The sequence below is a fragment of the Artemia sp. Qi Xiang Cuo genome, chromosome 6 (genome assembly GCF_049724085.1).
Source record: "Artemia sp. Qi Xiang Cuo chromosome 6, ASM4972408v1, whole genome shotgun sequence".
Taxonomy (NCBI): Eukaryota; Metazoa; Arthropoda; class Branchiopoda; order Anostraca; family Artemiidae; genus Artemia; species Artemia sp. Qi Xiang Cuo.
In genome coordinates this window covers 13916328-14060506 of record NC_142799.1, presented here as the reverse complement: position 1 = coordinate 14060506, position 144179 = coordinate 13916328, and the positions used below count along the sequence as shown (strand labels likewise).

The window sequence follows — 144179 nt, the reverse complement described above, 5'->3', positions numbered from 1 at the left end:
GACTGCATTGTCTAGGTGCGATGGGTCGGTAGTTCATTTATCTGACGCTTTAAAGGCGAGGGTGTTTCACATGGTATAACATGCGCTTGAAAAGGGGGTGTGTCACATGACGTCAGAGGGCTGCCGTAGAAATTTACCTGACCTAACCTAACCATTGAATTCTTGCCAAAAATTGGGAATCATTCCAGCTAGAAACAGGTCCAAGGGTGCGACGTCAGATGGCTGTCACAGAAACCAATGAGGGTGTGTTGTGACGTCAGAGGGCATTCGCTAGAAGCAGGGGTGATAGGCTCTCCATATTATTAAAACTTGTGTATCATACGGATCAGATTCCGAGTAATCACATACTATAAAAGTGAAATCCTGTAAATTCCTACTTTCTACAACGCCCATAGGGAGTAGTCCCTATGGGCGTTGTAGAAAGTAGGAATTACAACTTTCAATTTCAGATCAAATGAGCCCTCTAGGAAGTTTATACGAGCATCCCTTCCATAACAACCATACATGCCCCCAGGGCAGAACTTACAACACCTACCCTCGGGCCCTGGGGGGCTATGTGGAAACGGGAGTTTTTTTGTTATCAGAACTTTGAACTATTTTTAACAAAATATCTACCACAAAATTTTTATCTGGCACATTTAGGGCTTGGAGGAGGGGGAGGGGGTAGTAGCCCTCCGATCTCTTTTGACTCTTAAAAAGTGAAAAAGAACTTTCAATTTCCAATCAAATGAGCCCTCTCCGAAGTTTATACGAGCATCCCTTCCATAAAAACTATGTATGTCCCTAGGACATTACTCATAACTCCTGCCTCCGGGCCCTGGCGGGTTCCGTCAAAACAGGAATTTTTCTTTGCTGACCTTTGAACTATTTTTAAGGAAATGGCTATTATAAAAATTTATCGGATGGGCTTGGGGAAAAAGAGTGTATGTGGGGGGGGGCCTATTTGCCCTTGGGTATCTTTTGACTCGAACTTTCAATTTCCAGTCAAATAAGCCCCCTCTGAAGTTTATACGAGCATCTCTTTCATAAGAACCATATACGCCCCCAGGACAACACTTACAACGCCTATTTCCCGGGCTCTGGGGTGCGTTTTTGTTATCTAATTTTTGAACAATTTACAAAACACTGACTATCTCAAAAGATTTAGCGGACGGGTTTGGGGAAAAAGAGCTTGGGGGGCTAGTTTAACTCTCTTGACTCTTAAAACGTGAACTAGAACTTTCAACTTACAACGCCTGCCCCCGGGCCCTGGGCGACTGTGTCGACACCGGAATTTTGTTATATGATCTTTGAACTATTTTTAACAAAATAGCTATCTTAAAATTTTTATTGGATGCATTTGGGAAAAAAGGGTTTGGGGGGGGGGGGGAGATAGTTACCCCCCAATATCTTTTGACGCTTAAAAAGTGAACTAGAACTTTCAATTTCCAATCAAATGAGCCATTTCTGAATTTTTTACGAGCATCCCTTCAATAAGAACTATATATTCCCCCAGGGCATGACTTACAACACCTGCCCTCGGGCCCTGGGGGGCTGTGTTGACCCCTGAGCTTTCGTTATATGGTCTTTGAACTATTTTAAAACAAGCTATCTCATAGTTCTTATCGGATGGGTTTGAGGAAAATCGGGCGTGGCGGGGGTGGGGGGGGGGGGGGGGGGCTAGGTGCCCTCCAATCTCTTTTGACTCTTAAAAAAAGTGAACTAGAACTTTCAATTTCGAATCAAATGAGCCCTCTTTGAAGTTAATATGAGCATCCCTTCCATAAGACCGATATATGCCCCCAGGGCTTAACTTACAACGCCTGTCCCCGAGCCCTGGAAGGTTGTGTCGACACCGGAATTTTGTTATATGATCTTTGAACTATTGTTAACAAAATGGCGATCTGAAAATTATTATTGGCTGCATTTGGGAAAAAAGTGTTCGTGAGGGGGGGAAGCTGGTTACCCTCCGATGTCGTTTGAAGCTTAAAAAGGGAACTAGAGCTTTCAATTTCCAATCAAATGAGCCCTCTTTGAAGTTTATACGAGCATTCCTTCCATAAGAACCATATGTGCCCCTAGGGAATAACATATAACCTTTGCCCCTGATGACTGTGGGGGGGAGTGTCCTGCTCAAACATATAATTTCCAGAACTTTCGACTACGTTGAACAAAATGGCTATATCTAAACTTGAATTGGCTGTGTTTGGGGAAATGGTCGGCGTGGAAGGCGTGTCAGTTGCCTTAGAATCACTTTCAACGATTAAAAAAGGAGCTAGCCATTTAAATTTCCAATCCAATGAGCCCTTTCTGAAGTTTCTACGACAACGTTGTCTATACAAAACCTTATATTCCCCTCAGGGCATAAACTACAACCCTTGCCCTCAGGGCTGTGGGGGAGTTGTCATCCTCAAAGACCTAATTTCCAGAACTTAAAACTACGTTTAATACAATGGCTATCTCAAAATTTTGATTGGATGTGTTTGGGGAAAAAATGGGCGTGAGAGGGGGATTCGTTGCCCTCCAATCCCTTTCGACTATTAAAAAGGGCACTAGACCTTTGAGTTTCCAATAGAATGAGCCTTTTTAGAAGTTTCTGCGACAACACCTTCTATAAAAACCTTATACGCCCCCAGGGCATAACTTAAAACCCTTGCCCTGAGGGTTGTGGGGGAGTGTCCTCCTCAAAAACATATTTTCTATCCTGAAATTAACTACGCTGAACAAAATGGCTATATCAAAATTTTGATTGGATGTGTTTGGGAGAATAGAGGGCGTGGGGGGGGGGGGCTAGCTGCCCACGAATTCTTTTCAACTATTAAAAATGGCACTAGAACTCTCGATTTCCAATCGAATGAGCCCCCTTTGAAATTTCTACGACGACACGTTACATATGAAGTGCCGCTGCGGAAAAAAAGAATAATAAAACATTGAAACCGTATGGTCTTTACTATAGGCAACGCTATAGCGGTGCCTCTGATTTAGAAGTTGATATTACTGTCCAAAACAGTTGGTGTTGCATTCTAATAGGGATACGTGAGAACCACTTTACTATTCACCGGAAAAACCAGGACTTATCGTATATCCACCAATCTGGTTCTACGTCCAACCTAGACCACACTATTAGCTCTAGTTCTTTGCCGATACGTGAGGTTCTTGTCCTTCCTAATAGTTTCACTTTGGATCATTTCCCAGTTCAGTGTATTATCAATAGACGTACCTCGTTTTCCGCTGCGAATAATTTGTCGGCACTCACTCAGAGGTGGCATGAAGTTCCGGTTTGGCGTAAAATGGATAAAGAAAAGTTTCAAGATTCTTGTTATCTTGTTCTGTCAAAAATTCGCGTACCGTTTGACCTAATAATGAATTTCTTTCATCATGATGAAAGAGATGCACGGCTACGTCTTAATATTTATTACGCTAAACTAACCCATGCTCTTCTGCTTGCCAAATCTCAGGGACTGCCCAAGTCTCATGTCAAACAAGGAACTCAGGAAAAGGGATGGTCTTCTAACCCTTTGAGGGTTAGAAGTGTGGTAGACCATACTAATTCAATTCAAAATTAAAAGTTTCGCTGCTCTTTTTAAAAGTAACAAGAGATTGGAGAGCAACCCTTCTCTCAAGCCCCTTTATTTTCCACACACATCCAGTCAAAATGTTGAAACAGCCATAATGAATTTCTCTCATCATGATGAAAGAGATGCGTGGCTACGTCTTAATATTTATTACGCTAAACTAACCCATGCTCTTCTGCTTGCCGAATCTCAGGGACTGCCCAAGTCTCATGTCAAACAAGGAACTCAGGAAAAGGGATGGTCTTCTAACCCTTTGTAACAATTAGCATGCGACCGAGATACCTTCTGGTACGGGATATGGAAAGAATGTGGTAGACCACGCTCAGGAGCAGTTAAAGAGATCAGAGTCACATCTAAGCGCATGTTCGAGAAGGAACTTGCTCGTCACCGTGCGCAGTTGAAATCTGAGCTTTCTGAAAAAGTAATTACAAATCCTAATATGTTATGGAAAATGTTTGATAAGAATGAGTCAGCTGCTCCCGAGTCAGACATCCCATCTTTAACATAGATAAACTATTACCTTGATGAGTTTTCAGCCCCGAAACAGGATCTTAACATTTCTGTTCAAGACAAGCTTTCATCCCTCCTCTCATCAATTCTAGTTACAGATTTCCTAGTTACCCAATCACAGGTGGCGTCCGCGATCCGAGGATTGAAAAAGAAAAAGTTGGCTGGCAATGACCGTGTATCCACCCTTCACCTTAGCCATTGCAGCCCGACTTTCATGGGACACCTGACTCTTCTCTTTCAGATGATCTTCACCCCTGGACTCGTACCATCGGCATTCAGTACTGGGTCGCTTAGGCCAGTCCCGAAGAAAGGAAAAATTACTTCAGAATGTGCTTCGTTCAGACCGATCACAGTGGCACCAACGCTTTACAAAGTCTTCGAACTTTTGGTCATTGATGAAATCAAGGAGAAATGCTGGATTCCCCCTTCCCAGTTTAGGCTCCAGAAGGGTCTTGGTTGCGGCCATGCAATTTTAGCTTTGGCTTCAGTCTTGATTGACGCTGATGAATCGAAGGAGTCCATTGTTATAGGTCTACATGACGTCCGCCGTGCCTACGACTCACTTCTCCATGACCAACTCATTCTGGATATGGTAAATAGAGGTGTACAAAAGGACATCTTCCTACCCATTAAAGACATGTACGACCACCTACAGACCGAACTCCTACTTCCTGGCCATTCCTGCCTTTCCTGCCTCAAATCTGAGAAATGGGAGTTTATAATCTTATCGTCGGTTGCTCATTTAATTAAGGTAGCTGTAATTGCGTTAACATTGTAATTGTTGCAATTTTAAATTGAATGATGATTTAGTCTCTTTTCGTAAGAGTCCAATTTATGTGACGTTGGTTATTCTCAATCTTGCTGTCAATTTGGGGGTTAAGTTGAAACTTTCAGAGAATACTTAAAGGGGAAGATCATGTCACCAAAAAGCAATAAGTGCACACTACTGCTGACACTACTGTTACTGCTACATTTACTGCTACTACTACTACTTCTATTGCAAATACTTCTAGGACTAACAGCATTGAGATGGAAATTTCCAAAAGTATATAAACATACAAGCTATCAAAAGGACATATCAGCAATGTCATAGCAATGGCTAATTATGCTAAGTTGAAACTTCCAGCACTTGATGAGAAGAATGTTTTACTGACCCAAAAGCCATTTGTTAATACTACTGCTGCTAGTAGTACTACCGCTATTGAACAGTATTACTGATAATATGATTGGTACTGCTGTGACCACTATTACAACTATGCATGCCTAAAGGCATGAAGGTAAAATTTTCAATATATTTTTAGGGAGAAGATGAACAGAGTCAGAACACGTCCTCTGTATGCAGGTTGTCAAAAGGTTGTAACAGCAATATCTTAGGAACCGTTTTGGTGTGTGAATTTGAAACTAACAGGGCTTGTTGTGAGATATGTTGAACTAACCAAAAGAAAATATTTGCAACCTAATGCTACTGCTTCTACTAATACTACTGCTACTATTACTATTATTACTACCTCTGTTACTTCTAATGCCACTAAACCTCAGGCTACTGCAATAAATTGTAAATTTACTTATATTACTACTACTGCTATTTAAACTAAGGATATTAAGGCGATAAATTTTGGAAACATAGAAACTGTATGGAACTATATCGAAACACATTATGCCCACACAGGTGGCTAATACTACAGGTGGCTAAAATCTACTAATACTACTGCTACTATTACTATTATTACTACCTCTGTTACTTCTAATGCCACTAAACCTCAGGCTACTGCAATAAATTGTAAATTTACTTATATTACTACTACTGCTATTTAAACTAAGGATATTAAGGCGATAAATTTTGGAAACATAGAAACTGTATGGAACTATATCGAAACACATTATGCCCACACAGGTTGTCGAGCGAATGCATCAGAAATGCTTTAGGAATATTTGATGGCCTTTGTTAAGCTAAAACTTTCAGCGTGTGTTTAAGGGGATGTTGAAAAAAAGAAAGGTGCTATGTGTATGCTGCTACTGATGCTGCTACAACTATTGCTATTGCGACAGCTGAGGGTATTAAGGTGAATCTCTTAAGGAATATTTAGGCGGATGTTGAACTAAATAATAATAAAAAAAAGCTATTAACATGTGGACTTTCAAAAAGGTGACAAAGCAATATCTGAAGAACAACTTACATTATTAATTTAGACCTTTAAGGGTAATTTGTGGGAGATTTTGAACTAGCCAGAAGGCACTATGTGTATACTTTCAATTTTACCACTACAGTTTATGTAACTAATGACTTTTAGGGAACGCTTAGGAGTTTCAATTAAAGGAAAACTATATGCATGCAGGTTTTCAAAAGGGCATTTAAACAATATCATAGGCAGCACCACTCTATAATAGCTAGAAATTTCATTGAAACTTTCAAAGGAGCTAATTCAGTTCAAAATAAAAGTTTCGCTGCTCTTTTTAAGAGTAACAAGAGATTGGAGAGCAACCCTTCCCTTAAGCCCCTTTATTTTCCACACGCATCCAGTCAAAATGTTGAAACAGCCATTTTGTTCAGCATAGTAGAACGGTCCAGCAACTATATCTTCCGGGCTATTAGGCATGCCAACCCCTCCACAATTATCCAATTAGCCCATTATGCTTTAAAACTAAATGCTACTTTAAAATAAATATAAAAGTATTGTGTTTATGGTTGCCAACAAGACACCACAGCCATACATCGAGAATGACTGGGGGTAATGAGTTGAAACTTTTGGATACTGCTATTACTATTTAGGCTCTTACAATTTAAATAAATAAAATGATTGTAAGTTTATCCAGGTTGTCAGAGCATAGATAGAATCTTTTGGGAGTTATATTAAGTTTCATTTTTCAGGTCAACTTCAGAAGCTATAAAATTAAATTAAAAAAATACTGTTTGTTTCAGGATTAAAAAATTGTTGAAAAAGTTTCTCCAACATACAAATAGAAACCCATACTATGGATTCTTATAGAAAAAAACTGAAAAGATATAAAATATCATTTCTTCAATGAAAAAGAGAATGTCAATAAAAAATGATCATAAAATAATTTAAAAACTTCTTCCACAAAACAAGTTTTTCAAAGAAAAGTAAAGAGATCCTTTAAGCCAAGAATTAGCAAAATTAAAGTCAAATAATCTTCCAAGCGTAAAATTACCATAAATTAATTTCAATAATTAAATGAAACTCAAAACGAACAGAAATTACAATAAATAGCCAAGTCAAACTCAAAACGAGCAAAAAGTAATATGAGTAAGACCGATGTCGGCACAGTGTATTATTTGATTATTTATTTATAATCATTTTTTTAGACCAGGGCACTTTGTATCGACGGAGTTGTCGTAGAAACTTTGAAAAGTAAATTGTTTATAAAGTGAAAGGGCTAGTGCCCTTTTTTATAGTCGAAAGTGAAGGGAGGGCAACTAACCCCCCTCCCAGGCCCACCGTTTCCCTAAACAAATTCAATCGAAATTTTGAGATAGCCATTTTGTTGACTATACCACCTCTACTCCTTTTAAACTCATCAGTTCTCAACATTCAACATATTCAACCTTGTCCTTCTCAATCCATCAACCAAACACAAAAAAAAAAAAAAAAAAAAATACAAATTAAAGACAAGACAGACCGGAGAACTGACTCACTCACCTCCATATACCCTATAACAATGTTCTTTTAACAGACTTCTAAATTCAGAGACATCCGTCACTTTCTTGATTTCATCGGGCAAACTATTCCAAGCACGAGGGCTAACATGGCGGATACAAAACATTGACCTAGTTGTCACAGGCTTAGGTGTTTAAATTCATTCGAACGTCTTAAACTATAAGAATGTACACTAGAAACAGGCATAAAAAAATCTTAAAAGAAAATTAGTAGCATTTTATTCTGATGTTTAAACATAAAAAGAGCATTATAAAACTTAATCAATCCGAAAAATGGAACAATATGTAGTTCAGCATACCTTGTTCTAACCGAGGAGTGCTCTAACTCCAGTAAGTACTCCTACATATTTATTCTGTAATACTCTAATCGGCGATAGATGACCCACAAACGTGGAAGACCAGACCAATATACAATAAATCAAATACGGATGACCCACAAACGTGGAAGACCAGACCAATATACAATAAATCAAATACGGATATATACGGAGAAATAAAGCATTATGAGAACCGGTCTTGGGAAAGTACGCTTTAGCATCCTTATAATTCCCAAATTTCGGGCAACCTTAGTTGCAATTTGATCAATATGGTCCTTGAAACTCAAGCACTCATCAACTATCACTCCAAGAAACTTCACTGATCTAACACGTTCTATAGCATTCCCTTCAAGTTCTCGTTTCTTAATCCAGGCGTAGTAATTTACGCTTCTCCCGTAAATCACTAATTGACTTTTCTTATGGTTTAATTTAAGTTTATTTACTCTCATTCATTTTTCTATTCGTTCCATTCCCTTTTTCAGAACTAGTAGAAGTTCACTTTCCGTCCTCGCAGCAACTGTAAAATGTGTATCGTCAGTAAAACTAGGAATTATAGTTCTGGGACCGCGATCTTCTTTATCCAAAATCGTTATATTGTAATGCAGTCCTGGTCGAACTTCCTTGAAGTATTGATGCTAGGGCTGTTGTGAAAATTTTAAAAAACTTTTTCAGTTTTAAAGATTGAATTTTAATGTGAGTTTCTTCTTTATATTGGTGTTTTCTTCGTTTGTTTTGCTGAGGATATAGAGGGTCGAAATATTCAGATAAAGTTGCGTTATACTGTCTTATATAAAAATCTCCGTATTGTTCTACTTATTGTATATGAATATGTGAATAGATATGTTACTTTCAGTTTGCAAAATATGCATACGTTCACTCAGGAATGATCTAATAAGTTCCAAAAATTTTCCACGGATGTCACAATTATCTAGCTTCTTTAGTAAAATTTCATAGTCCACACAATCAAATGCTTTCATTATGTCAAGGAACACGGATGGAACTTTAAGTGACTTTGAGACATTGGTTTGAATCATACTTTTTGGAAATGACAAGAAATTAATTTTCTGAGCTTTCGTTCTGTGAGTCAAATTGCAGATTGATTTCAGTCACTGAAATTAGATTTTTTATTTCAAAAATGAAATAAATACTCAAACGTATAAATCCACACCATAAAATAGGATAGAAAAATTTATAAGAAAACGATTAAAAAATTAATCGTTTCTCTCTCTGAATAACCTAAATGATCATTCACAAATATCGTCAAGAAGATCACTGCTTGCTCAGTTGACAATCCTTTCCTAAATCCGAACTGGCTAGACCGAAAAAAAAGACTTGGATTCTGGGAATTTAACCATTCTTATATTTTATCAGTCCCTCTAATAATCTAGAAATAACAGGAAGAAGCAAAATAGGCCTATAATTATATAAATTACACCTATCATCCCTTTTAAAAAGCGGTTTCATTTTTGCAATCTTCAGACAATCGGGGAAAATACCTGACTTAAAACACTCATTTATTAGCATTACCAACTGACTAGAAACAATAGGATAAATAGCACGGAAAATTTTCACGGTCATGAGATTCGATTCTGCTGCACTATTTTTCATATTTTTAACCATTTCATAACTCTTATCAGGCAGGAATTGTTCAAAATCGGCATCTTCAGCCTGGACTGTTATACTGGATCCTACGTTACGGCCCACATTAGAGAAATGCTCACAAACTGAATTGCAATTCACACTATCCGGAAGCTCCGGTGGAGGCCGACTAGGGTTCGTTGCAGACTTGTTAAGTTTCCAAGTCTTACCAGGATTTCCCTCTGCTTCTTGAAACTTGAAAGCAAAATAATCCACTTTAGCTTTCCGAAGGAGACAGTTCAACATGTTATTCTTTATAATCATCCTTAGTAGTTGTCCCTTTATTTTGGGTCAAATCCTTACATAAATTGTTTTGCCTTCTCATACTTAAAATTAGACTCTTAATAATCCATGGATTCTTTGCTGATTGATATCTGTGAATTTTTTTAGGTTTAGCAAACTTCTGCTGTAAACCTATTAATGTCCCGTACCATTTATCAAATTTCCGATTGATATCATATTCCTCTTGTAGAAAATTGAATTCAGTCTTATCAACTTCCAATTTAAAACAGGCAAGAACCTCAGAATCAATAATAGGCCTAATGACGTTACAGCGATGTCCCTTATTCGACTGTAGGACTTGCGGCACTGTTATCATTATTCCAAAATGATCTGAAACACTATTTACCACAACAGCAGCTGACTTACATTCAGGATTCACAAATATGTTATCCAATATTGACGTAGAATTCTCAGTCACTCTTGTACATATGTTTATAGTAGGCTTCAGCCTAGCTAAGCATCATATCCAGAAACTCCTTAACTCTCTGACTAGAATGTATACTTTTCAAATCAATGTTGAAGTCACCACACACAAAACACTTGCTCTTCTAACAGACTTCAAAATTTTACGAGTCTACTAGACGGAGGTCGATAAACAATAGTGTAAGGTTGCCCCTACTAACAGGGCTAATAAATTTGGTAGCGTGATACAAACTGAGGCGTTGGGTAAGAAATCAGTACTTAGAATTCAGTGACAACTGATTTTATTTACAAAAGAAAATAAAAAGAAAAATATTCTAATTCTATTTATGTTGAATACTTCCAAACCTCTTCTAGGTCTAAGGTCTAATGATCTACTTGTTCAATCCACCAATGTTTACCGAAAAGAAAAGATTAAGTTAATCCTATGCTAACGAATGTTTCTACTTAAAAAGGTTACACTTCAACAGCTATTGAAGGCTTGAGCTTCGAGTTATTAATATCCTTTAGTTCAAGCTATTGCTGAGGTAAGATAAGAATAACCGTACTAGCTTTCAATTCAAATTTTATTAACCCAAACCAAGGTATTCTCTTATTATTTCCTAAAAGGGCTGTGTATTGTTTGGACCTTTATTAAGCTTTAACTTTAGCAAGGAAAGCTTAATTGAAAATATCTGGAGATAAAGGTTTGGAAATTCTTACGCTGATAATATTGTTCCCTTTTGTCCTTAACCTACCTGTATAAACATTAAAGTCACCTTTGTATAAACATGCAGTACAGGGTTAACAAAATGAAAGAATGATTAAAAAAGGAACTGTGTTCCTCTTCGTATAAACTTCTGGAGATTGCTCAAAGGGGGGGGGGGGGGTAATGAAGTTTAGGGGAAAAAAATTCCTGTGGGGTTACCTATTGTCCCGAAAAATTCAACCAAAGTTGAAGTATAATATCGGATGAAACGGGGACCCCCAAAAGACTATCCACGCTTTATCTTCTGGGTTAAGGTTTCCTTTCCTCTTTAAACCCTCAGTTATTCAAAGCTTAAATTTCTGGGAAGAAATTTAATTTGGCTTATTTGAAAATATCTGGACATAAAGGTTTGGAAATTCTTACGCTGATAATATTGTTCCCCTTTCCCCTTAACCTACCTGTATAAACATTAAGGTCACCTTTGTATAAACATACAGTACAGGGTTAACGAAATGAAAGAATGATAAAAAAGGGAACAGTGTTCCTCTTCGTATAAACGTCTGGGGATTGCACAAAGGGGGGGGTTAATTAATGTTATTGTCCGATAATTCCAATTTTTGGATCAAAGGTCTTTATAAAGTCAAGCTAAGCCTCAAGAGACTCTAGGCTGACAAGGGGAAGCACAAATGGCTCTCCTAGCCTTCTCTTCTTGGTTAAGGTTTCCTTTCCTCTTTAAACCCTCAGTTATTCAAAGCTTAAATTCCTGGGAAGATATTTAATTTGGCTAATTCTACCCTTAAAATTCTGTTTTATCCAACTGGTTCAAACCTTGTCTCGTTGGATATACTCCCGAAGCTATAATCACAAAATCATTAACTCAGATTTAATCGCTAGTTGTCATTAATTTCTTTTCTTTACGGTATTAAAGATATTTCTAAATGACAGAAATCTTTGGAGGTTTTATTTTTATTTTAACCTTATCTTCAAACTTTCAGTAACAATGGGAAATTCAGACAGACGGTGTTATCTTATCTTAATTACAAAGTAAAACACTTACTGTTTTTTTGATCAAAAAAAGGGCTACCGTGTTTCCGAGGCGAAAATAACAAGATGTGTCTCTCCTCCATATGAGATACTCTTTTTGCTACTTACTACATTTTGCGAACTTCCCTCCCTCCTAGCCAATCAACCACCTTTTGTTAAAAGTAGTTTCTTTTCCAGTCTTTCAAGGACTTACAAAACTGGTGTAAATTAGGTCTTAACATATCAAAGAGTGTCACTACAAGATTTATGACTAGTTATGCAAAGAGAAGTTATTTTCAAATTCAAGCTAATTTGAAATTGTCGCTATATTTCTGACCTATGAAGCGAAAGGGAATTCCAAGCTTTAATAAAATTAAGTTACGAAATTTACACAAAATAAGGCCTCCTTACAATAGCAAGAACACGTTTAAAATTAAACTTAGATACTTGCACAACCATCGACTCAAAAACCATTTCCTTATGTTTAGTAAGGGAAGGCACCGGCAAGACATTAGGATCACTCTTGATATATGCCGCTAAACCTCCATGTTGGTGCAATTCCCTTTTTTTTTAACCAGTTGGTAATTAGGAATATCTAATAGAAATGACATATGAGACTTCGACCATGTCTCGGTCAGGGCCAAAATCTGTAAACCTTGAGTCTGAAGAACTTATTCCAGGTACTGAAATGAAGTACTAATACCTTGGCAATTTAAATAAAAACCAAAACATCACTCGGGTCGTAATCATTATTCAAATACTGTACTCTTCAAATTAGTCTTCGAATAAACATTAAAGCATCTTACTTATTTAGATTTTGCTTTTTGCAACCTGGTTAGGGACCGAAAAATCGTTACAAGATTGAAAATATACCACACATAATGAAAACTGACAATAACGGGCACTTACTTAACCAATGAATATCTCCTTGGCTTCATTTTTGCAAAGTTGTTCATAAGCTTTACCAAATCAAGCTCTTTCACTGCAGCCTTTTCAGAGAACATAAGGAGCAAATGCGAAAGTGGCTCGTTGTCCATTGTTGTCCGAAAGTAATCCTTCACAAATGTCAACACAGAGAAAAATCGATTATTTGAGTATGTTGTGCGCAGGAGTGTGAGGACTACCCTCACGACCTCAAGAACCTCAGATTAAGCTTTTTTCAATCCTACTAGGCTTTTGAAAAAAATTTAAAGCGTTAGCCAGTTTTTGTGGAAGCTGCGACACATATGCACGAGCTATCAGAGCTTGACTCTTTAGCTCTATAACATATCAAAAGTATGTTGTGATCTCGAGAACTCAATTCCATGGATTCTTTTGATTTGGGGTTAATGCATCGTGTGGCTTCCAGTACTGGCATCTGAACAGAAAAAACCTCTTCAAACTCATTTACCACTCTGTCCAAAACCTCGTAGAACTGGTGAGACTAAGGGTTGATCACTGCAAGAACTTCGTGAATGACATGCAAACTGAATATGAAGGGAAACGACTCTAGTTTATTCTTAAGACCTGTAGCTTCTGTCACTTCCTCCCTGCCAAAAGATTCTTGAACAACTGACAGAACTGCGAGTATGCAGTCCTATTTTACCAGAGTTTTAGACACTGATCTATACTAGTAAGACCAAAGTGTCACAACTGTCCTTACAAGCGTTAGCAAGGCCACGTTGGCAGTTTTCTGGGCCTCGACAATCAACTGGTAGTGTTGCTGTTAGAAACAAAATCATAGCTGTTTGCAAAACTGAAAATACTGACGAAATCCTTCGTTTTTTCTGCATACAATCGTCAATGACAAGGTTAAGTCTATGTGACTGAAAGTGAGTGTAGACCACTTGCAGTGATTTTTCCCGGAGAAAGGCCGCTACTCCTGAAAAACATCCGCTAATTACACTCACCCCGTCATAACACTGCCCAACACATTTTGACCAGTCAAGGCCGATACCCTTTATTTCGTTGTAAATAAAGTCGGCCAAACTCTCAGCATCAACCTTGCGCATGTGGTAGCAACCTATGGCTCTTTCTTTGATTTTCATATCCTGAACATAGCGCACTAAGATCACAAGTTATTCCTTTTTTGAGGCCTTTTGTTTCGTCAGCAAGAATGACAAAATATTTTGCCTCCCCGACCTCTTTTGCGATAGAACTTTTAATTTTATTTCCTATGACCTCAACTAATTCGTGTTGGTGCACGTGTGATAAGTAATAGTCATAGGCCTTGCACGACTTGTCCATCAGGTCCGGGTTTATTTCCAATAAAAGACCTACCGTCTCAATGAAATCCCCACGATTGGCACGGGACTCTCCTTCATGATAACCACGAAACGCAAGACCTTGCCGTCTGTTCTCTAGTATTTCCTTTTCCCATTCTTTGGAGAGGCATGAGACAACAGATTCGGCCATCTCCGTCTGAATAGCTTTAAATTTGGTCCAGGAAATGGTACATGCTTTGTGTCGGTCACTGCTTTTGTGCTGCCTTACCAGCTCTGTCTTTCCACTTTCTCAATCCTTCGTCGACGAATGCTCTTGCGCCATATCTTTTGCCGACCACTGTCATCGCCATAACTTCTAATCCTGCTTTTCAGACTTGTGTTCCTATTCGTTCAAACATTTTCAACTCTAAGAAAACCTCTTGGGCCCTACTACTACTATCTTAGCGATGATCCACTGAAGTGTCGGCAACAGAAGCAGAATACTGAGTCCTGTTCTTTTGAATATTCGAGCCATGGATATGCCAAGAAATAGGAGCTGTTAAATTTTCGTGTGCGATTCCTGATGGTAGTGACAGGATAGTCAGTCAGACCTGGTTGACAGGGTTATCATATGGGTTCAAGGATATATTTGTGCTGTTTATGCTGTAAGCCGTTCCCTCCGTTTCTGGTTGACCCAGATATTGTCTCCCCTATGTCTCTCAAAAGAAGACTTTTCAGTATACAGTGTACTATATACAAAATGTGAAACGACACTCCAAGACCCTAGTCTGGATACCCCCTTTTCCGGGATGTTGCAAATGACTCTACAGGCTGACCGGGTACATAAATAATTGGAGACAGTATAATGTGACAGGCTGAATCTGACAAAACCATGCCAAAGGAGATATTCTTCAAATGGGTGACTTTGCAGCAAATCTTTTCTTCAATTTACCGTTTTCTAACAAACTGGTTTTTGGTTTTTCAGGAATAAATCGAAAGCAACAAAAAATTTGGAAAAGGAAGAATAAACTAAGAGCTTCAGAGTTGAAAATTGGGCCCCTAAAAAAATCAGGGGGGGGGGGCACAACCCTACTGTCCCCCTCCCCACTTCCAAATAGCGCCACTGCCTGAGTCAATCATTCTCCAGCCCCTTCAACCTATTCTATTCTAATTAACCATTATCAAAAATCATTTTGTGACGGATATGAGAAGGAAAAGGTTCTGTTAACTTATATCATCGGTTCAACACTTCAAACCTAAACAAAAAAAGAAACATAAACATAAATATCTTCATAAAATCCAAAAACACTACACTGTTCCCAGGCCTAGTATCATTGAAAGGCAAGACCACTTCATAAAAACTCAAAAAAATTGGATTGCTAATCAGAAGTTTTAGTACTTTTTTTTAGATTCGGAGTGAATACCCTCTCCCCATCTTGTATTTTCCCGAAATGCATCTGATAGAAATTTCCAGATCGACATTTGTTGTCATAAAAACTTCGAATAGCGCTCATTCGATTGGAAATTGAAAGGGCTTATGCCTTTTTAATAGTCGAAAGCGATTGAATGGCAACTAACACCCCTTCCATGCCCACCATTTCCCCAAACACATCCAATAAATATTTTGAGATGAACATTATTTTCAACGTAGTTGAAAGTAGAAAGGACCCTAGTACTCCCGTACGAACCACGTGGTACGAATAGCACCATATATGGGCATAGAGTCCCTAGGGAGAACACCTGTGCTGTCAGTCCCGATCCCACACCATATATGGGCATGGAATCCCCAGGGAGAACAGGTTTCCGAGAAATGTCTCCGGGCGAAGTTTATTAACGTCTGAGAGATGATGTCAAGGTTGATTGTTTCCGGGTGAAGTTCATTAATGTCTGACAGATGATGTCAAGGTTGATTGTTTCCGGGCGAAGTTCATTAATGTCTGACAGATGATGTCAAGGTTGATTGATTTGTTGGTGTTCATTCAGGAGAATTGACTCCGGGCGACTGTTTTGATCTTAGAGATGAAGAGATTAACGCGGGAAAGGATTTCCTAGAAATTTCAAATGTGACAGCGCAGGGATGTCAAAACAAAGGGAACACGCTGAAATTACGTTTAGAGATTATTTGGGCGAAACTGTTTTAGGTATTTTAGGGATTATTTGGGCCAAACCGTTTTAGGCATTTTAGGGAATTATTTGGACGAAACAGTTTGAGGCCTTTTAGAAGATGATTTGAGACACAAAAGGCATAGAGTCCCTAGGGAGAACACCTGTGCTGTCAGTCCGACGGGGCCCCATATATGGGCATGGAATCCCTAGGGAGAACACGTTTCCGAGAAATTGATTGCGTAACCTAGCCTAACCTCATGAGCTCGTGACGGGGGGGCACCATATATGGGCATAGCCTCCCTTTGAAATGAATTTCTGAGAAATTGATTGCGTAATCGAAGGGGAAGTGGATTTCCGAGAACTTGATTGCGTAATCGATTGAGAATTTTATTGATCTAGGACTCATGACGGGGCTTCATATATGGACATAGAATGACGTAATCGACTAGGACAAATGGAATTCTGAGAAATTGATTACATAATCGGTAGAACCCTATCAGGAGGTCGTGACGGGAATCCATATATGGACATAGAATGACGTAACCGATTAGGACAATTGGATTTCTGAGAAATTGATTACATAATCGGTAGAACCCTATCAGGAGGTCATGACGGGAGTCCATATATGGGCATAGAATGACGTAATCGACTAGGACAGTTGGAATATTTCAGTAGTGGTTTGTCGTGGTTTACCATTTCACAGTTACATTCTCTTGATCAGGTTAGGTTAGGTCAGTAGTGGTTTGTTGTGGTTTACCTTGTCACAGTTACATTCTCTCGATTGTTCAAAGTTAATTTTGAATTTCTTTCATTGAAATGCAAGAGTTGGATTATTTCAGTAGTGTTTTGTCGTGGTTTACCATTTTATAGTTACATTCTCTTGATTTTTAAAAGTTCATTTTTGCTTTCTGTCATTGAAATGCAAGAGTTGGAATATTTCAGTAGTGTTTTGTAGTGGTTTACCTTGTCACAGTTACATTCTCTCGATTTTTAAAGGTTTATTTTGAATTTCTTTCATTGAAATACAAGAGTTGGATTATTTCAGTAGTGTTTTGTTGTGGTTTACCTTGTCACAGTTACATTCTCGTGATTTATCAAAGTTCACTTTTAATTTCTTTCTTTAAAATGAAAGAGTTGAAATATTTCAGTAGTGTTTTGTCATGGTTTACCTTGTCACAGTTACATTCTCTTAATTTTTCAAAGTTCATTTTGAATTTCTTTCGTTGAAATGCAAGAGTTGGAATACTTTAGTAGTGTTTTGTTGTGCTTTACATTGTCACAGTTGCATTTTCTTAATTTTTCAAAGTTCATTTTGAATTTCTTTCGTTGAAATGCAAGAGTTGGAATATTTCAGTAGTGTTTTGTTGTGCTTCACATTGTCACACTTACATTCTCTTGATTTTTCAAAGTTCATTTTGAATTTCTTTCGTTGAAATGCAAGAGTTGGAATATTTCAGTAGTGTCTTGTCGTGGTTTACCTTGTCACAGTTACATTCTCTTAATTTTTGAAAGTTTATTTTGAATTTCTTTCGTTGAAATGCAAGAGTTGAAATATTTCAGTAGTGTTTAGTTATAGTTTACCTTCTCAGAGTTACATTCTCTTAATTTTTCAGTAGTGTTTTGTTGTGTTTTACATTGTCACAAATACATTCTCTTGATTTTTCAAAGTTCATTTTGAATTTCTTTCGTTGAAATGCAAGAGTTGGAATATTTCAGTAGTGTTTTGTTGTAGTTTACCTTGTCAAAGTTACATTCTCTTAATTTTTCAAAGTTCATTTTGAATTTCTTCCATTGAAATGCGAGAGTTGGAATATTTCAGTAGTGTTTAGTTGTGGTTTACAGTGTCACTGTTAGATTCTCTTGATTTTTCAAAGCTCATTTTGAATTTCTTTCATTGAAATGCAAGAGTTGGATTATTTCAGTAGTGTTTTGTCGTGGTTTACGATGTCACAGTTACATTCTCTTGATTTTTCAAAGTTCATTTTGGATTTCTATCATTTAAATGTAAGAGTTATCCTATTTCAGTCGTTTTTTGTTTTGGTATACCTTTTCACTGTTAAATTCTCTTGATTTTTCAAATTTCATTTTTTTTTTTTTTATTTGAAATGCAAGAGTTGGTATATTTCAGTAGTGTTTTTTCTTGGTTTACCTTGTCACAGTTACATTCTCGTAATTTTTCAAAGTTTAATTTGGATTTCTTTCGTAGAAATGCAAATGTTGGAATATTTCAGTAGTGTTTTGTCATGGTTTACCTTGTCACAGTTACATTCTCTTGATTTTTCAAAGTTCATTTTGAATTTCTTTCGTTGAAATGCAAGAGTTGGAATATTTCAGTAGTGTATTGTCGTGGTTTACCTTGTCACAGTTACATTCTCTTAATTTTTCAAAGTTCATTTTGAATTTCTTTCGTTGAAATGCAAGAGTTGGAATATTTCTGTAGTGTCTTGTTATAGTTTACCTTGTCAGAGTTACATTCTCTTAATTTTTCAAAGTTCATTTTGAATTTCATTCATTCAAATGCAAGAGTTGGAATATTTCAGTAGTGTTTTGTCGTGGTTTACCTTGTCACAGTTGAATTTTCTTGATTTTTCAAAGTCCATTTTGGATTTCTTTCATTGAAATGCAAGAGTTGGAATATTTCAGTAGTGTTTTGTTGTGATCTACCTTGTCACAGGTACATTCTCTTGATTTTTCAAAGTTCATTTCGAATTTATTTCATTGAAATGCAAGAGTTGGAATATTTCAGTAGTGTTTTGTCATGGTTTACCTTGTCACAGTTACATTTTCTTCATTTGTCAAAATTTATTTTGAATTTCTTTCACTGAAATGCAAGAGTTGGATTATTTCAGTAGTGTTTTGTTATGGTTTACCATGTCATAGTTACATTCTCTTGATTTTTCAAAGTTCATTTGAATTTCTTTGATTGAAATGCAAGAGTTGGAATATTTCAGTAGTTTTTTGTTTTGTTTTACATTGTCATAAATACATTCTCTTTATTTTTCAAAGTTCATTTTGAATTTCTTTCGTTGAAATGCAAGAGTTGGAATATTTCAGTAGTGTTTTGTTGTAGTTTACCTTGTCAAAGTTACATTCTCTTAATTTTTCAAAGTTTATTTTGAATTTCTTTCATTGAAATGCGAGAGTTGGAATATTTCAGTAGTGTTTTGTCGTGGTTTACAGTGTCACAGTTAGATTGTCTTAATTTTTCAAAGTTCATTTTGAATTTCTTTCATTGAAATGCTAAAGTTGGAATATTTCAGTAGTGTTTTGTCGTGGTTTACCATGTCACAGTTACATTCTCTTGATTTTTTAAAGTTCATTTCGAATTTACTTTGTTGAAATGCAAGAGTTAGAATATTTCAGAAGTGTTTTTATGTGGTTTACATTGTCACAGTTGCATTCTCTTGATTTTTCAAAGCTCATTTTGAATTTCTTTCATTGAAATGCAAGAGTTGGAATATTTCAGTAGTGTTTTGTCATGGTTTACCTTGTCACAGTTACATTTTCTTGATTTGTCAAAATTTATTTTGAGTTTCTTTCACTGAAATGCAAGAGTTGGATTATTTCAGTAGTGTTTTGTTATGGTTTACCTTGTCATAGTTACATTCTCTTGATTTTTCAAAGTTCATTTGAATTTCTTTGATTGAAATGCAAGAGTTGGAATATTTCAGTAGTGTTTTGTTGTGTTTTACATTGTCAAAAATACATTCTCTTAATTTTTCAAAGTTCATTTTGAATTTCTTTCGTTGAAATGAAAGAGTTGGAATATTTCAGTAGTGTTTTGTTATAGTTTACCTTGTGAAAGTTACATTCTCTTAATTTTTTAAAGTTTATTTTGAATTTCTTTCATTCAAATGCGAGAGTTGGAATATTTCAGTAATGTTTTGTCGTGGTTTACAGTGTCACTGTTAGATTCTCTTGATTTTTCAAAGCTCATTTTGAATTTCTTTCATTGAAATGCAAGAGTTGGAATATTTCAGTAGTGTTTTGTCGCGGTTTACAATTTCACAGTTACATTGTATTAATTTTTCAAAGTTCATTTTCTATTTTCTTTGTTGAAATGCAAGAATTGGAATATTTCACTAGTGTTTGGATGTTGTTTACCTAGTCAAAGTTACATTATCTTGATTTTTCAATGTTCATTTTGGTTTTTTTTTTCGTTTAAATGCAAGAGTTGGAATATTTCAGTAGTGTTTTGTCATGGTTTACCTTGTCACACTTACAATCTCTTAAGTTTTCAAAGTTCAATTTGGATTTCTTCCGTAGAAATGCAAGAGTTGGAATGTTTCAGTAGTGTTTTGTCATGATTTACCTTGTCACAGTTACATTCTATTAATGTTTCAAAGTTCATTTTGAATTTTTTTCTTGGAAATACAAGAGTTGGAATATTTTATTAGTGTTTTGTTGTGGTTTACCTCGTCACAGTGTTTCGTCGTGGTTTACCTTGTTACACTTACATTTTCTTGATTTTTCAAAGTTCATTTTGAATTTCTTTCGTTAAAATGCAAGAGTTGGAATATTTCAGTAGTGTTTTGTTGTGTTTTACCTTGTCACAGTTACATTCTCTTGATTTTTTAAAGTTCTTTTCGAATTTCTTTCATTGAAATGCAAGAGTTGGAATATTTCAGTAGTGTTTTGTCGTGGTTTACCTTGTCACAGTTACATTCTCTTGATTTTTCAAAGTTCATTTGAATTTCTTTCATTGAAATGCAAGAGTTGGAATATTTCAGTAGTTTTTTGTTATGGTTTACCTTGTCATAGTTACATTCTTTTGATTTTTTAAAGTTCATTTGAATTTCTTTGATTGAAATGCAAGAGTTGGAATATTTCAGTAGTGTTTTGTTATGTTTTACCTTGTCACAAATACATTCTCATAATTTTTCAAAGTTCATTTTGAATTTCTTTCGTGGAAATGCAAGAGTTGGAATATTTCAGTAGTGTTTTGTTGTTGTTTACCTTGTCAAAGTTACATTCTCTTAATTTTTCAAAGTTCATTTTGAATTTCTTTCATTGAAATGCGAGAGTTGGAATATTTCAGTAGTGTTTAGTTGTGGTTTACAGTGTCACTGTTAGATTCTCTTGATTTTTCAAAGCTCATTTTGAATTTCTTTCATTGAAATGCAAGAGTTGGATTATTTCAGTAGTGTTTTGTCGTGGTTTACCATGTCAGAGTTACATTCTCTTGATTTTTCAAAGTTCATTTGAATTTCTTTGATTGAAATGCAAGAGTTGGAAAATTTCAGTAGTGTTTTGTTGTGTTTTACATTGTCACAAATACATTCTCTTGATTTTTCAAAGTTCATTTTGAATTTTTTTCGTTGAAATGCAAGAGTTGAAATATTTCAGTAGTGTTTTGTTGTAGTTTACCTTGTGAAAGTTACATTCTCTTGATTTTTCAAAGTTTATTTTGAATTTCTTTCATTGAAATGCGAGAGTTGGAATATTTCAGTAGTGTTTTGTCGTGGTTTACAGTGTCACTGTTAGATTGTCTTGATTTTTCAAAGCTCATTTTGAATTTCTTTCATTGAAATGCAAGAGTTGGATTATTTCAGTAGTGTTTTGTCGTGGTTTACCATGTCACAGTTAAATTCTATTGATTTTTCAAAGTTCATTTCGTATTTCTTTCGTTGAAATGCAAGAGTTGGAATATTTCAGTAGTGTTTTTATGTGGTTTACATTGTCACAGTTGCATTCTCTTGATTTTTCAAAGCTCATTTTGAATTTCTTTCATTGAAATGCAAGAGTTGGAATATTTCAGTAGTGTTTTGTAATGGTTTACCTTGTCACAGTTACATTGTCTTGATTTGTCAAAATTTATTTTGAATTTCGTTCACTGAAATGAAAGAGTTGGATTATTTCAGTAGTGTTTTGTTATGGTTTACCTTGTCATAGTTACATTCTCTTGATTTTTCAAAGTTCATTTGAATTTCTTTGATTGAAATGCAAGAGTTGGAAAATTTCAGTAGTGTTTTGTTGTGCTTTACATTGTCACAATTACATTCTCTTAATTTTTCAAAGTTCATTTTGAATTTCTTTCGTTGAAATGAAAGAGTTGGATTATTTCAGTAGTGTTTTGTTATAGTTTACCTTGTGAAAGTTACATTCTCTTGATTTTTTAAAATTTATTTTGAATTTCTTTCATTCAAATGAGAGAGTTGGATTATTTCAGTAGTGTTTTGTCGTGGTTTACAGTGTCACTGTTAGATTGTCTTGATTTTTCAAAGCTCATTTTGTATTTCTTTCATTGAAATGCAAGAGTTGGATTATTTCAGTAGTGTTTTGTCGTGGTTTACAATTTCACAGTTACATTCTCTTGATTTTTCAAAGTTCATTTTGTATTTCTTTCATTGAAATGCAAGAGTTGGAATATTTCAGTCGTTTTTTGTTGTGGCTTACCTAGTCAAAGTTACTTTCTCTTGATTTTTAAAATTTAATTTTTTTTTTTTTTCGTTGAAATGCAAGAGTTGGAATATTTCAGTAGTGTTTTGTTATGGTTTACCTTGTCACACTTAAATTCTCTTGAGTTTTCAAAGTTCAATTTGTATTTATTCCGTTGAAATGCAAGAGTTGGAATGTTTAAGTAGTGTTTTGTCATGGTTTACCTTGTCACAGTTACATTCTATTAATTATTCAAAGTTCATTTTGAATTTTTTTCTTGGAAATGCAAGAGTTAGAATATTTTATTAGTGTTTTGTTGTGGTTTACCTCGTCACAGTTACATTTTCATTATTTTTCAAAGTTCATTTTGAATTACTTTCGTTAAAATGCAAGAGTTGGAATATTTAAGTAGTGTTTTGTTGTGTTTTACCTTGTCACAGTTACATTCTCTTGATTTTTCAAAGTTCTTTTCGAATTTCTTTCATTGAAATGCAAGAGTTGGAATATGTCAGTAGTGTTTTGTCGTGGTTTACCTTGTCACAGTTACATTTTCTTGATTTTTCAAAGTTCTTTTGAATTTCTTTCACTGAAATGCAAGAGTTGGATTATTTCAGTAGTGTTTTGTTATGGTTTACCTTGTCATAGTTACATTCTCTTGATTTTTCAAAGTTCATTTGAATTTATTTGATTGAAATTCAAGAGTTGGAATATTTCAGTAGTGTTTTGTTGTGTTTTACATTGTCACAATTACATTCTCTTGATTTTTCAAAATTCATTTTGAATTTCTTTCATTGAAATGCAAGAGTTGGAATATTTCAGTAGTGTTTTGTTGTAGTTTACCTTGTCAAAGTTACATTCTCTTAATTTTTCAAAGTTCATTTTGAATTTCTTTCATTGAAATGCGAGAGTTGGAATATTTCAGTAGTGTTTTGTTGTTGTTTACAGTGTCACTGTTAGATTCTCTTGATTTTTCAAAGTTCATTTTGAATTTCTTTCATTGAAATGCAAGAGTTGGATTATTTCAGTAGTGTTTTGTCGTGGTTTACAATGTCACAGTTACATTCTCTTGATTTTTCAAAGTTCATTTTGGTTTTCTTTCGTTGAAATGCAAGATTTGGTATATTTCAGTAGTGTTTTGATGTGGTTTACCTTGTCACAGTTACATTCTCTTGATTTTTCAATGTTCATTTTAGTTTTTTTTTCGTTGAAATGCAAGAGTTGGAATATTTCAGTAGTGTTTTGTCATGGTTTACCTTGTCACAGTTACATTCTCTTAATTTTTCAAAGTTCATTTTGGATTTCTTTCGTAGAAATGCAAGAGTTGGAATATTTCAGTAGTGTTTTGTCATGGTTTACCTTGTCACAGTTACATTCTATTAATTATTCAAAGTTCATTTTGAATTTTTTTCTTGGAAATGCAAGAGTTATAATATTTTAGTAGTGTTTTGTTGTGGTTTACATTGTCACAGTTACATTTTCATGATTTTTCAAAGTTCATTTTGAATTACTTTCGTTAAAATGCAAGAGGTGGAATATTTCAGTAGTGTTTTGTTGTGTTTTACCTTGTCAAAGTTACATTCTCTTGATTTTTTAAAGTTCTTTTCGAATTTCTTTCATTGAAATGCAAGAGTTGGAATATGTCAGTAGTGTTTTGTCGTGATTTACCTTGTCACAGTTACATTTTCTTGATTTTTCAAAGTTCATTTTGAATTTCTTTAATTGAAATACAAGAGTTGGATTATTTCAGTAGCGTTTTGTTGTGGTTTACCTTATCACAGTTACATTCTGTTAATTTTTCAAAGTTCATTTTGAATTTATTTCATTGAAATGTGAGAGTTGGAATATTTCAGTAGTGTTTTGTCTTGGTTTATCTTCTCACAGTTGCATTCTCTTGATTTTTCAAAGTTCATTTTGAATTTCTTTCGTTGAAATGTAAGAGTTGGAATATTTCAGTAGTGTTTTCTTGTGGTTTACCTTAACACAGTTACATTCTCCTAATTTTTCAAAGTTCATTTTGAATTTCTATCATTGAAATGCAAGAGTTGAAATATTTCAGTAGTGTTTTGTTGTGGGTTTACCTTTTCACAGTTACATTTCCTTGATTTTTCAAAGTTCATTTTGAATTTCTTTCGTTGAAATGCAAGAGTTGGAATATTTCAGTAGTGTTTTGTTGTGGTTTACCTTGTCACAGTTACATTCTATTAATTTTTCATAGTTCATTTTGGATTTGTTTCATTGAAAGGCAAGAGTTAGAATATTTCACTAGTGTTTTGTCATGATTTATCATGTCACAGTTACATTCTCTTGATTTTAAAAGTTTAATTTTAATTTCTCTCGTTGAATTGCAAGAGTTGGAATATTTCAGTAGTTCTTTGTGGAGGTTTACCTTGTCACAGTTACATTCTATTAAATTTTTCAAAGATCATTTTGAATTTCTATCATTGAAATGCAAGAGTTGGAATATTTCAGCAGTATTTTGTCGTGGTTTAACTTGTCAGAGTTACATTCTCTTAATTTTTCAAAGTTCATTTTGAATTTCTTTCGATGAAATACAAGAGTTGGAATATTTCAGTTGTGTTTTATAGTGGTTTACCTTGTCACAGTTACAATTTCTTGATTTTTCAAAGTTTATTTCGAATTTCTTTCACTGAAATGCAAGAGTTGGAATATTTCAGTAGTGTTCTGTCGTGGTTTACCTTGTCACAGTTACATTCTCTTGATTTTTCAAATTTCACTTCGGTTTTCTTTCGGTGAAATGCAAGAGTTGGAATATTTCAGTAGTGTTTTGTTGTGGTTTACCTTGTCACACTTGCGTAAATTGTGTTCTGATCATGAGAAGGCATGGGGGTTATCAGCCCTGCTCATTTTAATTTTTCTGGTTTCGAGTTTAACTTGGCTATTTACTTTATTTTCTGTTCGTTCTGAGTTTCATTTATTTATTGATGGTGATTTGTGGTAGTTTTACGCTTGGAAGATTTTTGACTTTATTTTTGCTCATTCTTGGCTTAATGAAGCTCTTTACTTTTCTTTGAAAAACTTGTTTTGTTGAAACAGTGTTTTAATTAATGAAAATAAACGGTCATAGTAAACAAAAAGATAACAGATACAAATATAGATGAATAAATAAATCTTAAAATGAGTGAAAATGAAACTGAATATTCAAGTGAACCTTAAAACGAACAAAAATTACTTCGAACAGGAGTTTGGCTAATTTCCCCTTCCCTAACCGTTAAAGTCCGAAGCCCATTGCGTCGTTTGCGGTTTATTGAACACTCCCTCAACAATCTCTGATTGTTTCAACTTGCTATGCTTCCCTAACTGCTCTTTAAATATTGAAGATATGCCGTTTCGTAAACCTGGATGCATATAGTGTCAATTTGATTTTTATTTAACAATCCCCTTAGTATTCCATAAAAGCTTGAGCTTAATACCCGTAGGCGTTCCTGAAATCAATATAGATACACTCAGATGCGTTTTTTGACAACTTGGATGCACCTGGAGTCTTTTGATGTAGTACAATAACCCTCAACAGACAACACGGAACGGGCAACAGAAAGTAAACTCCTCTTTAATGTATGGTTAAACAGATGTCATAATAGTTTGCACTATCAATTTCCCAAAATGAACATTTTCACCTCGCGGACTATTTAATACACCCTTGATGGAAACATGACCTTTATTGATCTTTAATGGACCTTAAAAAGGTATAATTATGTCCAATTACTGGTTTTACTATTTTTCTAAAATTGTTTGTCTAAATATAATTTGTTTAAACAGTGTTAGTGTAAACTAAAGGTTTAAGAAGTTATTATCTACAAAGCCATTACTAATGGTTTGAAACCAAAAGAACATATTTCGTAAAAGCAAAAATCTGAAAAAGAAAAAGAAATTAAACAAATTATGAGAAAACATCTTCGATTGTTTAAAGAATTTCAAGGTCAGGCAAAAATACCCCCTTTTATAAATTCTTTGGTCATGGATTTTTTCAGATGTCTGGCTCTCCTTCCTACGTTCTCAGGATTTGAAATACCCTACTTATGTAATGTTAGAAGATGTGACTGTATAACGATACATCCCCACCCCCTAAAAAGTTAAATCTTAGCTACTTTCCTGGTTCTCCTGAATTCAAACAACATGAGTACTTTCAGAGCCCCTTCCTAAAAATATATTTATTGCCTAACCTGTAATAAAGGCTGAGACTAAAACTTTCAAATAAAATTATTCCAAAGAAGTCTTAGTGAAAATTTTATCGAAGGATATATTCTAAGGGATTGATCAATAAACTCTTAGTTTTCTCAGTCAGTATCAGTTCTCAATCTTATGGTATGTAAAATACTTAGTTCATGTTTGTTAAATTGAAAGTTCATGCTCATTAAAACTTCTGCAAAATCATGGTTTCAGCGCTAGCCGTTATCTGGTATGGAAAGAACCTCAGCCCATAGTTGCCAAAAATTAAAAACGCCTAAATCAACAGGCAAGCGAGACAAAATTGTCATTTCTAGCTTATTTGGGAATGATAACTATTATTTAGATTCGACTTAATAGTAAAATGTGATTTTGAAACGAAATTTAAGGGAATTTAGAAAAGAATTCCCTGAAACTTCTAAAATGCAGTCGGATCGAAACAAAAAGTACAACGTTGGAACTGTCATGGCCAAAAGCTCAATACAGGAAATACACAGTCCCTTCACTGGAACAACAAAGAAAGTCACTTTTTTTGAATGAGTAGCACTGATGTGTCCTCTTTTTATTTTTTTCCTCCACTGGTAGCGGAGCACTGGAGCAACATAGAAAGCTATTTAAGTGCCCATTTTAAAGGTGCTATACCTACGTGCTTTTGTAAGTACCGAAACATAACATTAAAACTAAAATCCATTTTTGACAAAACTACATCTTCGCATACAAGATGATGAATGATATCATAATCGTAGGTTTCAACCACAAAGGATTTTACAAAAAAGCTATATAATGATGCTATTTATATTAGCTGGATATAGCAAGGAACGAACCCCAGCTGCCACTGGTAACTTTTTTAAGGTTTGCTGATTTATTATATTTAGTCTCCTTTTTGTTTGAGCACTCAAGGAGGTTTGGCAGAGGCCCTGGCAGAGGCAGAGGAGGTTTGGCAAAAATATTTTCTTTTATTTTACCGCTTCTTTTCACCCACAGACTGAAAATCATCCCCGTTTTCTTGGTGAATTTTAAATTTATATTTTCTCGGTTTTGTCAAGCGTTTCATTAATGTAAAGCATTTTGGAACAGGAGGAACTGATTTTCATGATTTTGGGAGGGCCAAAGATTTCTTGAGGTCTCCTTTTCATTGTGTAACTTGAGTTTTTTTTAATTCATGAGCACCCAAGCTCTGAATAAAACAAAATGATTTACAAGAACTAGATTGTTCTAGAATACTCCTTAGTTCACCAGGTTGTTCGAAAAACGGTGGAATTGTATTACACTGTTAATAATGGTCAAACAATCGATGTGCTTTTATTTTGTACTAACTCGAAGAGAGTTTGTAAAATTAGTCAAGATTTTCACTAATATGACTGTATTGACCAAGTTGGTTTATCCGTCGGTTTTAGTTGGTTCATTCGTTGGCAAGTTGGTTTATGATTTGCGTAACCTAAATCCTGACCCTGGAATTAAAGACAATATCATTAAAACCTACTGCATTCTCTTTAAAGAACATTTTTGGTGATTGTCAACCTGTTTGATTAAGGGTAAGATTAAAAATTCTGATTCCTGATTCCTCAGCAGCTTGAAGCCTTGTGGGGGACGAATACGCCCAGTAATCAGTTTTTTATATGCCACAATGAATTTAACTTATAATAGAAAAAGTTGAAATTTATAACCCTCCGCTTCATATGATGAGCCCAGATTAAAAAAAAAAAAAATACTAGAGAAGCATTACTCTTAATTACGTCAAGACTATTGTGAGAACTAATTAAGATAAAACAATTAAAAAGATAATGGCATTAGTACCCTTTTAAGAATCTAAACAGGACGGAGTGCAGCATTCCACCCGTCCAAATGCTCTCTGTGCTATGAGGAATCCTTAACCTATCCAACTTGGCATCACCCAAGTTTTCAAGATAGATATTTTACATCAATTGAAATTAAACTGATTATAACAATTCTTATTATTGCAATTGAGATATTTATTTTTAAAATTCCAAGGATTGTTTTTATATTAGTTTTCCTAACAATTTTTGACAATTAAGTTCGTGTAAATTATGAAACATGTGATACATTTAGATTAATTCATTCTTCCTTTTAAGTTCATTCTTTTCAATGTATCAGAATTAACTGCCACGATTATAGTTCAAATTAAAGCTGTCAATTTGATCTCAGGCAAAGCAAAAATGATGCTCAAGGATTATAGTGGCAACAATTATTTGTGGTAGAACTTCTCCCGCATTAGATTTGTAACAGTTCACTTGTTTTTAATGTTTGAAACCCTTGTTTTTGTCATTCTATTCGTCCATTATTTTCCATTATATTTCCATTATTTTCAAATGCATGGGGAATGCAACAGCCTAAAAAATTAAGCAGCACAATTACAATATAAATTTAAGCTGTTTATTTGATCTTAAACGAGGCATAAATGACATGCCATATAAATACGAAAGAAAATTAGCACTGACGTTAATATAGAATAAATGAGAACAAAGCAGAGACTAGAAATATAAATGAGTGAATATGATCTAAAATCAGGTATTTTCTATTGTCTGTATATTAGTGCTGTTCTGTAATATGGGCGTAAAAATCAGGTGAAAACTGTCAAACTGAAAACTGACAATTTCTATTCTGTAAGGTTTTGAGGAGGTATTACACAAAAGTTGTTCCTGCATGTAAAACGTTTCTGTGGCTTTTTGTGTGTATCTGCTATATGCATTTTATTAGGTTTCCTCAAATACCCGCCGACAAGACACTTTTTTTTTACATATACCACACTTATGTGGTTTCTATCCAGAATGAAATCTTTTAGGTAGCATCAAACTAGAGCTCAAAGAAAACTGTTTCTTGCATATAAGACACCCGTATGTTTTCTCTTCTATTTGAACTCTTCCATGTTTTCTCAAATTAGAACCGTCAGAAAACTGTTTCTTACATATAGCACATTCATATGGTTTTTCTCCTGTATGGATTCTATAATGCCTATTCAAACTGTAGTTTTTTGCAAACACTTTTATTGCACACAAAACAGTTGAAAGTTTTACTCTGGTGTGACTCCTCTTCAACTGTGAATGACCCAAAACTTGTTTCTTACAAGTTTGCTGTATTACAGCTTCTGGGAGGTTGTACCCTCTCTTATTAGAATATACAGCATTTTTATGTTTAGAGCTTCTTCTAAAATCAATTCTATTTTTCAGTTTATGCTGGTATATTGAGCCTTTTTATCTAACTTTACAATCATGTTAGATGTTTGTGCTTCAAAAAACTCGTGATTTGCGAAATGGCAAGGAAGCTACAACTCCTAAAATAGAAAGCAGTTTTAATTTTAGAAATGTAAGCACAATATGGTACCGATGCAACAGCTTGTTAACAATTCTTCCCCAAATTTTAAGATGCCATAAAAGAATCTCCTACCCAATGTTCAAAAAAAGAAGAAAAAAGGTAAGAATGCAAAACCAAAACAGATCTGACAAGAAAATCAGAGCCAGTGGTCCCTTGCTGTCAACGTAATATGTCCTGTACCTCTCATGTACTACTTTTCTCGACCACCTTTTAGGGAAGGCTGGTGAACAGTCGTAAAAGCTTAGGAAGGGGTTCAGTAAATTGACAATTAAAAGTTATTCAACAAGGGTTAAAAGGGGTGGGGGGAGGCAGGGGCGCCAAACCCTCTTCTGATTTGTTCTGCCTCTGTATCCCCCCTCCTTATATCAGATATAAATTTTGAGATAGTGGTTTTGTTCAACGTTATCAAACATCCAATAAATAAGGCTCCAGCCTGATTTAAAGCAATTTGTCACAACAATAACAGGAAAAAAACATCGTAAGGGCAATCAAGATTTATGCATAAGATCTAGCAAAACCATAGAGTGGGGCTTCAACTCCTTTCCCCATCAAATCGTCTGAGTATCTTTTGCATATTTACTGAAAAAAGCATCTATTTTGAACGGTTTGGTATATGTACATTAAAACGCCAACAACAACAAAAACGAAATCCCGATAACAATTAGGATTAAAGGGAACAATTATTGAAACTAGATTTATCTTTAAAAGTGAAATAATAGCCTACTCGTTCCTGGAAGCGTTGATAGTTTTGATTTCTTTCATATTGAAACTCATTGAAACTTCAATATTGACTTTAATTTTTTCAAAATGGTGGCCATAAAAAAAGAAAACTGCTTAAACTATATTTCTATTTTCAGTTCAGAGGAATAAGGCTCTGTACTTTAGGACGTATAGTAGGGCGGTAACTCTACTCTTCTAAAGGTAATTTCAGTTCGTTTTATGTTTGACTTCCTTCTTCGTAAATGAATCAGAGGCAACGCTATAGCGCTGTTAATAGTTTTATTTAAAAAAAAAAAATTCAACAAGATAAGTTTTTCAAAGAAAAGTAAAGAGCCAAAAATGAGCAAAAATAAAGTCAAATAATTTTCCGGGCGTAAAAAAAACCACAAATCACTACAAATAAATAAATGAAACCAAAAAAAAAAACAGAAATTACAATAAATAATTGATTGAAGCTCAAAACAAGCAGAAATTGACACGAATAGGGCTGACAACCCCCATGCCTTCGGAAGACCAGAATATAACTTGCATTTTACTGAAAAAAAAAGAATTGAAAGTAGATTAACAGTTTAATATACATATACTGAAATTCATTCCTTAAAGTCTTTATAATTTTGATTTATTTAAATTAAAAAAGTGAAAACAGTTAAAATGTATTTTGTTTTCAGTAAAGTCCGGATTACTAAAACTATATGTTACAGCGAAAAAGAAAAGCGAAACTTAAGGAAAAATGAAAAATTATGAAAAGAACTAAAAGATATTTATCTATAAAATAATTGGGGGTTTCTAGCCCCAATTCTGCTATTAGAATTCCTATTAGAATTAGAAGGTTGTTCTGTGCTAGATAACTAGACTTATCAAAACTAAGCCAATATTACCACAAGAATTTACCATAGGCATGTTCAAACATTTGAAAAGAAGGCCTAGAAATCCTTTTCTGGTGGAAAAAGATTCAAAATCAAATGATACAAACGTATTGCAGCTAGTAACAGTAGAGGTAGCAACTCAAATGGAACGATAATATAAATCGAACATAATTGTTGAAATCTAATTTTTTTTTCTTTTCCTTATGGAAGCCAACCATCGTTCTCAAATATAAATAAGCTACAAATCATTAAAAGCAATAAAAAAAACTTATGAAAAGTTACTCAAGTACCCTGACTATTTTCAATATTTGATCTATAATTCGAAAATAAAAATGGAAGAAAAAGGATATTACAAGGCATGCCCTTAGCATAAGCACTTGGGCAAGTCATTGCAGATTGCTCAGATGAAACGTTAGGCTTTTTAGCTGCAACATTTATTTTAGTTTTGATACCCGAAAGGCGACCTTTTTCTTCCAACTAAAAAAAGCAGTGAGTGTACAAAAATTAAATATTATCGGAGGTTTAGTGCACTTTCATGTACCGTTCCTACATTCAATCTAAATTCAATCCCTGGGTAAAGTTTTTAAGTGCCAAGCTCTACCACTCTCCCTCTTAGAGCATTTAATATTTTTCTTTTTAAATAGACTATAATATTAAAAATATACAAATCATTTTCTAATACATATTTTAAATTCTTTTAGGTAATTGTTTAGCCTTGTGAAACTTGATAAGGAGACATGTTAAGAAAACAATTCTTACTTTAAAATATGTATAATGATCCTAGTTCTTATATTATCCAACGGGAGAACCTTTATCATCAAGTCTTTCCTCTAAAAATCCTTCTTTTTCAAACTTAAAAGAAAATGTTTCCAAAAACCATGGTAAAAGCACCACGTTGCTCAAGTCTTTTGAAATTGCCGCTGTAAACTGCCGCCAAATAAATTGTTTTATAGACAGAATATAGCACGTGTTTAGCGTTTCTGTCAAAAAACGTGTTTAAAGAAAAAGTAGTGGTAAATTGAAATTATAGAAATTGTGAATTCTGTTTGAAATTATGCCATTAACAAAAAAAATCATGTTATTTGTTTAAAAATTCCGTGCATCTTTTGTAACCTAACCTAACCTGATAACTTCAATTCAAAATCAACGGATTTTTATATTATTTCATTTTTTTTCAATGCAGTGCCTATTTTGTATTTTCGGTTTTTCATCGAAAATGCAACATTTTTATTTTTACCACTGCTATTCATATTTTATTTTTCTGCCACTGCTAATCTCCCTTAGCCACTGCTGTTTAAAAAAAAAATATTAAAAAGACCGGCATGAACGCTATCTATAAAGGAACTTATTAGGCGGCAATTTAAAGCGGCAATTTAAAAAGACTTGAGCATTGAATTTTCAATCTGGTGATATTTGGAAACTTTTTCTCTTTTGAGGATTTTTAGAGGAAAGACTTGATGATAAAGGTTCTCCCGTTGGATAATATAAGAACTAGGATCATTATACATATTTTAAAGTAAGAATTGTTTTCTTAACATGTCTCCTTATCAGGTGTCACAAGGCTAAACAATTACCTTCTTTTTCTTTTCTTTCTTTTATCCAGCGGTATTTGGTCCATACTGAAATATCCTGGATGTAGCTTTTTTCCTCGTTTCCTCTTCATTTTCGTTTTCTTGATGATGGGTCGGTGATACTTCATGTAATGGATAGAATCACACCGGGTGTTTTTGTTTTCGTACACTTGAAAATAAAATAAAAATCAATCATATTTCTTTCTTCTTTTTTGCTCTAAGACTCCCTACTTATTTGTAATATAATTCATCATAATTTCACTATCATTTCCTTCACTTTACTACCTATCTATTTTACCTTTTATTTGGCATTCCATAGCTTTCTACCTCTCTAATTCCTCACATACATAATTTTTTCTCTCCTATTACATTTTGTCTACCTTTTTCCTGAAAACATTTTTTTAAAACAATTTCCTCATTCACACGATTCTCCATCCATTAACATACCATACAGCAATTTCAAAATTCATATTCTAGCTACCGACGGCGGCAAGGGCCTGCTCCCATTCATTAGGCCTATAGCACATAACATTAAAATACAAATTTACAAAACAAACACATTTTTGAACTTAAAAATACTTTAACTTTTCTCAAAGCACTTTTCACTACATTTAGATAAATAAAAAAAAATAATTAAAAAACGTAACACCATTTTTTTTATAAATACATCACATTTTATCACATTATACTCTCGCTGAGCCTTGCGTTATTGGGTAGCTACAACATTCCTAAAAAAGAGATTTCCAAAAATCAAGCATTTCACAATCCAGGCAAATCGTATCCCCCTCAATATATAAAATAAATTCCACTAATTTAAACTAAATTTCAAACAATCATTAAAGAAAAAGAAATGACTTCAAATCTAAGCTCTATAATCTAAAAATTCATACAAAATGGTACTTGTATGATAAACCCCCTACCACTCAAGAAGTGAAGTAAGCTTAATCCTAATAAAATATACCTAAGTACGATAAAAATATAATACTTTAGAAACAAATTTGGGCTATATATTTGCACATGTGTTAGCTTCAATTATTCTGATATTATGAAGTATTTATTGTTTTCTGACTTCACACTGTCCAAATGCTTTACCACCCTCCCCCTAATGTGCAAATATATAGCCCAAATTACATATTTCCCATCTATTCTGACAATTTTCTTTGTCTTTTCTAACGCTAAGTTGAAAGAAGCTAGCGAAAGAAACCGGTTTACAGTGCGTCAATGCATGGACAACTTGAGCGGTATGGGGTATATCATACGAGTACCAATCCTATACTCTTTCTATATTCCGTAAAATGATATTCAACCTTAAACCCCATACTTTAAATATTCAATTACATTCAAATCTTACCTAATATAAAAACTTAAAAATCCTAAACAAATCTTGAAACTAACTATTATAATCTAAAAATTCTAATCAAATATCAAATTCTAAACTCAAGTAGGCCTACTTCATTAAAATGTTGAAATATTTAATTTTAATTATAAATATATTTCATAAATATATATTCCGTCCATTTTTTACTTGCCAAAATTAAAAACTCTCTTTTCTAATCTTCTACCTAAATCCTTACCATAAAATGAAAAAAAAAAATCACACAAATCTAAAATCCTAATTATTTAAACCGTTTTTTTGTTTTAATTACTCTCCTTTTGTTTTTTTCCAGTTTAACGACACATCCTTACCCACGAAAACACAAACACTATTCCCTTCTACCTTTTACTTGGCATTCCATAGCTTTCTACCTCTCTAATTCCTCACATACATAATTTTTTCTCTCCTATTACATTTTGTCTACCTTTTTCCTGAAAAATTTTTTTTTAAACAATTTCCTCATTCATACGATTCTCCATCCATTAACATACCATACAGCAATTTCAAAATTCATATTCAAAAGCATCATCACTTTTAGGTACACAGCTTTTTCTACATTAACTTCATCTTTTTTACCAGTAACACTTGCTAATAAATACCTCAGTCCTGCTATACTTGTTTCTTGTTTTTCACATTATAACATCACGCGATATTACGTTTCTAGTTTTTTTCTCGCATAGCTTACAAAGTCCATTACTACCACTCATATTAATCTTTATTTTCGACTCTTCCGTGCGTACCAAATTATGCATAAAAAAAAAACAAGTGTTCTTTAACTTTTGACGGCAACAGCCAAGTTTCAAGTAACATGTAATTTTTGTCCGCCTCTTCTTCATTATTAATTGAAAAAACTTTTTCCACAAAATAAGTTCTTCAAAGAAAAGTAAAGAACTCCTTTAAACCAAAAATGAGCAATAAAAAAAAAAAATCTACCAACCGTGAAACTACCACAACTCAGCATCGATAAATAAATGAAACCCAAAACGAACAGAAATTACAATAAATAACCGAGTCAAATTCAAAACGAGCAGAAATTAACACAAGTAGGGCTCAAAACCTCTATGCCGTCCCAAGGCCAGAACATAATTTGCACTTTACTGACAAAATATAAATGTTTTTACTTTTATAACTTTGATAAATCAAACAATAATAACATTTTGATTATTAAATATCAGTATATGTATTTTAAATGACAATGCAAATTCATTTGTATTTTTTTCAGTAAAGTGCAAATTCAGTAAGAAAAAGCATGTGCCTTTTCTTTAAAGCAGCGTTCACAGGCGTGTCTAGCTAGAATCCCATGTCTAGACACGTGTCTAGCCAGAATTCAATGTCTAGGTAACGACCGTTCACAAGTAAAATTCGGCGCTTAGCTAGATACGCTAGACAAGGCGCTTGGCTAGACATTGAGTTCTAGATTCTAGAACTCAATGTCTATAATTTTCGATTACAGCCAATCAGAATTTGTCAAGTTCCACTATTTTCATCATTTATGTTTACATCTTTAAACTGAAATTTAATTTTTGTTTTCTCATTGTTTTTTCATTTTAGGCAAAAATGCAACACCAGACATAATAGTGAAGCACACTAAGGCAATTGTTTTGCTTATCTCATCCATTATCTTGTGACAGTAAAAACAGGGATTACAATTTGAAAGTTTTGCCCGCATAAGCTCTATTGATTGGCTAGAAATGACAATTTGAAACTAAATTTGTTGTTTTAGCTAAGCACCGAATTTGACTTGTGAAAAGTCATTGCCTAGACATTGAATTCTGGCTAGACACGTGTCTCGACATGGGATTCTAGCTAGACACGCTTGTGAACGCTGCTTAAACAACAAAAGTTCTAGAAGTTATCTATTATGTAGCGTCACAGATTTCTTTAATATTGGCTTGTTGTTTAGGGGCTGGTGAGTGGTTGAAGACTACTACTATTTAATTATATTTTGCACACCAAATAACTATTCTGTTTACCAGCAATTCCGCTTCTTCTGTGTTAAGAACTGTTGCCTAACATTGCTAGCTAGCTATTGAAGGGAGAAAAAACAGGAATTGCTTTCAAATGTTTAATTACATTATTCCTAACTGCCAGAAAACTTACATACAATTTGCATGTTTTGCATGGCCACTTCATCGCTAACGCTACGTTGCTTACGCTCCAGAGATGAAGTTGATTGATTTTGCATTGAAATCTTGTGTATCCCACCTGAACCTTCCATAACTTCCTTACCATAAAATTTTGAATACATTATTTGACTCTGAATACGAAGATGATTAAACAATAAATTAATATGCTTTTATCTAACAAAATTGCGAAGATTTCTACGCAGCGACTCAACTCAGACCCGATTGGCGAGCATTCATTGATGCCCTAGGCGCCCCTGGCGGCGCAGGAGGATCTAAGGTTAGGTAATCTAACAAAAGGAAAACTCTGAAAAGAACGGGATAAATAAATACTTTATTAACTCAAAATAAAACGAAATATTCGGCGAAAAATAATGAACCCCCTTCCCCCCACAGGGTTCTGTGGCCGGGAATTCAGAAAAAAAAATGAAAACAAACAAAAGACAAAACCTAATATGATTTAGCAAATTATATTAAAAAAAAAACAGAGAAAAAGTTTTAGCTTTAAAGATTGTATTTTAATGTGAGTTCTTTTATATTCTTTGTTTTTTCTTTTTCATTCGTTTTTCTGAAGACGGCCCTTGGATATAGGGTCGAAATATGCATTTAAAAATGCATTCCACTGTCTTATATATAAAAGTTCCCTATTTTTCTAATTGTTGTTTATGATAAGTGTTACAACAAACTTGGCAACTATGATGTTAAACAGAGAAAAGTATGTGCTTTCTGAAAATAAATTTACTTTTAGGAAATAATCTTTCATTTTCTCCTTATGTTCGAACGAGCCATGCTTAAAAACAAGCCTCTTAGCTTGATTCTATAGAATAGACATATATAAATCATCAGATCCCTCTGAAAAATAAATATACGCCTAAACAAAAGGAAATCTAGGTATAGGTCCTTATAAGCCATAAATATCAAATACAATTATAGTTTTTAAGAATTAAAATGAAGATATTTGTTGTATAAGGTATCTGTGTTTTCACTGCATGTTTTTCAAGTGTATTTGGAGCAAAAACTGGATCTGTTTACAAGAATAACACTTAAAGAGCTTTTCCCTCAAGAGGTATTTGAGGCTAGATATATAGAAACTTCTCCTGAAACTTTTCTCACACATATCTCACTTTAATTTTTTCTCGTCTTTATGCGTTCTTTGATATTCTAAATAAGTGACACCTTCGAGTGAATTTTTTCTAACACATATCACACTCAAAAGGGTGTTCAAGCGGTTATTTTGATGCTCGTATAGAAGAGACTTCCTTATGAATCGTTTTTCACAAAAATCACACACATGAGGTTTCTCCTCGGTGTGAATTCTTTGGTGTAAAGACAAATTAGCACTAGAAGTGTAACTTTTTTCACATATTTCACACTTGTAAGGTTTTTCCCCAGAATGTATTCGTTGATGCTTAGATAATTCAGCGCTCGAAATGAAGCTTTTGTTACACACTTGACACTTGAAAGGTTTCTCCCCAGTGTGAATCCTTCGATGTGTTTTTAAATAAGAACTTCGGCTGAACTTTTTCATACATATATCACACATGTAAGGTTTTTCCCCTGTATGAATTCTTTGATGCATATCCAAACCCCACTTTTGGGTGAACGTTTTCTTACAAACATCACATTCAAAATATTTTTCTCTGGTATGAATAATCTTTTCTCTTGTATGAACCCTCATATGTATTGCCAAACGACCATATGAGTAAAACTTGCAACACACTGGGCACTTATATAGCTGCTTTTGGCTCGGCAATATTTTTTCTATTACGTTTCCGACGTCTCTTGGCTCCTGCTCAGGCTCCTCTGGCTTTGAGAGATTATACTCATCAAAAATGGTGGTGTTAACTCTTAACTCACATTTGAAGTCTGATTCTATCCTTTGTTTTACACAATCATTTGAAAAGCCGTGCACATAGAGACCAGCATGTGCTTGTTTGAATGGATTAATCAAGGGTGATGATGCGTTAGTGATACCTAGAATAAAAAATATTCAACAGATTTGATTACAAATTTTAGCTATTTTGCTAAATATAATTTCACATACTTTTATCCAACATTTTTCCCTTTTGACTTACAAAGTGTACAACTGGATCAGCCCAAAATTATCTGTTCTCAAGTGATAAATTTGGAGTAGGTAAGGTAAAGTTTCTACGACAAAGATTTCAATAATGACATTATTTACTCCCAGGGCATAACTTATAACCCTTGCCCAGAAGACTGTGGGGGGGGGGGGAGTGTCTTGCCCAAAGGTATAATTTCCTGAAATTTGAACTGCGTGGAACAAAATGGCTATCTCAAAATTTTGATTGGATGTGTTTGGAGAAATGGTGGGTCTGGAAGGGGTGTTAGTTGCCTTCCAATCACTTTCAAGTATTAAAAAGGGCATTACCCATTTTAATTTCCAATCGAATGAGCCCTTTTTGAAGTTTCTACGACAACGCGTTCTATAAAAACCTTACATGCCCCCAGGGCTTAATTTACACCCCTTGCCCTGAGGGCTGTGGGGGAGTGTCCTCCTCAAAAACATAATTTCTATCTGGAAATCAACTACGCTGAAAAAAAACTATCTAAAAATTTTGATTGGATGTGTTTGAGGAAAAGGTGGGCGTGAGAAGGGGGTTAGTTACCCTCAAATCACTTTCGACTACTAAAAAGGGCACTAGACCTTCGAATTTCCAATCGAATGAACCCTTTTTCAAGTTTCTATGACAAATATTTCAATCAAAACTTATATGCCCCCACGGCATAACTTATATCCCTTGCCCTGAAGACTGTGGGGGGTGTGTCCTGCTCAAAGGTATAATTTCCTGAACTTTAAACTGCGTAGAACAAAATTGCTATCTCAAAATTTTTATTGGATGTGTTTGGGGAAATGGTGGGCATGAAAGGGGTGTTAGTTGCTTTCCAATTACTTTCGACTATTAAAAAGGGCGCTTGCCAATCGATGAGCCTTTTTTGAAGTTTCTAAGACAACGTTGTATAAAAACCTTATTTGCCCCCAGGGCATAATTTACAACCCTTAACCTGAGGGCTGTAGGGGGGGGTCGTCATCTCAAAGACCTAAATTCCAGAACTTAAACTACGTTGAATAAAATGGCTATCTCAAAATTTTGATGGGATATGTTCGAGGAAAAGGTGGGCGTGAGAGGGGGGGGGGGTAGTTGCCCTCCAATCACTTTCGACTATTAAAAAGGGCACTAGCCCTTTGAATTCCCAATCGAATGAACCTTTTTTGGAGTTTCTACGACAACGCCTTCTATAAAAACCTTATATGCCCCCAGGGCATAACTTACAACACTTGCCCTGAGGGCTGTGGGGGACTGTCCTCCTCAAAAACATAATTTCTATATGGAAATTAACTACGCTGAACAAAATGGCTATCTCAAAATTCTGATTGGATGTGTTTTGGGAAAGGGTGGGCGTGGAAGGGGTGTTAGTCGCCTTCCAATCACTTTCGACTATTAAAAAGGGCACAAGCCACTCCAAATTCCAATTCAATGAGCCCTTTTCAAAGTTGAATAAGCCTTTTCAAATGAGCCCTTTCTACGACAACTTCTTCGATACGAAGTGACCTGCTCTAAAGGAAAAAAAATAATAAATAATAAATTGTGCCAACATCGTTCTTATTTGCCCCCAGGGCATAACTTAAAACCCTTGCCCTGAGGGTTTTCGGGGAGTGTCCTCCTCAAAAATATCTTTTCTATCTGGAAATAAACTACGCTTAACAAAATGGCTATCCCAAAATTTTGATTGGGTGGGTGGGGGGGAAGCTTGGGCGTGGGGGGGGGGCTAGTTGCCCTCCATTCATTTTCGAGTATTAAAAATGGCACTAGCCACTTCAATTTCCTATCGAATGAGCTTTTTTCTAAGTTTCTACGACAACTCCTTCGATACGAAGTACCCTGGTCTGGAAACCAAAACAATAAATGATACATTGTGCCAACATCGTTCTTTACTTAGGCAGAGCTATTGCGCTGCCTATGATAGCGTTGTATCTGCACAAAAGAATTATGACAAATTTTATTTTCTTTGGTCTGGATTTATCGTTATAAAATTATGCGGACGACTTTCTAAGTTCGAGCAAGTCGTTATCTCAAATAGAAAAAAAATAAAAAATTTTAAGTGGAAAATATCCGTGTATCGTCCTGGAGTACAATGCGAGTAAGAGTGAAGTAATGAGACTTTTTAGTAACCGTAGTGATTATTGGTCACAAAGTTTTGTATTAGGTGACAATGTAATTGAATTTGTGAGTACAGTGCGTTATCTAGATTTGCCGATTTAGTCATTTCTGAAAAGTTCTCGTTCTATGCTTCTTGAACATTTCAGTAGCACTTATGGATCGCTTGTAAGATCTAAAAATCACTATTATCATATTGTGTTGGCCCACCCGTTTCTGATGAGACGCATCAGAATGAAAAAATGAAAATAATTCAAATGAAAAAATGAGCATTGTAAGTTTTATATACATATGCTGATATTTATTCCTTAAAATCTTAATCAATTTTTGATTTCTTAAAGTTATTATTTAAAAAAACCTACGTTTTCTAAAGAGTTAAAGAGGCTGAGTCACAAGTTCGAACCTTAAAACGTACAGGGATTAGAAGGTACAGTACAACCCCCCGCTTTCGCAGCCTTTAAATAATTTTTTTTTTTTAAACTGAAAGTAAGGAGCGACATTAAAACTTAAAACGAACAGAAATTATTCCGTATATGAAAGGGGCTGTGCCCTCCTTAACGCCTCGCTCTTTGCGCTAAAGTTTTTATAGTTTAAAAAAAGAGTTGTGAGAAAGTCAAACTTTAGCGTAAAGAGCGAGGCGTTGAGGAGGGCACAGCCCCTTTCATATACGGAATAATTTGCTTTCTTAAAGATTTAAGATTATCTTAATTTTTGATTTCTTAAAGTTATAAAAGTGAAAACATTTAAAAGATATTTTTTTCAGTAAAGTATAAATGATATTCTAGCTTTTAGAAAGGATAGGGTTTAGAACCCTACACAGATTAATATCTGCTCGTTTTGAGTTTGACTTTTTAAAATTTCTGTTTGTTTTGGGTTTCATTTATTTAATGATACTGATTTGTGGTAGTTGTATGCTTGGTAAATTATTTGATTCTATTTTTGTTCGTTTTTGGTTTAATGGAGTTCTTTACTTTCTTTTGAAAAAGTTTTTTGTGCAAAAAGTTTTTTGATTAATTTATGTTCGTTTTATATTGACATAGTCGTTTTCAGGGAGAAAGACTGAGCCTCTTCTGAAGCTAAACAACCATCTCTTCCATACAAACCTTTAATGCCCCCTGGGCATAACTTACAACCCTTACCCATAATCTCTTGGGTTTGTTTTAACTCCAAAAGCCTTGTCATATGATATTTAGACTATTTTGAATAGAATGGGTATTTCAAAATTTCTATTAGACTCATTTCGGGACAATAAGACGTGTGTGTAGGGGGGAGAGGGTAGCTACCCTCTGATCACTTTGCTCTTAAAAAAAGCACTAGAGCGTCTGATTACCAATCCAATGATTGAATCCCTTTGAAGTGATTGAATCCCTTACCAAACCAATCCCTTTGAAGTTTATATGACCACACTTTCTATCAAACCCTATATGTCTCCAGGGCATAACTTAGAACCCTTGCCCTGAGGTCAGGGGGGATCTGTTATCCTCAAAAACATAATTTCCAGACCTTTCTGATAGGCTTAACAAAATGGCAGTATCAAAATTTTGATTGGAAGTGTTTGAGGGAATGATGAGGAAATGATGGAGAAAGACATTTGCCCTCTGATCACTTTCGACTAACAAAAAAGGCACTAGTCCTCTCAATTTCCAATCGAATGAGCCCTTTTTGAAGCTGAGATCGGAAATGTTTGGGGAAATGATGCGATTCTCCCTCTGATTACTTTCGGGTATTAAAAAGGGCAATAACCCTCTCAATTTCCAATCGAAAGAGCCCTTTTTTAATTTTTTACGACAACACTTTCTATATGACATTATATGCCCACAGGGTATAAATTAAAACTTCAGCCCTGTTGGCTGTGGGGGGTTTTCATACTCAAAAACATAATTTCCGGACCCTTCAACGACGTTCAACAAAATGGCTGTGTCAAAATGTTGATCGGATGGGTTCGTGGAAATGATAGGTATAGGGAGGGGGGGCGTTCACCCTCCGATCACTTTTGACTATTAATAAGGGCACTAGCCTCTCAATTCCCAAATGAATGAGTCCTTTTTGAAGTTTCTCCAACAACGCTGGAAAAGACCCAATTCCCCGAATTTTCAACTACGTTGAACAAAATGTCTCTCTCAAAATTTCGATTGGATATGTTTGTAGAAATGGTGGGCGTGAGGGGGCGTTAGTTGCCCTGCAATCACTTTCTACTATTAAATAGGGCACTAGCGCTTTTAATTTCAAAACAAATGAGCCCTTTTTGAAGTTTCTACGACAACCTTTTCTATAAAACCTAATATGCCTTGAGCTGAGGGCTGTTTGTCATCCTCAAATACATAATTTCCGGACTTTTCCACTACGTTGAACAAAATGGCTATCTCAAAATTTTTATTTGATATTATCGGGAAATGGTGGGCGTGGGAGGGGTGTTAGTTTTCCTCCAATTACTTTTGAATATTGAATCAAAATTTTTTACTATTAAATTTCCAGTCGAATGAGCCCTTTTGAAGTTTCTACGACAACTCTTTCTATAAAACCTTATATGCCCCCAGGCTAAAACTTACAACCTTTGCCCTGAAGGCTGTGGGAGAGGGGGGGGTTGTCATCCTTAAAGACCTAATTTTCAAAACTTTCAACTACGTTGAACAAAATGGCAATCTAAAAATTTGGATTGGATGTGTTTGGGGAAAAGGTGGGCGTGAGAGGGGGGTTAGTTGCCTTCTAATAAACTTTTGACTATTAAAAAGGGCACTAGCCCTTTGAATTTCCAGTCAAATACACCCTTTTTCAAGTTTCTACGACAACGCTTTCAATAAAAAACCTTATATGCCCCCAGGGCATAAGTTGTAACCCTTGCCCTGAGGGCTCTGAGGGGGTTATCATCCTCAAAGATCTAATTTGCAGAACTTTCAACTACGTTGAACAAAATGGCTATCTCAAAATTTTGATTGGATGTAATTGGATAAATGCTGGGCGTGGAAGGGTTGTTAGTTGCCTTCCAAAAACTTTCGAGCATTAAAAAGGGCATAAGCCATTTCAATTTCCAATCGAATGAGCCCTTTTTGAAGTTTCTACGACAACGTTTTCTATGAAAACCTTATTTGCTCCCAGGGCATAACTTATAACCCTTGCCCTGAGGGCTGTAGGGGGGGAGATAGACCTAGTTTCCAGAACTTTCAATTACGTTGAACAAAATGGCTATCTCAAAATTTTGATTGGATGTGTCTGGGGAAAAGGTGGGCGTGAGAGGGGGGGTTAGTTGCCCTCCAATCACTTTCGACTATTCAAAGGGCACTAACCCTTTGAATTTCCAATCAAATTAGACATTTTTTATGTTTCTACGACAATTATTTCTGTGAAAACCTTATATACCCCCAGGGCATAACTTTCAACCCTTGCCCTGAGGGCTGTGGGGGGAGTACCCTCCTCAAACATAATTTCTATCTGGAAATCAACTACGCTGAACCAAATTGCTATCTCAAAATTTTTATTGGATGTGTTTGGGCTATTGTTATAATCACTTTCGAATATTAAAAAGGGCACTAGCCATTCCAATTTCCAATCGAATGAACCGTCTTCGAAGTTTCTATGACAACTCCTTCGATACGAAGTGCCCTGGTATGGAAAAAAATAATACATTGTGCCAACATCGTTCTTTAGCTTGGCAGCACGATTACGCTGCCTATGATTAAGTTTCGGCGGCACAAGGAAAATGCTCTACATGTTGCATTCTCCACAGCATTAACTTATCATTTGGCTCATGTGCTGATGACATCATGCTAGAATTCAATTCACAAAAATCACAAACTGTTCTTTTTAACTGCCATGATGATTACTTATGGTAGGCAAATATCCCTTAGTACAACTATTTTTAAGATCGTTGACAGTATCACATACATAGGCCTCCATGTCGATAACCTTAGTTGCTCCACCTAGCTTTCTATTCTAAAATCCGCTTCTTTAAGAAGAAATTGTATGGAGTCCATGTGTAATTCAAAAATTTGTCTTTCTTCTTAGCGCTTGGTTGAACTATAAACTGTGCAGTAAAGGTCAATAGGTTAGTAGATTATACTTAATTTTTTAAGACGCTTTAGAAGGACGAGTAGAAAGATACCAAGTAAAAAAAGTAGAAAGTAGAAATGCCGAAAACGAAATTAGAAAGAGTTAGAAAATGGAAAATGAACGTGGCACGGAAAGTAGAAAGAGAAGTACAGATGGCTAGTTTTCTGTTCCATTTTATATGTTCTAAATTCTAAAAAAAGAAATTATTTTTGTGAATACAAATAAATTAAAGTCAGTCACTTTTGTCAATCACTTTTGAAATGGATACATTTAAACTGGCATCTATATTCTCTTGATAATTGTCAATTAAATGTTACAATTGATCAAGGTCATTGATATCACTGATCGTTTATAGTGTCTATTTATTTTTTCAGTTGCTTTTTTTCAGGACTCTTATATTTTAAAATTCTTTGGATTCGTCATGGAAAATAATTTGGCCCCTTTGTTATAAGAAACTTCTGCGAATACCTTCCCTGTAGGTGAACAAAAAAAAAAGGTTTTTAATAGTGATGACGGTCTTTCCGTAAGTCCAGTTCTATTTGCTCCAACTTCAATGTAAAATATTTTTGCATCAGCAGTTTATTTTTATCTAAAAAAAATTGGACAAAAACTATGTCTTCATGTACACGATGTAACACACGAACGATATACGCTAGCTACTTTAAAGAGTAGCTTGGGTTAAAACAACGACAACCTAGTTGTAGTTATCTTTTACTAAGATTCTTGATTAAGGTCACCCACCTGGTTTGGGACAATTAATGTGATAGCTATTGATATGATTCATAAGCTCTTCTTTAACGTCGAAGTAAGTAGAACAGTCAAAGCATCTGTAAAGACCTGTTTCAGCAGTCTCAGTAGGCCTGATTCCACAATTGGCCAAGTCCCTTTCATTAATATACATTGTGTTTATGTGAAAGCGCAAATAATGCCTCTTAAGACTAAAACCTCGTTTGCAGATGACGTTGCAGATGTCACACCGGAAACGCTGATTTTTCTTCAATCCATTTTCGGATGGAATAATGCTATCCTTTTTAAGCTTGAAGATGTAGTATTCAAGCGGCTTTTTGTTCATCATTTTTGGCTCCTTTTCCGTACACACAAGGGCACTGTCTGAAAGAGAAACAAACATTTAGAAGCAAGTCATGATAAAAGTATGTGACAAGCTTGCTGACAAAAAGAACGTAAAATTCCATTGTAAAGTGAAGCAATTGAAGCTTTTCCCATCAAAATAGCAAATGAAGCACAGCAAAATCTGTGATTGGAAGGCATGCGACATCGAGCGTCAAAACGTATAACAAACAAAAATGATTCACGACGAAATCGGCGTTCAGAAGGCAAACAGCAAAACGCATCATGACAAAAAAAAAACACAACAAAATTAGCGATAACAAGAACAACGCCATCACTACGCTCGACGGTAACGAGCTACGGTACAGAATTCAGTGTAAGCCCCTTCAGTTATTTAGACCCTTCAAGACAGTACATATTCACTAAGGAGCTCTTCATTTCTTTAAGGAAAGAGTATTAAATAAAGGTAATTAATCAGGAGATTGCAGCTTGCATGGTCGAATTGTATTGGCACCTCCAGAGTTTCAAAGCGAATTGATTTGCCTTTTTTTATGACGTCAACCCCTGTCTAACAAGGGACATAAATCAATCTAAAGTTTAAACTAATCTTTTGCTTCCTACAAAGTATCTGGAAAAATGTACTTTTTAGACCCAAATTATACTGTTGACGACTGCCTTGCAAAACCACTAAATTATGGAGTCAGTGGTATATTAACAGATCCGTTGAAAGAAACTTTTAGGACCAAAATGATCGGACCCTAAGTTATAGCTGGCTTCGAGAAGTGCCGGATGGTTTAAATCAACGTGATGTTGCAATGGGAATATAACTCCCTTCATTGTTTTAAATAGCATTCGTAATACAAAGAAGAGACTTGTGCAAAATTTCAGGAACTTTCAAGTTTAACAATTGAAAACTTTAAGGGATGTTGAGATAGATGTTGAGCTAAATAAATAAAAAAAACGTGCGCATACAAATTTCGAAAAGAGAGTATCTACAAGATTTCGGGAACAACAAAGGATATTAAGTTGAAACTTCCAGCGAATGTCCAACTAAATCGAAAGAAACTTTGGTCGTCCAGGCTAGCAAAATAAAAGTATCTGTAATACCTTGGGACCACCTAATATTATTAAAGTGAAACTTTAACGAGATTGATGGGGACAATTAACTAAATTTCCAAACACTGTGAGTATGCTGTCAGTTATAAACTCATATCCGTAATATCTGACGATTGGCTAGTGTTACTTTTTTCAAGTTAATATTAAATTAAATCAAAATACCCTTTGCGCATCCAGGCTATTAAAAGTGTCTATCTGCAATATCTCAACAGCCGCTAGGGGTACGAAGATGAAAATTTTATTGAATATTGAGGGTCGTACCAAAATAAATTCAAAGACAATATGCATCCTAGTTGTGAAAATGCTGTAACTACAAAATCTCAGAAATGGGCAATGTATTAAGTTAAGACTTTTAGAAAATGTTGAGAGGGAGGCATAACAACGTCAAAAGAGTTGTGTAATGCTTTTTTTGTATTTCTTAAGAGTGATTTCTGTTTAAAAGAAATGCTTTTGATTATGTTTGAACTTTTGTATTCAATAAGAAGTATGTGGAACGATGTTAGAATTTCTGTGTTTTTGTAGCAAGTATTTTGTGTTCTGCCCCAACTATTTTTCATGCTGTTAGAACTATTTTAGAGTTGTGTAATGTATTTTTTTGTATTTCTTAAGAGTTATTTCTGTTTTATAGTAATGATTTTGGATTATATCTGAACTTTTGTATTCTATAAGAAAGTATTTGGAGCGATGTTAGAATTTCTGTGTTTTTGTAACAAGTAGTTTGTGTTCTACACAAACTATTTTTGCTAGAAATACTTTTGAGTTGTGTTATGTGTGCCATGGTGATGTGGGGGTGTTTTGATGAGCATCATGAAAGGCTTGGCTTGCGAAAAACTTGAATCAATGGGTTGAGAGCATAATTTATAACAAGAAATGTCTGAAAAATGTTTTGCAAGTGATGATGTGAAGTCAGAGGGTAACACAGAGTAGTAATAGTGTGGCAATGTGGCGCGATTTGCTTGGAGTATCACGCTTTAGCAATAAAATGCCGAGTCCTGCTGTTCCAAAAAAGGTGGTTTTATGATTCACATGCTTATTTTCGGTGGGAAAAGGTTGAAAATGTCCTAGGGGTGATGAGGTGGGGGTGTCATGTCGATGGGGCAGGCGCGTAATGCCATGGTGATGTGAAAGTGTTTTGAGAAGTATCATGAAAGGCTTGGCTTGCAAAAAACTTGAATCAATGGGTTGAAAGCATAATTTTTAACAAGAAATGTCCGAAAAGTGTATTGGAGGTGATGATGTGATGCCAGAGGGTGCCGCAAAGTAGTAATAGAGGGGCACTGTGGCGTGAATTGCTTGGAGTATCAAGTTTTAGCAATGAAATGCCGAGTCCTGCTGTTCAAAACAAGTGTTTAATTTAGATTCTTCCGTTTATTTTCAGTGGGAAGAGGTTGAATAAATCCTAGGGGTGATGAGGGAGGTGCCACTTGGATGGGAGGGGATAGGCACGTAATGCAGTGGTGGCGTGAGGGTGTTTTGAAGAGCATAATCAAAGGCTTGGCCTGTGAAAAAATTGAATCACCGGATTGAATGTGTAATTTTTAACATGAAATGTCTGAAAATGTCTTGAGGGTGATGAGAAGATATTGTTCAAATGCGCATATTGTCATGGTGGGTGGAAATTCATAGGCTGAGCTCAAAGAAACGTGGTATTTTCGTCAATAGCTCTCAGAAATACCTTAATATGGCCTAAATTTTCATCTAATATCATGCCTGCCTCTCTGGAAATGACTGCTGGGATGCATTTTTCTTTAGTGCATGGTTCTTTTTGCGTATGTTTTATTCTTTATAAGATTTTCCGTGTTTTTAGCTGATTTTTCTGTGTTTTAATAATGTTGTAAGTTTGTTTTAATTAACAGAAATTTTATTTACAAAGGTCTGTTTTTTAGATTTATTGTTTAGGACGAGTATTCAGTACATAATCGTTTACACAATTTAAGCATCTTGTAGTCCCTTTTCGCCTTTCTTACACATTTGCCTTGAAAACAATAATTTCTGGAAATAGATTTTCCCCTCTCCACGTCAAATATCTCAGGTGTATGAAATAAATAATTGTCATTCCAGCATGCGTGAAAAATGGGAACTCTCCTTGCGTTCAAATAGGCTATTTCTAGAATATATTCGTCAGAACAAAATATTGGCAACAGCCTGTTGGACCTGGCGTCTGGGGCGTTGATCTATTGGATAGAAAGAAAAAATCTTGAAAGAAAGAAAAAGAAACGCTTTGAAAGAAAAAAAAGAAACGCTTCGAACATCTGGACGAAAACTAAAACCTCAAAAAAGGCCCTCCCATTACCAATCCCCTTATTTGATGGTAAAAATTATCTCTAAACGTGAAGTAATTAGTATACCTGCTAGTTATTCTGAATAAATTTAATATAGTTTCCAGTTCAATTCCCGAAGATAATTCTTCTATCTCATTTTTACGTTCCTCAAGTTTTTTGGATAAAATACTAAACGATTTTAGTTTTTTGGATAATAAAAAAAAAAAAAAAAAAAAAAAAAAAAAAAAAAAAAAAAAAAAAATCAGAATAACTAGCAGGTATACTAATTACTTCACGTTTAGAGATAATTTTTACCATCAAATTAGGGGATTGGCAATGGGAGGGCCTTTAATTCCGCTGTTAGCAAATATTTATGTAGAGTATGTAGAAACTTTAGCTATAGAGACATATTTTTTAAAACCTAAATTTTGGGGCAGATATATCGATGATATTTTAGTTATTTGGAATTACGGGGAATCACAAATTGAAGGATTTTTGGAACATTTAAATAATTTGGGAGGAGAATTAATTTTTTACAATTGAAAAGGAAACAGAGAATAAGTTACCGTTTCTATATATTTTGATCCATAGAAATAATAACGAACTAGCGTTTTCAATTTACCGTAAACCGACTAGTAACAACCGTTATTCGTCTTTCACATCAAATCATCCGATCCAGGTAAAAATGGGTGTAGTTATTTCTTTAGTTGATAGGGTATTACAATTAGCATCACCAGAATACATAAGCAATGAACTAATTTTTATTAAGGATATTCTAATAGGTAATGGCTCTCCGGAAAATATGATTTCTAAAATAATTGAAAAAAGGAAAATAAAGTTGACAGAAACAAAAATATTAAAAAAAGATGGGTCAAATCAAAAAACAAATTATATAACTTTGCCCTTTATCGCAATATTATCACAAAAAGTAAGAAGATAATTAAAAAACATAATATCTATACAACACTTAAATCAGTGGATAATAAAAAATCGTTGTTAAAAAAAAGGAAAGACAAGGTACCGAGAAATTTGAAAAAGAGAGTATACAAAATTCCATGTTCTTGTGGTAAATTTTATGTGGGAAGAACACAACAGATTTTAGAAAATAGGCTACAGCAACACAAGAATGCAATAGATTGCGCTCTAAAACAAAACAAAACACCAGAAACGTTTGAGTCAGCTGTTGCAAAACATCTTTATAATTTTCCTCATCACAGTATTTTATTTGATCAAACAAAAATAGTACATACGTCTGTAGGACTTTTACAAAGCTTCAGGGAAATTATAGAAATAAAAAAGATTATATATGGTGGTATTAGCATCAATAGAGATGAAAGGGATTTTAGGATCTATTCGATATATAATAGTTACATTAAAAGTCAGGTAAAATTTTTAATCAGTGCTATTTTTGATAATAGTTCGGATACAAATGATGACTTTGAGGACAAAGGTCAGACTGGGTTAAATGCTGGGAAAGATAAACGAATTGCAGCTAAGCTTGCAAGCAAACGAATCTGTTCAATTTATAATTCAAACATTGGGCGATGAACCTGTGAGATCTATTTAGGGGTTATGGGCCGGGGGTTAGCTGACCTTTTTTGTTTTAATTTAAGTATGAATATATTTTCATTTTTTTTTTGATAGATTTCCATTTATATTCTGTGAGAAGGCGTTTTCTATTCAATATAAACATCCGATATTGTTTATACGCCCGTGACTGGAATTGCTTGTGTCATATGTGAATTTTCTTTTCTCATTTACTTAAGCTTGGTCTTTTGTTTGTTTAGTATTTTTTTTCTGTTGATGTAAGAAATTTTTTTGTTTTTTGTGTTTTTTTTTCCGTTGGCAAAGGCTCCCGGATGTGGGGCCGAAATATTCGGAGCATTTTTGTTTAATTAAGTGTTTTGTATTCACTGCTTTATAGAAATTAAAACCCGTTTTTCTTGTTTAATTTTTTGTAAATGGAAAAGCAGTGTGGTCTAAGAAATTATTTAACTAACAACCCTTCTACGCCCACCATTTCCCCAAACACTTCCAATCAAAATTTTGGGATAGCCATTTTGTTCAGCGTAGTTGATTTCCAAATAAAAATTTTGTTTTTTTGGAGGACACTCCCTACAACTCTCAAGGCAAGGGTTATAAGTTATGCCCTGGGTGCATATAAGATTTTTATAGAAAGCGTTGTCGTAAAAACTTCAAAAAAGCTCATTCCATTGGAAATTCAAAAAGCTAGTGCCCTTTTTAATAGTCGAAAGTGATTGGAGGACAACAAACCCCCCTCTCACACCCACCTTTTCCCCAAACACATCAAATCAAGATTTTGAGATAGCCATTTTGTTCAACGCAGTTGGAACTTCTGAAAATTAGGTCTTTGAGGATGACAACCCCCCACAGTCCTCAGGACAAGGGTTATAAGTTATGCCCTGGGGGCAATTAAGATTTTCATAGAAAGCGTTGTCGTAGAAACTTCAAAATGGGCTCATTCGATTGGAAAGTGAAATGGCTAGTACCCTTTCTAATAGTCAAAAGTGATTGGAAGGCAACTAACCCCCGTCTCACGCTCACCATTTCCCCAACACATCCAATCAAAATTTTCAGATTGACATTTTGTTCAACGTAGTTGAAAGGTCTGGAAAATATGTCGTTGAGAATGACACCCCTCCCCCCCCCCCATAGCCCTCAGGACAAGGGTTGTAAGTTATGCCTTTGGGGCATTTAATGTTTTTATAGAAGTTTTTGTCGTAGAAGCTTCAAATGGCTCATTTGGTTGGAAATTGAGAGGACCAGTGACTTTTTTATTAGTCAAAACTAATCAGAGGGCAAATGTCTCCCTCCACGCCTATCATTTTCTCAAACACTTCCGATCAAAATTTCGATATAGCCATTATGTTCAGCCTATCAGAAAGATCTGGATACTATGTCTTTGAGGATAACAAATCCCCCCAGCCCTCAGGGCTAGGGTTGTGAGTTTTGCCCTGGGGACATATAGGGTTATTATAGAAAGTGTGGTCATATAAACTTCAAAGGGGGCTCATTGGATCGGTAATCAGACGCTCTAGTCCTCTTTTTAAGAGTCAAAGTGATCAGAGGGTAGCTACCCTCTCCCCTCTACACAAACGTCTTATTGTCCCGAAATGCGTCTAATAGGAATTTTGAGATAGCCATTCTACTCCAAATAGTCTAAATATCATTTAACAAGGCTTTTGGGGTTGACACAAACCCAAAAAACTAGAGGCAAGGGTTGTAAGTCATGCCCCGGGAGTATTAAAGGTTTTTATGGAAGGGATGGTTCTTCAACTTCAGAAGAGGCTCGCACTTTCTCCCTGAAAAAGACTATGTCAATATAAAACGAACAGAAATTAATCAAAAAACTTTTTCCAACAAAATAAGTTTTTCAAAAAAAAGTAAAGAACTCCAATAAACCGAAAAACAACAAAAATACAATCAAATAATTTACTAAACATAAAATTACCACACATCAGTATAAATAAATAAATGCAACCCCAAACAAACAGAAATTAAAATAAATCAAACTCAAAACGAGCAGAAATTAATCTGAGTAGGCTTCTAAATCCTATGCTTTCTAAAAGCCAGAATATAATTTGTACTTTACTCAAAAAATTCTTTTAAGTGTTTTCACTTTTATAACTTTAAGAAATCAAAAATTAATTAAGATCTTAGGGAATAAATATCAGCATATTAAACTGACAATGCACATTTTTTTTTTCAGTAAATTCATTTGATTTTTTTTCAGTAAAGTACAAATTATATTCTGGCTGTTAGAAATCATAGACATAGACATAGACATAGAAATAGACATAGGTTTATTAAGATCGAACAGCGTAGCCATGGCTAATTTATGTCGTCTTTACAACAATATGAAAAAAAAAAAATACAAATAACACTATAAAAACACTAACACGTGAATTCAAATAACACTAAGTCTTGTTGTATGCTTCTACGAAAAAGGGGACAAACGTGTTTTGGTAGCGGTTGGTCCTGCAGACAGGGGGTTGTAGCTTCGACTGGGATCTGGTTCTTTGGTTAACAGGAGCATCAGGTGGGAGGATCAGTCTGTGATGGGGCGAAGATAGCAGTGACTTGCCGAGGGACATGATCAGTGATAATCGTCTGTCGCTGAGAGATTCAAGGTTCAGTTCTTGCAAGAGTTTGTTGTAGTCGTCACTTCTGTTACCAACGATTATGTTAACAGCTCGTTTCTGCAAAGATTCAAGGTCATCGCAAAGGTAGTGGGTGCTCTGGACAAAAGGTCCCCAGACAGCGACGGCATATTCGAGTAGAGGTCTCACATACGTAATATAGGCATTTTTTAGGCTTTGAGTGTCACAGCCAAACCTGCGCATCAGGACTAAGGTCTGAAGTGATGCATTGCCAGCCTTAATAACCTTCTCCACGTGTTCGGTGAATGTGCAGTCCATCGATAATGTGACTCCGAGGATTTTTGCAGATGGAACAACAGGGAAAGGGACTTGTGGGAATTCCAGATCACGTTTTAAGGGGCAAAACCTGAGGATCATTGATTTATCTGCATTCAGTGTCAACTTGTAACGTTCACAGTCCTCAGAGAAGGATGCCAGAAGGGTCTCGCTGAACTGACGTTCGATTACACCTTCTCTGACGAGGTATTTGAGGACAAATGATAAATCGTCGACGAATTTGAGTCGCTCTTCGAAATTCTGAAGGAGGAAGTTGATGAGGGAGATAAATATGAAACCAGCAAGTCTTGGACCCTGAGGGGCTCCACAGGTAAGTTTAGACCAGTATGAGATCAAGTCACCTTCAAACAATGGAAATACACACTGCGTTCTGTCCTGAAGGAAGCTCATCACTAATGCAAGAGACCGCTTCTGCGCACCCATTGCTCGCATATTTTTTGCTGCCGTAAGATGACAAATCAGTTTAAATGCCTTCCTGATATCGGCGAGAGCTAGGTCGATGGAAGTACTGCCCTAGTAAAGCCACTTAAAGATAATTTCGACTAGGCGCACGAGGTATATCGAGGTATTGCAACCTTTGAGGCCGCCATACTGGTAACGGTCTATGTTTTCCCGCGTTTGCTTGAGCAATTCACGCAGGATGAATGACTCGGTGACTTTTGCAAAGGTAGATGTGATTGATATCGGTCGTAACTCGTTGCAACATTTGGGTGTTTTAGTCTTCGGTATAACACGCACAAATGCGCGTTTCCAGCACGACGGGAAAGTTGACTGGGCGAAACATTCGCTGATGATGTGTCCAAGTGGCTTGGCCAGGAAAAGAGAGAACTCTCGTATTAACCTTATAGGCAGCTCTTCAGGAAAAGAGCTACTGGATGGACACAACTTGTTCAGCTCTTTGAAAACTTGATGCTCAACTATTTCGATTTCACCTTCGTCAGGGCATATTGACAGTAGATTCTCTATTTCAGTGTTAGTTGGGGCAGGAAAGGATGTACAAATATCAGTAAAGTAATTGTTGACGTCATTTGCACTCACGAGTGACCCATCATCGTTCAGAATACGGATACTGGATGATACTGTTTTTCCAGCAATCTGCCTCACTAGACGGTGCCATTTACGGGGATCCTTTTTTATTTCAGGGTCCGAAAGGGATTTTCCGAAGGACTTTCTTGCCTCGTGACAAAGGCTAACTATTTTGTTTCTTAATAATCGTAACGACGTTGTGTCACCACTTGACTGCCTTACAGTGTTTTTTTCGCGAATCAGCTGTTTTATTTTTGGAGTGATCCAGGGCTTTTCAGATTCGCTCACGACAAATTGCTTTTCCGGGAAAACTTCTAAGTATTTGTCATAGAGTAGGGACTGAAATATTTCTGCTTTCCTGTTGACATCGCTTTCGTTGTATACTTCGCTGAAGCAGTGAGTACCGACCCACATTCCGTGCGTATTAATAGCAGACTTCGTGATAGGTCTCCGGAGTACTTTTATTTTCTTAAGCTTCCTGATTTCACTTTTTGCCTTCATCAGCAGAGTGTGATGGTCCGATTTGCCCAAAGGCCCGTTCGAAGACACGTCTTTGTAATATGGAGCAAGGTTTGTAAGAATAAGGTCAAGGGTGCTCCCGGTCACATGGGTGGGTATCTTGACCACTTGTGACATACCCAGCGTATTGGCAAGCCATTGTTTCTTTGTTTGGTTGAAGTCACCAGCTATTATGAAGCCCGGGCGGCTATACCGCTGTCGTAATGTGTCTAACGTAGACTGAAGGTAGGATACCAACAGCCGTCTGTTTTTGGCGCTTTCAGGATAGTAGATACTTGCAATAATGATGCAAGAGACATCTCGTGGTAAATGTTTTGGCTTGCATAATGCCCAGATCGTTTCATGGTTAGGGTCATTGAAGTTATCTAAATATTTGCAGGGGATATCATCGCGTACATACAGGGCAACACCTCCGCCAATCCTGTCGGTTCTAGTGTTCAAGAAAACCTTGTAACCAGCCATCCTTCCACTTGTTTCGTCGAGCTGCCATGTTTCGGTAATTGCGGCGATATGGATGTTATTCTGACGTAGAATGACATCTAACTCATCTACTTTATTCGTTAGTGAGTGGACGTTGCTCAGAAGGAAGTTTGGAAGTTGGTGTTTACAAGAGAGAACCTGCGGCGATAATACTGGAGGACAATCAAACCCGAAATTATTGGTAGGAGCATTGTTGTCAGGGATCAGCCGGGGCGGTAGGCTCACGCGCGGTATTGAGACTAAACACCTCTCATGCTTAGGCTTTTGGCTGGCCAATCGTCTGTAGGTGACTAACACGTCAATCTTAAATTTCTTTCTGCCACCTCTGCGTCCTCTTCTTGTTCGCTTGCGAACGATGGGAACGTCATCTATATTTTTATAAACTCTCAGTGTGACGAGTGTGGCTATGACAGATGGCGCCAAAACAGCAAAAGAAATGAAAGTACCTTTTTTGCATTGATCAATCCAGTTTTCAGCAGCAGCCTCAGTCACAAAGAATAGCACTATTAATACAGTTTTGATTAATATCACTTTCATCGCAAAGGGAGGAGTATTTCAAGGCACTGAACAAGTTAAACTAGGATAGAATGACTTGCAGCCTCAACGGCGCGAGAGCCATCTATCATAGGGTTTAGAACCCTACTTAGATTAATTTCTGGTCGTTTTGAGTTTGACTCATTTTAATTTCTGTTTGTTTTCGATTTCATTTATTCATTAATACTGATTTGTGGTAGCTGTATGCTTGGTAAATTATTTGATTCTATTTTTGTTAATTTTTGGTTGAATGGAGTTCTTTACTTTTTCTTGAAAAACTTATTTTGTGCAAACTTTTTTTTTGATTAATAACACAAAAATGTTGAACCTCTATTTCCTATCCCTGACACTACTGCAAAATAGGACGAAAAAGTAATAGATACTGAAAATACCAGATTCTAGACAAGTGATTTTCTCGTGTGATTTTACACCAGGGTTGCTGAGGTGTTTTTCTAGACTAATATTCATCAATTATAATTAATAGATATCAGCCCGGTATAATATCACATCTGGTATGGTTTTTTATTGTGCAGCTTACACTTCATATTCAATATCTTGTACATAATGCAGATAGAAAGAAATACATTTATTCGCTGCTTATTGGAGTGCAGCTAATTTCTTTGGCACGAGTGGTTATTCTACTTTTTATGTTGATCATTTTTTCCTGTGCTTACATAAATGGACGTTTATCTTCATGTCAGTATTTTTCCTTTCTTATTTTCCATATTTTACTTGTACTCTTTTCTGTTGTGTGCAGTGTCTTCTGTATAACAAGATATTCAATAAACAAATAAATAACCGACAGGTTAAATTTTCAAAGCGATTCAATATATTTTATTCCGCTCTGAGAAATTACATTTTTGTGTATCTAGCACTCGCTGCTTTTCAAGGTAATCCTTCTAATTAGTATTAACGTAAATACATATTTAGTATAATTTAATTTAGCAAAATCTAACTAGCATCATCAATATTAAGTTTATGATTCGAAAATAAAATGGAAGAAACGCGCAATGGTATAAAACAAATTGTGCCCGAAGCAAATAAAATTAAACGAAAGTTAAATAATAAATCTTCCCCACGGAATCACCTTCTCTTTTCAGGGTAAGTAGCAATAATTATTTGTTTATATGTTTTGTCAATAAATCCTTCTCTCTCTCTCTCTCTCTCTCTCTCTCTCTCTCTCTCTCTCTCTCTCTCTCTCTCTCTCTCTCTCTCTCTCTCTCTCTCTCTCTCTCTCTCATCATATTTGTAGTAAAAAGTGGTTTAATGCAACGCTGAATTAAAGGAACGTCCAAAAGATATACAAGAAAAAGAGCAAATACTGAAATAAGAAATTATTCAAATTTGTATAAAATCCGTAAACATTTTTTTTTGTCAGTCTTCGCTGAATCATTGTGAGGATATTACACTGATAAATTATATAATATTTGAATTATTTGGCGGTATAGGTTGAACACTATTCTTGTTAGGGCTGTTGGACCCGATTATCAGATAAATACCCTTTCTGCAGGGCCATATAGGTGTCTTTTGGAGGGGGGAGGGGTTTACACAAGTATTTTTTTCGGGGGGGGGAAGGGGGATACACAAAAAGAAACTAAATAATGCAAAAATATTCTTTCTACCCATAGAAAGATAATGGTCTTTAATTTATGATAAATGGTCTTTAATAAACTAAATTCATTCCCACTTTAGGACCCTCTGTTTCACCCCGTTCTCGCTTTCCCTTATATCTTTTAATCTTCCTTTTTGTTGTTTTAGCAAAATTTCGTGAGCTCACTGATTAGCTTAACTTTGCATTGACCAAAATAGAAACAGAGTTTCACGATTAAAACTGATGGGGTCAGAAAGGAGGGAGTAAGTCATTGACTCGGCGGCATGGGTACAGCGCGGTGTCACCCTTCAAAATTATTAATTGGCTAGATTCTCATGGGCTTCTCTCTCACTTTTTACAACAATAAGAAACCTAGTATTCAGTTTGATTTATGATCCAGTGTGGCCAAGTGTTGCGAATTTGCGCCATTTGAGCGCTTTTTTAAGGTGGTTGCGCATTGAGTTTTTCAAATTGACGCATTGCGCCGATTTAGCACATGCCGAAAAAATTCGAGGCAAGTTGAGCACATTTTGCTTTCACAACAACAATAACAAAACTCAAAATCTGTAAATTTTGGTCTTTATTAACAGCTTCCATTGCCAGACTCAGGAATATGTCAATAAAGACAGATGGAATTTTCAGAATCCAACAGGGATTTTCCTATCGTGTTGTAGGTTCTACGTTAGACAAGAAGACCAAAAACTTTAAATTATCGAAGCTTGTAATATCTTTTGTGTGAAAAACCAGATTCGGGAAAGTGAACAAATTTTGATAAAAAATACAGAAAAGAATAGGAAAAGCTGAATGAACTAAAAGACTGGCTGAATCCTATTGAGAGTGACGCTAATTCAGCATACTGCTCAGTATGTAAATCCCCTTTAAGGGCTCATTTAGCTGATCTTAAGTGCCATGCAGTAGGAATGAAGCACAAAAAAAAGATGAAAAGAATATAACCCCTAGACGGAACACCTACACTAGAGTGTAATGTAATTTTGTAGTCCTATAGGGTTAACAAATATCTATATATCCTTTTTAAGAAATATTGGTTGAATATAATTGGCTCAGAAAAGGCTTAGAACTACTGCCCACATATTTGATTCTTTACAAGGAGTTATTTATGTTTGCTATCATATTATCATAATTTTTATCTATATTTGTTATTTATGTTAGATATCAGTCAGCAAAGCTGAAAATGATCACTGGTCAATGATCAATTGATCAACGATCAAATAATCAATGATCAATTCTGAGAGTCATTGAAGATTTGAGCGCTACTGCCATAGCTTTGATAAATGCACTTTGTGATTGTTTTAGAAATAGAGATCCACGTAAAGAAATGCGTAGGATTAGGCACTGATAAAGCGAGCGACATAGCTGACATTTACAATTCTTTACATCCAGGACTCCGTTAAAAAACGTGAAACTCAGATATTGTGCTATTTAAAAGTATTTGCCATTCTCTTTATCTTTGCACGTCAAAAGTTTGATTAGACCTACCGTCACCAACTGACTATACACTTCTGCAATGTTATTCTTTAAATTTCAATGAGCCCAATGCGTGAGCCCAGGGCTTACCCTTAATTTTACACCCTACTAAATGAGGGAGCTAAGGACATTGGAACATGATACAGCTCTCGTCCAATCGCTGGCTTTCAGAATATAGAGGGGTAGAAAAGGCGCTTGGTTCTTATCTTGAATTATCCTCATATTTTTAAGGAGTAAGTATCACTGAGCGATTTTACGCGGCCAGAGACCTCACAAAGATGGAACAAATAAACTATAATTGCTACTTTTGAAGCTGACTACAAGCAAGTTTCAGAAAACAAACTTGCTCTTCCAAAAAAATTCTGCCGACCATTTCATCATCTACAAGAAGTCGAATTTCTTATCCTAATCTTGTTGAGACGAATCTTGCATAAAAACTTCGTTTCAATCAATGTCAGTCTTGAAGCTAGCCCATAATTAAATTTACCTACCTATTTTTAAAGTTGATTTTGGATTAGAATTCCAAATTGCCCTTAACAACTTATCAAAGTCCAGATTGGGAAAAGACGAAATTCTATGAAGGTGCTATAACTTTCTAAAAGTAGTAGTCTCTGAGACAATGAAAAAGCTACCCCATAACCTCACGCTATTAAAGAAGATCAAAGTCTTCTCTCCTCAAACTTGTCTGAATGCTGCTGTGAGGCCACGCTTCCGACAGCTGCCACTTTCTCTTCTTAAAAGACGTGACCTTGGTGAACTGGAAAATCAGTGTCGAAACTTGCTTCAGGTGGACTGGGTGGAAGTATTCCAAAGCGAGGTCCCAGTGAACGCAATATCATCCTTGTTTGGCGTTGGCATTTACAAGGACATGCTGAATCCCAGGCCTTTGTTCGACATAGCTCAAGCAGCTCTTTCAGTCTTAAGCTCACCGATCAACAATGGCTTCATCAAGAAAGCGTTTTCTGTTGAATGTTGTCAAGCACAAAATTTGGAACAGGATGCAGCTGAAAATGTTGAACTCTATTGTGGCCATCTGACTTCGACTAAATTGTCAGGGAAAGGGCTACAAGGACCTCGATTCTACACTCGCTATGCTGGATAGATTTACCAATGACATGTATAATGACATAAAAAAAACCATCGGATGAGAATGAAAATGGTGACGAAATTCTCGGGTAAATTTTGGGTGATATGAAAGGAGGTTTCGCTGTTTTCAAGAAGTTAAATTTATATTTTATTTCTTTGTTGCCTAACTTTGATAAAGATCTTGAATACTAGCCAAAAATAAATACATATTTGATTAAAAAATGTACAATACTGATTCGAAGTTCATTAAAAGGGAAACACAATTATAATAACAACGGGCACTTTTAAGGGCCTTGACAAGTAGACTTTTGTCTTATATGTACGTCTTTGGCTTCTGTTTTGTGACCCTGAAAAAATCTTAGAACACTGTCTTTCCCCTGCAATTCTAAACATAGGTGCATTAATAACAGCCGGTCTAGTTTCTTATCTTTGACTCGGTTTTTTCTTATCATTCTAATTTATATTCTTGAAAGCTCAAAGTATTTCGTTCTCGTAACTCAGTTCAAGAATTTACACCTTCTTGAAGCTTGAAATGGCAATGTCATAAAAACATTGCATAAGGAAGAAGAATTTGATTGCACTTATCTAAATGACATTTTAGAGAGACATTTTGGATGGGTTGTGGATGGGTTACATTACATTACATTACTGTCATACTTCTGTTTTGTTCTTCACATATTTTTCTTTTGTTCTTAATGTAAATCCCGTCCAATAGTTATCTTTGTCAAATGCACCTTCAACTTCCTCGTTTTTATATAATTTAATCTATATTGTACGACTGGTAGTACCTATTTCTTTTTTAGTTCTTTAATCACAATTTCTATTATTGATAGGGACGAATTCTGTATATTAGTCAGGAAGTAATATAAAATACCACATTAAAATATTGTCAAGTATTACTTTGTTAGATCTTCCTTAGTTCTCGCTTTTATTTAATTCTCTGGGGTACCAGAGAACTGAGAAAAAAATATTTATTCGTCAAACTAAAGACAAACGAAAGAACAGAAATTTTGACCACAAAAGGGCATGTAAGCTGTCAAAAAATGCTTTACTATTTCAGATTTTGGAATCTGGCGTGAGAATCTGTAAGGGAAGACTGAATTTTACCAATTTTCACTTCTAGCTTTCTAAAAGGCAGAATGCACACAGTTTACGCCCATCTGGTAACATTGTCTGTGACACCCTCGTTTTCATCGTTTTTTTTTTGTTTGCACTCAAGCCTGCACTATTTAATTTCCCCTGAATTTCGAATTCGAACTCGACCCAAAAAATATATAGAGAAAATCCGCCGATGGCATATTTTTGCGTCCCTTGCTGCGCTAAATCGTGTCAGGAAACTGGCCACACTGTTGTGATCTCGATTTGGGCAATAGTAATTTTTTTTTACCTTTTCTACGTAAGCTCACTTTTATCCTCTTCGCCTAGGTAAAGCTTAGAGAGAGCGAGAGAAAACCAGGTGTTCTGGTATAAGAAAATAGTCCAATGATATTTGAGGTATATTTCACGAGGTAAGATATTGTCATGGAAAGATGCGATCCAAGGGTCTGGGTCAAAATGGTAGAATAAAAACAACAGTCATCAGAACCAGGTTATTATTTCCCTATTCCACCCTCAAGCCAAATAAATTTGCCAGTGGCATGAGAATTAGAGAGAGCTGAGTGGTTGAAGAATTAACAATAGAGGCGCAATTTATTTAGATTGTTTCACCTAGCAAGCAAGGAAGGATTTTTTTCAATATCCCCCCTCCAGCAATCTATATAATAGTGACCACGGGCCTGTGTGAAGTTATTGGCCGATAACCAGTACCAGCAGTGACCCTATTGGCACGAACACTGGTAGCACACGCTTTCGGTAAGAACAATTCCATCAAAGTGATTTGAGTGTACTAGTTTCTAACACATTTTTTCTTTGTGTAACTATTTAATAGTATTTTGTTGAATATGACTAATAGTGATATAAACAAAATATTCGTTAAAATTACATTTTTTAATAATCTCCTATTATTCATCATATACAAACTTTCTATTTTTAACCTTTCTCAAATAGAAACCGGTCACCTAGTACTAATAGTGACCAAAAATAACTAATAACATTCACCCTGGGACCGTGAATATTATTTAGGTTAATTAGTTTCATAATTATAAAATAAAAATGAAATCAAAAAGATTATATTAAGGTATATCCTTACCATTAATATTTGGTTTAGTCATTACAGGTAGCTCGGAAAACGCGTCAGTCTTTTTGAATGCAACATCAACTTCAGTTTTGATACCAGACATGCGATCTGTGACAGAAGAGTTGGGTCCGTGTGCCAAAATGGAATCTTCAAAATTGTGGTCTGAAGCAACTTCGTTTGACAATGGATCTTTTTCTTCTACGTCTAAAAAAATGGTAAAGTAAATTTATATAAATGAACTATTTTTTTATTTACTTTCATGAATCGTTCCAGTTCTCAATCTAAAGCTAATTCCTGGTAGTTGTTCCCGAGTAAAAACTCTAACATTTACCCGTTTAGAAAATTTACCCTGATCCGTGAGCGGATCTTCAGCATTTCAGTTGTACCGGGGGGAGAGGGCTCTAAATTCGGGAGGTAGACTCTGTGAAACCCTTCACCATGATGGGGACGGGTTTTGGGGCCCTCCTCCGGAAAATGATTAATAATAAATTACAAACACCCAACAGTAAAATACTAATGGTGCCCAAGTCTTTAATAGCACATTTTTCTTCAAGCGGTAAGACGAAAGGCTACTATTTAGCGAGTATGTTGCTCAGTTGACCTAAAAAAAAATACATCCAATAAATAATACACACATCAAATAAACATAAAATTAAATTCAGAGTCATGCTTCAACACTACTCCGGGGGTAGAGGCTCGTTGGTGGATTCTCAGCACCCGGCGTGGATGGGACGTATCTATTTTGGCACATTAAACTTACCATAGGAAACTTCAAACAAAACTAAAGCGATTGCAATGTTTGCCGTATCAACGCTAATTTAATAAAAAGTTTATTTAAAATATACCTCTTGACTAAGTCCAATATTATATCCTTACAAATATTTGAACCTGGAAACATATAAAACCAGTTTCTCACCCCTTATAATCTTCAGAATTAAAAAGTAAGTAAGTGATCAAAATAGCACCAAACCATTAAGGTCCCAACCGGCAATGCCGGTCTCCGTTTTGGGGCTCTTCAGCAAAGACGTATGATGGGGGGCTGGGGGCCAGCCGTTCTGCGCTTTCGCTGACCCTCCTTGCTTATCTTCCCCAGATTTCACCAGGTACCCATTTAGATCTAGGTCGACTCTGGCTGAGCTTACAGAGTCACACCACTGACCCGCGTCCCAAACCAAATCGAATCCGCACCCCTTGGACAAAGGCCACCGAGTAGTTGTAGCAACTATAACTTTGACTCCAAATATCTTTTTCAAGCCTTTCCTTTTAAAAGAATATAAAATCCAATGGGTAACTTAGACTTTTAAGTTAAGGAACTGGCTTTTGAGAAAGCATAACTGATATTCTAAATCAAAGAAGATTTGATTGCTGTTTCTGTTTGCCGTTATCTAAATGCTGTGTTCGTTGTTTTTTCTTCTTCGATGTTCTTTTTTTTCATTAATAATTTTCTCGTTATCTCACATTACGAAATATGAGAGCGTGTATTTAATTGTAACTAGTATTCACCCTATTCGAAACCAAAGACCATTTAGTTCTTTATTAGATAGCGGACAGAGAGCTTCTTCTTCCCCCGGGTGCCATGAGTCCCCGGGGGAAGAACGAGTGTGAAGTTGTGTAGAGTGTGAAGTTTTGGGCCGAATACCAGTACCAGCAATGGCCCTGTGGCATGAATACTGGTAGCACACGCTCAGAGGGTAGCTACCCTCTGATCACTTTGCTCTTAAAAAAAGCGCTAGAGCGTGGGATTACCAGTCTAATGAGCCCCCTTTGAAGTTTATATGACCACACTTTCTATCAAACCCTATATGTCTCCAGGGCATAACTTACAACCCTTGCCCTGAGGTCGGGGGGGGGGATCTGTTATCCTCAAAAACATAATTTCCAGACCTTTCTGATAGGCTTAACAAAATGGCAGTATCAAAATTTTGATTGGAAGTGTTTGGGGAAATGATAGGTGTGGAGAAAGACATTTGCCCTCTGATCACTTTCGACTAACAAAAAAGGCACTAGTCCTCTCAATTTCCAATCGAATGAGCCCTTTTTGAAGCTGAGATCGGAAATGTTTGGGGAAATGATGCGATTCTCCCTCTGATTACTTTCGGGTATTAAAAAGGGCAATAGCCCTCTCAATTTTCAATCGAAAGAGCCCTTCTTTAAGTTTTTACGACAACACTTTCTATATGACATTATATGCCCCCAGGGTATAAATTACAATCTTAGCCCTGTTGGCTGTTGGGGGTTGTCATACTAAAAAACATAATTTCCGGACCCTTCAACTACCTTAAACAAAATTGCTATATCAAAATGTTGATCGGAAGTGTTTGGGGAAATGATGGGTATAGGGGGCGGGGCATTCAGCCTCCGATCACTTTTGACTATTAATAACGGCTCTAGCCCTCGCAATTTCCAATTGAATGAGTCATTTTTGAAGTTTCTACAACAACGCTGGCAACCTAATTCAAGACCCAATTCCCAGAATTTTCAACTACGTTGAACAAAATGTATCTCTCAAAATTTCGATTGGATATGTTTGTAGAAATGGTATGCGTGAGGGGGCGTTATTCTCCCTGCAATCACTTTCTACTATTAAATAGGGCACTAGCGCTTTTAATTTCCAAACAACTGAGCCCTTTTTGAAGTTTCTACGACAACCCTTTCTATAAAACCTAATATGCCTAGAGCTGAGGGCTGTTTGTCATCCTCAAATACATAATTTCCGGACTTTTCCACTACGTTGAACAAAATGGCTATCTCAAAATTTTTATTTGATATTATCGGGAAATGGTGGGCGTGGGAGGGGTGTTAGTTTTCCTCCAATTACTTTTGACTGTTAAATCGAAATTTTTTACTATTAAATTTCCAATCGAATGAGCCCCCTTTTAAGTTCCCACGACAACTCTTTATATAAAACCTCATATTCCCCCAGGGAAAAACTTACAACCTTTGCTCTAAGGGTTGTGGGGGGGGGGGGATGGTTGTCATTCTCAAAGACCCACTTTCCAGAACTTTCAACTACGTTGAACAAAATTAATATCTCAAAATTTTGATTGGATGTGTTTGGGAAAGGGTTGGCGTGAGAGGGGGGTTAGTTGCTCTTCAATCACTTTCGACTACTAAAAAGGTCTCTAGCCCTTTCAATTTCCAATCGAATAAGCCCTTTTTGAAGTTTCAACGACAACGTTTTCTATAAACAAAAAAACTTATATGCCCCCAGGCTATAACTTACAACCCTTGCCCTGAAAGCTGTGGGGAGGAGGGGGGTTGTCATCCTTAAAGACCTAATTTCCAAAACTTTCAACTACATTAAACAAAATGGCTATCTAAAAATTTGGACTGGATGTGTTTGGGGAAAAGGTGGGCGTGAGAGGGGGGTTAGTTGCCTTCTAATCACTTTCGACTATTAAAAAGGGCACTAGCCCTTTGAATTTCCAATCAAATACACCCCTTTTCAAGTTTCTACGACAACGCTTTCAATAAAAAACCTTATATGCCCCCAGGGCATAAGTTGTAACCCTTGCCCTGAGGGCTCTGACGGGGTTATCATCCTCAAAGATCTAATTTGCAGAACTTTCAACTACGTTGAACAAAATAGCTATCTCAAAATTTTGATTGGATGTGTTTGGATAAATGCTGGGCGTGGAAGGATTGTTAGTTGCCTTCCAAAAACTTTCGAGTATTAAAAAGGGCATAAGCCATTTCAATTTCCAATCGAATGAGCCCTTTTTGAAGTTTCTACGACAACATTTTCTATGAAAACCTTATTTGCTCCCAGGGCATAACTTATAACCCTTGCCCTGAGGGCTGTTGGGGGGGGGGGGGAGGGATAGACCTAGTTTCCAGAACTTTCAACTATGTTGAACAAAATGGCTATATCAAAATTTGGATCGGCTGTGTCTGGGGAAAAGATGGGCGTTAGAGGGGGGTTAGTTGCCTTCCAATCACTTTCGACTATTCAAAAGGGCACTAGTCCTTTGAATTTACAACCAAATAAGTCCTTTTTGAAGTATCTGCGACAACGCTTTCTATAAGAAAACCTTATATGCCCCAAGGGCATAGCTTACAACCCTTGCCCTGAGGCTGTAAGGGGGGAGTACCCTCCTCAAACAGAATTTCTATCTGGAAATCAACTACGCTGAACAAAATTGCTATCTCAAAATTTTGATTGGATGTGTTTGGGCTATTGTTATAATCACTTTCGAATATTAAAAAGGGCACTAGCCATTCCAATTTCCAATCGAAGGAACCCTCTTCGAAGTTCCTATGACAACTCCTTCGATACGAAGTGCCCTGGTATGGAAGAAAAATAATACATTGTGCCAACATCGTTCTTGAGCTTGGCAGCGCGATTGCGCTGCCTATGATTAAGTTTCGGCGGCACAAGGAAAATGCTCTACATATTGCATTCTCCACAGCATTAACTTATCATTTGGCTCATGTGCTGATGAGATCATGCTAGAATTCAATTCACAAAAATCACAAACAGTTCTTTTTAACTGCCATGATGTTTACTTATGGTAGGCAAATATCCCTTAGTGCAACTATTTTTAAGATCGTTGACAGTATCATATACATAGGCCTCCATGTCGATAACCTTAGTTGCTCCACCTAGCTTTCTATTCTAAAATCCGTTTCTTTAAGAAGAAATTGTATGGAGTCCATGTGTAATTCAAAAATTTGTCTTTCTTCTTAGCACTTGGTTGAACTATAAACTGTGCAGTAAAGGTTAGTAGATTAAACTTAATTTTTTAAGACGCTTTAGAAGGACGAGTAGAAAGATACCAAGTAAAAAAAAGTAGAAAGTAGAAATGCAGAAAAAGAAATCAGAAAGAATTAGAAAATGGAAAATGAACGTGGCACGGAAAGTAGAAAGAGAAGTACAGATGGCTAGTTTTCTGTTCCATTTATATGTTCTAAATTCTAACAAAGGAAATTATTTTTGTGAATACAAATAAATTAAAGTCAGTCACTTTTGTCAATCACTTTAGAAATGGATACATTTAAACTGGCATCAATGTTACAATTGATCAAGGTCATTGATATCACTGATCGTTTATAGTGTCTATTTATTTTTTTCAGTTGCTTTATTTTAGGACTCTTATATTTTAAAATTCTTTGGATTCGTCATGGAAAATATTTTGGCCTCTTTGTTATAAGAAACTTCTGCGAATACCTTCAGTGTAGGTGAACAAAAAAAAAGTTTTTAATAGTGATGACGGTCTTTCCGTAAGTCCAGTTCTATTTGCTCCAACTTCAATGTAAAATATTTTTTGCATTAGCAGTTTATTTTTATCTAAAAAAAATGGGACAAACACTATGTCTTCATGTACACAATGTAACACACGAACGATATACGCTAGTTACTTTAAAGAGTAGCTTGGGTTAAAACAACGACAACCTAGTTGTAGTTATCTTTTACTAAGATTCTTGATTGAGGTCACCCACCTGGCTTGGGACAATTGATGTGATAGCTATTTATATGATCCATAAGCTCTTCTTTAACGTCGAAGTAAGTAGAACAGTCAAAGCATCTGTAAAGACCTGTTTCAGCAGTCTCAGTAGGAATGATTCCACAATTGGCCAAGTCCCTTTCATTAATATACATTGTGTTTATGTGAAAGCGCAAATAATGCCTCTTAAGACTAAAACCTCGTTTGCAGATGACGTTGCAGATGTCACACCGGAAACGCTGATTTTTCTTCAATCCATTTTCGGATGGAATAATGCTATCCTTTTTAAGCTTGAAGATGTAGTATTCAAGCGGCTTTTTGTTCATCATTTTTTGCTCCTTTTCCGTACACACAAGGGCACTGTCTGAAAGAGAAACAAACATTTAGAAGCAAGTCATGATAAAAGTATGTGACAAGCTTGCTGACAAAAAGGATGTAAAATTCCATTGTAAAGTGAAGCAATTGAAGCTTTTCCCATCAAAATAGCAAATGAAGCACAGCAAAATCTGTGATTGGAAGGAATGCGACATCGAGCGTCAAAACGTATAACAAACAAAAATGATTCACGACGAAATCGGCGTTCAGAAGGCAAACAGCAAAACGCATCATGACAAAAAAAAAACACAACAAAATTAGCGATAACAAGAACAACGCCATCACTACGCTCGACGGTAACGAGCTACGGTACATAATTCAGTGTAAGCCCCTTCAGTTATTTAGACCCTTCAAGACAGTACATATTCACTGAGGAGCCCTTCATTTCTTTAAGGAAAGAGTATTAAATAAAGGTAATTAATCAGGAGATTGCAGCTTGCATGGTCGAATTGTATTGGCACCTCCAGAGTTTCAAAGCAAATTGATTTGCCTTTTTTTATGACGTCAACCCCTGTCTAACAAGGGACATAAATCAATCTAAAGCTTAAACTAATCTTTTGCTTCCTACAAAGTATCTGGAAAAATGTACTTTTTAGACCCAAATTATACTGTTGACGACTGCCTTGCAAAACCACTAAATTATGGAGTCAGTGGTATATTAACAGATCTGTTGAAAGAAACTTTTAGGACCAAAATGATCGGACCCTAAGTTATAGCTGGCTCCGAGAAGTGCCGGATGGTTTAAATCAACGTGATGTTGCAATGGGAATATAACTCCCTTCATTATTTTAAATAGCATTCGTAATACAAAGAAGAGACTTGTGCAAGGTTTCAGGAACTTTTAAGTATAACAATTGGAAACTTTAAGGGATGTTGAGATAGATGTTGAGCTAAATAAATAAAAAAAACGTGCACATACAAATTTCCAAAAGAGAGTATCTACAAGATTTCGGGAACAACAGAGGATATTAAGTTGAAACTTCCAGCGAATGTCCAACTAAATCGAAAGAAACTTTGGTCGTCCAGGCTAGCAAAATAAAAGTATCTGTAATACCTTGGGAACACCTAATATTATTAAAGTGAAACTTTAACGAGATTGATGGGGACAATCAACTAAATTCCCAAACACTGTGAGCATGCTGTCTGTTATAAACTCATATCTGTAATATCTAACGATTGGCTAATTGTACTTTTGTCAAGTTAATATTAAATTAAATCAAAATACCCTTTGCGCATCCAGGCTATTAAAAGTGTCTATTCGCAATATCTCAACAGCCGCTAGGGGTACGAAGATGAAAATTTTATCGAATATTGAGGGCCGTACCAAACTAAATTCAAAGACAATATGCATCCTGGTTGTGAAAATGCTGTAACTACAAAATCTCAGAAATCGGCAATGTATTAAGTTAAGACTTTTAGAAAATGTTGAGAGGGAGGCATAACAACGTCAAAAGAGTTGTGTAGTGCTTTTTTTGTATTTCTTAAGAGTTATTTCTGTTTAAAAGAAATGATTTTGATTATGTTTGAACTTTTGTATTCTATAAGAAGTATCTGGAACGATGTTAGAATTTCTGTGTTTTTGTAGCAAGTATTTTGTGTTCTGCCCCAACTATTTTTCATGCTGTTAGAACTACTTTAGAGTTGTGTAATGTATTTTTTTGTATTTCTTAAGAGTTATTTATGTTTTATAGGAATGATTTTGGATTATATCTGAACTTTTGTATTCTATAAGAAAGTATTTGGAGCGATGTTAGAATTTCTGTGTTTTTGCAACAAGTATTTTGTGTTCTACACCAACTATTTTTGCTAGAAATACTTTTGAGTTGTGTTATGTGTGCCATGATGATGAGGGGGTGTATAATACTTTTGATGAGCATCATGCAATACTTTTGATGAGCATCATGAAAGGCTTGGCTTGCGAAAAACTTGAATCAATGGGTTGAGAGCATAATTTTTAACAAGAAATGTCTGAAAAATGTTTTGCAGGTGATGATGTGAAGTCAGAGGGTAACACAGAGTAGTAATAGTGTGGCAATGTGGCGCGATTTGCTTGGAGTATCACGCTTTAGCAATAAAATGCCGAATCCTGCTGTTCCAAAAAAGGTGTTTTTATGATTCACATGCTTATTTTCCGTGGGAAAAGGTTGAAAATGTCCTAGGGTGATGAGGTGAGGGTGTCATGTGGATGGCGAGGGGGCAGGCGCGTAATGGTGTGAGAGTGTTTTGAGAAGTACCATGAAAGGCTTGGCTTGCAAAAAACTTGAATCAATGGGTTGAAAGCATAATTTTTAACAGGAAATGTCCGAAAAGTGTATTGGAGGTGATGATGTGATGCCAGAGGGTGCCGAAAAGTAGTAATAGAGGGGCACTGTGGCGTGAATTGCTTGGAGTACCAAGTTTTAGCAATGAAATGCCGAGTCATGCTGTTCAAAACAATTGTTTAATTTAGATTCTTCCGTTTATTTTCGGTGGGAAAAGGTTGAATGAATCCTAGGGATTATGAGGGAGGTGCCACTTGGATGGGAGGGGATAGGCACGTAATGCCGTGGTGGTGTGAGGGTGTTTTGAAGAGCATAATGAAAGGCTTGGCCTGTGAAAAACTTGAATCACCGGATTGAATGTGTAATTTTTAACATGAAATGTCTGAAAATGTCTTGAGGGTGATGAGAAAATATTGTTCAAATGCGCATATTGTCATGGTGGATGGAGATTCATAGGCTTAGCTCAAAGAAAACGAGGTATTTTCGTTAATAGATCTCAGAAATACCTCAATATGGCCCTGAATTTGCCTATAATATCAAGCCTGCCCCTCTGGACATGACTGCTAGGATGCATTTTTCTTTAATACATGGTTCTTTTTAAGTATATTTTATTCTTTATAAGATTTTCCGTTTTTTTAGCTGATTTTTCTGTGTTTTAATACTGTTGTAAGTTTGTTTTAATTAACAGAAATTTTATTTACAAAGGTCTGTTTTTTAGATTTATTGTTTAGGACGAGTATTCAGTACATAATCGTTTACACAATTTAAGCATCTTGTAGTCCCTTTTCGCCTTTCTTACACATTTGCCTTGAAAACAGTAATTTCTGGAAATAGATTTTCCCCTCTCCACGTCAAATATCGCAGGTGTATGAAATAAATAATTGTCATTCTAGCATGCGTGAAAAATGGGAACTCTCCTTGCGTTCAAATAGGCTATTTCTAGAATATATTAGTCAGAACAAAATATTGGCAACAGCCTGTTGGACCTGGCGTCTGGGGCGTTGATCTATTGGATAGAAAGAAAAAATATTGAAAGAAAGAAAAAGAAACGCTTTGAAAGAAAAAAAGAAACGCTTCGAACATCTGGACGAAAACTAAAACCTCAAAAAAGTTGGTGTTGTGTTGTCACTACGCAACACCCAGGTGAGCACCGTCATTACATAAGACCAGAGTGTGCGTCGTCACTACATAAGATCAAGGAAAAATAAAACCTCAAAAAAGTATTATGTCGTAAGACCCATGTGTGCGTCATCATTACGTAAGATATGCGCTATCATTACACAGCACCAACGTATGCGCTGTCATTACGTAAGACCCAAGCGTGTACCATGCTCAGTTACAAGTGGGGATTCCCCATGGGTTTTTGAAGCAAAGTTACACAAGATTGCGTCATCCATATTTCACCTGGGTGTCATGGAATCCACGGGGGTGTGTCATGTGACGTAACAGACACCTGTTGACTCCCATGGAATGGCGTTACCACTACATCTCTTACAAGTTTAAAAAAGTGTCCGGATCGGAATTCGAAGGGGATCGGTCCCGGTAAAAAGTAGTTATGCCCCCACTACTACCATGTAAAATCGATCAATTAAAAAATTGTCTCAAAATGAAGTTGAAGCCTTCCAGTGGAACAATTCCAATCGGTTCCTACATATAAGGAATGTGGAATGTTAGTCCTCTTTTAATTCGACACCTCAAACCTCTGATGAAGATGATAATTTCGCGGTCAAGGGTCTATAAAGCTTTATGTTTTAGAGACCTTACTCCAGTTCATTAGAAGAGAAAACTGAAGTTGACTCTTTTTGAACTAGTATCACTGAAAACTTTCAAAATCCACAGACTACCTTGGGACCAAACGAAGATCTAGTCATTTCGAGGCACTTACTGTTGCAGCAAATGCTCTTGTCGACGCTGAGTCAGCATGCAAAAGTTTATTTATTCCTGTCCATGATGTTACACATGCCTTTGATTTACTCTTACCTCCTGCAATATTTCTTAAAATTAGCTTACGAAATGAAATTTTAATGAAATTTAATGAAATCCAAATTTCATTATTATCGAGGTGCACTTTCCTCGCCCTTTTTCTTAAATTTATGTTTTGGAAGTAGACAGGAATGCCTTTTTCTATGCCTATGAATCTGTTATGTGGGTGTGGTACGCAAATAGAATTCTGAAACTCTGTCGGCCACTGCAGTGAATAAGTGAAATTTTAAGTATCTTTCCTGACAAGACCTCAAGGTTGGATAAGAGTTTAACTCAATGTAGTCTGAAAACCTTATTCTGTCGTTTTCATACTGCATACAACTCCCACTCTGAGAACTTAGAGGATCAGTAGTTAAATTTACAAATACCAATATAGATCTAGGCCAGCCCATCGGGTCCTACCTAAAACAGACGGGGTCGATTCTCACCAATGATCTTAATCGTCGATATTTGTCATCTAACACCTCTATCGTCAGATACAAGTTCCGTTTTAGCCGTCAGGCAGTGACTAACTTTGAGAATGCAATCCACCTTTCCTATATCTTATATATTGACCAATTTTGGAAAATATCGTCAATATCCTGGCAATCAAAAATCCGCTCGTCATTTTTCATTTAAATAACTAACCCGCTATGAATACAATCTCTGCAGAAAAACATCAATAGCTGAATCATAGGCAACGTAATAGCGCTGCCTAAGTAAAGAACGATGCTGGCACGATGTATTTTTTTTTCTTTAGACAAGGGCACTTCGTATCGAAGGAGTTGTCGTAGAAACTTCGAAAAAGGCTCATTCGATTGAAAATTGGAGTGGCTTGTGTCCTTTTTAATAGTCGAAAGTGATTGGAAGGCAACTAACAACCCTTCTACGCCCACCATTTCCCAAAACACTTCCAATCAGAATTTTGAGATAGCCATTTCGTTCAGCGTAGTTGATTTCACAATAAAAATTATGTTTTTTTGGAGGACACTCCCTACAACTCTCAGGGCAAGGGTTATAAGTTATGTCCTGGGTGCATATAAGATTTTTATAGAAAGCGTTGTCGTAGAAACTTCAAAAAAGCTCATTCGATTGGAAATTCAAAAAGCTAGTGCCCTTTTTAATAGTCGAAAGTGATTGGAGGACAACAAACCCCATCTCAAGCCCAACATTTCCCCAAACACATCAAATCAAAATTTTGAGATAGCCATTTTGTTCAACGTAGTTGAAAGTCCTGGAAATTAGGTCTTTGAGGATGAAAACCCCCCACAGTCTTCAGGACGAGGGTTATAAGTTATGCCCTGGGGGCAATTAAGATTTTCATAGAAAGCGTTGTCGTAGAAACTTCAAAATGGGCTCATTCGATTGGAAATTGAAATTGCTAGTGCCCTTTTTAATAGTCGAAAGTGATTGGAAGGCAAATAACCCCCGTCTCATGCTCACCATTTCCCCAACTCATCCAATCAAAATTTTCAGATAGCCATTTTGTTCAACGTAGTTTGAAAGTTCTGAAAAATCTGCCGTTGAGGATGACAACCCTCCCTTCCCCCCCATAGCCCTCAAGACAAGGGTCGTAAGTTATGCCTTTGGGGCATTTAAGGTTTTTGTAGAAATTTTTGTCGTAGAAGCTTCAAATGGCTCATTTGGTTGGAAATTGAGAGGACTAGTGCCTTTTTTGTTAGTCGAAAGTGATCAGAGGGCAAATGTCTCCCTTCACGCCTATCATTTTCTCAAACACTTCCGATCAAAATTTCGATATAGCCATTATGTTCAGCCCATCAGAACGATCTGGAAACTATGTCTTTGAGGATAACAAATCCTCCCTGCCCTAAGGGCAAGGATTGTAAGTTATGCCCTGGGGACAAATGGGGTCTTTATAGAAAGTGTGGTTATATTAACTTCAAAGGGGGCTCATTGGATTGATAATCAGAGGCTTTAGTGCTCTTTTTAAGAGTCAAAGTGATCAGAGGACAGCTACCCTCTCCCCTCTACACACACGTCATATTGTCCCGAAATGCGTCTAATAGGAATATTGAGATAGCCATTCTACTCCAAATAGTCTAAATATCATTTAACAAGGCTTTTGGGGTTGAAACAAACCCCAAAACTAGAAGTAAGGGTTGTAAGTCATGCCCAGGGAGTATTAAAGGTTTTTATGAAAGGGGTGGTTCTTCAACTTCAGAAGAGGCCCGCACTTTCTCCCTGAAAAAGACTATGTCAATATAAAACGAACAGAAATTAATCAAAAAAACTTTTTGCACAAAATAAGTTTTTCAAAAAAAATAAAGAACTCCATTAAACCAAAAATGAACAAAAACACAATCAAATAATCTATCAAGCATACAACTACCACAAATCAGTATTAATAAATAAATGAAACCCAAAACAAACAGAAATTAAAATAAGTCAAACTCAAAACGAGCAGAAATTAATCTGAGTAGGGTTCTAAACCCTATGATTTCTAAAACCCAGAATATAATTTGTACTTTACTCGAAACATTCTTTTCAATATATTCACTTTTATAACTTTAAGAAATCAAAATTAATTAAGATTTTAAGGAATAAATATCAGCATATTAAACTGACAATGCACATTTTTTTTTTCAGTAAATTCATTTGATTTTTTTTCAGTAAAGTACAAATTATATTCTGGCTGTTAGAAATCATAGGGTTTAGAACCCTACTTAGATTAATTTCTGGTCGTTTTGAGTTTGACTCATTTTAATTTCTGTTTGTTTTAGATTTCATTTATTCATTAATACTGATTTGTGGTAGCTGTATGCTTGGTAAATTATTTTATTCTATTTTTTTTAATTTTTGGTTGAATGGAGTTCTTTACTTTTTCTTGAAAAACTTATTTTGTGCAAAAATATTTTTTGATTAATAACAAAAAAATGTTAACCCTCTATGTCCTATCCCTGACACTACTGCAAAATATGACGAAAAAGAAATAGATACTGAAAATACCAGATTCTAGACAAGTGATTTTCTCGTGTGATTTTTCACCAGGGTTGCTGAGGCGTTTTTCTAGGCTAATATTCATCAATTATAATTAATAGATATTAGCCCAGTAGAATACCACATCTGGTATGGGCTGTTATTGTGCTGCTTATACTTCATATTCGAGGCCTTGTACATAATGCATATAGAAATAAATACATTTATTCGCTGCTTATTGGAGTGCAGCTAATTTCTTTGGCACGAGTGGTTATTCTATTTTTCATTTTGATCATTTTTTCCTTTCCTTAAATGAATGGATGTTTATCTTCATGTCAGTGTTTTTCCTTTCTTATTTTCCATATTTTACTTGTACTCTTTTATGTTGTGTGCAGTGTCTTCTGTATAACAAGATATTCAATAAACAAATAATTAATAAACAGGTTAAATTTTCAAAGCAATTCAATATCTTTTATTCCGCTCTGAGAAATTACATTTTTGTGTATCCAGCACTCGCTGCTTTTCAAGGTAACCATTCTAATTAGTATTTACGTAAATACCAATTATTTAATTTAGCAAAATCTAACTAGCATCATCAATATTAAGTTTATGATTCGAAAATAAAATGGAAGAAACGCGCAATGGTATAAAACAAATTGTGCCCGAAGCAAATAAAATTAAACGAAAGTTAAATAATAAATATTCCCCACGGAAACACCTTCTCTTTTCAAGGGAAGTAGCAATAATTTTTTGTTTACATGTTTTGTCAATAAATCCTTCTCTCTCTCTCTCTCTCATCATATTTGTAGTAAAAAGTGGCTTAATGCAACGCTGAATTAAAGGAACGTCCAAAAGATATACAAGAAAAAGAGCAAATACTGAAACAAGAAATTATTCAAATTTTTATAAAATCCGTAAACATTTTTTTTTTGTCAGTCTTCGCTGAATCATTGTGAGGATATTACACTGAGAAATTATATAATATTTGTATTATTTGGCGGTATAGGTTGAACACTATTCTTGTTAGGGCTGTTGGACCCGATTATCAGATAAATACCCTTTCTGCAGGGCCATATAGGTGTCTTTTGGAGGGGGGAGGGGTTTACACAAGTATTTTTTTCGGGGGGGGGGGGGAGGGGGTACACAAAAAGAAACTAAAAAATGCAAAAATATTGTTTCTATCCATTTTTGTTACGTTTTTACGAGTCAGACAAACATTTTTTTTGGGGGGGGGGGGGTTCAAACCCCCTAACCCCCTCCCCCTGGATATGCCCTCGCCTTTTTGTGAGCTAAATTTATATTTTTTCACCCCGTTCCCGTTTTCCCGTCAATTTTTGTAATATCCCTTTTTTTGTATATTTTTGCAGATTCGCTAATTAGCTAACCCTTCCAAATAGACAGTCTGACGATGATTCATCAACCCACCAAGAATAAGGGTTTCGTGATTAAGGCCAGTGGGGTCAGAAGGTATAAGCCATTGATTCAGCGGAACGAATGTTGTGCCCTGTCACCCCTTGATGTTACTGATTTGCTGGATTCTCACGGTTTTTTCTCGCGCTTTTCATGGCAAAAATAAGACTAGTTTTCAGTTTGATTTGTGATCTCAGTTTGACAAAAGTGAGATTTTTACCCTTTTTTTTTATCTCAGCTTACTTTTATCATGTTCGTCTGAGTAAATTTTATAAAGAGACTAAGAGAAAAAGGCGTTTAGGTATAGGAGAACAGTCCTGTATTAGGTGTGACCCATAAGTACACAGATAAAAAAGTACATTTTAGCACAAACAAGGGGAATTAAATCGTTACAATTGTAGACTACAGGGCATTTTGTAAGGAATTGCCCCAATAAGTATAAGCAGAAAACGCACAAAAAGACAACCTTGGCTATATAAAGAAAAAATTATGAGTTTGCATAATTATACAACATACACAAAAAACTGAATGGAAAATTAGCTGAGATGGTCAATCGTTCTTGCGATGGCCAAACTTATGTTTGGCCACTGCAATTAAAAAAGCAGATATGAACCGTAGCGATAAGGTTGCAACAATATGCTATTATAGAGATAAGTACCTTTGTCTATCAGCGTGAGTTGGAATAGAGATTGCAAGGAATGATGGAACAGTTTTAAGAAAAACAGTAAAAGCAGGACTACTGTCTTCTCTAGATGATCTATTATCCCTAAAAGTCACTTCTATAACAGTAGGGGAGGGTCCATCATTCCGTAGGAGAGTCGAGATGACGAAAAAACTGAGGCGAAACCGTCCAAGGGTGAATACACAGAAGATATCTATAACAGTGGGAGAAAGCTTGGAATTCCGTAGAAGAGCAGGAGACAAAATTGCCCAGGTCAACTTTTGTAGAAAATGAGACAAGTAATAGTCCAATTTCAGATAAACATGTATCTAAAATAAATGAATTGTTGGGTAAATTTTTGGAAAATGACAAAGTTCAAACCATATATACCAGAGATGAGGCACCAACAAGTAGACACCAAAAATGAGGCACTTCGCATGTCAGGGAAGATTGAAGAGGAATTTAGAATATGCGCCTTAAAGTTCGAGAAATTCTAGTAGAATATGAAAAACCCAATTTGGAAATTCAGTTTCCATACTATGACGACTTATTTAATTCTATAATTCTCCTGTAAGAATAAAGAGACCTAAGGGAGATAAAAAAAAGCAACCTAAAACAAAACTATAATTTAAGAATTCAGGTCCAATTTAGTGACGATTTATTTAATACTCTGACAAAAGTAAAGGAAACTAAAGGATATAAAAGAGGCGTGAAACGAGAGTACAATAGAGAAATTCAGTATGCGATGGTCAACAATAAGATTTTGGGGAAACTACGGATGGACAAAAGAGCTCAGAGGGAAAGAAAAGGTAATTGATCCAGTGGGGAAAAACAGAGATGATCCAAAAGTAGAATTGAGCGGACTACAACGGGTTTTGAGAAAGTTGGGTGGTATTGAATTTCAAAAGGTATTAGAAAAACTTGGGAAGGAATCTGGGATCTGCCCTATAGACTCTATGGGGCATTTGTTCTTGTTTGAAGGGAAGGAGCCCCTTCGGGAAGTCAGAAAGGGTATCGACGTCACTCAACGCACAAACGTGGAACCAGTTGTGATCACTTTACCGGGGCTTAGCCTTTCCCAACTGGAATCCCTTGAATATACTCTTTCCCATTGCCAGTCACTACTAAATCTCTCCAAATCTTTACCCTGTAGCCTCATTCATTATAATTGCTCCGTATTGGTATCAACATTTATAGCCTCAACCCTTTTTTCTTGAGTCTTATATGCCAATTTAACCTCCATTTGACATCGGTATTTGATCTTCATACAATTATCCTAGGGGATAATACTCAGAAAAAGCTTATTCACGAATGGCTCAGATTGTTACCCTTTTCTCCTGTATCCCAATCGTTACTGCAAACCCTTTGTATTTTTGTCACAAACAATTTTGAATTAGGCTATGGGCAAGTTGTGTTATAATTGAGATGTGGATTTGTTTTCATCGTTGGAGGTTAAGAGGCTAGTTGAGCAGGTCCCTTCTGACGCCTGGTATCCTCGCATATGCCAGGACCCTATTCTTCGCTTTCCTTAAGTTTCAATACACGAATGCGAAGAAATTCCTGATTTAATCGTGCTACAAGGCTCAGTTAAGGGATGACCCAGAATTCACATAGTTATTGTCACTTTTTAATTTTTTTTTACCATTCCGCTGTTAGGTTGGTTGATATATGAATTCCTCTCCGGATGGGCTCAAGAACCTCATCACTATGTCAGCACGATTGTTTTCCTGATAATTTTGCGGATCCCCTTCTTCAAAATCTCAACCTCATGGAGATGGCTGCAAAGCCAAGAGCTTCGATCTTTTACATAGCCGTTGAATGGCAATGGATTCTGGGCTAAGCAGATGGGATGACAGTAGAACTTATAACCAAGCTGTTTATTAGGTGCAATAGAAATTAACCAAAGAAGTAAGACCAACAAAGTTGGTGATTTTGAGGTTGGTTTTTAGTGTTTGGCATTTTTGCCTCTTGTACTTTTTTTCCTTTTGACTTTATAGCCATTTTAGTGTTCTGGTGGTCATTTATCTTTGGAGGGAAGTGCTAGAGGCATTTGACCTCATTATCTGATAAATGGTCTTTAATAAACTAAATTCATTCCCACTTTAGGACTCTCTGTTTCACCCCGTTCTCGCTTTCCCTTATATCTTTTAATCTTCCTTTTTGTTGTTTTAGTAAAATTTCGTGAGCTCACTGATTAGCTTAGCTTTGCATTGACCAACCAAGAAACAGGGTTTCACGATTAACTGGTGGGGTCAGAAAGGAGGGGGTAAGTCATTGACTCGGCGGCACGGGTATAGCGCGGTGTCACCCTTCAAAATTACTAATTGGCTAGATTCCCATGGGCTTCTCTCTCACTTTTTACAACAATAAGAAAACTAGTATTCAGTTTGATTTGTGATCCAGTGTAGCCAAGTGTTGCGCATTTGCGCCATTTTAGCGCTTTTTTTAAGGTGGTTGCGCATTGAGTTTTTCAAATTGACGCATTGCGCCGATTTAGCACATACCGAAAAAATTCGAGGCAAATTGACAACATTTTGCTTTCACAACAACAAAACTCAAAATCTGTAAATTTTGGTCTTTATTGACAGCTTCCATTGCCAGACTCAGGAATATGTCAATAAAGACAGATGGAATTTTCAGAATCCAACAGGGATTTTCCTATCGTGTTGTAGGTTCTAGGTTAGACAAGAAGACCAAAACTTTAAATTATCGAAGCTTGTATTAGAGACGGCTTATGTTGAATTAGAGACGGCAAGCTTTAAAAATCAAATATCTGTGTTGGCAGAGGAAAATATAGCGCTTAAATCACATATCGACAATATGTCGCTTACTCTGATGAAATTGGAAAGTAATGAAAATGATAAACATTTAGTGATGTGGAATGTGAAAGTTCAAGATGAAATAAGAGCACAGGAATTACTGTCTAAAGTTGTTATTGAAGGCCTTGATCTCCCAGCCCCAAGCCCAGTTAAGTTGGTGGATTTCAGGGAAAATGCCAAATTCTTGAAATTTGAATTGCCATCAAGGTTAATCAGGAATGAGATTTTCAAATAGTTCGTGGTAACGCACTGTAAGTAAGGAGCGACCCGGCTAAATAGTAACCGAAAATGTAAAAAACGGGATTTTGATACCAATAGATACATCTAAAGAATCAGATTTTAATTCTTATTTCAAATATATAAGTTTCATTCATTTTAATCTTACCCATCAAAAGTTACGTGCCTGAGAAAATTTGGCTGATTTTCGAAAAAAGGGGGAAAGAACCCCTAAAAGTTATATAACCTTAATGAAAATCACACCATCATATTCAGCGTATCAGAGAATCCTGCTGTAGAGGTTTCAAGCTTCTATCTACAAAAATGTGGAATATTGCATTTTTTTGCCAGAAGAAAGATCACGGGTGCGTGTTTATTTGTTTTTGTGTTTTTTTTTGTTTTTTTTTCCCCAGAGGTGTTAGTATCAACCCAGTGGTCCTATAATATAGTGGGAGAGATCTTTCGAACGGAAATTAAAAGTTCTAGTGCCCTTTTAAAGCGACAAAAAAAACTGGAGGGTACCTTGGCCCCCTCCCACGCTCATTTTTTTCCCAACGTCACCTGATCAAAATTTTAAGATAGCCATTTTGTTCAGCATGGTCGAAAATATGATAAAAATGTCTTTTAGGATGACTTGATCCCCCAAAGTCCCCAGGGGGAGGGCTGAAAGTTATGAACTTTACTCAATGTTAACATATAGTATTGGTTATTGGGAAGTATACAGACTTTTTCAGAGGAGATTTTTTCTGGTAGGTGGGGGAAGGAGAGGGTCGGGGGCTATATGGAAGGATCTTTCCATGAAGTAAGTTTTCATGGGGGAAGGGACATTGCTATGAAGGGGGCGCCGGATTTCCCAGCATTATTAAAGAAAAAGATCAGGAATTAAATAAAAAAAAACAAGTTTTTCAACTGATCAACTGATTGTGATTAAGAGGTCATTTTTAAAGAACTGGAAAAAATATTCGAACTATAGTTTGAAGAGAAGAGTATTGTCTAGGGGGCAAACCCCCTAATATACGTGTTAAAAATTTATGAATATAGAAGTTCGTTACGTAAGTTAATTCTAAGTTACGTATATTTATCACTCGTTCGTAAATAAAATTAAACAAGTTTCGAGAAAGCCATTTAACCAAATATAATATGCAAATTTTGTTTTAATTATTCATGTACGGTGAGCCAAAATCAAAACCTGCATTAATTCAAAAACGTTCAAAAATTAAATAAAAAAAACAAGTTTTTTTTTAACTGAAAGTAAGGAACGACGTTAAAACTGAAAACAAACAGAAATTATTCTGTATATTAAGGGGCCTGTCCCCTCCTCAATGCCTCACTCTTTACGCTAAAGTTTGACTTTCTCACAACTCTATTTTTTTAAACAATAAAAAAACTTTAGCGTAAAGACCGAGGCGTTGAGGAGGGGACAGCCCCCTTCATATACGGAATAATTTCTATTCGTTTTAAGTTTTAACGTCGTTCCTTACTTTCAGTAAAAAAAACTTGTTTTTTTTATTTAATTTTGAAGAACGCCAAGAAACTTAAAAAAAAAAAAAAAATTGGAGGATTCGAGAAAATATATCTGACGGATGATGCGCCAAAGTCTGTTCGTGAAGTTCGAAAGAGGTTGCTTCATGTGAAATTAAAATTGCACGATTTTGGAATTGACTCTTGGTTGTCGAAAGGTGTACCCCCTGCCTAGTTATCAAGCGGCGAGATGGAACGAATGAACGACTAACAGTTAGTGAAAGTTTCGTTCTAATTACTGACCTTGAAAGGAAACATGGTGGTCGAATCGCAAATATGAATACATGATTTTTTTTTAGACTGATTGTGTTGATATGATAGTGGATTAGTTTTGTTAAATAATGTGAGCATAAGTGTTCGATATTTATTTGGGTTGAAATAAAAAATGTGGTGGGTTCTGTGCGGTTTGATGTATTTTGGGTGTTATGATTAAGAATCTATTTAGTGTGATTTTTAGTGTTTGTAATTTTTTGTGGGAGAGGCATGGGGGGGGGGAAGGGTACTCTTTGGCGTGAAATCAGTACATGATAATGGTTAGTCAAGTTCACGAGATCCCTACATCTAGGCTGGAGGAATTGTAAAGAAATTCAGCCCATTTTAGTAATGTATTCCAAACGCCCCTAGCCCATGATAATAATGAAATTTTAAATTCTTTTTTAGTCCCCCCAAATAAATATTTGTTTTCTCATGAAATAGTTCATAAAAACCCAAACATGAGGAGAATATCTTTTTGGAACTGTCGTGGATGGAGGAGCGGGCAAGATGCAATTAAATTTTTTTTATTTGATTCTGGTACGGATATTTTTGGAGTTTGTTAAACATTTTTAGATGAAATTTCGGCAAAAAAAAAATTAATATCAGTGATTTCCAATTTTTCACGTAAGTAGAACTCAACAAAAGCAAGGTGGTTTAGCAATACTGGTTAAAAATTATATTCCGGCACGACTGAAAGAAGAATTTTTATATTTGAATATAGAGATGATTTTCGAAAGCAGTATTGTTGAATATTTTCTACCAAATAATGATAAACTTTTAATTGCTGCAATTTATCGTCCTCCCTCATCAAATAAGGCAGATTTTATTGATAAATTTGAAAATATGTTAAGTGTGATATCAAATCTTCGAATGCCATTTTTAATCCTTGGGGACTTCAATATTGATTTAATGGGATGTCTCCCATCTAGACAGCAAGGAATCGACCGACATGTCCTTCAGTTTTTGGAATGTAACCTTTCTCATGGTATGAACCCAGTATGTTTTATTCCGACACGCATAACAAATTCTTCTTTTTCTCTGATCGATAATATTTTTGCACCTTATCCTTGTGAGGCTACATTCGTGGTTATGGAGGATACATCTGACCATTGTATTTTAATGTCTGACTTGAAAGCGCAAAAGATAGTCAATAAAGAAAATCACATGAAGAGGAGAAACTTTTCACAAGTAAATATGAATGAATTGAAATCTAATCTTAGCGATGTAGGATGGAGTTAAGTTATTAATGAGAATGACCCCAACATATCTTTAGATATATTTTATCAAATTTTGAATGAACAACTGGACCTTCATTGCCCATTTAAAACTACGCACCAGAAAAGAACCTCACTCAAACAACCTTGGATAAGTCCATCACTTCTAAAATCTATCAAGGAAAAAAATAGACTATATAAGATAAAAATGAAATACCCCTCAGCTCATAATGTACAGCGATTCAAAAATTATAAAAATTTGCTAGTTAAAACTCTCAGAACAAGTGAAAAGATGTATTATGAAAATGCATTTCAAAAATCTGATTCACCTCGGACTACATGGAAATTAATTAGGGAAAAAATTGGAAACAATATTAAAAATCCACACCCTGAAGTGATCATAAATGAAAATGGTGTTGAGTTGAAGGGGATGGATGTTCTTGCAGAATATATTAGTCATTATTTTTCTCATATTAGTTCTACCGTTGAACTGGAATCCCCTGAATCTCCATCTCATTCATATAAAGAATATCTCCCCCCAACCAAAAATTCCAGTATGTTCCTGGCCCCTGTCACTCTCGGTGAGATCCAGAAAGTAATTATGAATCTAAAGAGTGGTAATTCTCTAGGTCTAGATGGGCTCTCCACAAATATTCTGAAAGAACTTGCATGTGTAATTCACGTCCCGTTGCTTCATATTTTAAATGCATCTATGTCATCAGGGATCTTTCCGGAAGTATCAAAATCTGCACGAGTTATTCCAATTCATAAGAAAGGTGAAAAGACAGATATAGGTAACTATCGCCCAATATCTATTCTATCCCCTATATCTAAGGTTATTGAAAAAATTATTCAAAAAAGAATTGTCTCGTACTTTGATAAAAGGAATTTATTTACTAAAAATCAGTTTGGAATCAGAGCGGGTCATTCTACTGAACAAGCTATTGCAGCGCTATTTTAAAGATTAATGATTCATTAAATGATGAAAATCATGTATCTACTCTTTTCTATGATATAAAGAAGGCATTTGATACGCTAAACCATGAAATTTTATTGGAGAAAATTAATAATGCAGGTATTAGAGGTAAAGGCTTTGATCTAATAAAATCTTACTTGCATGGTCGGAAAATTCAGGTAGAAGTAAATGGGCACCTGTCAAGCCATATTGTTATTGATGATGTTGGAGTCCCCCAGGGATCAGTATTAGGGCCATTACTATTTTTGATTTATATAAATGGCCTTTCGAGGTGTTTACCCCAAGATAGTAGTTTAGCAGTAATTTTTGCAGATGATACGGCGGTGACAGTAAAAGCTAAAACTCCATCTTTGTTGGCTGAGAAAATGGTGACAGCAATGAATTCTTTGAATAAATGGTTTGCATGTAACTACCTGGCTCCGAATTTTTCTAAAACTGAATTCATGATTTTTGGGCGGTCACAGCGGGCAGTTGATAAAATTACCATAGAAGAGTTAATTGTAAATCAAAGTAGGATAAAAAGAGTAAATTCATTTCGTTACCTTGGGATTATTCTTGATGAGCTTTTATCTTTCCCTAAGCATTCTGATTATTTGAGATTGAAAGTTGCACATAACTTACGTTGTCTTCATAGTATGAAACATGTATTTCCTTTTTCCATCCTTAAAATTTATATCATTCTCTTATTGAATCATATTTTAAATATTGCCCTGTAATATACCTCAACACATTTATGGTCCATCTCCAACCTCTTCAAATAATTCAAAATAAGGCGGTTAGAATCCTGGGTACTTTTGTTCATCGCCCAGTGAGGCTTCAAAATCTTTCAGAAACCCAAACCTTATATCTTTTTCTCAATATACTTAATCTCAAACAACTGAAAGACCTGCATACAGCAATGTGGTATTATGATATCCAATCTTCGGCAAATTATTTCCATGATCTGGGTTTAATTGAGACTCCCATTTCTCCTACCCACCACGTCCGCTCCAAGAAGTATCGCCTTCCCCCAATTAAATCTGAAAGAGCTAGATTCTAAATCAGATACCAGATCCCTCTTATTGCAAATAAATTTAATTTTATAGATGTGTCCCCAAGATTCAAGAGCCGATTTTCTTTGAAAAAACATATTTAAAAAATTGTTCTTTGCCTGGATGTTGGGATTGGTGAATTTGGATTTTAGTATTAAATTTTTTGTGGTGTTCTCGCGCTGGGGTGGCCTCCTCTGTTATCTCCTACCATGAGTGTCTTTTTTTTCATTATTGATAAGCTTTATTCGTTATTTCGACAATTTTTTTTTTTTTATGTTTTTGGCCGACACATCGAGCCCTGTTCCCCGTCGGCCAGTTTAGAAAATAATTTATCCATTTATTCATGTATTATCGTTTGTGTGAAAAACCAGATTCGGGAAAGTGAACAAATTTTGATGAAAAATACAGAAAAGAATAGGAAAAGCTGAATGAACTAAAAGACTGGCTGAATCCTATTGATAGTGACGCTAATTCAGCATACTGCTCAGTATGTAAATCCCCTTTAAGGGCTCATTTAGCTGATCTTAAGTGCCATGCAGTAGGAATGAAGCACAAAACAGAGATGAAAAGAATATAACCCCTAGACAGAACACCTACACTAGAGTGTAATGCAATGTTGTAGTCCTATAGGGTTAAAAAATATCTATATATCCTTTTTAAGAAATATTGGTTGAATATAATTGGCTCAGAACAGGCTTAGAACTACTGCCCACATATTTGATTCTTTACAAGGAGTTATTTATGTTTGCTATCATATTATCATAATTTTTATCTATATTTGTTATTTATATTAGATATCAGTCAGCAAAGCTGAAAATGATCACTGGTCAATGATCAAATAATCAATGATCAATTCTGGGAGTCATTGAAGATTTGAGAGCTACTGCCATAGCTTTGATAAATGCACATTGTGATTGTTTTAGAAATAGGGATCCACGTAAGGAAATGTGTAGGATTAGGCACTGATAAAGCGAGCGACATAGTTGACATTTACAATTCTTTATATCCAGGACTCCGTTAAAAAACGTGAAACTCAGATATTGTGCTATTTAAAAGTATTTGCCATTCTCTTTATCTTTGCACGTCAAAAGTTTGATTAGACCTACCGTCATCAACTGACTATACACTTCTGCAATGTTATTCTTTAAATTTCAATGAGCCCAATGCGTGAGCCCAGGGCTTACCCTTAATTTTACACCCTACTAAATGAGGGAGCTAAGGACATTGGAACATGATACAGCTCTCGTCCAATCGCTGGCTTTCAGAATATAGAGGGGTAGAAAAGGTGCTTGGTTCTTATCTTGAATTATCCTCATATTTTTAAGGCGTAAGCATCACTGAGAGATTTTACGCGGCCAGAGACCTCACAAAGAAGGAACAAATAAACTATAATTGCTACTTTTGAAGGTGACTACGAGCAAGTTTCAGAAAACAAACTTGCTCTTCCAAAAAAGTTCTGCTGACCATTTCATCATCTACAAGAAGTCGAATTTCTTATCCTAATCTTGTTGAGGCGAATCTTGCATAAAAACTTCGTTTCAATCAATGTCAGTCTTGAAGCTAGCCCAGAATTAAATTTACCTACCTATTTTTAAAGTTGATTTTGGATTAGAATTCCAAATTGCCCTTAACAACTTATCAAAGTCGAGATTGGGAAAAGACGAAATTCTATGAAGGTGCTATAACTTTCTAAAAGTAGTAGTCTCTTAGACAATGAAAAAGCTACCCCATAACCTCACGTTCTTAAAAAAGATCAAAGTCTTCTCTCCTCAAACTTGTCTGAATGCTGCTGTGAGGCCAGGCTTCCGACAGCTGCCACTTTCTCTTCTTAAAAGACGTGACCTTGGTGAACTGGAAAATCAGTGTCGAAACTTGCTTCAGGTGGACTGGGTGGAAGTATTCCAAAGCGAGGTCCCAGTGAACGCAATATCATTCTTGTTTGGCGTTGGCATTTACAAGGACGTGCTGAATCCCAGGCCTTTGTTTGACATAGCTCAAGCAGTTCTTTCAGTCTTAAGCTAACCTAACCGATCAACAATGGCTTCATCAAGAAAGCGTTTTCTGTTGAATGTTGTCAAGCACAAAATTCGGAACAGGATGCAGCTGAAAATTTTGAACCCCATTGTGACCATCTGACTTTGACTAAATTGTCAGGGAAAGGGCTACAAGGACCTCGATTCTACACTCGCTTTGCTGGATAGATTTACCAATGACATGCATAATGACATAAAAAAAACCGATCGGATGAGAATGAAAATGGTGACGAAATTCTCGGGTAAATTTTGGGTGATATGAAAGGAGGTTTCGGTGTTTTCAAGAAGTTAAATTTATATCTTATTTCTTTGTTGCCTAACTTTGATAAAGATCTTGAATACTAGCCAAAAATAAATACATATTTGATTAAAAAATGTACAATACTGATTCGAAGTTCATTAAAAGGGAAACACAATTATAATAACAACGGGTACTTTTAAGGGCCTTGACAAGTAGACTTTTGTCTTATATGTACGTCTTTGGCTTCTGTTTTGTGACCCTGAAAAAATCTTTGAACATTGTCTTTCCCCTGCAATTTTAAAGATAGGTGCATTAATAACAGCCGGTCTAGTTTCTTATCTTTGACTCGTTTTTTTCTTATCTTTCTAATTTATATCCTTGAAAGCTCAAAGTATTTCGTTCTCGTAACTCAGTTCAAGAATTTACACCTTCTTGAAGCTTGAAATGGCAGTGTCATAAAAACATTGCATAAGGAAGAAGAATTTGATTGCACTTATCTAAATGACATTTTAGAGAGACATTTTGGATGGGTTGTGGATGGGTTACATTACATTACATTACTGTCATACTTCTGTTTTGTTCTTCACATATTTTTCTTTTGTTCTTCATGTAAATCCTGTCCAATAGTTATCTTTGTCAAATGCACCTTCAACTTCCTCGTTTTTTATATAAATTAATCTATATTGTACGACTGGTAGTACCTATTTCTTTTTTAGTTCTTTAATCACAATTTCTATTATTGATAGGGACGAATTCTGTATATTAGTCAGGAAGTAATGTAAAATACCACATTAAAATATTGTCAAGTATTAGTTCGTTAGATCTTCCTTAGTTCTCGCTTTTATTTAATTCTCTGGGGTACCAGAGAACTGAGAAAAAAATGTTATTCGTCAAACTAAAGACAAACGAAAGAACAGAAATTTTGACCACAAAAGCGCATGTAAGCTGTCAAAAAATACTTTACTATTTCAGATTTTGGCGTGAGAATCTGTAAGGGAAGACTGAATTTTACCAATTTTCAGTTCTAGCTTTCTAAAAGGCAGAATGCACACAGTTCACGCACATCTGGTAATATTGTCTGTGACACCCTCGTTTTCATCGTTTTTTTTTTGTTTGCACTCAAGCCTGCACTATTTCGCCTGCACTATGCCTGCACTAAGCCTGCACTATGCCCCTGAATTTCGAATTCGAACTCGACCCAAAAAATATATAGAGAAAATGCGCCGATGGCATATTGTTGCATCCCTTGCTGCGCTAACTCGTGTCAGGCAACTGGCCACACTGTTGTGATCTCAATTTGGGCAATAGTAATTTTTTTTTACCTTTTCTACGTAAGCTCACTTTTATCCTCTTCGCCTAGGTAAACCTTAGAGAGAGCGAGAGAAAATCAGGTGTTCTGGTATAAGAAAATAATCCAATGATATTTGAGGTATCTTTCACGAGGTAAGATATTGTCATGGAAAGATGCGATCCAAGGGTCTCGGTCAAAATGGTAGAATAAAAACAACAGTCATCAGAGCCAGGTTATTATTTCCCTACTCCACCCTCGAGCCGAATAAATTGCCAGTGGCGTGAGAATTAGAGAGAGTTGAGTGGTTGAAGAAGTAACAATAGAGGCGCAATTTATTTAGATTGTTTCACCTAGCAAGCAAGGAAGGATTTTTTCAATATCCCCCCTCCAGAAATCTATATAATAGTGACCACGGGCCTGTGTGAAGTTATTGGCCGATAACCAGTACCAGCAGTGACCCTATGGCACGAACACTGGTAGCACACGCTTTCGGTAAGAACAATTCCATCAAAGTGATTTGAATGTACTAGTTTCTAACACATTTTTTCTTTGTGTAACTATTTAATAGTATTTTGGTGAATATGACTAATAGTGATATAAACAAAATATTCGTTTAAATTACATTTTTTAATCATCTTCTATTATTCATCATATATAAACTTTCTATTTTTAACCTTTCTCAAATAGAAAACGGTCACCTAGCATTAATAGTGACAAAAATAACTAATAACATTCACCCTGGAACCGTGAATATTATTTAGGTTAATTAGTTTTATAATTATAAAATAAAAATGAAATCAAAACGATTATGTTGAGGTATATCCTTACCATTAATATTTGGTTTAGTCATTACAGGTAGCTCGGAAAACGCGTCAGTCTTTTTGAATGTAATATCAACTTCAGTTTTGATACCAGACATGCGATCTGTGACAGAAGAGTTGGGTCCGTGTGCCAAAATAGAATCTTCAAAATTGTGGTCTGAAGCATCTTCGTTTGACAATGGATCTTTTTCTTCTACGTCTAAAAAAAAATGGTAAAGTAAATTTATATAAATGAACTATTTTTTTAGTTACTTTCATGAATCGTTCCAGTTCTCAATCTAAAGCTAATTCCTGGTAGTTGTTCCCAAGTACAAACTCTAACCTTTACCCGTTTAGAAAATTTACTCTGATCCGTGAGCGGATCTTCAGCATTTCAGTTGGACCGGGGGGGAGGGGGAACTAAATTCGGGAGTTAGACTCTGTGATACCCTTCACCATAATGGGGAGGGGGTTTTAGGGCCCTCCTTCGGAAAATGATTAATAATAAATTACAAACACCCAACAGTAAAATGCTAATGGTGTCCAAGTCTTTAATAGCACATTTTTCTTCAAGCGGTAAGACGAAAGGCTACTATTTAGCGAGTATGCTGCTTGGTTGACCTAAAAAAAATATCCAATAGATAATACACACATCAAATAAACATAGAATTAAATTCAGAGTTATGCTTCAACACTAGTCCGGGGTTAGAGGCTCATTGGTGGATTCTCAGCACCCGGCGTGGATGGGACGTATCTATTTTGGTACACTAAACTTACCATAGAAAACTTCACACAAAAATAAAGCGACTGCAATGTTTGCCGTATCAACGCTAATTTAATAAAAAGTTTATTTGAAATGTAGCTCTTGACTAAGTCCAATATTATATCCTTACAAACATTTGAACCTGGAAACATATAAAACTAGTTTCTCACCCCTTATAATCTTCAGAATTAAAAAGTAAGTAAGTAAGTATGACGGCACTAGACCCTTAAGGTCCAAACCGGCGGTGCTGATCTCTGTTTTGTGGCCCTTCAGCCAGGAAGTGCAATGGGGGCTGGGCGCCAGCCATCCTGTGCTTTCACACACACATCCTGCTTACCTTCCCCAGATTTCTCCAGGTACCCTTTTAGAGCTGGGTCGACACTGGCTAAGCTTACACAGTCACACCACTGACCCGCATCCCAAACCAAATAACTGGCCACGCCAGGGATCGAACCCGCGCCTCTTGGACAAAGGCCACCGACTAGTTGTAGCAACTATAACTTTGACTACCAATTTCTTTTTCAAGCCTTTCCTTTTAAAAGAATATAAAATCCAATGGGTAACTTAGACTTTTAAGTTAAGGAACTGGCTTTTGAGAAAGCATAACTGATATTCTAAATCAAAGAAGATTTGATTGCTGTTTCTGTTTGCCTTTATCTAAATGCTGTTTGTTGTTTTTTCTTCTTTGATGTTCTTTTTTTTCATTAATAATTTTCTCGTTATCTCAAATTACGGAAGTTGAGAGCGTGTATTTAATTGTGACTAGTATTCACCCTATTCGACACCAAAGACAATTTAGTTCTTTATTAGATAGCGGACAGAGAGCTTCTTCTTCCCCCGGGTGCCATGAGTCCCCGGGGGAAGAACGAGTGTGAAGTTGTGTAGAGTATGAAGTTGTGGGCCGAATACCAGTACCAGCAATGGCCCTGTGGCATGAATACTGGTAGCACACGCTTTCTATAAGAATAATTCCATCAAAGTGTTTTTGAATGTGGTAGTTTCTTACACATTTCTTTGTGTAGCTATTTAATAGTATTTTGTTGAATATGACTAATAGTTATATAGACAAAATATTCGTTTAAATTACATTTTTTAATCATCTTCTATTATTCATCATATATAAACTTTCTATTATTCATCGTTCTCAAATAGAAACCAATCACCTAGTATTAAAAGCGATAAAAAACAACTAATATTTTATTAGGGACCGTGAATATGATTTAGGTTAATTATTTTTTTTAATTAGAAAATAAAAATGAAAGCAAAAAGATTATATTAAGGTATATCCTTACCATTAATATTTAGTCTAGTCATTACAGGTAGATCAGAAAACACGTCAGCCTTTTTGAATGCAAAATCAACTTCAGTTTTGATACCAGACATGCGATCTGTGACAGAAGACTGGGGTCTATGTGCCAAAATGGAATCTTCAAAATTGTGGTCTGAAGCATCTTCGTTTGACAACGGGTCTTTTTCTTCTATGTCTAAAAAGATGGTAAAGTAAATTTATATAAATGAACTATTTTTTTTTATGTATTTTCATGAATCGTTCCAGTTCTCAATCTAAAGCTTATTCCTGGTAGTTGTTCCCAAGTACAAACTCTAACCTTTACCCGTTTAGAAAATTTACTCTGATCCTTGAGCGGAACTTCAGCATTTCAGTTGTACCGGGGGGGGGGGCTCTAAATTAGGGAAGTAGACTTTGTGAAACCCTTCACCATAATGGGGAGGGGGAATGGAGCCCTCCTCCAGAAAAAGATTATAAGGAATTACAAACACCAAACAGTAAAAAACTAATGGTGCCCAAGTCTTCAATAGCATATTTTCTTCACGCGGTAAGACGAAAGGTTACTATTTAGCGAGTATGCTGCTGGGTTGACCTAAAAAAAAAATATATCCAATAAATAATACACACATCAAACAAACATAAAATTAAATTCAGAGTCATGCTTCGACACTAGTCCGGGGGTAGAGGCTCATTGGTGGATTCTCAGCACCCGGTGGGATGGGACGTATCTATTTTGGTACACTAAACTTACTACTACTACTAACAACTCACCGCAGCAGCGAGCCGCCTGAGGCCAACACAGCCACGCACGCTTCTCCTCCACCCCAATCTACTCAAAGCCTCCCTTTTTACACCCGCTCACGAAGTTCCCATTTCCATCAAATCTTTCTTTATGACGTCCTCCCACCCCAGACGAGGATGACCTGCCTTCCGTTTAGCCCTAGACGGTTGGCCGAAAAGAACAATCTTCGGCAATCTGTCATATTTCATCCGCACAACGTGCCCTAGCCACCTCAACCTTTCTTTCATTATGGCCCTAGAGAGCGGTATTGAACCACATTTTTCGTATAGCCTATTGTTTGACATACGGTCAGTCAGCCGGGTACCCAGAACAATCCTTAAGCAAAATCTCTGGAAAAAATCTAGCAAATCTTTATCCGCTTTTTGGAGCGTCCATGCTTCAGAGCCATATTTGACCACTGTCATCACTGTAGCTTTTAATATTCTTATTCTTCTTCTTCTATTTAACAGCAGGCGGGCTTTTCAGTGATACTATTTACCCGTTTTCCTTTTGCTTCACTCTGTGGGCTACAGAGCTACAGGCTTGATTGCCTCATATTTATTAGATAATTTCAGATATCTTTCAGTAGATCTTTTGACTCTAGGAGTTCAATTATGAGATGATATATGTCGATTTCTATGCTCTGTGTGCCGGTATAGTTGGCTAGGCTCTTGGCTGATAGTGAGATTTTGTGGTGTTTGAAGCATTTTAACAGTTTGCAAAGCAAGGTATGTTGTGCAGACGTCAGCCTATTACATTCAAATGGGCAATGGTCAATTGTTTCATTATTCATATTATAATGCCTGAAAAGAGGGGACAGGGGAATTGAACCACTTGAATTAGAAAACTTATACGAGAATGCAAGAAAATTTAGTCCATTTGTTCCAGAACGAATTCTATGATAGATTTTAGAAAGATACTTATTGGGAAATGGGGAAAGGATAGGATTAATCTTATTAAAATTAATCTCTGATATCCTCCATCGGTAAATATCTCTGATCGGGATTGGTCTCCCACTTGGCTGGTCAATATTTATAGCATTTTTTGCTATTTCATCAACCTGATGATTACCACTTATGCCAGAGTGGCTAGGAAAATACTGAAAATAAGTTTTTATGCCACTTGAAGCAAGATTATCTATAATACTGAGACAATGATAAGTGTCGATGTCCAACTTATACTGAGGAGCTGAGGCCAGCAACTCAAGGCTTGATAAAGACTGGGAATATACAATAATATTATTTGAATTTGCAATCAAAGGTTGGTTTTCCTTAAGAGGTTCTAATGCCATGATTATGGCATTTAACTCAGCAGACATTATAGATAAGTTATTATATAATCTCTCGCCCATTGCAATTTTTAGGTGAGGAGGGAAAGCACCACTTGCTACCTTCTCATTCATTTTTGACCCATCAACAGATATTTGGAAGTGATTTTTATAGGTAATTGTATTAAGTTCAGCAAATTTTTTCTGGACAAAAGCAATGGGGGTTAAATCTTTATTCCACTTTGAGAAACCAGTATTTATTATGGGACTTGACCAATTCCATGGAGGGGATTGGGGGAAAGTGGGTGCAATAGACTTTGCTGGTACGGGGAACTTCTTCTGAATGTTGGCATACTCATCTGCAATGCCTCTATACATGGCTGGATTTCTTAACCAATTATGTAGGGTGTGTGAGCTATTTGATTCCATTTTTGTAAGATGTTTTGTCAAGAGAAATCTACGTCTCTCCCTTATTGTTGTTAATCCACTCTCCATAAGCAGAAACTTGGTGCTTGTGTGTTTTCTAAGACCAAATATGAGACGTATTATATCATTTTGTGTTGTTTCAATTTTTTGCATCTGGGTCTTTGCACATGCACCATATACAATGAGCCCATAGTCAATATGGGGTCTTATATGTGATTTATAAAACTGGAGTAAGGTTTTCTCCTTACGCCCCAGGGTATGGAAAGAAGTCTTTTTAGTATACTTGTTTTTCTATAGCATTTTTTTACAGATTATTCTAATCTTGGTTTCCAGACTTATCTTCCTATTCTTCCATACTTTTTTTTAACTGTGAAAAAAACACCCTGAGCCTTGGCTATTCTACTTGTAACATCTTCACTGCTCCCACAATCGTTACTAATAATACTAGCAAGATAAGTGAAGCTGCCCACCTGATCAATCTTTTCATTACCCAACGTCACCTTTTCATCTTCACTTATTCCTAGCCTTAGTGACTTAGTCTTCTCAACATTAATTTTCGAGCCTAGCACCCTGTACTCGCAAAACCTCTAATTCGTTCATTTTGCTCACACTTTCATCTAGGATGCTTAAATCATCAGGATAATCTAAGTCCATGAGACTTTTTCCTCCCCATTTGATTCCGTGGTCTCCCATTGCCTTTCCTGTGCTCCTTAAGACAAAGTCCATCAAAATAATCCATATAAAATGGAATAGAACACAACCCTGCTTAACTACTGATTTAATCCTATGAAACTTCCAACAAAACTAAAGCTACTGCACTGTTTACCGTATCAACGCTAATTTAATAAAACATTTATTTAAAATGTACCTCTTGACCAAGTCCAATATTATATCCTTACAAACATTTGAACCTGGAAACATATAAAACTAGTTTCTCACCTCTTATAATCTTTACAATTACCTAATAAAAGATTGTATCCACGAGTGGGGGTATTCTCGAATGGGTAAACACCGGAATGTGGTAATTTTGAATGTGCTAATTTCCAACATATTTCTTTGTATAACTATTTAATAGTATTTTGTTGAATATGACAAAACGTTATATAGACAAAATATTCGTTTAAATTACATTTTTTAATCCTCTTCTATCATTTATCATATATAAACTTTCTATTACTCATCGTTCTAAAATAGAAACCAGTCACCTAGTATTAATAGCGACAAAAAATAACTAATAATATTCACCCTGGGACCGTAAATATGATTTAGGTTAATTAGTTTTATAAATAGAAAATCAAAATGAAATCAAAAAGATTATATTAAGGTATATCCTTACCATTAATATTTGGTCTAGTAATTACAGGTAGCTCAGAAAACACGTCAGCCTTTTTGAATGCAACATCAACTTCAGTTTTGATACTAGACGTACGATCTGTAACAGAAGACTGGGGTCCATGTGCCAAACTGGAATCTTCAAAATTGTGGTCTGAAGCATCTTCGTTTGACAATGGGTCTTTTTCTTCTATATTTAAAAAGAAGGTAAAGTAAATTTATATGAACGAACTACTTTTTTATGTACTTTCATGAATCAATTCAGTTCTCAATCTAAAGTAATTCCTGGTAGGTGTTCCCAAGTACAAACTCTAACATTTCCTCGTTTAGGAAATTTACTCTGATCCTATAAAGAAAGAAAAAACGAGCAAAAATGGGTTTTTTATAGGCCAAATGAAAGTACTGAAAAAAAAAACACAACAAAGCGAATATTTCGAGAGGACAAATGCCTCTCTTCTTCAGCGCGAAAAGAAATAATGTATCCAAACAATAGACTAACTCAGCACTCTAGTTCAATTAATAATACACATAAAAAGCGGAAAAAACCAGAAAATTTTGACTCTGCCCTTGCAGAGCACATTTTTGAAAAACCAGACCATACTATTTTGTTTAATCAAGCGAGCCAAATTTCGCATGACAAAGGTATTGTCCAGCACTACAAAGAAGCTGTTCAAATTTATAAATACCAACATTTAGGTCTAGATCTAAACAGAGATTCTGGTGATTTAAGAATAAACGAGTCATATTTTGGTTTTCTCAAAAGGAAGCCGATACTTTAGTAATCCCTGAAATAAACATTGAACCACTTTCCCAGTCGTATAATCAAACACGTGAACAGCCCCTTAGGTCTCAAAGGGTGTCTGCAAGAAATGCATTAATTACAATCCGAAGTCAGATGACACAGTTCTCGAACTTATTTAATTGCTGGTTCGTTTTGTTTTTGAGTGAAAGAATTGTTTTCTTTTCTCTCTCAGTTGTTCGCTAGCATCCGTCGAGGGCAGTTCATAATTTTTTGGATTTTGTGCAAATCGCGGATAACTCGCTTTTATGGTTGTTAGGTATTTGGTTTTAATTCTTTTAATTTTTGGCTTTTATTAAATTTTATTCATCTTTTAAGTTTTTGGTTTTTTCTTTGGTTTTTTGGTTCTTTTCATATTGACTTTCCGCGTTTGTTTTTGAATACATTATTTCGTTTCGCGCTGAAGAAGAGAGGCGTTAGTCCTCTCGAAATATTCACTTTGTTGTGTTTTTTTTTTTTCAGTACTTTCATTTGGCCTATAAAAACCCCATTTTTGCTCGTTTTTCTTTCTTTATGTGATGTCAGGCCAATGTGGTTTAAGAAATTATCTTACTCTGATCCTTGAGCGGATCTTCAGCATTTCATTTGTACAGGGGGGGGGGGGGCTAAATTCGGGAGGTAGACTCTGTGAAACCCTTCACCATAATGGGGAGGGGGTTTGGGGCCCTCCTCCAGAAAATGATTTATAATGAATAACACTTTCTGTAAAAGTAAAATACTAATGGTGCCCAAGTCTTCAATAGCATGTTTTTTTTTTCAAACGCTAAGACGAAAGGTTACTATTTAGCGAGTATGCTGCTCAGCTGACCTAAAAAAATATATCCAATAAATAATACACATATCAAACAAACATAAAATTAAATTCAGAATCATGCTTCGACACTAGTCCGGGTGTAGAGGCTCATTGGTGGATTCTCAGCACCCGGCGTGGATGGGACGTATCTATTTTGGTACACTAAACTTACCATATTAAACTTCAAACAAAACTAAAGCGACTGCAATATTTGCCGTATCAACGCTAATTTAATAAAAAGTTTATTTAAAATGTACCTCTTGACTAAGTCCAATATTATATCCTTACAAACATTTGAACCTGGAAACATATAGAACTAGTTTCTCGCCCCTTATAATCTTCAGAATTACCTGACAAATGCTTGTATTTACGAGTTGGGGTATTTTCGAGTGGGTAAACACCAGCCACCGAGTATTTGTACCAACTGTAACTTTGACTCCAAATATTCCTTTTTAAAGCTTTCCTTCTAAAAGAATATAAAATCCAATGGGTAGCTTGGAACTTTAAGTTAAGGAATTGGCTTTTGGGAAAGCATAACTGATATTCCAAATCAAAGAATATTTGATTGCTGTTTCGTTTGCCTTTATCTAAATGCTGTGTTTGTTGTTTTTTTCTTCTTTGATGTTCTTTTTTTTATTAATAATTTTTTCGTTATCTCACATTACGAGAGTTGAGAGCGTGTATTTAATTGTGACTGGTATTTCACCCATTTCGACACCAAATACCATTTAGTTCTTTATTAGATAGCAGATAGAGAACTTGTTCTTCCCCCGGGGACTCATAGCATAGTGTGAAGTTGTGGGCCGAATACCAGTACCAGCAATGGCCCTGTGGCACAAAAACTGGTAGCACACACTTTCTGTAAGAATAATTCCATCAAAGTGCTTTTGAATGTGGTAGTTTCTTACTCATTTCTTTGTGTAACTATTTAATAGTATTTTGTTTAATATGACTAATAGTTATATAGACAAAATATTCGTTTAAATTACATTTTTTAATCATCTTCTAACATTCATCATATATAAACTTTCTATTATTCATCGTTTTCAAATAGAAACCAGTCACCTAGTATTAATAGTGACATAATATAACTAATAGTATTCACCATGGGAGCGTGAATATGATTTAGGTTAATTATTTCTATAATTAGAAAACAAAAATGAAGCAAAAAGATTATATTAAGGTATATCCTTACCATCAATATTTGGTCTAGTCATTACAGGTAGCTCAGAAAACATGTCAGCCTTTTTGAATGCAACATCAACTTTAGTTTTGATACAAGGCTTGCGATCTGTGACAGAAGACTGGGGTCCATGTGCAAAAATTGAATCTTCAAAATTGTGGTCTGAAGCATCTTCGTTTGACAATGGGTCTTTTTCTTCTACGTTTAAAAAGATGGTAAAGTAAATCTATATAAACGAACTATTTTTTTATGTACTTTCATAAATCGTTCCAGTTCTCAATCTAAAGCTAATTCCTGGTAGTTGTTCCCGAGTACAAACTCTAACCTTTCCCCATTTAGAAAATTTACTCTGATCCGTGAGCGGAACTTCAGCATTTCAGTTGTACCGGAGGGGGGGACTCTAGATTCGGGAGGTAGATTCTGTAAAACCCTTCACTATAATTGGAAGGGAGGTTTGGGGACCTCCTCCGCAAAATGATTTATAATGAATTACAAACACCAAACAGTAAAAAACTAATGGCACCCAAGTCTTCAATAGCACATTTTTGTTCAAGCGGTAAGAGGAAAGGTTACTATTTAGCAAGTATGCTGCTCGATTGACCTAAAAAAAATATGTCCAATAAATAATACACAGATCAAACAAACATAAAGTTAAATTCCGAGTCATGCTTCGACACTAGTCCGGGGGTAGAGGCTCATTGGTGGATTCTCAGCACCCGGCGTGGATGGGACGCATCTATTTTGTAAACATACCCCATGAAACTTCAAGCAAAACTAAAGCTACAGCAATATTTGCCGTATCAATGCTAATTAAATAAAAAGTTTATTTTAAAATGTACCTCTTGACCAAGTCCAATATCATATCCATACAAACATTTGAACCTGGAAACATATAAAACTAGTTTCTCAACCCTTATAATCTTTAGAATTACCTAATAAATGATTGTATTTACCAGATTATTAGACCCCTTGTATTTTACGACCTCTTAATAGATGTTTATAGCCTCTGTACTATAATGATACAATAATGCTACCGACGAATAGCTTGTTGATAGTCGTAGACATCCCTAAGGAGTATTTGAAGTACACTGAATATACCAGCAAATATCATCTCGGAACATTAACAGCGGAGCGATGAAAAAAATTTACCATGTTAGTTCTTTTCCGATTCTATGTTAACGTCTAAGGTTCACTGCGATTCTTGATTCTTATCTCCATAGAATTAAATGTTTGGTATTCAAATTTAAGTTGGTATAGAATTGCATTAGATAGCGTTTGGTGTATCATTTAAGTTTGGTATTCGACATGTTCAGATGCAGTATTTAACTCCATTAATAAGTTGCTGTTTCTGAAATTCAGGGTTAAAAAATGAAAATGATTCCTTCTTCAAAATGTATCAAGTGTCAGGAATTCCAATGTCAGGAATTTTAGTTTGAAGAAATTCAGGAAGTTCAAATTTTTTTGGCATTAGTGATTTATATACTAAGCCCACAAAAAAAGACTTAGCTCTTAATTTTTCTTTCATACAACCAACCCTCAAATTGAAAATGCCTAATGGGTAATTATTACAGTAAATTCCTATAATAACCATCAACTCTCTTATATAGCAAGTTTATTAATACACTAGGATTTACGTTTTTGCGATTTGTAGTTTATATGAGATTTACAAACGGAAAGAGAGATCCAAGCCCAAAGTCACCAGGATATCGATATTTCTGCATTCCTTATAATTTGCCAAAATGGTGGCCCTCTCGAAAATGTCTGCCGCATTCCAAGATAAAACCTTGTATATGTACAAAATTATGAAAATTTGCGCTTGTCAAAGCAATTACAAAGTGAATTCAAGATGTAGCAGGAAAAACCGAATCAGGAAAAAAGACATTGCTGTAAAACAAATATAGGCTAAGCTTTACGTTTTGCTGAGAGCCACTGTTGCTCCCATGTGAAAAAATTGGTTCAGATTCTGTAAAAGTTAAAAGAAACGTCAGTTGGGTATAGCAAACGAAATTTCATAAAAACTTTTGGCCTGAAACAACGGCTGACAAACGATGGCTATTTTGTGAGGGTAGAGCACAATCGTACTGTTCAAGCTCGTTTCTGAAATCAAAAATAACAATCCTTTATTATATCCCAATGATATATATGAGGAGAAACAATAAGTTCATTTTATATTTAAGTTTTCGTATCCAGATCTTCAGGTTTAAGACGTGTATTAGACGAAATTTATATAGAAAATAGTCTCTTCTTCAAAACTCACTACGGCGCATCAAGTTTAATTCAACTCCTCGCATATCTGCCTAAATAATCTTGGAGTCAAGTTCTCCTTAAGCATTTTGTTTTGAAGACCTTACTCCGGTTTCTTGGAAGAGAAAACTGAAGCTTAGTAACCCTATTTTTGACCCATCACCATCGCAGCCTCTGATTGTAACCTTCCGAGATTCTTTTTCGGGATGAACTGAAACCATTTTACAATACATTTCCATACTGACTTGTCATTAAAAAAGAACTAGCAGTGTCGAAGCACTTTCTGTCATAGCAAATGCTCTTATCAACCCTGAGTTAACGGAAAGGAGTTTTGTTTTGCTGGACATGATGTTATACGTGAATTTGATTCACTTATCTACTCTGTAATACTTCTTAAAATTGGCAAGCTTGGTGCAATCCATTGCTTGAACTCTCAGGGATATGGATTTGTGCTCATTCATATGCCAGAAACCCGCACTAGAGAAAAAAAATATGCCACTGATTCATCGGAAAAGAATCATAGCTCTTTTAAAGGTTCCCACCAAATTATACTTTCCACGGAGGCTAACAATTAATGTCTTTCTTTGGAGTATATTAGTGCCACATAAAATCCGACCCGAGGAAGAAGATATAAAAGATTACTGGAAAAAGAGCTAATAAAGCAATTAGGAATTGTTCCAAATTTAACAAAACCAATGGCAGGAATCCACAGGCCTTTTTGTCAGACGTGACTGAAATTTCGTGTGAGGCAACGAAGTTGAGGCCCAGAATAAGTTATAAACTTTTGGTGATTTTAGTTCAACATTGTTCTATCAATCTGTTTTTGAGTGAGTTAGTTTCGTATTCATTTTTTGGTTAACTTTTTACATATTTTTCTGTAGAAGACGGCTATCAGTTATATGGACAAATATTCGCTTACGTTGTATTTTATTGATTGCCAAGACTAAGTATTGATTGTACGTTGTATCTATTGTCCTATATGGTGCAAAGTCTGTTCATTCTGGGGTTTAATATTGCTCTTTACTTACATAATAACACCTTAGACCATAAATATTCCCATATTTCAAGAGGGATTAAAGACCAAATTCATGTTTTTGATACGTTTTTTAAAGTTTTCTGGAGATGACTTCTTATAATTTTTTTTTAATATTCTCAAAGTCTGATCAAAGGCATAAGAGAGAGGGTCATGGTCTCATTCCATCTCCAAACAATTATTTTCCTCTTTGATCAAATTTAAAATTTTTCTGCAGATACTATTTATTTTATAGTTTTTCTGTTTTTTCACTTTCACTTCAAAAACCGTATACAGTTTAAATATCCGGCAGTCTTACATGTCTGATACAGTAGTATTTGTAAAAATTATAACTTTGACTCCAAATATTCTTTTTTAAACCTTTCTTTCCAAAAGAATATAAAATCCAATTTAGCTTTTGGTAAAACATAATTGATATTCCATATTATAGAAGATTTACAAGGCGTTTTCTAAACGACGACATGAGCACGTGCAACGTTATGAACATGTGCTTTAAGAGTTCTAAGAGATCTATGAGTTCGTAAAGTCTCTTTATTTGTATCATTATTAGGAAGAGAAACAATATTATAAAACAAACCTTATATATATAATAAAACAAATATATAAATAAAACAAACCTCAGGACCCTCACTATAACGAATATTAGGTTTATAATTGGAAAATAAAAATAGTAGCGAATAGAATACGATAGGGTATATCCTTACCATAAACATTTGGTCTAGTCATTTCAAACCGTTGAGAGAAAGCCTCAGCCTGTTGGAATACAACATCAAATATACTTTTGAAACCTGAAAAACAATCTGTGACTGAAGAAAGGGGTCCGTTTGCCAAAATGGAATCTTCGACATTCTGAACTGCAGCATCTTCAGTTGACAGTGGATCCTTTTCTTTCAAGTCTAAAAGAATACCATTTAGTCTGCATAAATAAACTACAATGCAGGAAATGAGGTTAGTAGCTGGTTTCTTGGATTTAAGCAGGGTTTCGTTGTATCCCCTTTTATATGAAACATTTTGATGGACTTTGTCCTATGGAGAACAGCAAAGGCCATGGCAGAACACGGAATCAAATGGGAAAGTGAAAATCTCCTAAACTTGGATAAGTCTGTCTCAAAATTTTCATTAGGGATCCTTTGAACCTTTGAATCAAATGGGAAAGTGAAACTCTCCTAGACTTGGATAAGTCTATCTTACAATTTTCAATGGGGATCTTTTTAACCTTGGGCAAAGAAGATGATTTTTAAGAAGTAATACATCACATTTTCACCATTGGACTCGTCTTTAAATAATCTTCAGAGGGAAGCAGTATCTTTTGAATTGATGTTATGTAGGCTACTATACTATTGCTCCACATGTTCACCTCGATGTCTATAATGTTAGTCTAATTGACAGTATTGATATTAATTTGACACAACATCTATTATTTTATTTAGTCACAACAAAACTAGGATAAGCTTCACAATTTTCAACATAAATAAAGCATTGTATGACTGTCTTATTAAGGCCTATTGTTAAGGCTTAATTTAGTCCTCTTGATTGAGTCCTAACCTTGGTTCTAACCAACACCTTACTTGAACTTTCAGGGATATGGATGTATAGTCATTCATATGCCTGAAACTCACACTAGAGAAAAAAAACCCGCTGAGTTCTTGTAAAGGAATCATAGTTATTTTAAAGGTTCCTGTCAAATTATACTTTCGACGGAGGCTGACAATCAATGCCCTTCTTTTCAGTATATTAGTGTTATATAGAATCAAACTAGGGGAAAAAAGGTATATAAGGTTAGATAGATAGATATTTATTGGCAAAAGAACTATGACAAATCCTACTAGGCCGAATTAGCATTTCTTAGTAAAAAAAAAAACAATAACAAATAATACAGTAACAACACATAGTTACCACTATAACGAAAACACAACAGGTAACAGTAAGAAAATACAAAATACACAAGTTATAAATATAGGTCATAATTATAAAATATTTTATAGCTCATAATATAAAAAGATAAAAAGGTCAACAAATAAAATAACCAAATATTCAAAAATGAAAAAAAATAATATAATGTATTACAGTTCTAATTACTTGGTAAAAAAAAAAAATGTCTTCCTAATTTAGTAACTGAGATAAATGAGCACTTGAATAAGGTCTAGACCTTACTCATCCATCCAATCACCTAGGACAAAACAGTATATCCAACCCGATAATCCGAAAATCAAATCCAAAATAAAGCAAAATCAGCATTAATAAGTATAAGCCATTGTCCGAAAACCAAGCCATAGCACCTTAAGTCTACAAAATTTAATATTCCCCAACTAATACAACAATTAGGAATACTTCCAATTTTAACAAACCTAATGGGAGGTATCCACAGGCCTTTTTTGTCAGACTGGACTGAAACTTAGTGAGGCAACGAAGCTGAGGCTCAGAATAAGTTATATATATTTTGTGGTTTTAGTCCAGCATCTGAGTTAGTTTCTTATGCGCTATTTCGGTTAACTTCTTTTTCATTTTTTTTGTCATATTCATTTTTTCATTTATTTTTTCGGTTACATTTTTTTTTTCTGTAGAAGACGGCTATCAGTTATATGGATAAAATAGTCGCTTAAGTTGTATCTTATTTACTGCCAGTGCTCGTTCAATTCTTACTTTTTGAGCATTTTCAAACTCTGATCAAGGGCCTAAAAGAGGGGGTCATTGTCTCATTCCACCTCCAAACAATCCTTACCCTCATTCATAAAATTTCTCCTCTTTGCAGATACACTTATTCTATAGTTTTTCTATTTTTTCATTTTAACTTTATAAACCGTATGCTGTTTAAATACCCGGGAGTTTTATTTGTTCAATATAGGAGTATTTAGGTTCTATGCGTTTACCTCCCCCTGGAAAATACCCCCAGAAAATATCCTTCTTGTAAAATACCCCCCCCCCTCAGAAAACTATCAGTAATACAGTAACATCATCTTGCGAAAATCTTTTGACTGAAAAGGCAATTAAGGCCCTAAATGAGCTGGCAAGTTTTACGACATGTAGCTGTCTATCTGTTAATGTTTTAAGGATGAATTTCATGACTTTTTGTAGAATCCCATTATTTTAAATAAAATTTGTCTGAATGGTGTATTCTTAAAACAAGCTTTTAGTGTCAAATATTTAGGTTTTTTTCTTGATTGCAATTTGAGTTGGAAATTACACTGTGATGCAGTGGCAGCAAAAGTGGAAAGAGGATTGGGTCTTATAAGAAGACTAAGGAATGAGGTCCCACCAAGAATTCTAATGATGCTCTATCATTCTTTTATCAGTCCGTATCTATCTTATGGTTGTTTGCTGTGGACTAGTTCTTCTGTTTCAAGTTTTAAAAGAGTTCAGATTTAGCAAAATAAAGTTGTTCGTGTCTTAGGGCATTATGTCAGATTTAAAAATAATACTTTGAGTTGCTTTACTAATCTGAAAATTCTAAACATTTATAAGTTTAGGGATTATCAACTAGCTATTTTCGTTTATGAACGTTTGAATCGTTATTCACCGGAGTGCTTTTGGGAAATTTTTAAGTCCCACTCGGTTTATCATTGTTATGAAACTGGCCTTCTTCAGGGATAGTGTCTGAATATCGGAGTACTCGACGCGGATCTTTATTTCCGCGTTTTGCAGGACCGCAGCTGTGGAATTCACTCCCTGAGGGTATAAAGGTGACATATAATGTTAGCCAGTTCAAGAGTGGGTTGAAACGTTACCTTCTGGGAAGTTGTTAATGATTTAAGCTGAAAGTATGTGTCGCTAGTAATTCGTTTCTACGTCGTTTATGGTTTATCGACGATATTGTTTAATAGTGTGTGCTGATAGTTAAAAGTTGTTATATTTTCACTACTTTTTTTTCCTTTTTTTTGTGATTTTGATATAGGTGAAGTGTGAATATATATTCTTAGATTATAAGGATGGAAACAACCACCATATACCCAATGGGTTTCCCCGATGATTTTTGAAAGATTATGTAAGCGTTATTTTGGTTAATAAATTATTTCTCTCTCTCTCTCTCTCTCTCTCTCTCTCTCTCTCTCTCTCTCTCTTTCTCTCTCTTTCTCTCTCTCTCTGTTTCTCTCTCTCTCTCTCTCTCTCTCTCTCTCTCTCTCTCTCTCTCTCTCTCTCTCTCTCTCTCTCTCTCTCTCTCTCTCACTCACTTCTTGAAAAATTATTTTGACATTACTGGCTAATCTTAAAAAGAAAAATCTCAAGGGACTATCTTTCTCAGGGGCTACTTTCATCCATTTTCGACGCGTTGTTATCCAAAAGTTGAACTTAAGTGTCCAGGTCCAAGTCCAGATACAATCAGGGAGGGAGGGGGGTCCGCTCGTAATTATATCATACCGAATATGACATTAAAAATGAACATAAAAAACAAGTTTCCAAATGAAAATAAAAGAGCAAGATTAAAATTAAAAAAGGACAGAAATTATTCTGTATATGAAAAGGGCTGTCACTTCCTAGGTTCTACATTTGTTTGACTTTTTCCCACCGATGCCTTAATCCCGAATGCTCTAATGAAAGAGCAAAGTAGTAAAAAAAAAGTTTTTTTTTTTTTTTACAGTGCCTCCAGAACGAAAGGACTTATCTATTTGTTCTTACTTTAAACAATAAAACTTTCAGCTTAAGCGTTTTGAAAGGCAATTGATAAATGTTTTGGAAGGCAATTGGTAAATAAAACACCTACAATTGCAAAAGGGCTATTTTGTTTCGACTCTAAAAACTGTTCCGTTAAGTAGAAATCCCACTGTAGTGCAAACTGAGAAAGGGGTAGGGGATTACATCCCTAATCATATTAGTGATATTTTGAGGGGTATTTTTTGTTTCAAGTTTTAACATTGTTATTTGCTTTTATTTGAAGACATTTTTTTATCTCTCTTAATTTTTAGGATTTTATTCAGAATAACATAAATATAAGCTAGACCCTATGCTAAAGTTTATGAAATACACCTTAAGCATGAAAGATATTAAACATACCTGGGAAATGCTTCGTTACGCCATCATAACCTGTATGCGAAACTCCATTTTTATGTGCTAGTGTTCCAATCTTATTTCGCAAGATCCTTGAGATTGAACTCACCGAAGGAACATTGAATTTATCACATACTCCGTCGACCAACAATCGGTCATGGCTTTCCCAGGCAAACATTCCTGGGTCTTTGTTCTTTAGATCTTTTATATACTTGACGACCTATAAGGTTAAAACATAATTTCGTGTTTTGCTATAAATAACAACAATAATGATAATACATGTAAATGGAGATATTATAGTTAAAACCTAAACTGGATTTGGCAAATGAACTTTTGGGCATTAAAATAAATTCAAAAAAATGTTTTGACCCTTTCTGTTAAAAATGTGCTATCTCAAGAAAGTAAAATTTACGCAAATGAATTCGGCTAGCTTGGTTTAGCTTAATCAGCTAGGTTGTCTTAGTTGACTAACCTAATTGCATAATTCAGTTTAATCAAGTAGCTTGAATTATACGATTAGTTAGTCCAACAATTCATCTAAAATATTTGAATTGACTGCGTGATATGCTTTTGTCAATATTTTGGTAATTTTTGTTGTCAAGCTGTCACCCAAAAGGCCAACTGAAAAGATCAGTTTATCAAAACTAAATGTATGCTGTGTGGACAAGAGAAAATTGACTCCGTTTCCCTTTTTTTTATTCAAGGTCCTTTATATCGTTCGAAGCATTTTGTCTACCGACAGAGTCTAGCCATCTTAACGACTGACAAAATGTCAGGTGATCTCGAACTACTGAAATTAACTTAACTGAAATTAAAACTTCCACCGATAATTTATTACAGGTCTCTTTGCTGGACTAAACTTAAAAAAAAAATCAAGTTAATCGAAAGAAAACAATGAACAAATTTAAAATTCGAAATGAGCAGAAACTCGAGTCTATAATATGTCAAACAGAAACAGTCTATAATCAAAAATTATAGTCTATACAGTAAATGAACAGAATTTACAATGAAAATGAATTTCTGTAATAGAACCATAGTGCCATCCACCTTAACCCCCCCCCCCCCTTTGAGTCTAGTGAATGATTTGATTTTGCTTAAAACTAAATCAATTTTGTCTGAGAATTTTTTGCATTGTAATGGATTTTCTTAAAAGGTTACGAAGGATTGCTGCCAGAATCAGCTACCACCAAGTTTTAGACTAATTTTAAAGACTCCTGCTACAAGATACATTTCAAATTTTGTTTCAACAGCATTTTCTTATGTTCAGTCCTAAAAGTTGAACCGATTCCAAAAACATCAGGACAGAAGAATAGCCAAAAAATATAAAGAAACTTTGAAGTTTATCTAATCTTGCAAACTATATCCATTTAAATCGTTCAGTCCGGTTTTAAAAAGCCTAGTTCGAAGTTGCTCATTGAAGAACCTTTTTTGCAGAAAAGGAGAAGAATTTATCAACTAGTACACTTAACATAAGAAAATAACGGATATTGCAGTGATGTCCGAGCAATGATAGGTTTTTATTCGCCAAAAAATCATAAAAAAATTTAAATTAAGGTTTTAGTCTTCAATATACTTCTCAGTTGTGCCTGTTTTAAAAATAATGCCATGTATATTTCTATTCTGATAAATGAAATTATTTCTTATTTTGAGTAAATGTCTTTCAAAATAGGACAAACATTTAACGGGAGTTCAGCTGCCGTTTGTGTATATGACACATTTTTGGACTAGGTGGTACATTCTATCTACTTTGTTGGTGCAAAAAAAAGCCTGGGCATCCAGGGCATCCGGCCTGGGCATTTTTGGAGTAGGTGGTATATTCTATCTACTTTGTTGGTGAAAAAAAAGCCTGGGCATCCAGGGCATCCAGCCTGGGCTTTTTTGGAGTAGGTGGTATATTCTATCTACTTTGTTGGTGCAAAAAAAGCCTGGGCATCCAGGGCATCCAGCCTGGGCATTTTTGGACTAGGTGGTATATTCTATCTACTTTTTTGGTGAAAAAAAAGCCTGGGCATCCAGGGCATCCAGCCTGGGCATTTTTGGACTAGGTGGTATATTCTATCTACTTTGTTGGTGCAAAAAAAACCTGGGCATCCAGGGCATCCAGCCTGGACATTTTTGGACTAGGTGGTATATTCTATCTACTTTGTTGGTGCAAAAAAAGCCTGGGCATCCAGGGCATCCAGCCTGGGCATTTTTGGATTAGGTGGTATATTTTATCTTCTTTGTTAGTGCAAAAAAGCCTGGGATGGGCATCCTTAAGGACATTCTGGACAATTACGACACTCATATTAATATAATATTACAACCGTAAGTAGGACTTGCAGCAGAAATTTTATACGGGAGAGAAAAGTTATTGAAAAAGTTGACGTTTGTGTATAAAATAGACCCTTGGAAGCTGAATAAATCCAATGTTAATTTTTTAGTCTATGCACCCTATTGGTAACTTAATCAGAATTATTTTTAAACCCCCTATGTGTCTTCTCACTTTGTTGAAACCATCTTTTCATGAAATATTTTTCACTGTTAGCTACCTCTAAAACATATTGTCAAGTCCTATTTGCCCTCCTTGTAATTTTTGGTATTTTTTTAACTTGAGCATTTTTAGGGAGGGATCACCCATGGAGGGCTTAGGAGCCCAGGGCTCTCCTCTAGAAATCCTATATTTCAGGGGACTTTTACAAAAAATACTAAACAAAGTTTGTTTTTTACTAAGAGAACACCCCCGAAAACTTTTTCATGATTAGCCCACCTCCCCCTGAAAAAAAGTTGCTGGGCTCTTGCCTGTTGAAGGGTCTTGCGAAAAGCAAAACTTGTTCATTATATGGATTATAGGAACATACGCAGGTCTTAATCATGTTCCGTGATTTTTAAAATTCATTGGCCCAGCTTCCGTAGCTTTAAGGATTATGGTCCATTATTTGAACTTGATTTCCCAAATAAACACAAACGATTCTAAATCACAAAAAAATGAATTCGAATTTATGGAACACAAGCCTTACACTTTGGGACCGTTTTTAACCTTAAGACCATTCGATACCTTAGCCTTAGCGTTGGCTGACTTTCTCAAATACAGAGAGCCCATTAGTGAATTTTCCCAGCTCTACAAGGAACTTCCAAACCTGCCAAATCACTCAAACGATATTTTCTATGAGATTTATTAGCGATTTCCTAACATGTATACTAGAACATTTGTAGGCACTACACTTTAAACTTTACAAGAAAATTCGGTTCTGTTTAATCAAAAAAAAAAAAAAAAAAAAAAAAAAAAAAAAAAAAAAAAACACTTCCCTATGATGCAAGTTTCATTAAATCTGAAATTTCTGTCACTTCTTCGGATTTCTTTGTCCAAGTTCTACAAACTATAGCAAGAGCGACCAATAAATTTTAAATGAATTGGCCACACAAACTAAAAAAGTTTCTAATGGACGAGATGGATCTATTCGTTAAGGTAGGCTACCACACCGCCTTAGGTCAAGATACTGCGGAAGACGCTTGATTGATGTCATTGTTCCGGTTTTCGTTCAACTCTTGTTTTGAAGATACGACACTCACACTGAAGAGGTTTAAATCAAAACTAACCTTAGGAGTGGTGACACGAGGCTTTGTGCCAGCACTAGCACCTGGTAAAATTGATCCAGTTTCGTGGTACCTCTCAAGTATTTTCGAAACACAGCCATGGGACACCCGTAACTGCCGAGATATATCACAATGTCGTCTTCCTAATTGAGCAAGCTCAATGATTTTTAGCCTTACTGCATTTGGCAGGGGTCGTCCATTTGCAAAAACACCTCCAAGTCTATTGACTTCACCATATTGCTGTAGTGGTTTTGTTTCTGGAATTAAAAAACAACTGAAAAATTGAAGTTTGCTGGCGTCTAAAAACAAAGAAATTTAAAGAGTGGATCTGACAATCCAAAAATTTCCAAATTGTATTTTGCGTTTGTAGTAGATTAAAAAAAAAGGCGAAAAACTTGTATGATAATATACAAAGTCCACTTTTCAGGCTTCAATATCTGGTAATCAAAGATTTTATTCCTAAATGTTTTTACAGGAGAATAAAAAACTGCCTGTGTAAAAAGCCAAAAACTTCGATCTACCCTGAAAAACAAACTTGAAGATAAAATCAGGGTTGAATAGCTGTTACTTTGTCCTCGAGTATAGTGAAAATTTTTAATTTTCCGTTTGAAAAAAAACACATAACATTAGGTAACGAAGGTTGAATTGTACTTGATGTGGATTAGCTAATTCTGGAAATCGTGAAGACAGGAATCCTTCTTTCTAATTCAGTTATGGTCGAAACATCAAAAGAACTTTGGACCTTATTTTTATAATTTCCGTCACATTCCACTCTTCCACTTCCACTCTAATTCCCCCGGAAAATACCCCCCCCCCCAAAAAAAAAAATAAATCCCCCCGTGGAAAATAACCCTTTCCAAATTTGAGAATTTTATTTGAGTTTTATTTTTTTAATTTCCGTAGGGGGTTGGAATTTTGGTACTTATGTATTATACGCCACTCACTTAAGTTTACGCTGTGTGAACTTCGAGAGCTCTCCGTTTTTTTTGTTAGTTTCTTCGTTACTTTAGAAATAATTTTGCGCTATAGATTCGCACATTAGGGGGGGGGGGGGGAAAGCCGAGAAGGGCTATTTGAAACATTTACCTGGTGAAGTTCTTATGCATATTAGATAGTTAGATAAATAAGTTTCTTTTAAAGCCAAATATAAGACACCGAACAAATTAAAATAACATGAATTAATATAGTGAATGGGGAGGGGGTGTTTAACCCCCAAAAAATGCCCTCCCATTTTTTTTATTTCCGTAGGGGGATGGAATTTTAGTACTTGTGTATTAAGCGCCACTCACTCAAGTTTACGCTGTGTAAAATTCGGGAACACACCGTTTTTTTTGTTAGTTTCTTCGTTACTTTAGAAATAAAATTTGCGCTATAGATTTGCACATTAGGGGGGGGGGGGGGGGGGTAAGCAAAACGGGTCAGCATGCAAAATGTGTTTGGTAAAATTATTCTGCATATTAGGTTGAAAAAAAAAAGTGTATTTTGAAGTCTATTGTACGCTCATGAACAGAGTAAAATAACATAAATAAATATAGTTAATGGGGGGGTGTGTTTAACCCCCCAAAAATGCCCTACCCCACGAAAAATACCCCTCCCCATAGAAATATCCTCCGGACAATTCAATCCTGGCGAAGATTTACCCCGGACAATTACCCTTAACATCTCCACGCGTAAAATTAAATGGGCAAAGAGAAACTAAGACATAAAGAAATTACGTATATGAATTCTTGCAAATTCACCCAGCGTAAAATTTCTTCTTAAAATTTCATCTCCTGGAAACTATTTAAAATTCTCCCAGCCACTATATTCGTTTCTGTTATTTTACTTTGTTCATGGCCGTATATTTGGCTCTAAAATACACTTATTTGTCTATCTATCTAATATGAAGAATAATTGTACCAAACACATTTTGCATGCAGACCCATTATGCTTACCCCCCCCCCTAATGGGCAAATCTATAGCGCAAATTTATTTCTAAAGTAACGAAGAAACTAACAAAAAAAAACGGTGTATTCTCGAATTTTACACAGCGTAAACTTGGGTGAGTGGCGCATAATATACAAGTACTAAAATTCCACCCCCATACGAAAATTAAAAAATTAAACTCAAATAAAATTCTCAAACTTGGAAAGCCTTATTTTCCACGGGGGGTATTTTGTCCTTTTTTTTTGGGGGGGGGGGAGTATTTTCCGCGGGGAGTGTTTTCTGGGGGGGGGGGGTATTTTCCGGGGGGTATTCACCCGGGGGGGGGGGGTAAACGCCGGCCACCAAAACATCATTTTGTGAGCTTCAACGTCGGCTAACTGTCTCAAAGGCAAAGGCCCATAAGCGAATTCTCCCAGGGGACTACTTATCATTTAATTCTATTGAGAATTTGTGATTTAATTATGAAATTTGATTGAAAAGAAAAAGGAATTCTGTCGGCAAAATTTTCGATCGAAGCGAGTTGCACCGCAGAAAATTCGAGGAGCTGTAATTGATCAAATGACATTACTTTTGAGGTGATTTTGGGCAGTCTTTTAGCAGGTATACCAAATCTGAGTTCAGATTTTTATTTTCCCGTACCCTAATTTCGATTTTCACCATTAGAGCCTGGGGGGGGGCAACTCAAAATTAAAAGGTTATTTGATCGATTCCTATGAAATTAATGGCGGCAAATTCTTGCCTAAAATCTTACTTGAAACGGCTTTGAAAGTTGACCTACATGGACTAGTTATTTTAATCCTTGCCAGTTGATTCACCATTTCTTATCGAGCTAGAAATGCCGCCTTAGAAGTCTCGAATAGTTTGATTTAAAACAGTATTAAAGTAACTCTCATTCGAAAAAGACAAAGGTACCAGCAAAAAACCATTCATACTCTTTGTTACAAGTCTTGTAATTGCGGGTTCCGGTGCATATTATTTTTGTTTGCAATTCACTTGGATGCTCCTTGTCGCATGTCTTCTAATTGAGAATTTCGTTGTAAATCATTTTCGGTTGCGATTCGCGCTGTCGCTTGTATTCTATCCGCAGATTCCGTTGTGTGTCGTTTTCAATTGTAATTCGTTGTTACGTTTGTCGTTGCATTTCCTCTAACCAGAGATTTCGTATATTTCATTTCTTGTTCATGATTATTACTTCATGAATTTTCTCTTCCCTCTCGCTTAAGTTGTTCAGATTGATTCGTCCTGATATAGTTGAATAGTTTTGGATGGCATTATAAATATCTTAACATATTTAATACGATCATTCTTGCAAAAAAAAAAAAAAATTCCCATAGTCGTGCCCAATCTAGGTCATATTTTCAAGCAAAAAAAGCTCAGTGTGTTACTTTCTAAGATGACGACAAAACATATTTATATAAATATTACCCATTCTTCAGGCTAAAAATCGTATATTAACGGATTTTCATTATTCCCAGCCCAGTCCCTAGCAGGTTAGCATGGATGAAACCATTGTAAGAATATTGACCTTTAGAAGAATGAACATATTTATATTTTAGTATAGGTTTTATTCCTCAAAATGCAACCTTTTAAGTAAAAAGAGTAACGTTAACCTTGCTACGCCGGTTTTCAGAGTATAAGCATCTAAGTTTGAAATTGTGTATGGATGAAAGATTTTTTGCAATAATGATAAGGAGAAGTTTAGATGAGTTTCAATTGTCTGAAGTTGAAGCTGAAGTTGCGCCAAGATCTATATAGAATCCCAGAGTGTGGCCTCGCCAGCAAAGAAAGAATAGAAAGCTAAAGCACCAAAACCAGCTAAGGCTGCAAAACTGAATAGATGGATAAATCTAGTGTTTTAGTACGGTAACTTCGGAGTTTATCAGCAAGCACAGACAGAATTCCCTTCCTGCGAGTAAAATTATTAAGGACACTCAATTATTCAATTATTAAAAATTGAAATAATCAATGATCCTCAATTATTGATGCTTTCTCTTGCAAGTCTTGCAAATGTGGGTTTCACTGTGCATCATTTTTGTTTGCAATTCATTGGGCTGTTCCTTGTAGCATGTCATCAAACTGAGAACTTAGTAGTAAATCCTTTTCGGTTGCGATTCGTTGCGACTCTCACTGTCACATTTATTCAATTCCCATCGTTTTCATTTGTAATTCGATGTTACGCTTGTTATTGCATGTCCTCTAACTGCAGATTTCGCGTATTTTATTTTTGTCATCATTATTACTTCATACATTTTCTCTTGCTTTTCACTTAAGATGTTCAGATTTATTCGTCATCTTGATTAATTTTGGATTACGTCATAAATATCTCAGCATATTTAATACGATCACCCTTGAAAAAAAAAATTGCTTAGCCGTGTGTCTAATCTAAGTAATATTTTCCAGGTAAAAATTCTCGGAATGTCAATTTCCAAGATGACGAAAAAACATATTAACCAGGGGTATAATTTGCTATGAGGCAGGGGAACAACTGCCCCTCCCAGCCCTCAGTCTCCCCCAACCCGAGTTTGCCCCCCAACCCCAGCTGAAATTTAGCTTCTTCAAAAATCTTGTCAAAACTAAGATAAGCCTTCATAATTTAAACATCCACAGAAACGGGTCAGTTTTCTTTGTTATGTATTTACCTTTATAGTACTACAGAGTATCTTCATAGTACTTTTATAGTACTTTCATGGTGCCAAATGGCTCATTTTTCCGTTTTTAATGTCATTTTCACTTGATTTGGGAAAATTGGCTCCAACTTTGCTACTAGGTGGTTATGCTACTCTTTTCCTGATGAAGCTATTCTAATCTGTAAAAATTCAGCTCTTTGTGGTCTGAGCTTCGACTCAATTGTAATACGAACAAAAACTGCGCAAAACGTTGCAGATACTTCGGGAGTACAACCACCTCTCTTCTTCAGCACTATTAGACAAAGTTAAAAGGGATCATGTTTATATCTGATGAAGAAAATTAGGAACGAAACAGACCACACAAAAATAAATCACACAGAAATCAAACAGAAAAAAAAACAAAAGAAAGCCAAAATTGGAAGAATAGAAAACCCCCTAGAAACCCCTAGAGAAGCATCAAAAATAACTAACAGATATAATCAAAAATTCGGAAAGTTGAAAAGTTCAAACTTCTAATTTCAGGATCCACTATGCTAATATTCAATATATCTTATGCATTTATATATAATCTAGTGAAGGAAGGATACGGGAAAAATTGGTCAAATCTTGGGGAAATCGCAACTGAATTTTTTTACACCAAAATGTTCAGAAAAATCAGCTAATTAACACAATCTTATCTCCCCGAATCTCTCTTACAAAAGTATCCCAAATTTGCCCTTGAAGGGAGACAATGATGGAGGGGGGGGGGTGCGGCTTTTGTGCTTATAAACATTTTGGAATTTAAATAGTCGTTTGCTATCAAATCAAACATGTCGACTCCAAATCTGAGTTCAGATTTTCATTTTTCCCGTACCCTAATGCCGATTTCCATCTTAAGAGTGCGAGGTGGGGGAAACTAGAAATTAAAGGCTTTTTGATTATTTGGTTGTTTTCTTATGAAATCAATGGCGGCAAATTCTTGCAAATTCTTACCTAAAACAGCTTTGAAAGTTGATCCGCATGATATTGATGTTTGGATAGAGGGTAAGTTTGAAAGTTTTAGTATTGATTTAAATTTGGGTAGTAGTAAATTTTTGATTAGTATTGTGTATAAGCCACCGAGCGCAAGCTGGGAAGATTTTGACCGTGGATTTGATCAATTTACGCGTGCGGTGTCTCGGACAGGCTTAGATTTTATTTGTATTGGTGATTTTAACTTTGATCTGCTATCGCTGAATGGAGTGAATCTTGATTTTTTTAATTTGATGGTTGCTAAGGATCTTTTTCCCTAGCTAATATTCCAACACGGGTTACAAGTCATTCAGCTACTCTCATTGACAATATTTTTGTTGGTTCGAAGTATCTGGACCGTAGTTATGCTGATGTGGTTCTGTACCCTTGTTCTGACCATTTTCCAGTTCTCGGAACGGTACCTTGTGTTTGCATAAAAAGAAATGAAAGAAAAAAAGTGAAGACACGGTCGTTAAAAAAAGAGAACTTACAGAGGTTTGGTGATGAGTTAAGCAGCACTGATCTTAGCGAGATTTTGGAGATAAAAGATGACGCTTCTGGGGCATTTGATTGCATGATGGGGATCATACAGCCAATTTATGACAAGACTTGCCCAGTTAAATTTGTGAAACCCCATAAGGATCAACCCAGGAAGCCTTGGATAACTACAGAAATTCTTGAAGCGTCACATTTAAGAAATCAAGTGTATGGAGATTATTTAAATAGTAGGTGTGTCAAGAAAATGTAAGAGTTTAAAATAATACGCAATAAAGTGAACTCAATGAGAAGGAAAGCTAAAAAAGAATATTTTGCTAACCAACTGAGTTTAAATAAGGATAATGCGAGAGGAACTTGGAAGGTTATAAATGACCTATTGGGAAAGAAGAAAGAAGCTCCACCCAATTCGCTGCTGATTCAAGGAGAAGCAGTGAGTGATGAAACGATTATTACTAATAAATTTGCTGAGTTCTTCTCAAGTATTGGTCAAAATGTGCAGGCGGAAGGGTTAGTGAATTTTAATAATGAGTCCTTGGGGGACGAATTTTTGGATGAAAGAGGAATTTGAAATGAAATTGAATTTCAACCGTGTACTGGAGATGAAATTCTGAAGGTTGTGAAAACAATCAAATCTTATTCAGCAGGGACAGATGGAATTAATTTGAAGGCTTTTAAATCAGTGATGTGTTATTTAATATCATGTCTTGTCCACATAATCAATCTTTCCCTGGAAACTGGGGTATTCCCCGATGCGCTTAAAAGGGCAAAAGTTATCCCTCTCCATAAAGGTGGGTCTAAACTAGATATCGAAAATTAAAGACCTATATCAATCCTTCCCCTGTTTTCAAAAATATTTGAAAAAATTGTACATAAAAGGCTGTATGATTACCTTACGAAAACAGGGATGTTAAGTGAAACTCAGTTCGGCTTTAGGAAAGGTCACTCGACGTCGGACGCCGTGCATTCTCTCTGTGATATTGTAAATAGATGCTTTGAACTTGGTGAAATCCCTTTGACTGTTTTTTTTTTTTTATTTTAGAAAGGCGTTTGATACAGTGGATTTTAAAATTTTACTCAAACGTCTACAGTCCCTTGGAGTTCGTGGTAATTATGTGAAATGGTTTGATAGTTTTTTAAGTGGAAGATCTATTCCAGTTGTTTTAAATGATGTATTTTCTTCTCCCTATCAAGTGAAGTGTGGTGTACCTCAGGGATCTGTCTTGGGACCACTTTTGTACCTTGTGTATGTTGATTCAATGCGTTTTTACTTACCGGAGTGTTTTATCACGACTTTCGCGGATGATACTGCTTTAACTATGTCTAGTCGAATGATTGATGATCTATTGTTGAAAGTAAATAGGGTTTTAAAGTCATTTTATGTATTTACAAGTTTAAGCCTTTTGTCAGTAAATGTTAAAAAAACTTATTTTATGATTTTTTGGAGAGTTGGTAAGCCTCCGAGTGTTGATGAAGAGATATTTTTTAATGGTAAGCCTTTGTCACAGGTGCACGAGGTGTATTATTTGGGCTTCCAGCTAGATTGTAATTTGTCTTGGAAGCACCATAGTGATCTTGTTGCAGCTTAAGTTGCTAGAGGTCTGGGAATTTTGCGTCGTTTGAAGCATTTTTTACCATTGTCGGTTCTTTTATTATTGTATCATAGTATTGTTGCGCCTTATATGTCTTATGGTTGTGTCATTTGGTCTAGCAATTTTTATGCAAATTTTAAAAGAGTGCTAATTTTACAAAATAAAACAGTACGTCTTCTTGGGAATTATATAGAAAATGTGAATGATACCATGTCATGTTTAAAAAATTTAAGAGTGCTTAACATTGGTCAGATTCACGATTACCAAGCTGCTATTTTCGCCTATAGATGTTGGAATGATGTATGTCCTCCAGTTTTTACAATATTTTTTCGCGTAAATAGTTCACTCCACAAGTATGCGACTAGAGAGGCGGAAAATTTTACGGTTGAGTATCGAGACACCACACGTGCAGGTTTTGGAATTCGGTATTTGGCTCCGGCTATTTAGAATGATATCCCAGTTTGCGTTCGGGAAGCTGACCACATTGGGTCGTTTAAAGTAAAAATAAAAAAACATCTCTTGGGAGATGGGAGGTAATTTATTATTATTTTCATAATTAATGTTTTTTTTTCTTTTCTTCATAGTTTTTGTTTTTTTTTTTTTTTTTTAGAGAGCGCGTTTTAAAGTTTTTTTTTTTTTTTTCATGTGTTTTTTTTTTTTGGATAATTATAAATTTTTGATGTTTAGAATTAGATTAGTTAATCCGTATTTCATCAGGCTTTTTGAGCCTTCTCCGGGCGGTTGCTTGTATATAGTTTATTTTGTAATTAGTAGTAAATAAAGCAAGTCAAGTCAAGTCAATTTAGCTATTTTAATCCTTTGACGGCTGATTCACCATTTCTTATCAAGCTAGAACTGCCGCCTCTTCAAATCGTTCGATGTCAAACAGTATTAAACTAGCTTTCATTCGAAAAAGACAAAAGTACCAGCAAACAACCTAATATACCCAAAAATGACCATCAAATCCATTATCTACGTGAAAGAACGTGGTGAGTCAGCGGGAAAAGTCTAGTTCTTACTGGTCGTGATGTTATACGTATTTTCGACTAACTTATACACTCTGCAGTACTTCATAAAATTGGCAAGCGTGGTTAGAAACCAGATTTCGTTCGAACACTCAAGGATATGGATTTACTTCCATTGATCTGCCTAAAACTTCCACCAGACTAAAAAAATTTGCCGCTCATTCCATGGGAAAGGCTTGCAGTTGTCTTCAAGGTTACCCCCAAGGTGCAATATCACCACCTGATTTTTTCAACATCTATGTCCTGGAGGCTGACGCTAAATGCCCTTCTTCCTTAATATTGGAACATATCAATCAGTCAATAGTATGTTACGCGGAGAAGATCCTAAATTTCTGTTACACGCTGCAGCTGAAAAGTGGAATTTTTGGTATCTTTCAGCACTAATACCCCAAGATGGGAAAAGACTTTAGCTCGAAGAAGTCTGAAACTGTTTTTTTTTTTCAAACTACTTACCACTCCCACTCCTAGAGCTTGAAAGATCAACAGTTCAATTTGCCCATCCCTTAGTATATATGGGCAAGTCATACGAAGACGGAGAATCGACGGAGTCGATTCTTACCGTCGACTTTTCTTAACGTCGATTAACCGTCAACTTTTGGCTTTTTGCCTTTACTATTATTCTGTCAGTTTGGTCTGTTAGTATGCTGTTTACACTCCATAGTCAAGAGTTTTTAGATAATCCAGGCAAAAAAAGACAATGAACTATTAATCATTACTTATTGAACTACAGTTAAATCCTTTGGCATGGGTTTTGTTGTATTTTTTTTTTTTTTTCGTTGCCTACATAACCTGTTGTTTGTCTTCGTGCCACTCCCTTTCCTTGTCTTATCTTCCATTTTTATTTGTTCTCTTTTCTGTTGTGCGCAAATATACTTTATAACAGGATATTCAATAAAAAAAAAAGAGCAAGTAAGTTAGATTCTGAAAACCATATTTTTGAAAATACCAGGCAGCTTTCAGAGGAACCGAATCTCACATTATTCAGATTTCAGATTAAGTCAAATTTTATTAATATAAACAGAAATGAATGAACATATACTTTTCTAAGTTTAAATTTTACTTCACTATGCATAAAACGCACGCTGAGTCCCTTAAACATAACAATTACTCTCAATCACGCGTTACGACTCTCCTTTCACTCCTCAATGCAACCACATCTCTTACCAAAACAATTCAACATCTAATAAACATAGAATTTTTTTTAAGCTAAAATATTCGCTTAGGCTGTATTTTATTTACTATGTTCATAAAATCCCTCTTTAACCTCTTATATTTTTCTAGGTATTTTCAATCATTTTGATATTAAGCCCCAAAGAGATGCTCATGCTCCCCTGCCAACTCCAAAAAGTCCCTTTCCTATTTCATCAAATTGCTTCTTTTTTTCCAGATAAATTCAGTTTAGAATATTTTTTTTCCACTATAATCTGAACAGCTATATACTGTTCAAATATCCAGGAATTTGTCCAGGAATTTGTTCCAAATATCAGAATATTTGTTACAACTATTTTTTCCTTCCAATGTGCAACAAATTATTCTTTATTCCAAAAGAATACAAAGTCAAATGAAACCTTAGACTGTCAAATTAAAGTATTTAGTTTTTGGTAAAATATAGCCAAATTCCATCTTTTGGAGGGTTAAAGGCCTTGTTCTAAATAACAATTTTATTTCTATGAGTAAGGTTAGTCAATTTCTTTAATAACACTTGATACCATAATGTCTTAGCACTATATGCACTAGAAAACCAAAGAAAGCGAAATTCTATTATCTTCCACTTTTACGAATAAATAAGAAAATAAACTTCCAATTATCCATCGTTTTCAATTAAAAAAGTCGCGCATCGTTAATAGCGATAGAAAAAACTTAAGAAATTCACCCTAGGACCGTGACTATTATCAATATTAGGTTTATAATTAGAAAATAGAAATGGATGAAAAAAAATATGATAAAGTTTATCCTTACCATAAGCACTTGATCCAGTCACTGCAGATTGCTCAGTGAAAACGTTAGGTTTTTTAACTGCAACACCAACTTCAACTTTGAAACCAGACATGTGATCTGCGACAGAAGAGTGGGGTCCATTTACCAAAATGGAATCTTTAACATTGTGGTCAGCAGCATCTTCATTTGACAATGGGTCTTTGTCTTTTACGTCTAAAAGAATAACACAAAGGGCAATTGAATGAACTATATTCCTATGTTTTTTGCACCTTCATGAATTACTCCAGTCCTCTAAAAAATTCTAAAAAATCTAAAAAATTCTCCTCTCCTTCTTCCCCTTTAGAACATTTACTATTTAACAGCTTAAAATATTTTTATACGTTAGAACGAAAACATCACACATAAAACTATAGCACACATCAAGGTACTCTTATCAATGAAATGACAGGACTACGTAATTTGATTCTTAGGCGTATTTTTAGCATTTCAGTTAAGGGGCTGGGAGGGCAAGAGTAGGTCCACGTCCAGGAGGTATGTGATGTCTTTCTTGGAAACGAGGGTTTCCCCCTGTTTCGGAGGAAATCCTCCCAAAAATTCGTCAAAAATACAAGCTTACACGTGTTTTTAATCAGTTTGAAAGCTTATTTTGGGAGATATTCCATAATGGATACCAATGCAAAAAATTAAAGGTGACATGGGTCCTAATTTTCAATGGGATATTTGTCTTCAAGCAGTAACAAAGAAAAGTTGCTATTTAGCAACGAAGCTACTCAATTAGTTTCAAAACATTACACAATCCATAAAAGTAACCCAAAATAAAATTGAAGTCTTCCAGTGGTGTCAATCATGTACGAGCCTGTAACTAGAAAATGCTAGTCCTCTCTTAATTAAAAACCTCACACTTCCGATGAAGTTGATAATCTTGCAGTCAAGTGTTTCTTCAACATTTCACTTTGGAAACCTTACTTCGGTTCCTTAGAAGCAAAAGCTGAACCTCAGTGACTCTCTTTTCTACCCATCTTCGTTGCAACCTCTCATTTCAAGTATTCGAGATATTTTCGGGATGAGCTAAAACCCATTTGCATTACAATTTCAAACTGATATAGCATCAAACAAAGAACTAGCCATGGCAAAGCACTTAATATAACAACTAATACTCTTGTCAATGTCGACTCAGCAAGCAAAGGTATATTAGTAGAGATGGGGGTACCAGCGCGAACCCCACACCATATATGGGCATAGACTCCGAACCCCACACCAAATATGGGCATGGAATCCCCTGGGAAATTGATTGCGTAATCGATTGGGAATTTGGAACACCTGTGCTGTCAGTCATTAATCAAATTGTTTCCAGGCAAAGTTTAATAATGTCTGACAGGTACTGTCAACATTTCTCCAGAAATAGATCCCAGTCATTAATGTCTTTGCCTCGGAAACAACTCTTTTGGTCGAACTCAGAAGATATTAATAACCAAACGCCATGGAAACAGTTCTCCGAGAAACATCTTAGCGATGAATTGTTTTAGCGCGGGAATCGGGTTTCTTATTAATTTGAAATGCGTTAGCGCAGAGATGCCAAAAACAAAAGGAACACGCTGAAATTACGTTTAGGGATTATTTGGGCGAAACTGTTTTAGACAGGTTATGGAATTATTTCGGCGTAACAGTTAGAGACATTCTAAAAGATGATTATAGAAGAGAATTTGAGGGTGAAACCCTGTAGTCGCTATAATACACAAGTTCCATTGAACAGTGTCATGAGGTCCTCTACCCCAACCCCAATGGGTTCCGATCCCCCTACCCCAACCCCAAAGGGTTCCCAAACCTCTAACCCAACCCCCCTTGGGTACGATACCCACTCCCCCCCACCCGAACGCAGCGCTCCGGCCTCCACGGGCCACCCGACCCCAAAGACCCTCCCGGCCCCCCAATGCCCGCCCCACCCGTTCTCAATGGTCCCCCGGGCCCGCGAAGTGCCGCGGGCCAGGAAAGCGCCGCATTGGGGTGCGACGCGGGTCGGAGGAAGTGCCGCAGGAGGTGCGCCGCATGGAGGCGCCGCAGGGATAACAATCATAGCATAACTTTTCCTATCTTCTACAGAAAAATTTAGAAGTGAACTTTAAATATTTTAAGTCTTGGTGAACTTAAAACTGAAGTGGAAGCTTTTTATTTTCTCTGGTGAAATTAGAAGTGAATTGTGTTCTTTGGTAAAATTCAGAAGAGAACTTGAACTTTTCTATATTCTATGAAACATTGAACCTGCTAGTAGTATCTTTATCTCTAAAACTTCAATTTTTCTTTTATCTCTGACCTTTTTAATAGATATTCTGAACGTTTGACGTTCTAGCATACCCTAAAATGATGAACACTTAACAAAATAATTTATAAAATATTTTTAATGAAATAATGAGACGTGTGTGTGTGTAAGTTTTCGTGTGTGTGTGTGTAAGTTTTTGTGTGTGCGTGTAAGTTTTCGTGTGCATGTGTAAGTTTTTGTGTGTGTGTGTGTGTGTGTGAGTGTTTGTGTGTGTGTAAGTTTTGTCGTGTGTGTTTGTAAGTTTTCGTGTGTGTGAGTAATTTTTAGTGTGTTTGTGTGTGTTTAAGTTTTTGTGTGTGGGTGTTTGTTTTTGTGCGTGTGTGTTAGTTTTTGTGTGTGCTTTTGTTTTCGTGCGTTTGTGTGCTAGTTTTTGTGTGTGTGTGTATAAGTTTTTGCGTGTGTGTTTATGTTTTTTTGTGTGTAAGTGTTTGTTTTTTTAAGTTTTTGTGTGTGTGTGTGTAAGTTTTTGAGTGTGTGTGTAAGTTTTTGTGTGTGTGTGTGTTTGTTAGTTTTTGTGTGTCTAAGATTTCGTGTGTGTAAGTTTTGACGTGTGTGTGTAAGTTTTCGTGTGTGTGTGTTTAAGTTTTTGTGTGCTTGTTAGTTTTAGTGTGTTCGTGTAAGTGTTTGTGTGTGTGTGTGTGTGTAAGTTTTTGTGTGTGTGTGTAAGTTTTGGCGTGTGTGTGTTAGTTTTTGTGTGTTTGTGTGTAAGTTAGTGTTTGCGTGTGTAAGTTTTAGTTAGTGTTTGTAAGTTTGTGTGGGTGTGTATGTTTTTGTTTTCTTTTAAGTTTTTGTGGGCTTGTTAGTTTTTGAGTGTGGGTGTTAGTTTTTTTGTGTGTGTGTAAGTTTTTTTGTGTCTAAGCTTTTGCGTGTGGATATAAGTTTTTTGTGTGTTTGTGCAAGTTTGTGTAAGTTTGTGTGTGTGTGTGTGTGTGTGTTAGTTTGTGTGTGTTTTAGTTTTTGTGTGTGTGTGTGTGTGTGGTTTATTTTTTGTTTTGTGTTTTTTGGTGTGGTTGTTTTTGTGTTGCTCGTGTTTTTATTTTGTCGTGTGTGTGTGTGTAATTTTTGTGTGTGTGTGTGTGTGTGTGTATGTTTTTGTGCGTTGTTTTGATTGTTTTTTTTTGTGTTCTGTTTTATTTTTGTTTTGATGTTTTTGTGTTTTTTTTTGTGTGTTTGTTAGTTTTGGATTGTGTGTGTTTGTTTTAGTGTGTGTGTGTGTGTGTGTAAGTTTTGTGTGTGTGTGTGTGTTTAAGTTTTTGTGTGCATGTAATTTTTTGTGTGCATGTAAGTTTTCGTGTGCCTTTGTTTGTTTTTGTGTGCGTGTGTGTGTGTTTGTTTGTGCGTGTGTATGTCAGTTTTGGCGTGTGTGTGTAAGTTTTGGTGTGTGTTTGTGTTAGTTTTCGTGTGCATGTGTAAGTTTTTGTGTGTGTTAGTTTTGACGTGTGTGTGTTAGTTTTGATGTGTGTGTGTGTAATTTTTGTGTGTGTGTGTATGTAATTTTGTGTTCATGTGTGTGTGAGTTTTTTTTGTGTTCATGTGTTAGTTTTTGTGTGTCTGTGTGTGTGTGTGTGTGTGTGTGTAAGTTTTTGTGTGTGTGTAAGTTTTGGAGTGTGTGTGTGAGTTTTCATGTGTGTGTGTGTGTTAGTTTTGTGTGTGTGTGTGTGTGTGTTAGTTTTTGTGTGAATGTTAGTTTTTTTGTGCATGTAAGTTTTTGTGTGCATGTGTAAGTTTTTGTGTGTGTTTGTGTGTAAGTTTTTTTGTGTTTATGTTTTGTAGTGTGTGTGTAAGTTTTAGTGTGTTTGTGTGTTATTTTTGTGTGTGTGTGTGTGTGTTTGCAATTTTGTGTGCGTGTGTGTGTGAGTTTTTTGTGTTCATGTGTAAGTTTTTGTGTGTGTGTGTGTGTGTGTGTGTAAGTTTTTGTGTGTGTGTAAGTTTTGGCGTTTGTGTGTAAGTTTTCGTGTGTGTGTGTGTAAGTTTGTGTGTGTGTGTGTGTGTGTAAGTTTGTGTGAGTGTGTGTGTGAGTTTTTTTGTGTTCATGTGTAAGTTTTTGTGTGTGTGTGTGTGTGTGTGTGTGTCAGTTTTTGTGTGTGTGTAAGTTTTGGGGTGTGTGTGTAAGTTGTAGGGGGTGTGTGTGAGTATGGTTTGTGTGGGTGTGTGTGTGTAATTTTTTTTTTGCATTTAATGTTTTGTGTGCTTGTATGTTTTCGTGTGATTGTGTTAGTTTTTGTTTGTTTGTGTGTGTGTGTAAGTTTTTGTGTGTGTGTGTGTAATTTTTGGGGTGTGTGTGTAAGTTTTTGTGTGTGTGTGTAATTTTTAATGTGTTTGTGTTTGTAAGTTTTTGTGTGTGTGTAATTTTTTTTGAGTGTTTGTATGTTTGTGTGTGTGTGTAAGTTTTTGTGTTGATGTAAGTTTTTGTGTGGATTTAATTTTTTGAGTGTGTGTGTAAGTTTTTGTGTGTGTGTTTGTGTTTAAGTTTTTGTGTGTCTAATCTTGTGTGTTTGGATGTAAGTTTTTTTTGTGGGTTTGTTAGTTTGTGTGTGTGTGTGTGTTTGTAAGTTTTTGTGTGTGTATGTTTTTTGTGTGTGTGTGTGTGTGTGTATTAGTTTTTGTGTTAATGTAAGTGTTCGTGTTCATGCGCTTGTTTTTGTGTGTGTGTGTGTATATGTTTTTGTATTTGTAAGTAAGTTTTTTAGTGTGTTTTTTATTTATAGTTTGTTTGTTTGTTTTTTATTGTGTGTGTGTGTATGATTTTTGTCTTTTTTATATTTGTTTTTGTGTGTGTAAGTTTTTGTGTGTGTGTGAGTTTTGGCGTGTGTGTGTGAGTTTTCGTGTGTGTGTGTGTGTAAGTTTTGTGTGTGTGTGTTTGTGTAAGTTTTGTGTGTGTGTGTGTGTAAGTTTTTGTGTGCATGTAAGTTTTTGTCTGCATGTAAGTTTTCTTGTGCATGTGTTAGTTTTTGTGTGTGTGTGTAAGTTTTTGTGTGTGTGTGTGTTAGTTTTGGCGTGTGTGTGTGTAAGTTTTCGTGTGTGTGTGTAAGTTTTCGTGTGTGTGTGTAAGTTTTTGTGTGCATGTATGGGGACCGGGGAAGGGCCTTTGGGGCCCAGGGAGGGCGTTTGGAGATCCGGGGCCCTTGAGGATTGGGTGGTCTTTTGGGAGCCCAGTGGACCTTTGGGGACCGGGGGAGGACCTTTGGGGGCCCGGGGGACCCTTGGGGCCGGTTGGCCCTTTGGGAGCCCGGGGGACCTTTGAGGACCAGGGGAGGGCCTTTGGGGGTCTGAGGAGGGCGTTTGGGGGATAACATTTCGAAATTTTTACTTTTTAGTTTACTTTTTGCGGCGCATCCCTGCGGCTCATTCCTGCGGCACATCCCTGCGGCGCATCCCTGCGGCGCATCCATGCAGGGCATCCATGCGGCGCATCCCCTGCGGCGCTTCCTCCGACCCGCGGCGCATCCCCATGCGGCGCTTTCCTGACCCATGGCACTTCTCGGTCCCGGGGGACCTTTGAGGACTGGGGGGGAGGGCATTTGGGGTCCGGGTGGGTCTTTGGGGTCGGGGGGACCTTGGAGGACCGAGCGGTTCGTTCGGGTGGGGGGGGGGGGGGATCGGACCCAAGGGGGGTGGGGGTAGCGGGATTGGACCCCTTTGGGTTTGGGGTAGGGGGATCGGAACCCATTGGGGTTGGGGTAGAGGACCTCATGACACTGTTCAATGGAACTTGTGTATTATAGCGACTACAGGGTTTCACCCTCAAATTCTCTTCTATAATCATCTTTTAGAATGGCTCTAACTGTTTCGCCGAAATAATTCCATAACCTGTCTAAAAAAGTTTCGCCCAAATAATCCCTAAACGTAATTTCAGCGTGTTCCTTTTGTTTTTGGCATCTCTGCGCTAACGCATTTCAAATTAATAAGAAACCCGATTCCCGCGCTAAAACAATTCATCGCTAAGATGTTTCTTGGAGAACTGTTTCCATGGCGTTTGGTTATTAATATCTTTGGAGTTCGACCAAAAGAGTTGTTTCCGAGGCAAAGACATTAATGACTTGGATCTATTTCTGGAGAAATGTTGACAGTACCTGTCAGACATTATTAAACTTTGCCTGGAAACAATTTGATTAATGACTGACAGCACAGGTGTTCCAAATTCCCAATCGATTACGCAATCAATTTCCCAGGGGATTCCATGCCCATATTTGGTGTGGGGTTCGGAGTCTATGCCCATATATGGTGTGGGGTTCGCGCTGGTACCCCCATCTCTACTTATATTATTTACCGGTCAGGGCCTAATATTATACGTATCTCACTCCGCAATACTTCTTAAAATTGCCAAGCTTCGTTGTAGCCTGAATCCCATTCGAACACTCAGGGATTGGCCATTCATATGCCTGGAACCAGATAAAAGGAATAATCCACCCATTCCAAGGAAATGACTTATAACTGTCTTAAAGCTACCCGCCAAGGTGGACCATCGTCATCTGATTTTTTCAAAATTTATGTTTTAGAGGCTGACGATCAATGCTCTTCTTATTTATTATTCTATTAAACCATAAAATCATTCATGGGGCTAAATAATATAGAAGGGTAGCGGCAAGATAGCATATACTGCAATAGAAAATTGTTGAAATTCTAATAAAATAAGTGGCAGGAATCCATAATTTTGTTTTGTCATTCTTGGCTGAACCTTTAAGAGGCAATGCAGCTGAGACAAGTTTTATTTTATTTTTTTTCGTGACTTCAGTTTAACAATATTCCACTAAAGTCTTTCTGAATAAGGTAGTTTCTCATTGGTTTCTTTGATCAATTATTTTGCATAATATTTTTTACAATTTTGCCTAAGTTATATTTTATAGAATGTCTTCAGCAAATTCCTCGTTAAATTTCCGCTATATCCGGATCCCATGCCACCTCCGAACATTCCTTTCAGTCTTTCAGGAAATTTCTTCTTTTTTCAGATACATTTATTTAACAGTTTTTCTTTTTGCCATTATTACTTTTAAAACTATGTACTGTTCAAATATCCAGGAATTATTTTATTCTATATAAGAATATTTGTAACAACTATTCTTGTTACTTACGTCAGTGTCTAATAGATTCTTATAAATTTTCTATATTTTTTATACAGTATTTATCATTCCAAAACAACATGAAAACAAATGACTACGTTAGATTTTCAAGTTAAGTTATATAGTATTTGGTGAAGCATAACATACGATCCATCTTAAGGAAGGTTTGAAAGACAAGTTCTAGATGCCGATATCATTTTTGAGAAATTTCTCCAAAACCTACGAAACATTAACATCTTAGTGCTGAACTCTATGCACTAGAAAACTTAAACCGTATTATTTTCTACTTTTACGAATGAATTTTGAAAATAAACTTCTTATTATCAATCGTTTAAAATAAAAATAAATCGCCCATCATTATCAGTAATAGAAAAAATCGCATGAAATCCACTCTAGGACTCTTACTATTACCATTATTAGGTTTATAATTAGAAAATATAAACGGAAACAAAAAGAACATAATAATGTATATCCTTACCATAAACATTTGTTCGAGTCATTATCGATAGCTCAGGAAAAATTTCGGGTTGTAAGACAACAACGTCAAATGCAGTGTTGAAACCTGACATGCGATCTGTGACAAGAGAGTCGGATCCGCATGCCAAAATGGAATTTTCAACATTTTGAACTGTAGCATCTTCATTTGACAAAGGATCTTTTCCTTCGAAGTCTAAAAAAATGGCAGTAAGTGTATATAAACACACTATATTCTTAAGATGCATAGCTTAAAACTCACACGAATATTTTAAAAATACTCTTTTTATAAAAAAAATTATATCTTTTGAATTTTTAATAATATTTTATTCACTTCCATGAATCATTCCAGTCCTCAATATAAATTGAATTCTAGGGAGTTGTTTTCAAATGCCAGCTCTAACCCTCTCCCCCTCTAAAATATTTACTATTTAAGAAAATTTTTATACCTATGAATGAGACTTTCAGATATGGAATTATAGCCAAAATCAAGGCACAACCAGTCTATACATAACAGAATCCCAGCCCAAAACAGTCTAGAGATGAAAAGAAATCACTAACTTTAGAAATGTTATGGCTATTTGCTACAAAACCCCTTTGAAAAAAGGAGTCAAATCCTTAAATAAACATATTTCGGAGCTTCTGTGGTCTTAAGGAGATTCACAAAAATTACAGTCACTGTCATTATTTACCAAAATAGTACAATAATACCATTCATGATTAACTTCTAGATATTTCATTTAATACAAAGCAGATTTGAAGTAAATGTAGTGCAAGCTATTCAACAATCTCAATCCATTTGGAATTATAATGAAAATTACAAAAGTAAAAAAAAAAATACCTTGCAAATATTCATCCATGGCTTGAATTCACAAAAATTACAGTCACTGTCATTATTTACCGAAATAGTACAATAATACCATTCATGATTAACTTCTAGATATTTCATTTAATACAAAGCAGATTTGAAGTAAATGTAGTGCAAGCTATTCAACAATCTCGATCCATTTGGAATTATAATGACAATTACAAAAGTAAAAAAAAAATACCTTGCAAATATTCATCCATGGCTTGAATTCACAAAAATTACAGTCACTGTCATTATTTACCAAAATAGTACAATAATACCATTCATGATTAACTTCTAGATATTTCATTTAATACAAAGCAGATTTGAAGTAAATTTAGTGCAAGCTATTCAACAATCTCGATCCATTTGGAATTATAATGACAATTACAAAATTAAAAAAAAAAAATACCTTGAAAATATTCATCCATGGCTTGAATTCACAAAAATTACAGTCACTGTCATTATTTACCAAAATAGTACAATAATACCATTCATGATTAACTTCTAGATATTTCATTTAATACAAAGCAGATTTGAAGTAAATGTAGTGCAAGCTATTAAACAATATCAATCCATTTGGAATTATAATGAAAATTACAAAATTAAAAAAAAAAAAATACCTTGAAAATATTCATCCATGGCTTGAATTCACAAAAATTACAGTCACTGTCATTATTTACCGAAATAGTACAATAATACCATTCATGATTAACTTCTAGATATTTCATTTAATACAAAGCAGATTTGAAGTAAATGTAGTGCAAGCTATTCAACAATCTCGATCCATTTGGAATTATAATGACAATTACAAAAGTAAAAAAAAAAAAAATACCTTGCAAATATTCATCCATGGTAGAATCGGATAAAATTGCCAGTTTTGCCTTTTGATTGTTCATCTGAGATAAACAATCAGGAAATCCAAAGCCAGTAGAATCCTTAGAAAAATGGCCCTTCGCAATTACGTGTTCCTTTATGTTATCAAAATTTGTGCTCAAACAGATGGGACACTTCTTTTTCTTATCAACTTCATGTTCAATGTAATGGATGACAAAGTTTGAGTAGTCGTCAATTTCTACACCACATATTTCACAGTTAAATGACAGCCCTATTTCACAATTTGTAGACATATGCAGTTGTAATAAATAAAAAGAATTTTCAATTTTTTCACAAGAATTACACCTCCATTTCCCAAGGCAAGTTTCTTCAATAGTGCGTTTCGATAGCTTTTTTATTTGAACAGATGTTCTTAAATTGACTTTCTCCGGTTGCTTTGCTTGTTTGGAAGGGCTTGTCAACCAAACAGTTTCTGTTACACTTGAAGAATCTATAGGAAATCCACAACGTTTCCTTTGAGAAGAACCATTGCAGACAGGGCCTATAATTGAAAATTAAAATGTTTTATCAGCCACTAGTGAGTATGATAAATAGATGTGGAGTCAGTTTTCAGTTGAAATCATAAATATCAAATGGAAACGATGATGATTGTTAAAAAATCACCTAAATCAGAATGAAAACACCTTCTTTGGCAAATTTCAAAATGAATTGGATGATGAAATTATCACTCAAACAGAAGAAACTCTACCGAAGAAATTAAAAATCGAGGAGTTAAAAGATCTGTCGGGAACAGCTGGCACTATCAATCAAAGTCATCCTATAAAAAGTCATCCTATACCTTACACTGCCAGCGCATCCAGACTAAATGAAACTGAAGTGCAAGAAGACAATTGTGAAAGATAAATAATCATATGATATTTGAGATGACGTTAAATCAAAATATCAGGAGAAAGAGGGATCAGCGACGAAAAAAAAGATGAAACAGTCTTAATACACAGATTGTACTAATATATTTTATATCAATTTTTATTTGTCTAGGCATACGAGATTTATTACAGAAGAACCATAAAAATGAGAGACATGCACCAAAGTATTCCTCAAACATAATATTTGTCCAGATATGATAATTCATACATGAGAAACCATATAAATACGATATATAAATGGTATATAAATGCAATAAACAGTTTTTTTTATACTTTCTCATCAAATCATATGGAGTTGCATATTAGAGAAAACGTTTACAATTGCAAAGTATTAAGTAAAGTATCTCCTGTCAATTTCCTTTATCTAGGCAAATGACAGTTCATAGAGAAAAACTGTAAAAATATGAGGAGATATAAAGAGTTCACACAGGAGAGAAGGGTCATATGTACAAGATATTCAGTAAAATATTTTCTCAGTACTCCTGATTATCCACACATATAAAGGTTAACGCAGGAAAAAAATTATATCAATGCAAGATTTGCTATAAATATTTTAATCTCATTTATCCAGAAATATGATACTTCATGCTTGCAAAAAACTATAATTGCTAAGTATGTACTAAATCATTTTCTCACAATTTCACCTAGTCTTGACGTATGAAACGTCATACAAGATACAACATGCTCGATTTTCCAAAGAGTTAGAACAGACCAACAATTAATCCGGAATAGGAAAAATTCAGCTTGACCTTACAAGAGTAAACAGATATTTATTTTTCAATACTAATATTATATTTTTTTTTTCATAATTTTAATTTTACTAGCTTATCATACTTATTTAACGTGAGAGAAATAGTTTTAAGAAATGTACCAATACCCTTTATTTACATTTCCACATTTCTAAAACCTCCTTATCTTTCTTTCTTTAATGTTAATACAAATTCATAATTCTAGCAACACAGCCAGAAAGCCTCTCAAGGCAACAAAGGAAAATTCAAGGCTCTCGAGTCAATGAAGTAAACTCAACAATGGTGAAGTAAAAATATATATGTTAGTCTAATCAAAACGAAATTACTCAATCAAAAACTATAAAAACTCATCATTGCTAGGGCAAAAATTTAAAAGTCAAAATTACCTGAAAACATTGAAAAAACTCGAGATTACCTAACCAATATTAAAAAAAGTAAAAATTACTCAACCAAAAACTTGAAAAACTCAGTTAAATGTACAACAGAAAATGAGAAACTTGAAATTACTTTCGAAAATTTCAACATTTTTGAAACACGCTACAAAAATAATTAAAAATATGTGAAATCTACAGAAAAAATTGAAAATATATGCTGAGGCTAGACAAAAATTAGAACTCCAAAAAATTGAAAAACTCAAAACAAATTGAAACTGAAATAAATTAGAAGTGGCGAAAAAAAAAATTAGAAATAGATATATTTCGCTCGATAAAATTGAAAATGGTAAAACAATTCCAATCTAAAATCAATGCAACCTGAATCTAGGAACAAAAGTGATAACAGCAAAAATCATATGCAAAAATTGGAAGTCTGTGTTTTCGTTCGACAAAAATCGGAAAAAGGGGAAAACTTTACACCAAAACAGAAAAATTTTGAACATTTTGCAGCAGAAATTGTCAAACAGTAAAAACAAACCTAGGAGTTATGTAATTAGTAATCTGTGTTTTAGTTAGACAAAATTAGAGTAAAATCGTATTAAAAATCGAATAATATTCAAAACTACTACGAAAATTGAAAAAAAGGGGCAAAACCTCGACAAAAATAAAAATGTAAACACTTTGGGACCAAAATTTGTAAAATCCGAAATTACTTGAACAAAATTTAAAAAGAACAAAACTATTTTAACAAAAACTTGGGAAAGTCAAAATTATTTTGAAATTAGAGATAATTGAAGTGCAACTAACAAAACCGAGAATAAGTGAAATCTTTTAAAAACAAAATAGCGAAAAATTGAAAATCTGTGTTTTCAATCTAAAAAAATGGAAATATGAGAGACCTTTGGGAAAGCTTAAGTTAACTTAGACAAGGCTAGAGTGGCACCCACTCTTGCCTTTTCTAAATTGTTCCAATTTTCCTCAAGTTTTCGAGGTTAAGAGAACCCACCGTAATTATTGGGAAGCTAGGTTGGATTGTAAAAATTACCTGAAAAATACAAAATAAATCAGTCAACAAACGTTTAACAATTAATTACTTACTCATTGTTTTTTCATTGTCGTCTTTACCCCACTGTGGTGAAGATATAGCAGAGACAGATGGTGCAGATAGTCTGTCGCAATCCTCTTCTTTGACCAATCTAGAATCATTATCAGGTTACTTAGGTTACAATCGTATCCCGAGACATAGAGTCGACTCCCCTCAAAAATGCCATAGTTCTTTAATAAATCAGAAATTAAAAAAAATCTTTATGGGGATTCTTAAACTAATTTCGTCGAACTTAATACGAAATTCAACGAAGCTCTTCTTTTTCAATATGAACTTGAACAAGATTAGTCTAAATTTGTATTTATCCGTAGTTTATAAAGTGGATCAATAACTTATGTAATATTATACCGAGATCCTTGGAAATTTTTGATTTCCTTGAATGCATAACATTTATATTTCTCCCTTGTAAAGATAGCTTAAAAACGGAGCTTCAGATCCCCGATATCATTGCACATTTTTGGTTTCCTTAAGTGTGTAACGGTTATTTTTCTCACTAGTAAGATAGTTGGAAAATTAATATTCAGATGCTTATATGTTTTTCCGTACCTGGAAGTTCTTATGAAAACCCCCCTCGATGAAGATATAGTTAACCATTAAGCGAAAGAAAAAATAAAGATTTTTTTTAGTTTCTTTGGTAAAGGGGTGAACCCAGGAAGTATAACGTGTACATCTCCCCCCCCCCAAAAAAAAAGAAATTTGTCCCGTAGGGTAGACAATCTTCAAGATCTTGAGTAATACAAAAGGATAATGTACGATGTAAATCTTATTGTGATGAGGATAAAAACTGAATGATTTATTCATTTTATAAAATAAAATTGAAAACAAAATTGTAATAAAAGGTAACTAAATTCATTATGTATTTTGATCCCATTGATGTAGAATGATGTATGCACAACAAGTAGGTAATGTGTGACGATCTCCACACGAGATATTTCATAGGCAGCGCAATCAGGCTGCCTAGGTAAAGAACGATGTTGGCACAATGTATTATTTATTTATTTTTTCTTTAGACCAGGGCACTTCGTATCGAAGGAGTTGTTGTAGAAACTTCAAGAAGGGCTCATTTGATTGGAATTTGGAGTGGCTTGTGCCCTTTTTAATAGTCGACAGTGATCGGAAGGCAACTAACACCCCTTCCACGCCCACCATTTACCCAAATACATCGAATCAAAATTTTGAGATAGCCATTTTGTTCAGCGTAGTTGATTTCCAGATAGAAATTATGTTTTTGAGCAAGACACTCCCCCACAGCCTTCAGGGCAAGGGTTGTAAGTTATGCCCTGGGGGCATATAAGGTTTTTTATTGAAATAATGTCATATAATGTCGTATACCTCTCTATAATAATTTGATGTTCAGAAAGTCATACACAAGACTATACCATTTTCCATGTTTAATGGAAACAAAATATTTTTAATTAATTTCATTTTTATGTTTCTGGCCTCCCCCAGGCCATTCAGCGTGTCCCCCGGGGGGGGGGATAGGGAAACGCTCTACAGATATGTAGGGTACCTCCATAGGAGGCACTGACCAAGGGGGACCTTGTCCCTGGGGGTCCATAATAGAAACTGGGGCACCTTCGCCCGGGGTCATAAATACAGGCGGAGGAGGAAGAAGGCCCCTTAAATGTACACTCAAAAGGGCCCACTGGTTTGTCCACAAGTCCCATGAGTTGCAAACCTTCTCCCAGTAATGGGTTAAATTGCATGGTGATGCAGAACACCATCGCGGGAGGATCCTCTATAGGAGGACAACTGTGGCAGAATGTACGATCCAAATCTATGGACAACGGCCTCTGCAAAAGGCTGTCTCGACCTTTTCGGGGTACCTGCAAGACTGGGGACCTTGCGGTCAACTCTATTCCCACTTGAGGAGTGGCGCCCATTGAGGAAATTATAGCCTAGTAAACGACACAGCATTCACACGGGATTCCGACTAATGGACAATTCTTCTGGGCTTGGTATTTTTTGATGGGCGGCTTTGGGCTGAAAAACCTCTTCCTAGCTAATTTATCTATTATGGGTTGCCTCCCCGTAGTAGCATAATATTTGTAAGCATGAATGTATAATAAGTCGGAGGTAATAGGCTTGAGACTGTCTGTGCAGGATTTCGACTCTTGTTGATAGAAGAGAATCGCCAAGAGCTGAAAACCATGTTTCGACCAGGATGGGCCCAGAATTACACAAAGCCTCCATTCAGGGAGGTCCCAGAGACTTCTTGCTGTCCGGTTTTAAGCTGGCTTAAGGACTTCGGTGTACACTTGAGAAAATATGTGATTTCCATCCTGCTCTGGTATCCGGGATCATTTCTTTTCCTGAGGCGAAAATAATTTCAATGATTTAAAGAGCATGAAAATTGGAACTTGGAATGTTACGACATTAAAAAATGACTATCGTATCGACATTTTGACTGACGAATTCAGATGATTCGAATTGGACTTATTAGGAATTTCGGAAACTCATATCTTACGGGTAGGAAATATGAAATTAGGTGATATAGAATTGATTCATTCATGCAGGAAGGATGGGGTACACAAACTGAGAGTATAGCTCATGGTGAATAAGGAACGTACTGAGTCTTATTTAGACTGGGAAGGTGTTAATAATAGAATACTATTCGCCTATTTTATGACTAGATAGTTCAGGATATCAATTATAGTAGTATACGCCCCCTGTAGAACCAACTGATAGAGATACTAGTAACTCAGATGAATTTTACTTACAGTTACAGGAGCAAATAGACAGGGCCCCAGGTAGAAATATGATGTTATTACTGGGAGATTTTAATGCCCAGGTTGCAGGGGCGCCAATTAGGGGGGGCAGGGGGGCCATTCCCCCCCTAGACTTTGAAAATTACCTTCTTATTTATATTTCACAGCTATTTTCTATTTTAGCTATGTGCTATATTAAACCAGCAACTGGTCCAATGTATACGACCAACAAACTGGTGCCCTAATTATATAATCTTGTTTTGAAATGTCTAAGAGCAAGCGCGTCTACACTATTTTATTTCCGAGTAGGGTTCATTCAAAACTAAGCTTCATGTGGCCAGTACCCGTTTCGTTATTGTTCTTGTGAAGAATTCGTTGTAAACTATGAGTTTTGTATATTGCCTTTTTTAGTAGCTGGGAAAGGAAATGTGCTCTAGGGTTTCAAGGGGGTTTTGGTCAGCAGATTCTTGACGTTGTTGAATAGTTTATGGGATGACTAGTCCCAGTGGAGTGTATGGGACTGTCGTGAACAGGAAATGTAAGTGATTGGCTTATGGAGTTTCTAAGCGGGGTAGTTTTACCGTGGAGTAAGGGAGTGATTTTCTAAGTGAGTTTCTACGTGTTTCTTCAGTTCTTCTCTTGCCGTGTCTGAGTGATGTCCTTGTCTACTACTCGTTTAACTATGAGTAAAAAGCGACAACAAACTTTGGATTTTTTTTTCGGTGAAAATGCGGAAGAAAAATGAAGAAACTGGCAATAGTGTCAGCGCCGAAAGTCTCGGGTTAGTTGACATAAATTCCCCCGCCTGTGACAAAATTTAGGAAACAAGCGGAACAATAAATGGCTCAGATCAACATGAAAGTTCGGTCTGCATCGCTGAACCCCTTGCGGGTTCCAGTAGCAGTCTAGAAACTCTCTCAGATATCTCAAGGACGCGTCATGACAAACCAGCTCAACCTATTCTTAAGAGATATCCGGCTTCCACTTCTAACGGACGAAAATTCAGTGCACATTACTATAAGATTTATGAATGGATTGAATACTCAAAAAACTTGAATTCCGTGTTTTGTTTTGCTTGCCGCCATTTTTCTATGGGGACTCTAAGGGCTAGAGAAACTGCTGGAAAAAGGGCTTTCACTGAGTCAGGATTTTGCAAGTGGAAAGACAGTTCTGCTCTATTAAAGCAACATGATGGTTCTGAAAGACATAGGCATTGTATGTCAGCATGGACAGAATTTGAGATAATGAGTACTGATACTTTGAAATCTATAGCGAATGCCTTAATGTGAAGTACATTTTTCGCTTTATTTGCTTTCTTGGCCGCCAGGGTCCTGCTTTGAGGGATCATGACGAATCAGAAACATCTGCAAACCGGGGTAATTTGTTTGAATTGATGGAGGAAATGTCTAAAGGCGACGAAAAACTGAAGGCCAAGTTACAGCGCCGATATGGTCACTATTGCAGTCATCAGTACCAAAATGACGCACTTACACTGATAGGAAATGCCTTGCGCCAAGATATTATTTCAGAAGTAAAATCAGCTAATTACTTTGCTATTCTTGTCGACGAGACAAAAGACGTTTCTAGAAAAGAACAATTAGCGATCCTACTCAGGTACCAAATGGAAAAGTAGTGGAGCGACCAATCGGCTGCTATCACATGCACAAATTAGACGCCGAGAGCTTATCCACCTCGATTTGTGAAACCATAGAAAAGCTTGGTGTAGATTCGATGCTGTGTATTGCCCAATGTTATGATGGCGCGTCCGTTATGAGTGGGGAATTTAAAGGTGTTCAAGCAAAGCATAGGGAGAAGGTGTCTCATGCAGTTTATATACACTATCATACTTACAGATGACACCTGGTTTTGACAGACTGTCTAAAAAATATCGGTAATCTTTCGGAATTTTCCTCTGTGGTGCAAAGACTTTACGCATTTATATCATGCAGCAATACTCGTCACGAGCTATTTGTGGAATCCCAGCATATTAGCGGGCAAAAAGTCTTGGAGCTAGAGAGGACCGTCCACACTCGCTGGTTTTACGCAGTCCGCTCTATTTCGAAGGTGAAGGCCAGATTTGATTGTATTGTTGCTGTGCTTGCCGCAGTCTCTGATAGTTCCAACGGCGAGGCAGCGTATGAAGCAAAAGGACTACTGGGCAAAATCAACTCTGCCTCTTTTGTTTCAACTTTACACATAATGGAAAAAGCATTAGTCATTGTAAATTGTTTACCAGAGCAACTTCAATCCGGAAGTTTGTTGATTTATAAGGCACTTGCACTGATTTCTAGGACATATGAGACACTCCAAAAGCTGAGAAATGATAACGAATGGAACAACTTAAGCAAAAACATATCTAAATTCTTGACTTTAAGCGATATCCAGGAATCGAAATCTCCACAATCTAAAACCAGTGCCCGAAGCAAGAGAAGTCAAGCCATTTCCATTCGTTTCAAAGACTTTCTTTCAAACTCAACAACCGGTAAACGCAACACCAGTCAGCCAGTTGAATCAGACTGTGGTAATCTTCTGTGCTTTGAAGTAATAGATCGTTTCACGAGGGAGATGGACCAACGTTTCATGCAGAATATGCCTCTGCTCGACGCTTTATCTGCCTTCAACCCATCAAGTTCCAATTTTCTCGAACTTTCGAAAGTGGAAAGAGTTATGTGTCATTATCAAGAGATTCTCGGTGTCGATGACCATAACATAGAATCCCAGCTTTCTCTTGCAAAGCTGCATCTGTCAAAAAGTGATATTTCAAATATGGATCTTCTTCGAGCTATCAAAATCTTATCCGACCTCCCAGTTGACTATTCTGCAGTGCTAAAACTGATGAAGCTAGTTGCTAATTTGCCTGTGACCACTGCCAGTAATGAACGATTCTTCTCGGCATTAGGGCGTGTGAAAGACTATCTGCGATCGACGATGGGAAACGCCAGACTCAGTGATCTCATGATAATGACCGTTGAAAAAGAGGAGGTAAAGAAACTGGATTTGGATAGATTAGTCGACGATTTTGCCAAGCAGCGACCTCGCCGCTACCCCCTGTTTTAGGTATGTTTGCTAAATGTTGTTCTTTTTTTTTGCATCTTAATTTTTAAAAAAATCGAAAAAAAAATCCTTGCCCCCCCCCTACATTTTTGTGAATTGGCGCCACTGCCAGGTTGGTAGAAATAGGGATAGATGGTATCCCTTCCTAGGTAAATTTGGCGTAGGAAAAGCAAACAGTAATGGATACAGACTTTTGCAATTTTGTAGGTATAACAATCTAGTTATAACCAATACGGTAAGACAACCACGTGATGGTAAGACAACAAACCTTATTGATTATGTTATAGTAAACCGAAGACTGGCAGGATCAATACAAGATACTAGGGCATATAGGAGTGCTGTTATTGATGTTAAAAGCAAAGATCACCATCTAATAGTGTCAAGGGTTAATTTAAAGCTGACATTTCAGAAGGGTAACTAACTCCCGGGAAGTTATGATGTTGGTAGACACCAGGATGAGAATTTGAGAGAGACTTTCCAAGAACAGATGAATACTAAACTTGAGAGTTTAAAATTTGATACTGTGGAAGATGATTGGAATAATTTTAGAAAAACAATTTGTGAAGTTGCTGAAGGTTGATTAGGGAAGAAAGCTAGAACTGCAGCTAAGAATATTAGTGAAAAAGCTTTATATTTAATAGAAAGGAGAAAGGACTTGTACAAGAATTATCTGAGTGATAGATCGTATGAAAACAAAGGAAATGTAAAGAAAGTGGAGAAAGCCTTAAAATATGAACTAAGGAGGTGTGAAGTGGAGGCCATGAATAAAATTGTCGAGGATCTGGAAGATGCAGCTAGACGGCATGATAGTAAAATATTGTACTGGCACGTTAACAAATTGAGAGAGAATAGTCAATCCGGACTTGGCCCAGTTAAAGATGGGAATGGCGTCGCAATTAGCGATAAGGAAAAGAGAGATGGGCTGAACATTTTGAGAATTTGCTTAACCGAGGTAGAGTTGCAGGAAAAAACATAGACGAAAACGAAAAAGTTTGTGGTACCTTGGATGTCAAGAAAGATCTGTTTTGTGAGGCAAAGACAGCGATAATACTAAGAGGGTTAAAGAGTAACAAAACTTCTTTTGTTAAGTTGATGGTAAACAAGTGCCATTAGTTTGACGCGTCTGATTTTAGAAATTCGCCACTTATAAATATAAATATGATTTAGGAAAAAAGGAAAGAACGTAACGATTTTAGGAAAACCTTAATTAAGCCACTTTATAAGACAGGCGATAAAAGTGAGTGTGGTAATTATCGAGGCATTAGTCTGGTCTCTGTAGGTAGTAAATTACTTAGTAATATGATACTTTTTAGACTGAGAGATGCCGTAGACAAATTTTTAAGAGAAGAACAGTGCGGTTTTAGAAAAGGTAGAGGATGTGTCAACCAAATTTTCACTCTGAGGCTAATAATTGAGAAGTGCCTGAGTTTTCAAACACCTTTGGTCCTCAGTTTTATAGATTATGAGCAAGCGTTCGATTCTGTTGATAGAGGAGCTTTAGTAAAGGTTTTATCCTTGTATGGTGTACCAGACAAATACAATAAAGTGATTAGTGCTATTTACGAGGATAACACTGCTGCGGTTAAGGTAGGAAATGAGGTTAGTAGCTGGTCTTGTATTAAATCAGGAGTTAAGCAGGGTTGCGTTCTATCCCCCTTTATATGGATTATTTTGATGGACTTTGTTTTAAGGAGCACAGGAAAGGCAATGGGAGACCACTGAATCAAATGGGGAGGAAAAAGTCTCCTGGACTTAGATTATGCTGATGATTTAAGAATCCTAGAGGAAAGTGTGAGCAAAATGAATGAAATTTTAGTGGTTTTGCGAGTTCAGGGTGCTAGAATAGGTTTGAAAAATTAATGTTAGGAAGACGAAGTCACTAAGGCTAGGAATAAGTGAAGATGAAAATGTGACATTGGGTACTGAAAAGATTGATCAAGTGGGCAGCTTCACTTACATTGGTAGTATTATTAGTAAAGATGGTGGGACCATGAAGATGTTAAAAGTTGAATAGCCAAGGCTCAGGGTGTTTTTTCACAGTTAAAAAAAGTCTAGAAGAATAGGAAGATAAGTCTGCAAACCAAGATTAGAATATTAGAAGCTACAGTGATGACAGTGGTTAAATATGACTCTGAAGCATGGACGCTCCGAAAAGCGGATGAAGATTTGCTAGATGTTTTCCAGAGAAATTGCTTAAGGATTGTTCAGGGTACCCGGCTGACTGACCGTATTTCAAACAATAGGCTGTACGAAAAATGTGGTTCAATACCGCTCTCTAGGGCTATAATAAAAGAAAGGTTGAGGTGGATAGGGCACGTTGTGCGGATGAAAGATGACAGATTGCCGAAGATTGTTCTTTTTGGCCAACCAACTCGGGCTAAACAGAAAGCAGGTCGTCCCCGTCTGGGGTGGGAGGACGTCATAAAGAAAGATTTAAAGGAAATGGGAACTTCGTGGGCGGGTGTAAAAGGGAGGCTTTGAATAGATTGGGGTGGAGTAGGAGCGTGCGTAGCTGTGTTGGCCTCGGGCGACTTGGTGCTGCGGTGAGTTGTTATTACGTAGTAGCAGTTGTCGTAGAAACTTCAAAAGGGCTCATTCGATAGGAAATTGAAAGGGCCAGTGTCTTTTTTAATAGTTGAAAGTGACTGGAGAGCAACTAACGTCCCTCTCACACCTACCATTTCCCCGAACACATCCAATCAAAATTTTGAGATAGCCGTTTTGTTTAACGTACTTGAAAATTCTTGAAATTATGTCTTTGAGGATGACAAGCCGCTCACAGGCTTCAAGGAAAGGGTTCTAGTTTATGCCTTGGGAGCATATAAGGTGTTTATAGAAAGAGTTGTCGTAGAAACTCAAAAAGGGCTCATTCGATTGAAAATTGATAGGGCTAGTGTCCTTTTTAATTGTCGAAAGTGATTGAAAGACTTGAGATTTTTATAGTAAAGATCGATCTGGGTACAATTTATTATTATTATTTTTTTGTTTGTTTCTAGAACAGGGCACTTCGTATCGAAGGAGTTGTCATATGAACTTCAAACAGGACTCATTCGATTGAAAATAGAAAGGGCTAATGCCCTTTTTAAGAGTCGAAAGCGATTGGAGGGCAACTAATCCCCTTCCCAAGCCCCCCCCCCCATTTGCCCACTGTGTTTAAAAACTCAATGTTGCCTTCGGATTAAATCAAAACGCACTGTGTTAATGCTAATTCCCAATAAGGCATCTCAGCAGTATCCCAAGAACGACTGAGGGTATTATGTTCAAACTTTCGGGGCTACTTCTGCTCTTAAAATTTCACCAAATCAAAATAACGTAAGTGTATCCAGGCTATCAAAGAAAGTAAACAGATTTTTTTTTGCGAATGGTATCCAGTTTTCTATTTCAGGTCCACCAAAGGAGGTATGAAACTAAATTAAACACTACTATTTGTGTCCAGATTTTTAAAAGGGTGTATCCTGTTAAATATTGCTGAAAATTTTTCTGAAAATTGACTAGTTGCCCTCCAATCACTTTCGACTATTAAAAAGGGCATTAGCCCTTTCTATTTTCAATCAAATGAGCCCTTTTTAATGTTCCTACGACAACTCCTTCGATACGAAGAACCCTGGTCTAAAAAAAGAGGAAGCGTAAGGAAGGGGCTTAGTTGCCCTCAAATCACTTTCGACTATTAAAAAGGGAGATAGCCCTTTGAATTTCCAAACGAGTGAGACAATTTTAAGTTTCTACGACAAAGCTTTCAATAAAAACCTTATATGCCCCCAGGGCATAACTTACAACCCTTAACCTTAGGGCTTTGGGGGGAGTGTCATCCTCAAAGATAGTATTTCCGGACTTTTCAACTACTTTGAACAAATTGGCTATCTCAAAACTTGGATTGGATGTGTTTGGATAAATGGTGGGCGTGGAAGGGGTGTTAGTTGCCTTCAAATCACTTCGACTATTAAAAAGGGCACTAGCCATTTCAATTTCCAATCAAATGAGCCCTTTTTTAAGTTTCCACCACAACGTCAAAACCTTATATGCCCAAAGGGCATAACTTACAACCCTTGCCCTGAGAGCTGTGGGGGGGGGGGGGTATCATCCTGAAAGATCTAATTTCCAGAACTTTCAACTACGTTGAACAAAATGGCTATCTCACAATTTTGATTGGATGTGTTTGGGGATTATGCTGATGAGCTAAGCATCCTAGATGAAAGTGTGAGCAAAATGAATGAAGTTTTAGAGGTTTTGCGAGTTCAGAGTGCTAGA

At 35.8% G+C, this 144179-nt stretch overlaps 1 protein-coding gene across 1 annotated transcript; it reads right to left on the bottom strand.

Annotated features, from left to right (window-relative positions):
- Nucleotides 1-36668: 36668 nt before the first annotated feature.
- LOC148950892 (uncharacterized) lies at nucleotides 36669-134256 on the bottom strand. The gene is made up of 15 exons (XM_089090498.1): nucleotides 134163-134256; nucleotides 131014-131556; nucleotides 129336-129527; nucleotides 121502-121693; nucleotides 110891-111144; nucleotides 107318-107531; nucleotides 103033-103224; nucleotides 99064-99249; nucleotides 96281-96466; nucleotides 92475-92666; nucleotides 90448-90639; nucleotides 68412-68780; nucleotides 62985-63176; nucleotides 45915-46283; nucleotides 36669-38922 (listed from the first exon to the last, which is right to left on the bottom strand). The coding sequence occupies exons 1-15, from the start codon at nucleotides 134164-134166 to the stop codon at nucleotides 38069-38071; spliced, it is 4131 nt and encodes a 1376-aa protein (XP_088946624.1). The 5' UTR covers nucleotides 134167-134256; the 3' UTR covers nucleotides 36669-38068.
- Between the last annotated feature and the right edge of the window lie 9923 nt (nucleotides 134257-144179).

What these genes read in the sequence shown, in the direction of transcription:
- LOC148950892 (XM_089090498.1), bottom strand. An exon ending in GACTCGAACAAATGTTTATG is followed by an intron (nt 121,694 to 129,335) that starts GTAAGGATATAC and finishes TTATTCTTTTAG; the next exon opens with ACGTAAAAGACAAAGACCCA. An exon ending in GACTAAACCAAATATTAATG is followed by an intron (nt 68,781 to 90,447) that starts GTAAGGATATAC and finishes TTTCTCTTTCAG; the next exon opens with ACAGTGCCCTTGTGTGTACG.